General features: G+C 35.9%; 1 protein-coding gene across 2 annotated transcripts; it reads right to left on the reverse strand.

Moving 5' to 3' along the window:
- Positions 1–1,358: 1,358 nt before the first annotated feature.
- Positions 1,359–92,952, reverse strand: DPY19L2 (dpy-19 like 2). 2 transcript variants are annotated; one of them, XM_042969861.1, is made up of 23 exons: positions 92,632–92,951; positions 92,418–92,505; positions 87,734–87,758; positions 86,307–86,394; positions 84,106–84,243; positions 75,149–75,269; positions 72,781–72,874; positions 68,161–68,218; positions 66,432–66,523; positions 65,179–65,278; positions 51,665–51,742; positions 50,766–50,852; positions 43,958–44,017; positions 38,703–38,783; positions 36,406–36,507; positions 35,267–35,338; positions 32,216–32,262; positions 21,577–21,601; positions 13,751–13,870; positions 12,657–12,831; positions 9,891–9,990; positions 8,421–8,546; positions 1,359–3,412 (listed from the first exon to the last, which is right to left on the reverse strand). In XM_042969861.1, the coding sequence occupies exons 1-23, from the start codon at positions 92,791–92,793 to the stop codon at positions 3,262–3,264; spliced, it is 2,190 nt and encodes a 729-aa protein (XP_042825795.1). In that variant the 5' UTR covers positions 92,794–92,951; the 3' UTR covers positions 1,359–3,261. The 2 variants fall into 2 exon arrangements, with proteins under 2 accessions (XP_042825795.1, XP_007078646.2); XM_007078584.2 differs by having other exon boundaries at positions 92,418–92,952.
- Positions 92,953–104,228: the final 11,276 nt, after the last annotated feature.

Below are 104,228 nucleotides of genomic sequence, written 5' to 3' on the forward strand. Positions count from 1 at the left end.
TATACATACATGAAGTAGCAAGAATGGAAATAGCTTGACAATGCTTAAGAGACATATTTATATACACGGTCTCTACACACACACACACACACACACACACACACATACATACATACGGGGTATTATATAGTACTATGAAAACAGTCTCTGTAAAATACTTCCCTATGTATTGCATAAAGAAGAAAACATAAAAGTGTTTAAATTATGTTAAAAGAAGAAAACAAGCAAAATATGCATCCCTGATAGTAAAGTTGGAAGAAAACAATGACACAATTGAGTTTGTTGAGTATTTCCTCCCTTCTTTCAAGTGTCTTTATTCAAAATTAAAATTCTGAGTTTGCATGGCTTGTATAATAGACACCTATCAAATGAAATATAATTTTTATTATTAAAATTAACATGAAAAGTACTCCATGCTTTTTGATGCGGCATCTGTTAGCGGCAAAAGAGTAGAAGACACAGCAGTCACTGACGCTGTAATCAGAAGATGGAGACATGGAAGACGGGGAGGATTGCTGTAGCTTGTGTCCAATCACTTCTAGCCGTAGTTTCAAATGCGTGTGCATAAATATGATCATCGGAAACTAAGGGAAACACTTCATTGCATTGGGGAAAATCTACCCATGACTCAACCCACAGTGTTCATGCACAGTCTTCACATTTCAAAGATATAAACGATTCAATATATGCAGGCGAGAGGCCAATAGCATTATTTGTACAAAAGTAAGGCGTAGCCCAGTATTCCTCTTTACTGACAGAAAATAAAGGTATAACTCTTTGAAATGTTGAGATGAAATAACCAACCATGTAACTTGATATTGCTAAGCTGGTTATTTGGTGAACGGGGAGAAGTAGCAATGGAACATTTTTGAGTGCACATCTGTAAGTGCCAAACACTTTACTACATTATCTTACATTATCTCATAATGATGCTACCGAGTGGGTAGTTTGGGCTCTCATTTACAGAACTGATTTACAGAGTCCGACTTACAGGTGAAGAAACTGAAGTTCATAGTCATTAGACATGGCCAAGCTTAATTAGCACAGTGCCTGGCATATAGTAAGGGCTCAATAAATACCTTTTGAATGGACGGTAGGTGATATACCCAGTAAAAACAAATGCCAGGATTTAAAATTAGACCTATCTGGTTACAAAGCCCACACTATTTCCTTCACAATACCCCGACTTCTGTGTGAGATGATGCAGAATTGTTTTTAAATGGCTAAGAAAGATCATTGCCAATGTAAACATGGTTAATAAATTTAGGAACCTATGATTTGTACCTTCATACCAGATTTATTTCAAGGTCAAAATGTATGCTTAGTAAAGGATGAGAAAAGATAGAAAACACACAGAGGATCTTCAAGGGCTTTTTTAATTCTTAAAAATATATAGTACATGAAAGTAACACAAATCCATATCAATACATTATATTTGCATGAAACATTTAATTAGTTAATATTGTTCTTCCCTGTTTTGGTTGTTGAATTCTACCAGATTCTTTAAAAATATTTGTATGCCAATATCATCAAAAATGTGTTACTTTAATTTTATGAATGTCAGGTGCTATGTCTCTTTTCCTTCTTTGCCCTACACACCGAAAAACTATTTGAAAATGCTAAAATAGTAAAATGTTTTACTTTCTTAGCTGCTCTGCATCCTATGTAAAAATATTTGACAACTATACAAGTTGAAAATAATAAATACATGTAAGTACACTTGTATAAAATATGTTGTTAGGTAATACAGCTCTTCTTTTAAAAAAAATTCTCCCAAAGTTTGAAAAATATTTCCTATGAAAACATCATCCAAAATGTATTTTAATTTTTACGAATGTTAGGTGTTAACTCTCCCTTTTCTTTTTTGTCTCATACCTAGGCCCCAGTTACTTGAAAATACTGATAAAACGTGGTATGCTTTCTTAGCAGTTTTGTAACCTGTATTAAATGAAGTATTTTACAATTATAAAAGTTGAAAAGTAATTTTATTCGTTTTCTTGAATATAATCTCCTACCTACCATATATGAACAAATCTATGATATTAAGTCATTTGTTATCTCAAATGTAGAGGGCCAAGGACATAAGGGAATTACAAAGACTCTGAGATGATTAACTTAAAGCAGATAGATACTAAAATGCTACAGATGTGGCATATTTACTATCAAGCACAGACAGTCTTTGCATTTGGCAACATCTTCAAGATAACTATTTCCCACTGCCAAAGCACTGTTGTTGCATAGGTTTTATATTGGAGGAGAAGATTTATAAAAACATCAATGTCCTCATCCAAACCCAAACATAAATGAGGATTTAGAAATTTGTTATTACAAAAGATGGCGATTGGAAAGATAGTAATCAGAAAGAAAGACTATGTCCAATGAGCTACAGGGCTGTCAAGATGAAAATGCCTTTGTTTCATTTGGGATCTAGAATCTTAAAATCTCATATGATAAATTTAACTAGATTTTCTTTTCTGATTATATTTAACCCCAAAAGGTGGTCATGTACCATAGCAATTTTTATTTTATCTGGATGTTAAAAGAAAAACCACTGGATTATAAAGATAGATTAATAACCTGTTAAACTAAGGTTGGGAACTAATCAATAGAAAATACTTATCTGGTTGGGGAAATAAATTTCAAGAGATACAAAACATTATAAAATAGGTTGTTATTAAAAATATTTAAACTGAAATGATAAAAAAATATTAAAAGCTATTAAAGATCCTTCCTGAGGGTTAGTAAAAGCAAAAACAACCTTAACAGACACGTGGTTACACACAAATTTCCTCATGGAGGTAAAGAAGTTGTGATCAGAATCAGGATTTTATGGAAGTGTCTTTCAGAAACTGCATTAGTCTATTCTAAGTGGTTTAAAGAGTTTGAGCTGGTACATGCTGGTACCAGAGAAAATCTGAAATATTTCACCTAGTTGGATGCAAAAGGACTTACATCTCCCCTTGACTTATTAAATCTCATTGTTCTTTTACATGTATTTTTCTTTAAAACTTTAAGATGGACATTTGTTTCTGCAGAATGAGATGATTTCGTCCTTTAAATAACAAGCTTAATAAGGCTGACATTCAATGGAAAACAATGAAACAATTTACCTTTTAGTAATCAGAATAACTAAACTATTTTTATCATCTTCTTTTTAAGGATCCCTTATTAAAGCTTGTGATTTTCTTTTAATGTAAATAAGCCAAAGTGATGGTTTTCTACACACCTCTTTGCATCACAGTGTGATAGGTAGTCCCGTTGTCAGTTAATCTTTAATACTCTGTACATACTATTTTGAAATACTGTGGTGAAGTAGGGTCTCGGGTCCGTGAGCAAGACGCTACATAAGGGAGGATTAGCTGTATTGGAAGGGTCTTCCACATCCCAAATTTCCAGCATACTGCACCCAGGCCTAAAAAAAAAAAAAAAAAAAAAAGGCACATATATACCTATATTAAAAATGCATTCAGATACAGGGGAAATAGGTAAATTATAAAGTAGCTCCAAGTTTGTTAGAGACTAATTTATTTAATAAAGGTTTTAAAGCATCACTTCAAAAAAATATCACTTCAACATTTAGAGATAAAAATGAAATTATGCTGCATTTTCCTGTTCCACTTAAGCAAATAATCAGTATATTATTAAGCCTACCAATAAAGGTCCAATATACATTCAGAAATACATATTTAAAAATTTATTTTCAAAATGAAATATAGATATACTTTCTAAGTGGTGTCACCATCCAAGCATAAGGGCTATGAGTAGTAGGAGACAAATTAAAGGAGAGCTAATCTGATTCCTGATGAATTTCATATTTTTGAGCTTAATCTAACCTAGATTACCATGAAAACATATAGTCCAAGGTGAGGAAAGAAAGCTCTTTTGCCAGATTTGTTTTCTTCAACCCTTTCCTATTTTGGGTGGCTCTATGATTCAACTGCCTGGGATAATATTTCCCACTAGAGAATAACCCCACATGAGAGTCGGTAAAGGGAAGAAGTCAGACGAAATTGACTTTAAAAAAAAATTTTTGTTAAGTTTATTTATTTTGAAAGAGAGAAAAACAGAGCACATGAGTGTGGGGGGGGGGGGGAGAGAGTAAGTGAGAGAGAAAGAAAGAGAGAGAGAGAGAGAGAGAGAGAATCCCAAGCAGGCCCTGTGCTGTCAGCACAGAGCCTGATGTGGGGCTTGAACTCATGAACCGTGATACCATAATCTGAGCCAAAGTCAAGAGCTGGATGCTTAACAGACTGAGCCACCCGGGCACCCCAAATTGACTTTTATTTTTCAATAGCTATATTGTATACAATTTATATACAATGAAATGTACCCATTTTATGAGTTAAGTTTGATAAATATGGGCAAATATGTATAGGTGTGTAAGCACCACCATAATCGTAATACAAAAAATCCCCAGCACTGAAACACGTTCCCTTGAGCCCTTCTGCAGTCAGCGCTCTCGCCCAAACTTAGCCCAGGAAAACACTGATCTTCTTTCTGCAATATAGTTTTGCCTTTTCTAGAATATTCTAGATATTTATATTCACTACAGCTTTCATGTGTTTCACGTGATAACAATTCCATCCCTTTTCTTTCAATCTATACATGTATTTGTACTTAAAATGCATGTCTTAACAGGCAGCACATAGTTGGATTTTGCTTTTGTATTCAGTCTACTACTAATCTCTGCCTTTTGATTTGAGTGTTCAGTCACATTCTTATTTGTGATTACTAAACGTTGTTTGATTTAGGTTTGAAGGTCACAAATTCAGAGAAGTTCTTCAAGAGCAAATTTTTCTCAAGTTTCTCCCTGCTTTTGTGTCACCTTCTAGAGACTTCAAATAGTTGTTTTTAATACCATTAAACCTAACTTTGCATGCATCCTGTTAACTGAAGCATCTGCATATTGGAACTATGTCCTTGCTTTGAGTAGTGCCATGGTAACTCTTAGAGGACACAGTTCCAATACACATCAGTTAACATGACGCTGAGCTCCATGGAACCATGCAAAGCAAGAACGCAGCTTTGACATGCTCAAGTTTCACCTAATATAGTACCATGCAAAGTGAAGAGTACCTGTGTTTTCACCCACTTCTTATAACTGTAATATCTGCGAGCATTAACTCAACCTTTTCCTGCCAATATTAACTGAACTCCTTCCAAAACTGGTTTCTTATGGGTCTTATGTTCAATTTCTTTGGGCCTTAGACAGATTAATAACTCCTAAATCCAGTTTGCCCAAACTAGAAAATCCAATTCGCACTTTTCATTATTTTCCTTAAATGTCACACAGCCTTAGGGCTTTTAGGTAAGGAGTATGTGATACTTAATAGAACAGAGTTGTGAAGAAAAGCAAAAGCAGCCAATTTTGTAAAAAGATTGCCTGGAGAGAAAATGTGCTATTCCTTCTTTACAACTTATTCCTTCCGTTCTCAGAAGGCTATTAGTGATAGTTGTAAAAATGTTTTTCTAAGTACCAGAATTTTAGAAGAGTTCTTCTTTGCATAAATATTTACTTGTATATTTAGAGTAAGTTGTTTACATAATTACATAAGTAAAAACACACAGATCTTAGTGTACAGCTCCATGAGCTTTGACAAATGCATCCACCCGTATAAAAAACATGTCAATCAAGAAAATGAACACTGTCATTCTTCTAGGAAAAAGAAAAAAAGTTCTTGAATCCCTTTACAGAGTATTCCCACCACCACCTCCACCCCCTGCTCCACCATAACCAACTGCTATTCTGGTTTTTATTCCCATGAGTTTTGCATATTTTCAACTTGATAAAATGGAATCTCATAGTAGGTGCTCTTCTGTGTTTGGCTTCTTTCACTATGTTTTTGAGATTCATCCTTTTTACATTTCAGTAGTTTGTTCCTTTTCGTTGCTGAGTAGCATTCCAGTGTATGAACATACTACAGCTTGTTTATTCATTTTTCTCTTGATATTTGGGTTGTTTCCAGTTTGAGATATTATGAATAAAGCTCCTATAACATCCTCTATGGATATTTTCATGTCCCTTGTTTAAATTCCAAGGAGTAGAATTGCTGAGTAACAGGCCAGAGATATGCTTAAATTTTTATAAGAAGCCTCCAAATACTTCTCCAAAGTGGTTGTATCATTTTTACTCCCATTGGCAATGTGGGCGATTTCTAGCATCCTTGCCAATATTTGGTACTTTCGTTAAGATTTTATCTGTTCTACAGTCTATGTTACGGTATCCCACCGTGGTTTTAATTTGCATGTCCCTGAACACTGACAATATTGAGCATCTTTTCATGTATTTACTATTCACATATTTTCTTTCGTGAATTATGTCTGTCCAAGCCTTTTGCCCATTTTCAATTGTGCTATAAATGTATTATTTTATAAAATTTCTTCATACACAAAATATGTGTCTCCTTTATCAGATACATGCTCTGCAAATATCGTCTCCCAGTCTATGGCTTGGCTTTTCATTTTCCTAACAATATCTTTTGAGGAAAAAATTTCAATTTTGATGTGAACGATTTATTGATTTTTTTATAATGGTTAGTGATCTGTGTTCCAAGAAATCTTTTAATTTTAACTTTTACATTTAGTTCTGCAATCCATGTCAAGTTAATTTTTGTGTATGGGGTAGTATGGGTCATGGTTCACTTTTTCTTTGATACAGATATCCAGTTAGATCAGCAACATTGTTGAAAACACCTGTTTTTGCATTCAAGAAAAAAAATACTGTTTTAAAATTTTCTCTGCATTTTTTCTTTGATCCGTAAGTTATCCATAAGTTTACTGCCTTATTTCCAAATATGTATGGATTGACTAGATATCTATATTTAGATTTCTAATTATTAATTTCTAACTTAATTCTGTAGGACTTCAAATCTTTTAAACATATTGAAGCCATTTTTATGGTCCAGCATATGTTTTCTCTTGATGAAAATTCCATGTGCCGTTTAAAAGAATGTGTATTGTGCAGAATATATCTTCCTGTACTGTTCTATAAGAGTCAGTTAGGTCAGGCTATTTGATACTTTTTGTTGTTTCTATCTTTCAATCCTTGCACTCTTTTTATCTAATTTTCTCAGTAGAGAAAGTTAACATTTCCAGCTATGATTAAAAATTTGCTTATTTTTTCTTTTAATTATGCATATTTCTATTTTGCACACTTTGAAGCTCTGTTTAGATGCATACATTTTAATTTTTTTTAACATTTATTTATTTTTGAGACAGAGAGAGAGAGAGCATGAACAGGGGAGGGTCAGAGAAAGAGGGAGACACAGAATCTGAAACAGGCTCCAGGCTCTGAGCTGTCAGCACAGAGGCCGACGCGGGGCTCGAACCCATGGACCGCGAGATCATGACCTGAGTCGAAGTCGGACGCCCAACCGACTGAGCCACCCAGGCGCCCCTAGATGCATACATTTTAGAACTGTTACATATTTTTGATGATGAATTAATTCTTTTGACATTATAAAATGTCCATCTTTATCTGTGCTAATATGCCTTGTCCTGAAGTCTACTTTGTCTTATTAAATTTTAAATTAATGGATGTGCACATACATTATGTTTCTGCTTCTTTTACAAGATGCCATTTCTTCCTAGATATATTTATTAGATATTAAAATTAGATATAAAAATTAGCTACTAAACTTGTGAACCTAGCTCTTCAAAAATGTTCTATAGTTGAATTCCTAATTACCTACAGGAGAAATGAAAATTCTTAATGTTAGGCCTAATATGACAAAGAACCTCTTAAGTCAAGGAATCTAAAACAGGCCTCAAGATAGCCTATTAGAATTTTGTGATTTCTAGAAACTATACTTAAGAATGTTTTTTTACTCTTTTATCTGAAACTTTTTTCATAAGTCTTATAAATTTAATGTTATCCACTTGTAATAACAGAATGCTAATGTCTCTATTGCTGTAAATTCAAATCTTTATTTCACACATCTAATAAAAATTATCATAAGAATTTCAAACACTATGAAAGAAAGCTACATGATGCTAAATTTAAATGAAAAAATTTGGAAGGTAAAACACACTATAGTTTTTAAATGATATTTACTTTTCTACATGAAATGATTTTAAATGCAATAGTGTTTTTTTTAAGTTTATTTATTTCGAGAGAAAGAGAGAGAGAGAGAGAGAGAGCAAGCGAGCAGGAGAGGGGCAGAGAGAGAGGGAAAGAGAATCGGAAGCAGGCTCCACACTGTCATGGGGCTTGATCCCAAGAACCATGAGATCATGACCTGAGTAGAAGTCAACTGTTACACGCTTAACTGACTAAGCCACCCAGGCACCCCTACCACAATAGTATTTCAGTGGAATTTGTTTAGAATAAAAATTCTTAAAGAATCACAACTACTATAATAAATTAAAACAGTTGTGGCTTAAAGATATTCCATATTGTATAGCACAGGGCTCATACTCACTTAGTTCTCACAACACACCATGCCTCTTCCAAGACGTAATAATTCACATGTAACGCCAACAATTTATCTCTCACTTCTTTTGCAGATTTTCGACTATAGGTGGAATAAACTATTTTTGTCCGGGCCCTTTACATTCAAAACACAAGTTAAATGTTTTAAAATAAATTAGAATAGACTAGAGAAATTTTGCTAGCAAATAAAAATCTTAATACTCACTGTATAGAGCATTCATATATATGACCTCAAGCAGCATGAATGTTTTGGGGATAGCATAGATTATTTTTGGATAGCAGTTTCCACATTCCTACTTAATTGTGCATGTGCTAAACCTTACAGTGGTTGGAATTTTGTATATACTGCTTGTTAGTGTTTACTGGAACAGACAGATATAAATTGGTTTAGAGTCTAGAGCTGGGTAGCAGGATAATAGTTCAGGATAAAAAATTTGCTTTGTTTAATGCATAAAATAATTAATCTGCTCATGGAACACATTCAGATAGAGGCTGAACGAGTGGAGACGTTTCAATAGATAATTTCATCTGGAGAAGCTCTGAAAAGCATCTGAATTGAAGTTGAAATGTAGCCAATCCAACATTGAGATAGAGGGCATCTAGTGTAACAGTCAGGTAGAGAAAATATCTTAATGGAAGTGTGAGAAACTGGATTATTTGCCAAAATTTGGTACGAAAGATGATTTGGCCTTAAACAGGTGTTTTTATGAAATCCTGAGCAATTATCATTTATGCATTGGGAATTTCTTAAAATTTCAAGCATATGGGATGTCCAATGTCCACAACCAGACATAAAACTTTAAATAATTTAAAATGTTACCTCTAACAATAGGCCAAAGATGCATTAACAGGAAAAGATTACCCTGACAATTACTAAAATGATTAAAATAATTTTTAAAGTCAGTTGTTTAAGGAAAACAAAACTTTCACACCTCAGTAAAAACCTGAGTTCTCATAACTGGCTAACAAAAAAACACCCTAAATTTTCATAAGTGCATATAGTATATAGCAAATTTCATGTATTTTTTTTGTTTGTTTTTTAAAAAAAAAACTAGGTATAGACCACCAATAAGAGGGAGAATGGTTTCTTCAATCAGGCAGAGGGGCTTGTGGGGTCCAGAGCAAGGGTAGCCAACTACGCCCATGGGCCGGATGCATCCCATATGCCATGACTAGTACTTAGCAGTTCTACTGCAACAGAGACACACACGCAGGCTAGTCATGTGACATCTTCACTCTGAGAAAAATTAACCTTTCTCCTTTTTTCAGAGGTTTATTAAACATCCTGTAGAGTCAACAGGCACATAATTATACTTTCTGGATGGTTATTACACATTTTTAACTACCATCATGAGTATGAAGATGAGAACATATGCATGTGTATAAAACCTTCCCTATTTCTAAGAGCCGATATAAGTTGTAAGCGTGTCTAGTTGAAACATTTCAATCAGTTGCCAACCTCAAGTCTGCGTCCTCATAATGCGGATGATTCACAATGGGGTGAAGGGTAGACAGCTTGACACTGGCCATTGTAGGCATGGCGCCGGCAAAAACGGCATCTGGAAAGCAAGAATATATTCCTTAATGCCATATTTTAAAGAGAACAAAGGTTCTTTTTCGTCTATAATATTTGAACTCAAATTAAGAATACAAAATACATTTAAATAATCATCACTGGCACTGTTCTTATTCTTTGCTCAATATTGTCGACTATAACAGGAACCAACTTTGTTATCTCTGCGCGAGGAACTGTGTGAAATATTTTCACTAGGATTAAAAAATCTAGCTCGCACAACTCCGTAAAGTGGGCTATATGTTATTCTTGTCTTGTAAATGAGGAAACAGACATCACAGGGGAGAGTGACTGGCCCAAGACTACACACCTCGGCAGTGTCCGAGCCAACCCTCTTAGCTGCTTCACTACAGCCTCCTGCCATGGTCAAGCTCAAGGTAAAGATGATACTACAAAAATTTCATATCTCGTCCTGATAATCTGAAATGCTAAGAACTCAGAGACTGTTCCAAAGGGCAAGTCTCATGCTACATCTTTTAAAATGACCTTCATGGTCTGTGAACTTGTGAACTGTGGTTTCTTGGAAGACAAAAAGACCAAATGCTGACCTCCTGGCACTGTTGTATAATACATTATTATATAATTTTGAATGTTATTATCATTTTTAATCAGCATAATAAAATCACTAATAAGAACAAGACAGGTCATTCAGGTCTACTGTAAATAACTGCTCGCTTGCAAATATAACAAGTATTCTAAATGTAACGTCAAATGAAAATCTCTACATAGGAATTAAATTTGCAAATATTTAAGTCAACCAATATAGAAATGTGTATTTATTATCACAAGATTCAATAATTAATGATGGAAAGCTCTTAGGCCAGAGCAGTGGTTCTCAACCAGAGATGATTTTGTTTCCGAGAGACACATGTGGTCAACTTCCGGAGACATTTTTGGTTGGCTCGCTGTGCGGGACAGAGGTGCTACTGGCAACTAGTGGGTAGGAGGAAGGGATGCTGCTAAAACTCTGTGATGCACAGGACACTCCCTAACATCAATAGTGTCAAGGTGGAGAAAACCTGGGCTAGAGGGACCCAAAGCCCAGGGCCACAGTTATCAGGAGGACACGAGGCAGGCCTGTTCAGCAAGAGCTGTAATCACTGAAGAGAAACGATCTGTGGCAGAGATGGGGAGAAATGCTCTATATACTCTTCACTCTAGGTGGTGAGATAAATATGAATACAGTGGGGGAAAGAATATGATCTTTTCCTATATGTATACTGAAGTTTCCACATATACTCGACTGACCATATTAGAAAAAAGATCCCTTCTGACTTGACAGACTCTCACTAATACATGACTTGGTATTTAGACCATGGGCTGGATTTCAGTTCTCACTTGTCCTCTCAACTGAGCACTTTTATGCAGTGCACAAACTATACAACCCTACACGGGGGACCTGAACGTAAGCACTAGTCTCACCCATACTATAGAGCATCATGCTGATTTTAATACACATGTGGTAACCATAAAAGAACTCATAATACGAGGATGAAAAAAAGACTTATAAGAAGATCAAAGAAGAGACAGCTAAAACTGAGGTGGGAGTCCGTGAGAGTTATCTTAGAAGAAGTTGCCAAAGGTAGGCCCTCTCTGCCAGGAACCCAAGATGAACACTGGAACAAAGAAAGACACACTAAAAGATTGAGAAAGTAGGTACCCGGTAAAGCTTGGGAAAAATATCTAACTGGGAAGGGATAAGGGAGAGTAAAGGGAGTGCCTACACTTGGTACTCCTATAGGGAAAATTCACAAGAGGATTAATTTATAAATTCTGATTAAATTGTCCTGGCAGCTATCGGCGATTTAGGTACTGTCACCTCTGAAAACCAACTATCTGAGCTGAAGCTTATAAAACTTACTTAAATGATGCCTAATTAGTAAAATGGCAAGTGTCAAATAAATGATAAGAGGAAACTGACCCAAGGAGTCACAGGATGAATGTAAAGAAGCCATAGTGAACAACTAGTGCCAGAAAAAATTACTAAATATCAAAAATAGTTTGGGACAAGATTATAGATTAGTTACAGAAAATACTGTAGAAAACACTTATTCTCTGGAAAGGTTTTTCAACATGAAATAAATAACTTTGCTTGAGGTGGTTCTGGATAAAGATAGGAAGAAAAAAAGGGAAGCTAAAAATGATATTTTAGAGTATTTAAAAGTAGGATTTATACTCAACTCCTTGAAATGATTTAGTGAAGAAAAAAGAATATCTGAGATTTTAACTCTTCTTGTGTGCAACTGGTTTTACAGAGTTGGATCAGACAGTCAGCACTGACTGAAGTGGAGAAGGAGTGCTGTTGACATTCCCATGGTCAGAAGTACCTTTTCCAATGGCCTGTAACTAGGTGTGGAATTTTGTTATTAAAGATTTCTTTTATTTGTCATTGGTAGAGTTAAAATACAATAATGATCTCAGAGTTATAATATATAACTGTGAACAATCATTAATTCCCCATGTTAATTAAAATTCCTGAGTTATCTAGGAGGCATTTAAAGAGGGCACAAAATTGTTTTTTGAAAGGGTTTGATTTGGTGGATGCTGCAATTAGCATGCTCAAAATCTGTGAGTGTATAAATGTCACCATGTGTGTGTATTTTTAAATGTGTGTATGTTACTAACTATACATATAACCAGACAGCTACATACCTGGTCTAGTATTGTATTTGATCCATTGTATCAGTTCTTCCTGAGGCAAATTATTAAATTCTCCTATTATGCTCCATTGATTATGGAGGTTTGCACAACCCTGTATTGACATCACTACTAGAATGCCAAAGATAACATTCTCAAAGCGAACTCTGCAAAAAACCCAGCCGAAGAGCTGAAATGAAAGAAACCATTTATTTTTAATTCTTATATGAAGAGTGCTATAGGGCAATAAGAAACTCTCACCTTGCTACTTTAACCCAGGTGGATTACCATTTGATACGATCAATGCACTAATAATATACGGAACTGCCATCACCTACTGTTTAAACATAGTAAATATTTTGGAATTACAGGGCCACTAAAAATGGAACTTTCTTTCCTCTCGAAAGAATTAAGGCAGAAATACACCTTACCCTTCTAGTACTGATTTACCACCAAGGATTAAGATCATTAAATCACAAAATAATGGAATATCCTCGAACTAAATCCTGTAACATCTGCCTTTCATGGGGCGGGGAGGGGGGCGGTCATCTATGGAAACCCCACTAGTAGAAACACATATTCCTCCTGGACAAATAAGCATTATGATATTCTAAGACAAGACTCTTATCATCAAAGCTAAGTAAGATGTTTCTAGAAGTGCACTGGTCCCCAAATTCTAGCTACTTTGTATATAATGGTAACAGAACTCCCAAACTGACAACTTTCCCTCGGATTCTTGGAGCCAAACAGGACAATACTAGAGAAATTCACCTGTATCTACTCTAGTATTAGATCATTTGAGGACAGTTTTGATGCGTCAAGAAACTCTTGCACAGACCTGAACTCTAAAAAACTATGTCTGTGGACAGAATACTAACAGAGGGGAAAGTGTGCCTCCTCAGTTGTCATAAAAGTATCGGTTAAAATCTAAGAATAATTTTCAAAGCTACTCAAAGTTGCTTTTGTTATTCAGAGTTAATCATGAAATAACATTTTAAATAATTTAAACCAAGTTTTCTTATGTTTTGGATTACTCAGCAAAGCCATGGCAACTACCCTGCTGTTACTATAGTTACTACAGTACAGTTACACAAGAATGAATGCCTTACCCTTCGAGAGCACACCAAAGAAGCTACAACACACATGTGAGGTGTTAGAAACAACTTCAGCCTCATAATTAAAATGGCAAGGACAGTGAACGCTAACAGTTGCAATGTGTGAAAAATCAGCTGTAAAAACAAAAAAAAATGACAATTTCACTTTATATATTTTTAAATAAATATAAAAAATATTAAAACTATTATCATTTGCTAGGATAAGGATCTTTTAATTGAGTTATAAGTCTGTTAATATTTATTAATTCATTCAACAAGATTTATCAAATGCCTATTATATGTCAGGTACTGTTCTGGGGGCTCTGGATACAGCAGTGAACCAAAAAACAGTGAGGCATTGCTGCCCTTGGGAGACTTACATTTTAGAACATTTATTAAGGAGAAACAAACATGGTCATAGCAACTAAATGGATCCATTACAGAGTCTATTAGAAAGTGGTAAGTTCAGTGGAGAAGAGACTGGACCAAGGAAAGGAGACTGGGAGGACACGGCGTGGAGCGAGGCCCCAGGAGGGAGCAGTTGAGACTGCAAGTGGGATCATCAGGGTGGGCCTCATGGGAGAGGTGGTATTTGAACAAGACCCACAAAAGGTGAAGGAGTGAGCCACAGACACATACAAACATGCAGTGCTTCACAAACTTGTGTGTCATTCAGTCACATAGCAAAACAATTTTGTTAAAGTAGTGGAATTACATATATCAATATTTGTACTGATTAGGACTCCCCATTTTTATTAAGATGGGGTTCTACTGAGCAGAGGTTTTAGACAAAACTTTTCTAACAGACATATTCATAAAATATCAACCGATTCTTCACTAGAAAAATAATGCAACCGAAAGTGGAAACTGAATATTCATGTTCTCTCTAATTTTCAAATTAAATATTAAAGATAGCCTCATCTATAAAATTGAAAAATATTAAATCAATGCTGAGTGTTAGAGAAGATGCCACGAAACATACACTGAAATAATTAATTGGTACATTTCTGTAATTTGGCAATATTTATCAAGACCCTGCTAAGGAACCAACCCCCCTGAGTTAAATTTCCATTCTAACCTAAGGGAATAATCAAGACAAAAAAATGCTTCTACAAAGATGATCATTGAAGTGAATTTTTAGCAGCAAAAATAGAAACAACCTATGTGACCAATATAGAGAAGTAAATCACCACATTTACCACATATATAGAGCCATTAAAGATTACATGTTAGAAGATTATATAGTGGCATGGAAAGGTTTCAGTGTGTATAATTATGTACTTACAAAATATTAATTTTGTGAAAAACATTCATGTGTATGTATGTATATATATATGTATACACACATATATATGTATATATCACACACATATATATATGTGTGTGTACACACACACACACACACACACACACACACACACATACACACATGCATGGGGGGGTAGGGAGGAAGGCTATAAAAATATATACCTAAAAAGTGAACAGGGGTTATTCCTGAATGGGGATTTTCCTGAACTTTCTAAAATTTTTAAAATGTTATTTTTATATTTAGAAATATATAATTTATATACAAAACAGAACGCAAAACTGTGCCCAAAGTTGTATTTTTTTCCTTTTTAAGTAAAGATGTTTAAAAATGGAATTTGCTAATTTTTTCATAATTCTTCAACCCAAAGCTGGAACGTGGAAGACTTATTTCAAAATCAACCCTTCAGGAGCACTTCGGTGGCTCAGTAGGTTGAGGGTCCGACTTTGGCTCCAGTAGTGATTTCAAGCCCCACATAGGGCTGTTGTCAGGGTGGAGCCTGCTTCAAATTCTCTGTCCCACTCTCTTTCTGCCCCTCCCCTACTCGCACTGTCTCTCAAAACTTAACATTAAAAAAAAAAAAATCAATCCTTCATTTTTTTTGGTTAAATTATTTATTTTTAAATTTTTTAAAAATTATTTTTGACAGGAAGTGCCAGTGAGGAGGGGCAGAGAGGGGTGGAGGGAAAGAGGATCTGAAGCGACTCAGTACTGACAGTACAGCACCCAATACAGGGCTTGAGCTCACGATCCACGCTCAAGTCCACTGCTCAACCAACTGAGCCACCCAGGTGTCCCCTTCATTTTTCTTTAGTCAAACTCCTCTTTGGACAAAATCATGGGACATGATGTGGAGAGAACAAAAGACATCAACGTATTTCATACCCGAATAGGTCCTTTTGTTTAGGACCATTAAATCACAGATTGGTAGATTACAGGGGCCATCTTCTTTAATCATCTATCCAAAATAGAGATCTCTTCTATAAATCTAAGAACTGGGTATTCACTAATTCCTGAAAAGGAATATGCCAAAGGGAGTGCCTGTTATAATTATGGATAGCTGAAAATGTTAGAAAATCTTTTCTAAAACTGAACCAGTGTCTCCAGTAATTTCCACATCTCTGCAACTACACAAAATTAGTCTAAACCCATTCACACATGACAGTTCTCTATTATCCAAATACTGTAATCATGACTTTGCACTAATCCCACCTTTACCCTTAGAAAGCTTTCTATTTTTAAGCCAAATATTCAGAAACTTGGATCGCTGTTCTGTATTGTCACAATTCTGGTTACCTTGCTCTGGACATGGTACAGACTACCCATGTTTTTGTTAAAATGTGGCATCTAGAAATAGACTACCATAGATATGATCTAATTAATGCAAGTACACATGACTTCTCCCAATATGCCTTCCTTTGGTTATTCTGAGCCACAGATGAGACTATCATGGTCTCTCCTAAATCCCATCACTTCTACTTTATTTTTCCATCATTTCTTCTTAGGACCAACTTCTCATGTGACCAAAATTAAATCCAAAGTAATAATTCTTCTTGACTTTCCTCTATCATCTAAAGGCTGAAAGGACTTTGCTTTCATGTGGAGACCTGAAAGATCCCTACCATTTCCTTATCTTCCCTGCATACTGTTTTTTGTGGGTGCATGACATAGAACAGCCATCCCAAATGGCACCACTTATGTTTGTTTTTTATGGTCATCCACACGCTCCAACCACTCTTCTACTCACAGGCTACTGACTTTCTATGGGGCTCTCTTGCCAGTTATTTGACCTTCTAAACTATCAAATAGCTTTCTTTTTAACTACCAAATGGAAGACAGAAGGTTACAGTCAAAAAGTACAATTCAGGAGGCACCTGGGGAGCTCAGTTGGTTAAGTATCTGACTATGGCTCAGGTCATGATCTTATGGTTCGTGGGTTTGAGCCCCACATCAGGTTTTGTGCTAACAGCTCAGGGCATGGAGCCTGCTTCAGATTCTCTGTCTCTCTCTCTCTGTGCCCCTCCCTGACTCATGCTCTATCTCTCAAAAACGATAAATGTTAAAAAAAAAATTAAAAAGTACAGTTCAGGTGTGCCTGGGTGGCTTAGTCAGTTAAGCATCTGACTCTTGATCTTGGCTCAGATCACGATCTCACGGTTTGTGAGTTCAAGCTCTTCATCCGGCTCTGTGCTGGGGGTATGGGGCCATCCCTCTCTCCGCCCCCCCCCCGGCTCTTTCTCTCTCTCAAAATAAATAAACTTAAAAAAAAAAAAAGTACAGTCCAAAAATCTGTACTATAAGTACAGTGTCGTCAATTCGTTAGTACTTCTGTCCACATAAAAAACTAGGAAAATCCCCACAACATCTTTTAGAGGCTGGAAACAAGGAAAGAAGAGAAGCCCAGCGAACTGTTCACTACCCATCTTTGGAGAAAGTGAGCCAACTGGGTAAAGTGTGAAGTAGCAGCTACCAAGCACAAAGAAAACAAAGACTAAGTACGGAAGGCCAGTCCAAATGGCAGATTGTCCTGGTCAAAACTGCCTCCCACAACAATGTAAAAACGTCTTGAGAACATGGTAGGGATGCCCTTCACCGGCACAGGTAACAGAGGGCAGACAAAAGGTCCAAAAGGCACACAAATTTAAAAGTGGGAATTTACACAGCGTTTAACTTATACTAGGCATTATTCTAAGTATCTTACATGGAACTCATTTAATCCCATAGCCACCACATGAGCTAAGTGCTGTTATTACTGCTATTGTTTTGGTTGTTCCCAAAAAGATGTAAAGTAACTTGGCTAAGATCACAAAGCCAGTAAATGGAAGAACAAGGATGTGAGGCCAGCCAGATCCTAGGTCTGTGTCTTTAACCACTATACTTCCTCTCCAAACAATACACTATCAACCACATGGCTCTTTTAGTCCATGGACACAGACTTGTACAGACCCCAACATACATCACTCAATCCATTTCTTCAAAGAAGTAATTGTCCCCCCATATTACTTCACTCCTTCAATAGGATACCTCTATATTGGTTCAGACAGCTTCAGCTGTATGTCACAAAAAACTCTCTGGCTGGCTGTAGAAAAACTTTACTTATGATAAAAAACACAAACTCAACTGACTTAAAATATAAAGAATCAAATATAAACTAATGAAATTGGTTAGGGATTGGGAAAAGAGTGAAGGCTGATACAGGACTGGCCATCACGGACAAAAGGAGGTATGAGTGGGTCAAGAGAATATTCAGGATTGAACACCCTCAGTGTTATCCCTCCCTCGCCTATCTTCACAGTAGCTCCTCATTGATACTATAACATTCTGGCAATAAATATTGTTTCTAACTCTTTCCCCTCTTTTTCTTTCCTGCGAATTACTAGGTACTCCACCAATTTCTAAGCCCATAAAATAGAAAAATTGGTTAAAAGAAACCAGCTTATGAAATAAATAAAATACAGATAAATACATTAAATTGGGAGGAAAAAATCACCACAGAATCCTTTCATCTAACAAAGTTTGCCAATTATCATGACACTACAGAGGTAACCCAGGGATTTATTTAATGAGCTGAAGGTTGTGGACTGCCCCGGATTCAGAGGGTTGGCACAAAGCAAGGAATTTAGAACTTATTCCCTAATTATCCTAAGGACTCCTTACCTAATCCTGAAACAAGCTGGAATGTAGAAACTTTTGTTATCATATCACATCCAGAGTAAGATGCACCCTCTACCCTTCTCAGGGCTATGCCTTCTGTACCCTATCATCCCTAAGGTGAAAACAGTCCACCTCCAAAACCTTGTAAGGAGACAGATTTCTCAAGTGGGAGTGGGATGAGGAGCCAGCCAGACATAAGACCACATCGGCACTGCTCAACATACTTTCTTTCCGGAAGTCTACAGTTTTTAGACAGCTAATCTATGTATCAGGAGTTAACAGACTCTCTTTAGTTTAAAAAAATTAACAGATTTGCTGTCACTGTCTTTTAGTCTGCTTGACTTCTGACTGCCTTTTAAAAAGCTATCCTCTCTACTGCCAACAGGGCGAAAATATCTACAACTCAGATCTGACTATACCACCTCTCCTAAAGTCGAGGAGACAGTCCAGTGTCTTTGCATACAAAATCACCAGAGTCTGAACCTGGGTCGTTTCCTGCTACTTCTTGCCTTCTCCATGCATCAGCAATACTGATTTGCCTGCAGCTCTGAACATAACTTACTACCTTACGGCTTCCTTATACACACACACGCTTTGACTTTGGAAAACTCCTCCTCTAAGGTCATTAATAAAATCTTTCCCTAACTGCCCTTATCTCCTCCACACAGATTTAATCACTTCTTCTGCGCTACTGGTCTATCTACTTCCTCCGTCATGGCACATATAATGAGGTGTTCACGTTGCTTGTCTTCCTCCACTATACATTAAATTCCATGAAAGCACGGACCTGGTGTACAGGTGCACATAATAAAGATTGAGTGGATTAGTATACAGAGTTAGCAGAAAAAATTAAAATGGATAAAACAAAGATAAATGGAAAAATGAAAGAAGAAAGCAAAAGAATGTGAAAAATGAGGGCAGAAAATTAAGGAATACTTTGTTTCTAAAAAGAGGTGGATTTTATTTTTTTTTTATTATTTTGCTATTTATTTTAAGTTTATTTATCCATTTTGAGAGAGTGAGCGGGGGAGCGGTGGAGAGAGAGGGAGTGAGCAAGAAACCCAAGCGGCAACAGCGTGGAGCCCGATGTGGGGCTCAAACCCATGAGCTGTGAGATCATGCATGACCTGAGCCGAAACCAAGAGTCAGATGCTTAATGGACTGAGCCATCCAGGTGCCCCGAGGTGGGTTTTAAATACAGTAGGATAAAGTATGAAGTATGAATGTGCACCACTAAGTAAAGTGGACAATGTGACATGGCTGACTTGCATAAGAGCAGTTCACGTTAGGTGGTAGCATGTGGTGAACGATTAACAGCACGGACTCTGCTGCTACATGGCCTGGGTTCATGGCCCTCGGTTCCACAAAGCTAAGGTCATTTCAGCTTTGCGACCCTAAGTTACTCAACTTCTCCATGCCTCAGTTCTCTTTCATCTGTAAGATATACAAAATAATAGTACTTACCTCAATGGGTTGTTGTGAGAATTAAATTATAAAGAGACATAAATCACTTCCCCAAAATGCCATGCACACAGGAAGCAGTAAGGGCTGACTACTACTTTGAGGGCATTGGAGACGGACTGCTAGTGTTCAAATGCAAGCTTTAGTAACAGATAGCTGTAGACCTGACAAAAGCTATTTAATTTCTTTAGGTCTTCACTCTGTGGCCCAGACCTCTTTGCTTTTCTTCTCAGACAGGCAGCTAGACTTCATTTCCCAAGCTCCCCGGCAGTCAGGCGTGGCCGCATGCCTGAGTTCCAGCTGCAGGCAGGAAGTTCACATTTCCATTTCCAGGCCTAGTAGCCCTTACAAAACCTCCAGAGCACCCTCTTCCCTCTTCTTTCTCCTTTGCTGATTCAATGCAGACAAGCGCATCAATCCTCCAGTGCAGGCTCTTCCCTGTTCCTTCTCCTGTGCTGACATGAGGCAGACAAGTACATGGGCCCCAGAAGCCACACGCTGAAGATGGCAGAGCTATAAATGGAAGGAATCTGGGTTCCTCAATCACTGCTTGTTGGAGGGCCACCTGCTAACCAGGAACTCCTAGTTTTAACTTTATGTCAGCCAACAATTAAACTTCTACTGAGTTAAGTTAATGAAATGTTAGTGTTTGTCTCTGTAAAAGCTACTATCATCTAATTAACATAATTTTCTTATTTGCAAAGCGGGAATAATATTATGAGAATTAAGCAGCACAGTACATGGCACATAGTAACTACTATAAAATATTCATTATCATTATAGACTATTTTCATTAGGTTCAAATTCAATTGCCCTCTCTTGTAAATTTGACCTTACCCTTAAGACTCAAAGTGCTAATACTTAGGAAATCTTATTTCTAGCCCCTGATGAGCTTTCTCTTCATATGCCACAAAATAATTTAGCACCATATAAAACGTTGTCTTGTTTGCATCATGTCTGTTGAAAAACTATACACATTTGAGGGCAGAAACATTGCTATTCCACCTTCTGTGTCCGGGAACACTGCTAAGATTGTAGCTGACTGACCATCAAGTCCATGTGTGGCAGCAGGCCACCAGTCACAGGGCCACGGGTATCCACCGGGATAGGCTCTAGCTGACTAGAGCTATAGGCTCAGTGGGCTAGGAATTTAATGCTTTTATTATTGAACGGATAAATGAATGAATTAATTAATGAAGGTAATTTAATTATGCTCCTTGGTCGTCAATGAGCCTTCTGGTTTTCAAATCCTTCCTACTGTTCAAAAGAGCAGACGGAAGCATGGGAGGGGTCGCCGAAATGTATTACCAGTGCTGAACCACAGAAGCACGGCTGACAGTGCAAGGCAGTACCTTTGTGAATTACCCTTGAACTGGAATTTAACACACAAATATAGCAGAGATTAAAACGAAAGCCTTACCTCACCATGTTCAAGGAGCTGTTTTCTGGAATAAAAAACATTCTGTATTTATTGAATGTCCACTATGATTACATAAAAATAAACTGCATTTATTTGTTCTTAGATTTAAAAAATTTGATTCTCTCTAAACTATTCAGTAACACGAATAAAAAAAATAAAAATGTTAGACAATATCACTAAAAATTACAGCAACATGAAGGCAGGATTGACAGTCATCCTATTTAAGGTATATAAAAAAGCCATGCTTTGGTTAAGATAAAATAGGTTTTACTGATTGCAGGAGACTGTACCTCTGTGAGAATTTTTAAAAAAGAATTTATATTAAATATTCAACCATGACAAGCATATATATTGTTTTAGATAAGTACTGCTGGACTTTTGAGTTACTTTCATTTTTGACAATTATAAGTACCATGAACATCCTTGTACATAAAACCGTGAGCATCCCTGAATACTTCCTTAGGATAAATTTCTAGAATAAACATTATTGGTTAAAGCATATAAATATTTTTATTTCCAGAAAAGCTTATGTCTAAACGTTTACAAGATTTGTATGGTGTACCTACTGAGCTCTAGGCACTGTGCAGGGAACACAGCATAAACAGTGTAAACATTGCCCTTCTCCTCTTAGGCTGCATGTTAGACTCATACAACAGGTACAGAACTATTTCATTGTTCTGCTGAGAAGACTGGAGACTTCAGTTTTACATGCAGAGAGGCCTTCTTCTAATATGGATTTTGGGGTTGGAGAGTAAAGTTACACAGTTCAAGTAAGAAAGTAAGAAGTAAGGGAAGTTCAAGGGCACACACAGATCCAGAGTTTTTTTTTACTTTTTTTTTTTTTTATTTTTAAAGGCTGGTCAGGGGAAGGCCTGGCAGGAAAGCATTGCAATCACCAAATTACTCTGCTTCCATTGAGGCCCCTTCCTGACTTGCTCAGTGGAGGGAGGGGCCAGGGGGTGTGGCTTCCCACTGGTCCTGAAATCTGGGTACAACAGAATGCTGCAGTGAATTGCCTTGTGCAGAGGAGAGGCCTTGAGAATAGCCGCTGATGTGAACAAATCTAGTAGCTAATTTAAAATGTGAATATACAACCAAATCTGCAAACAGAAAAAATAGATAAAAATTAAAGAAATTAAATTGATAAAAAGCAACAACAGAGTTTCAAAAAACAGAGGCTAAGCAAAAGATGAAGAGACCCTACAATTCTCTGAGGTAAAGAAAGATGTGAATGTTCAGATTTAAATGTCCTACAAGTTAACAAACATATAAAGTACACATACAACCACATGTACATATGCACATGCATATCTTAAAACTCTATAAATTTCCAGAGAGCAAAACTTTATAAAAAATTTCTCATGTGTAGGGGCTCAGTTGGTTGAGCGTCCAACTCTTGATTTTGGCTCGGGTCATGATCTCACCGTTCATGGGTTTGAGCCCTGGGTCAGGCTGTGTGCTGACAGCATGGAGTCTGCTTGGGATTCTCTCTCTTCCTTTCTGCCCCTCCCCAGCCTGTGCACTCTCTCGCACTCTCTCTCTTAAAATAAACAAACTTAAAAAAATTCTCATCTGTAATGCTCAATGCTAGAAAACGATAAAGCAACATCTACAAAATGCTGAAAAAAATCCCAGGAATACCTATTAAACAAACCATCAACTTAATGTGAGGGCTAAGGTATTTTTCAAACAAGAAAGCACTCAGAAACCCTTGGGAGGAAAACACTGCAGCACCACTCCCAGCAGGAGCTGCCGTTGCACCGCTCTGGAGGCAGGGCTGCCGTCCCGCACAAGCCCTCACACAAGCCCTGTGCACATCAGGTAGAGAGACGTGGCCACTCTGCGTACACCAGCATTTCAGACCTCTGTGGCTGCTCTGCAAACACCAATGCCTCAGGTGTGAAACCAATGCTGCTGCAGGCTAGCCAGAACCCCAGACCCACTGTTGCTTTATGAGTGCCTGCACCCCAGACCCCAGCCTTGTGGTCATTTGATGCACATCCGTGTCCTGCAAATTGTCACCAATGTGAGCCAGCCAGTGCCCCGCACCCTGAAGCCATTGTTTCTCCATGAATGCCCAGGCTGCAGTCCCCGAATTGTGCCTGCTCCACGTACACTCACATCTTAGGAACCAGATTCACCACTACAGGGAGCTAGCCAGAACTGCTGGAGCCCAGAGCCACAATTGCTCTGCAAGCACATGAGTTCCAATCCCCAGCAACACAGCTGTCCCATGGTCACCCACGTATCAAACACCACTGCCACCACGACCACAAGGGCACCCACAAGACAAACCCAGTGCCAAAGGAGATACCGGTGGTCAGGATACCTTGACCACAACATGCACCATGGGAGAAAAGATCAAGTGGTCCCCAGAAGTTTCACCACTGCAGATCCCAGCAGATCACCACCATTACAGACACCCACAGCCTTGGTCATTGAAGATGCCTGCAATCTTCACTGATGCTAACCTCAGCTGATAGAGCTGCACAAATACTACAGTGTTGAGCCTTCCCCAAGAATGGAAACAGCACACCTTAACTGGCTCCTTGCACCCACCTGAAGGTAAAGGTCTTTCCTCACCAAACCAGACCCTAAAATCTGAAAGAGGTGATTGCTCCATCAAATTGAAGAGATCAAGGCAAGGCTACAAGAAATGAAAAATCACGGAAGTATAACACAGTCAAAGGAACACAATAATTTTCCAGTAACTGACCCCACAGAAATGGAGATTTGTGAACTGCCAAAGAATTCAAAATAATTGTTTTAAGAAAGATCAGTGAACTACAGAGAGTGCAGACAACTAAATAAAATTAGGAAAACAATACATGAATAAAACAAGAAGTTCAACAGCTAGAAATTATAAAAAGAACCAAACAAATTCTAGAGCCAAAAAATACAATAAATTAAATGAAAAATGCAATATACAGCATCAATACCATACCTGATCAAGCAGAAGCAAAAATACGGGAACTTGAAAAGTGATTAATTTGAAATTATCCAGTGAGAAGAGAAAAAAAAAAGAATGAAAATGAGTGAAGAACGTTTATGTGAATTATGGAACACCATCAGAAGAAACAATATTTATATTATGGCAGTCCAAGAAGGAGAAGAGAAAGGACAGGAATCTTATTTAAAGATCAGCTGAAAACTTGCCAAATCTGGAGAGAGATCTAGATATCCAAGCACATGAGGCTCCAGGTACCAATACAAATTAACCACCCCCCCCAAATTCACTAGACCCATCATAATGAAAGTGTCAAAACTAAAGACAAAGAATAAACTGTCAAAGCAGTAATTATCTCATAAAAGGGAACCCCCCTAAGGCCATTAGCAGATTTCTCAGCAGAAACCTTGCAGGTCATAAGAAATTAAATTGATTTAAGATATTATATTCAAAATGCTCACACTAAAAAATCTGCCAACAAAGCAGGGCATCTGGGTGGCTCAGGTGGTTAAGCGCCTGACTCTTGACTTCGGCTCAGGTCACGATCTCATGGTGAGACTGAGCCCCATGCTGGGTTCTCTGCTGCTGGCGCAGAGTCTGCTTAGAATTCTCTTTCTCCCCCTTCCTCTCTTGCAAAAATAAGAAATCTAAAAAAAATCTGCCAACTAAGAACACTTTACCCAGCAATGCTATCCCTCAGATAAAATGAAATAACTTTCTCAGACAAACAAAAGCTGAGTGAGTTCATCACCACTAGACTTGCCTTAAAAAAATGCTAAAGAAGTTATTTATGCCACAATGAAAGAATGCTAATTAGTAACCTAAACATATATGAAAATATGAAACTCACTGTAAAGTTAACTACACAAATTAGGAATACTCTAATGTTGTAATAGTGGTATATAATCACTTAACTCTAGCATAAAAGTAAAAAGACAAAAGTATTTAAAAATAAATACAGCCATAATAATTTGTTAATGGATACCACACAGAAAGATCTAAATTGTGACATCAAAAGGATAAAAAGGAGAAGTGAAAGAAAAAAGCTGAGATTTTGTATGTGATTGAAGTTAAGTTTTTATTGGCTTAAAAGAGACACTTACAAGATGTATTATGTAATAAGCCTCATGAGCACCATAAAGCAAGCAACTACAGTAGACACACAAAAGATTAAGAGAAAGGAAACAAAGCATACCAGTATGGAAAAGGAAGACAGCATGAGAAGAAGAAAGGAACTATGAAACAGAAAGCATCTAGGTGGCAAAACAAGTCCTTATCTATCAACAATTATTTTAAATGTAAATGAATTTAATTCTCCAACCCAAAGACAGAGAGTGGCTAAACAAATTATACATAATTTAATTTATTTAGGTGTTTTGATGTTGGATGCATACAGATTTATAGATGTAGATGTATATATGTAAAATGGTTGTAAGAGCATGTGATTCTTGATCTTGGGGTTGTGAGTTCAAGTCCCACATGAGGTGTACAGATAATTTAAATAAAAAATTTTTTAAAAAAGAAACTCATTTTAGCTTTATGGACACACATAAAGTGAAAGTGAAGGGATGAGAAAAGATATTCCACTCAGATGGAAACAAAAAGAAAGCAGGGGTAACTCTATATATCATATGTGTGTGTGTGTGTGTGTGTATATATATATATATATATATATGCATATTCATACATATCATACATACATATGCATACTATATAAGCATCATATATATGTATATATATATGCATACATATATATGTGTGTGTATATATATATGCCTGTATATATATATATATATATATATATATGTGATATACATATATATCTATACATATGTATATATACATCTATATCTATAAATCTATATGCATCCAACATCAAAACACCTAAATAAATTAAGCAAATATAAATAGATCAGAGAGGAGAATGAGAAAGCAATGCAAAACAGTAGAGGATTTCAATACCAATTTCAACAATGGATGGATCATCCAGACAGAAAATCAATGAGTAAATATTGGACTTGAACTACACTTTAGACCAAATGGACCTAACAAATATATACAGAGCATTTCATCAACAGCAGTAGAATACACCTTCTCCTCAGATGCACACAGAACATTCTCTAGGATAGATCCTATGTTAGGTCACAGAACAGGTCAATAAATTTAAGAAGACTAAAATCGTAACAAGTATCTTTTCTGACCACAATAGTAGGACATTAGAAAATCAATAATAGTAGGAAAGAAAGAAAATTCATAAATACATGGAAATTAAACAACCTAATCCTGAACAATCGATGGATCAAAGAAGAAATCAAAAGAAAATAAAAAATATCTTGAAACAAATGAAATAAAAACACAACATACCAAAACATGGAATGAAGCAAAAGCAGTTCTAAGAGGGGAGCTTATCCTGGTAAATGCCTATATTAAGAAAAAAATATTTCAAATAAACAATTATATACCTCAAGGAAGTAGAACAAATGAAGCCCAACATTACCGACAGGAAAGAAATAACAAAGATCATAATAGAAATAAATGAAATAAGAGACAAGAAACAATAGAAAACATCAATAAAACTAAGAGCTAGTTTTTTTGAAAAGATAAACAAAATTAATAAGCCTTTAGTAAGACTAAGAAAAAAAACAGAAGATTTAAATAAATAAAATCACAAATGAAAGTGGGGACATTAAAATTGATACCACAAAAATACAAAGGATCATAAGAGACTACTATGAACAATTATACACCAACAAATTGGACATCTCAAAGAAACATATTCCTAGAAACATACAACCTACAAAGACTGAATTACAAAGCAACAGAAAATCTGAATAGACTTAAAACTAGTAAGAAGACTGAATAAGTAACCAAAAATCTCCCCACAAAAAGAAGTGGAGGGCCAGATGGCTACACTGGAGAATTCTACCAAACATTTACATAAGGATTAATGCTAATCCTTCTCAAATTTTTCCAACAAATTTAAGAGGAAGGAACACTCCCAATCTCATTTTATAAGGCTGGCATTACCCTCATACTGAAGCAAGACAAGGATGATAAAAGAAAAGAATATTGTAGGCCAATATCCCTGATGAACATAGATGCAAAAAACTTCAACAAATACTGGAAACCTAATTCAACATCATATTAAAAGGACCACACACCATGATTAGGTGGGATTTATCTTTGCAATGCTAGGATAGTACAATACATACAAATCAATAAATTTGATGTGCCACTTTAACAGAATGAAGAATAAAAACCATCTGAGTATCTCAACAGACACAGAAAAAGCATTTGACAAAATTCGAAACCCCTCCATGATAAAAATTCTCAACAAATTAGGTACAAAAGGAATGTACCTCAACACAATAAAGGCACACAGCTAACTTCATACTCAATGTTGAAAACCTCAAAAACTTTTCCACGAAGATCAGGAACAAGACACGGATGCCCACTCTATTTCCCTCCAGCACTGTATTGGAAGTCCTAACCAGGGCAATTAGGCAAGAAAAATAAAAAAAAGAAATAAGAAAGGGAGAAGTAAAACTATGTTTGCAGATGATGTGACCTTACGTACAGAAAACCCTAAAGACCCCACCAAAAAACTGTTAAAACTAATAAATGAATTCAGTAAATTTGTGGAATACAAAGTTAACATATAAAAATCAGTTGCATTTCCACACAATCACAGTGAACTATCTGAACGGGTAATTTAGAAAGCAATCTCATTTATAATAGCATCAAAAACAATAAAGCACGTAGGAAGGAGTACACTTCACCAAGGAGAGACCTCTACACTGACGACTGTAAGACGCTGATGAAAGAAACTGAAGACTACACAAATAGAAAGATATCCTATGTTCTTGGTTTGGAAGAATTAATGTTAAAATATCCATACTACCCAAAGCAATCTACAGATTCAAAGCAATCCCAATCAAAATTCCAATGACATTTTTCACAGATACAGAAAGATTGATCCCAAATTTCATATGGAACAACAAAAGACCCTGAATTTCCAAGATAATCTTGGGAAAGCAGAATGAAGCTGCAGGTATTGTAGTTATTGACTTCAAACTATATCACAAAAGTACAGTAATCAAAACAGTATGGTACATGCATAAAAGTGGATACATGGACCAATGAAACAGAATACAGAGTCCCCAAATAAACTTATGTGTATATGGTCAATTTATCTTTGATAAGGGCACTAACACACAATGGGAAAAGAATAGTGTCTTCAATAAATGATGCTTAGAAAACTGGATATTCACATGTAAAAGAATGAAATTAAACTCCTATTTTATACCACTCACAAAAATTAAGTTGAAATGGATGAAAAGCTTAAATGTAATACTTCAAACCATAAAATTCCTATGAGAAAAAACAGGGAAAAACCTCCTTGACATCGATCTTCACAATGATTTTTTGAGTCTGACACCGAAAGCACCATCAACAAAAGCAAAAATAAACCAGTGGGACCACATCAACTAAAATGTTTCTGCACAGCAAAGGAAACAATCAACAAAATGAAAAGGCAACCTATGGAAGGGGTGAAAATATTTGCAAACTGTGTATCTGATAAGGAGTTAATAGCTGAAGTAAATAAGGAACTCATACAACCCAATGGCGATAAATAAATAAATAATCTGATTTAAACATGGGCAAAAGACCTGAAGAGACATTTTTTTCTGAAGGAGAACAGGAAAAATGCAAAGTGCTCAATTTCATTAATCATCCAGGAAATACAATTCCGAACCACAACGAGATATCACCTCACTACTATTGGAATGGCTATAATCAAAGACAAAAGATACGTGTTGATGAGGACACAGAGAAAAGGGAAACCCTGTGTACAGCTGGTGGGAATGTAAATTGGTACAGTCATTATGGAAAGCGGTATTGGAGGCTCCTCAAAAAACTAAAAAGAGAACTGACATACGATCCAGCCGTCCTACCCCTGGGAACATATCCAAAGGAATCAAAATCCATATTTTGAAGAGATATCTACACTTCCATGTTCATGGCAGCATTATTCATAATAGCCAAGATATAGAAGCAGCTGAAGTGTCTGTCACTGAACACATGGATAAAGAATATGTGGTATATATAAGCAAGGGAATATTATTCAGTCTTAAAAAAAAAAAAGGGAATGCTGCCATTTATGACAACATGGATGAACCAGGAGGGCATTAAGCTAGGTGACATAGGTCAAAGAAAGACAAATCCTTTATGGTATCGCATATATGTGGAGTCTAAAAAAGAAAAAAAAAAGTAAATTCAGAAACAGAGAAGAATGGTGGTTGCCAGAGGCTGTGGGGTGGGGGCTGATGCGGGTGATGTTCATCAAAAGATACAAACTTTTAGTTGTAAGATGAATAAGTTCTGAGAAACGAATGTACAGAATAGTGACTATAGTTAATAATACTGTATTATATACTTAAAGTTTGCTGAGAGTAAGGATCTTAAGCATTCTCATATACAAAAAGGTAACTGAGAGGTGATATAGGTGTTAGATGTATTAATTAACTTGATTGTGGTGATCATTTTGCAATATATATGTACATCAAGTCATTGTGTTGTACACTTTAAATATATACTTATTACTTGGCAAAAAATAAACATTATGAAAGAAAATATGAGGAAGTAATTTAATGATTTTGATGTGGGTGTTTCTAAGGAACAAATTAACACAGAAAATGTATAGTTGTGACTGTAAAGAAATTCTAAACTTCTATAAAGCAAAGACCATTAATAAACTATAAATTGACATCCTAGAAGAAATGTTATACATGTAATAGGCAAAAGGTTACTGTCTATAATATAAATTAAAATACCCTACAAATCAATTTTCAAATGGTCAAGAGATACAAATACACCAGTCATTTGAAAGATGTAAAACTTCCCTGGTAAAGACGGATAAAAGAAAATGAGCCCCCCGCTTCCCCCCACTTTTTTTTTTTTTTAACCTGTCAGAAAAAGTTCAGTTTGATAACACTGGTGTTCATGGAGATACAGAGAAATGGACACTCCCATCATAAGTTTTCAGGATTTATCAAATTATAAACATTTATAAATTATGGTTCAAAAGTCCCATTTCAAATATTATAATACTAAATATTCTAAATATTAAAATAAGTATGCAAAGAAATATGTACAGAAATGTTCATTACTCTTAGCACTTGTTGTTATGACAAAAAGATAAATACAATCTTAACGCCCATTGATGAGGGACTAGCTAAGTACTTGGTAATCACTCATATGAGGAACAATAAAATGTGGAGACCACTACAAAGTATGAGGAAGATCTAGGCAGATACCCAAGATAAGCTGTTAAATAAAAATAAAAAGTTACATAACAATAATATTGATTCTATTTTTTATAAAACTATTGTGTTTTTGGAAGTGTTTTCTAGAATGATACATATGAAGCCATTTGCAATCAGCACCAATGAGTAGTAGCCCTAAGGGAGGGAAACATTTCCTCTTTTCTTGAAATATTATTTCATCTGAATGTATTACTGTACACATGTATTATTTTTGTAATTTAAAAAACTCCTCTGCCCATACACACACACAAGGCTGTCACTTTCAGGACTGTAATCAACTCCTTCCTTTGAGCTAAATATCTTCCACCCTTTGGTCCCCTCAAGTCTGTCCTCTTCCACACTGTACCCTCTCAAATAGTTGAAGACAGTCACAAAGTACTTCTCAATCCTCTATTATCCAATTAAATATCCCAGGTGCCATCATATATTCTTTATGTGAATAGTTCACATGGCTCTAAAAACATTCTTTTTACTGCATCAAGGCATATTTCCCTGGTCTCTATCTGACCAGAACAAAGTCTATTAAGATTTAAGACCCAGAACATGGGTCTATTAAGTGCCTCGATTTGAATTTCAACAAATAAGATTTAACCATTTCAAACATAGGGTTCTGTTTAGCTCTTCTAGCAACCATATGAAATGCTTTACTGAAAATACAAGCATGGGGTATGGAGCTCATGGAAACTCTCTGTACTAACTTCACAAATATTCCATAAATCTAAAACTGTCCTAAAAATAAATTTCATTAAATACATCAAATTTAATGATACAGCTATAAGTATAAAATTTAATTTAAGATATTCCTCAGAAGGAAATTTTCTTCACAATCTACTTCTCATGTCTGGTAGCAATGTGTGATTTGAGTTATTTTACTCACATATGTTTAGCAATGTGTGATCTGAGTTATTTTACTCACATATGTTTATGCCATAATTCTAGTGACTTCACTAAAACCACCAAAAAAAAAAAAAAAAAAGTGATACAGCAAATGGCTTTACAATAAATGGAGAATAAACTATTTCATGATTATGCAGAAAAACAAATAATTATGTTTTCTCTGAAAGTCAAAAAAAACCTGCCCAAATAAAACTTTAGCTTACTTCTGTTTATGGACTTTAAATTCTAGCTATATATTAAAGTTTAACTTGATTTAAACTTTAAATTAATTCAAATATAAGTATCTCCAAAACAAGTCCAAACACATAAAAGAAATCTCTAAGAATAATATATTCAGTCTTTTAAGAGAACATCTAAGATTGGTTCATGTCTTTCTTAATCAAAATGCTGGTTTAATATACATTCATTTAATATTACAGTAGTTATTTAGTAACTGAAGACAGTATGATTTAAAAACAATTATAATTACCTTTGATAGGTGTTTGCAGATAAGACACATAAAATATCACGAGTAGCCTGTGAATAGAATAAATTAAACTTTTCTAAGGAATTATGTGACATTTAAAATGCTCCAATTCATTAATGTAAACACCCCCACAAGGAAAAAGTATCTTAATTGTTAAAGTGAGTCCTCAGAAACACTTTAATCCCATCTTTGCCCCAGGCAAATATTTTCTTGCCGTTCTAAGTTCCTCGGCTATTAAAAAAAAGAAAGGAGTGTTGGAGTAAATCTTTTTTAAAAAAATGTTTATTCATTTTTGAGAGAGAGAGGGAGAGTGCACAAGGGGATGGGTGGGGGAGTAGGGACAGGGAGGGCAGAGAGAGAGGGGGACAGAGGATCCAAAGTGGGCTCCTTACAGCAGAAGAGCCCAATGCAGGGTTCAAACTCATGAACCATGAGACCATGACCTGAGCCAAAGTCTGCCGCTTAACCGACTGAGCTCCCCAGGCACCCCGCTGTTGAGATAAATCTTTAAGGTCCATTTCAACATTAAAATTCTAAGCCCTTACATGTGGACAACTCTTTACTAGAGTTTAAGTTTGTATTTTACTGGGAGGGAGGTGGGCTGAAAGTGGGGAATTAGTTTCTATAAAGGAGGCTGCTTCTCCCATGTACTTTCAGAGACGATCTTAACCTTCCATGCAAAGTGGGAAACTCTCCCCCACCCCTACCACCTCCCTCCATACTCCATACACTGCAGTCCATACTCCTGCTTCACTGAAACTCCAGATTATTATAAAATTAGTTATGGCATATCTGCTTCCCTGATCTCAGCCACGAGTGAGCACTGGGAAGGCCAGTGAGCACCTCTGACAATGTACCACAAGATGCTGAGAGAGGGAGGAGAGCAGGAGGAGTGAAGGGGAAGGTGGGGGCTAAATTGGGCCAAGGAGGCTTTAGCTACAATCCTATGCAACTTAAACAGTAAGATAAAAACCTTATGGGGAACTTAAAATTTTAAACTGTGAAGGATATGCACTTTACAACTTAGAAATAAACAATGAAAAAAATAGAGTGAAATTTGAACTCTAATTTAAAATTAAATCTAAGTTTAGAATCTTTAACTTCTCTCATTTGTTCAAGAGCATTTTTTATGGATGAATGTTTCAAGTGACATACATGAGATTCTAGTCACTTAGGCAAGCACGAAGCCTATTTGGTGGTATAGTTGATAGAATATATGCACTTAGGGGAGTTTAAGATTCTGTAGTGTCACAGAAAAATCATACTATATATGCCTTCTTTCTTTCTTCCCAGAAGCGACTTCACACAAGTGAAAATGTAAATTTAGATCAGAAATATCCTTGAGGTGAAAAAGAAACCACAATGGGACAAATAAAGATGAGGGGTTTACCATCTGCAGGGATGGGTGTGTGTGTGTGTGTGTGTGTGTGTGTGTGTGTGTGTGTGTGGGAGAGAGAGAGAGAGAGAGAACATGTTAATGCACATACATGATTTGAGCTGTGGTGTGTCTGGGGGCGAGTACTATGTTTATGAGTCTTGGATCTTAATTTTAAAAAATAGTAATAGTAGATATAGCTCTCATCTTCGATGCCAGCTATCTCCTCACTGAAGAGTTAATTCCTGCATTACCCCTTTAAGTGTAGCCTTGGAAGAATACCACCGTTTGCCATGATGGAATGGAAATAGGCTAGTGGAGAGCTAGGTAGAGCCCAGGGGACACTGCTCTAGTTTACCCATTCCTTCTCATTACCTCTATCCTCTTTCCAAGTGGTCCCTAGGGAACTGGGTCAAGGGAGAAACAACAGAGATCAAGGTAGAGACAGAGGCTTCTCATAAATTGTTCACATTTTACATGAAAACACAGGAATGAGAAAATGTAGGAATTGCAACCACACATACAAGGTATGCACCGTGACTTTACACATAGAAAACTAGTTGGATCAGGGCCACCCCTGGTATGGTGGCAGAGAGATGCTCCTGCTATCTACTTAAAAGTCTATGATAAATACATACTTGAAAGGGCGGGCCTATGCTGGCCGACTCCATCTTGTTCTGTGTCCTTCACCTTGACCACACCTCCTCCCCTTGAGTAACCCCCCCCCTCACCTGCCTAACAGGACTCGGACCCTTCCCCAGCCAATTGGCTGAGGCCATAGCCATTACCTCACTAACTGCCCCTAGGCCCCAATAAAACCTTTGTCCTTTTGAAACTCTCTCTCTCTCCGGTATCTCACTGCTGCGTCGGTGCAGGTAGGGGATTGAGCTCGAGCTAGCTCGAATAAAGGCTCTTTTGCTTTTACATCGGACTTGGCTCCCTGGTGGTCTTTTGGGATCACGAATTCCGGGCATAACAATACTGACTTAAGACGACTTGTAAACAAGTATCATAAAGATGGTTCAAAATTGCAAAAAACTAAGACCCAGGTTCTTTAGGCTTTCAGATATACCACTTCAAGACCAAGAAAATCTGTCACAGGTATTTTAGAATATTATTTCTTCTATCATTAATAATGTTTTCTTTTGTTGGGAAAACAGTGAACACACAATGACTTTTTAAAGAATGTGTGTAGAATTTCTCCTGTGAAGGTCTTAAAGCGGATTAAGACTTCCTTGAATCTGCTTTATATTTAAAAGCTACCAAACTGTCATCTTCCTTTCACAGCACCTATAACAATTGTAATTCTTTAGTTATTGTGTGATTATTTGCTTAATGCCCCACCCTGCACCCACACCCACCAAGAATGTAAGTTCCAAGATAGAAGCAGGCCTGTTTTATTTGTTCCAGTGGACTGACAATGTGAATATAGTTCATGGTACATAGTAGGTAGCTGACAAATTTCTTTTGAAAGAATAAATAAGAGTATCTTTTCTAATGAGGCTTTCTAAAACACATATAATACTAGATAAAGATCTGAGTAAGAAATCTGTTTTATGGGGGAAGGGTTCATTCTAAAAATAAGATGGAATTCTGATAAGATGGAATTCTGAACTACAATTCTCTTATAGCCCTTATCTTGAACCCAAAAGCAAATGATAACAAATTTTTAAATATACCTTTTTAAAGATAAAATAAGTAATCAACATAACAACTGGAAGCAATAATGTCTTTGTGTATCTCAATGGAGTCTGAAATAAAGCAAATTGTTCAAAAGTCATTTATTAAATTTTATATTAAGTGAGTAAAAACTTATGTCACAATGAAATTTCATAAAGGTAAAAATGTTTTTGTCATTAATATTATGTATATTTATCAACCTTCATCTTCTAATACAAGAATGAAAATTATAAAAAGTTATACAAATGCACCAAAGGTTTTAACGGTAAAAACTATTAAAACAAAAATTAGCTATATATTATTTTTCCCCTTCTTTTGGGTTTTATCTTTCCTTTATTTATATATTAATTTTTAAATTTTGTGTTTACTGATCCCCAGGCCCTATATTATCATTTCTTGGGTTGCAAAGTTCCAATATTTTCACTGGTGAAACTAGAGGAAGAAAGTCATCCTACTTACTTACTGTAAATATGAATAAGTACTGAAATGACAGCAGCTAAATAATTCTCATGACCCATTAATGTGGTCAGAGTGATTTACCATGTCACTAAATTAAATACTTTCTTGAAGGCAGAAGCCAAGCCATTTTCCTCTTTGCAGCCAACAGCCTCACAGATAATTAGTGCTAATAGTTTTTGAGTAAATGTATGACTGGTTGGATAGATAAGAGAATAATGTATGATTAATAGTATATCTTTCTCGGCACCATTTTGTTAAAGATTTTTATAATATTTGATGTATTAAATGAAACATAACTAAAGTTTTTAAAAACCAAAACAAGAACTTAGATTTATTTTTCGTGAGTAGTCCCATACTTCTAAGTGACATGCACTATTAAAAGTAATTGAACTGTACTAATAGTAATTTACTGTGGATCAAATAGTATGGTAGGCACTCTTCCTGGATTATCTCATTCAACCATCATCAAGAACTCTTTAAGATAGGGGTCACTGTTTACTCATTTTACACATAAAAAAAAACAGGTAAGGAATGCTTAGGATTAGTAAAAATTATAGTAAAAAATGATAAAGTTGGTTGTCTTTGAGTTTCAGACTAAAAGGAAAACTTAAGAGCAGAAGACCATCATACCTGTAGAGAAGGAAAAAAACCAAAAACAAAAAAAAAAAACCGTTCATACCGCTTTTTCCATGAAGTCAAATTCAGGAGCACAGGTGTAAATTAAGGTATCAAAATCTGTATACCTTAAGATTCTGGCTGCTATAAGGTCACTCAGGCGAATCTGGGAAGAAAATAAAGTAAAAGAAATTAAAATTACACTAATAATTATGGTCAATAATAACTGATTTGTTGTAATATTAACAAAGTCTACAGAGCAGATAAATCCAAGGTACATGGACGGCCCTCAAAGAAAACAAACAAAAAATTCAGTGAACAATACATTATTATATACTGAATTATGAAGAAAACTGAAAACAAAGAGAAATATCAAAAGAATGAAAAGCGAAAGAGGTCAGAAAAAATAAGCAGACATGATAATATAAAGAGTGAGTTAAGATCAACAATCGCTGGGCAGAAACCACCATGTAGTTAATCATGAGATTTTATAATCATTTCTCAAGAAGAAAACAATCTCACATTAACCCTTTTTACCACACAGTGAAAAACATGAATAAATTTCCTATGTGTTGTCATTTTCACAAAGTTTCATACACTGATTACAATTTTTGGTGTTTCTTGAATTTTTCAGGCATACAGTCAAGCCATTAAATATAACAGCTATTGATCATAAGAATTATAACAACTACACACACGACTTTGATTTAGTTACTTGATCTCCAAGGCCTTTAAAATAAACATCACCAACCAAACTCAATGTAGAACTCTTATTTTCAGTTATTTATTACCCACTGTCAGTGAGACAATTGTTTTTCCACTGCATTCTCAGAAGGCCAGAAAAGAAAATATTTGGTATGTAAACCTTAATTCAAATTATTTTACAGAAATGAAATTATTTTATATCAAGTGTAATAATTATCTGTGGTTTTCATTTATTTATGATTCCCCTTATCTACCAGTAGCAAGGATAATTTAGAATTGACTTCATTTTTCTAATTTTGACTGGGCCTGATGACTAATAATAATTTAACTAAACCACTTTCATTGCAAGTTTTTCTCACAAGTGTCACACACACGAAGCAACTTAAGAGTACCGGGGGTGGGGGCGGGGGTGGGGATATGTGTGCGTGTAAGATTTGTAATGAGTTGGGTGACAACGTGGAGGAAGGCAGAAAAGAAACCCATAGACCGACTTAACAAATAGATGACTTAGGAGGCCTCAATAAAGTTCACCATAAAATGTTTAGCCCTACAGAATAAAAAGGAAAAGAAAAAAGGAGTATATCAGACATACCAGAGAACAGCAGCAACAAATAAACCTAATAAATCACCATACAGAGCTACCAATAAATGGCAGATAAATCCATATACTTTGAAATTTTATTTAACTTGAACATGTATGCTAGCTCAATTCTACTGGAGAGTGATAGCACTTGACCTTTTAGAGACTAAGGACCATAATCTGTTGTTAAAGATGAAGAAATTTCAGCATTAGACAGGGTTCTAATTGGATAGTATGAGATGAAGTACATTTCAGAGTAGGTTACTGTGTGATTTGCTCATGTATGCTCATATCCAAACAGAAAGTAAGAATCAAAAGTAAGTTTCTGCATTGTTTTCTGTCCCTTAAACTGATTAGCTAAGTAGGGACTTAAGCTTTGACAAGGGCTATTATGTAAGACACTGGCTTTAAAACAAACACACACCACACATGAGGGATAGGTCCATATATTTTCTAGAAGATGAAAAGATAGAGGATTTTTAACATTTACCACTTTCCTTTATGTAACAAGAAAAGCTTTAACAATATCAAGTCATATCTTAATTTTACTCTATTAATTATACATACATAAAACTACATTAAGATTTTGACTATTATATTTCAAAGCTGAGTACAGACTGCTCATATGTTAACATTTTCAATAAATGAGTAACTTATTTAAATACATGAGGTTATTTGCTTAAGAGTTTATTTTATTTTTTAAGTAATCTCCATACGCAACATGGGGCTTGAACCCACAACCCCAACATCAAGAGTCACACGCTCTACTGACTGGCTAGCCAGGTGCCCCAATTCGTATTTTAACTGAAATAAAAAAACACATAACTACTTAAGATATTATTCTTTTTTTTTTCTGGATGGCTAGGTTAGCATTCATTGATACAGTTTTTTCTTAGTGGGTTGAAAAGATCACTTAACTGTAGGGTTTTATTACTGAGTCTGCCAATAACTAACTCCAGGACCTTGAAAAGGCACTTACTCTCTATAAACTAAAGAGGTAAAAATAGATGGTTTTAAAGTTTTCATCCAGCTACATATTTATAGGAATTTTTATGCTTTAACTAGAAAGTACTTACATGATCTGAAACACCTAACATTTTAGATGTCAGAAATTTCAAAATAATTGTTCCACACAACCAGGCAAAGGCTTGAATCAGCTAGAAAGTAAGTGAAAGAAAGAAAGAGACAGAAGTCAGACACTAAAAATCGTAAGTTACCCAGCTACAAAATTCAATCATATCAACAAGTGGTATGGGAAATTTTAATCATGGTATGGAAAACTATATTAGTGATGTGGTCTAAAAAAAGGTTGCTCCTTTAGAAAATTTTGTTTAAAGGCAAAGAATTGAAACAGATGACATTGGTATAAACTACATAACAACACTAGAGTTCTACAAATTCTAAAAGAATTTTTTTCAAGTTATTTATTTTCAATTTCTGTGAAGAAAGGAGTTATACATTTGGTTCCAAATATTATTTCCTAGCAGAAAAGTCCTTTTTTTCAAAAATAGGATTAAATTATAAAATATTCTTCTACCACTCTTTTGGAAATAGAATTATATGAGTCCTTCCTCAAGAAAGGAAAATTTCAAAACTTAAGCTTTCATTTTAAAGAGAGAAATAGAAACTAAAACTCACGTGGGGGTTTCTGTTGTTTTGTTTATTTTTTGGCTAACCTTGATTAGAAAAAGCACAGATGTGGACTTTTAGGTAGCCTGAGGAAAATTATAGCAGACTAAATCCAAATCTCTCCACACTTATCCAACAAGTAGGACAATGCAATCACAAATACAAAAAACAGGTAACAGTACAAACTTCAAATTACCTGTAAATAGAAAGAAACAACATATACAGCAAACTTAAGCCTCAAGTTCCTGATCTAAGCCTTTGCAGAGAATGAGGGGAGTCTCAAAATCATGCAGAAGAGGAGAGAGGGAGGTGAGGAGTCCTAAAATGAACTGAAATAACCAGAGGGAGAGAAAGTCCACCTTACATGTGAGAAGAGCCAGGAGACTGGAGAATGAGCTACACAGCGGGGACTTAAAGGGCTCAGTATAAGAACTGACCTCAGAAAGGCATTACTTCTGGAAAGAGAGGAAGGGAAAAGAAAGAGAGAAACCCTCTGAAGAATGTGTGGATAAGGAAATAAGGAAGAAAGGAAAATCAAGTATCCAGAAAAAAAATGAGGACCAAACAAAAGACAATCACTACTGTCACTGAAAGATGAAGGAAGTTAATAATTGATAAAACCAAATTTTGTTACATTGACAAAAGGCTGCACCTGGATTAGAAAATATCTGCTCTGAACACAAACTAATGAGATGAAAGATGTCTATATGATCTATAATAGAGCTTCTATAAGAAGGTAACAAAACTGAGAGTCAAACATTTCAGCTGCTGATATCCATTCAAATGAATGATAAAAATCTTACAAAGCAGAAAAAACTACAATGCAGAATTAAAAGCTGAATTAAGTAAGCTCAAATAAGCATTCAGAGACATAATTTTTTTTTGAAACTAAGAACATAAATGGACAAAACCAGAAAAAAATTGAGAGTACTTATTAAATATAGAAAAAGAAATGGAAGAAAAGAGGGAAACCATTGAAAAATGAAGACAATCTCAAGGTAACTAAAGGAGCAGAGATTTAAATAAAAATCCAAAAAAAGCACTGAAGACAGTAAAAAAAAAAAAAAAAAAAAAAAAAACCCACAAAAGAATAAAAATGAGATTAAACAAGGAAATAAAAGAATCATAGAAAGTAGTAGAAACAGAAGACAGGCAACATGTTTGTAATTGGAGTCCCTGAAAAAGAAAAACTGAGCAATGAATTCACACTAGTATTCAAACTACAATCCAAGAAAACTTCCTAGAAATAAAAGACCTGGACTTACATGTGGAAAGGACCCACCAGGAATTGGGAAAATTGGCCAGTATGGTAAACTACCTCGAGACATAGCCTAGTAAAACTTAAAAATGAAGAAAAGTCCGTAACACTTCTCAGCACATAACTTAGAAGGGCAAGAAAATTTGGCTTGCATCATGCATATTAAAAGAAACATAAAAGCAATAAAACAGTGTAGAAGCATTTTCAAGACACTCAAGAAAGTGGGAACCAAGAACTTTATATCTAGTCCATCTGTCATTCAGGTATAAAGATTACAGAAAAACAGTTTCAAGTTTGCAATAATTGAGGGAACAACTTTCCTGAATATAGAAAGTTAAAAATGAAAGAGAAATGTGTAATGAAATATGTAGAGAAATTGTAAATACAAAAAAATAATGTAACATTTACAACATAAATAAAAATCTTCAAATTCTTACAAAGCGATATTTGACCTGTGCTATACAAAGATGTACTGAAACAGATTCAAAAACGTGACAATGAAACAGCGGCAAAAATGTACCAAAGCTAATAGGAAACTAAAGCTTACAATCCTATCATCACTAAGTTTCACACCAAAAAACATTAGATATAGAAATTATTTTGACACTAAAAGACACAATTCATGACGAAAATATAATTAAGTATGAATATCCATGTATTGCAACCATCTTTATAAAACAGAAGTTACTGGATCTTCAAGGAGAAACAGAAACACGCTAATATTAAAAGACTTAAATACACTTTTTCAATACAAGAGAGGTCAGTGGGCAAATAATAAAGATATAAAAGACCAAAACATTTAAAAATAAATTTTGTGGATAAATTTATTAAAATATGTCTTGCTAATAAAGGATACACCTTCATCAAGCACACATAAAATATTCACAAAAAAATGATCATCCATTAGGTTAGAGAGAAAGCATCCAGTGGGTCCACAAACTAAAAATGTAATCTTCTATCATCGTGATGTAATAAAACTAGAAATTAATAACAAAGAAGAAAAAAAGGTCCTTCCCTCCTGGAAATTAACAAACTTACTATTAAAACAGGTCTTAAGTGAAAGAGAAACAAAAAATTTTTTTTTCAAATATGATAATGAAAACTACGTATTAGGAATGAAGAAAGTCATGTAAAACAATGATCAGAAGAAAATCCATGGCCTCAAAAACTCATATCAATAAAAATGAGAGAAAAAATAAATTAATTAAAATTTGATTCAAACATCTAGCTAAATAATAAGCCAAGAGGAAACACATGAAAAGAAAAACACAAGAATAGTATATTACATTTACTCCTTTATGTATCCATTTTCTTTTTCTTTTTCTTTTTTTTTTTTTTTTTTTTAATTTCTTCCTGATGTTCTAAGATTCTTTCTGGTCATTTAGTTTCTGCCTCAAGAACTTCCATTTACTATTCTTTAAGGGTTGCTCTGCTAGCAACAAATTCTCTTAGTTTTCCTTCATCTGAGAATGTCTTTTATTTCCCCTACACTCCTAAAAGACACTATCCCTGGACATTTAATTTGCAGTTGACAATTCTTTCAGCATTTGACAAATGTTATGCCATCTCCTTCTGGCCCCATAGTTTCAGGCTAATGTAATCTAAATCAGTTTTGCCCTATAGGCAACATGTCATCTCTCTCTGCCTGCTTTTCAGATTTTTTGTCTTTAGTTTTCAGAAATTTAATTATGATGTGTCTTGGCATGGATATTGTTGGGCTTATCCTACTCGGGATTCACTCCATTTCTTGACTCTGTAGATTTATGTCTTTTACCAAATTTGGAAAGTCTTCAGCCATTACATATTCAAAATTTTTCAGCCCCACTCTCTTTTACCTCTCCTTGTGGAATTTCAATGGTACAAATATTAGATGTATGTATGCATATGTATCTATATCAGTCTAGAAGTATGGGTCTAGAAGCAAGGAAACAGTGTAGCAATGAGAACACTCAGCATTCAGACCTTGGCTTCTAAATACCGTATGGAGTAAGATATGCAATATAATCTTTATTCCACAGGTATGAAAGAATTACTTGGAATAGTAAAATGCCAAGTTTTTTTGGGAGGAAGGGGGTTGCAAGAAAAAGTGTTAGTTCACAAAATATCTTTGCTTTTCCTTTTTGCCTTTTATGGGGAAAAAGCCATAAAAGGCCAGAATATCCTTTGTATTGTTTAGATAACTAAAATTTATTTCTCCCCTTTGCAAAAGACTGACATCAATTCTGTCAGCTTTAAAAAAATAAATGTTTTGAACATTAATTATATCTCAACTTTTTTCTCCTTAGATGTTTGTTTCTTTGAATTCTTGACTTGAAAGCTTAATTTTTACTCTTTTCAGTCTAAAACTGAAAAGAAGAGAATAAATCTCAGTACAGCTTTGGCAGAATTTCCTAAATGTCCATGGATGCTATTCTGTTTGTTGCCATTTTTCAACAGTTTGTAATAGAAATTTTGACTTTGAGTTCAGTTATTAAACGAAGATCTTTGAATTTTCCATCAATTTCCTGGCTTCATCTTGGAAAAAACTGCTAATTTTTGTGAACTAAAAAAATCATATATTAGAAGAGTCATATCATCCACTAATTCAAGTGCACAAGTATTTCTATATTTTCACCATTGGAGAAAGCCTCCAGTAGCGAGTAACTGGCAACTCAATACACTTTGTCCTTTTGCATTCTGAGTAGAAATCTACCTTATCTTACCATAACTTCTCCAGCTTTCCCCTATTAATATATCATATGTAATCACATAGTTCTTCAATATGGCAGGTTTTACTTTTTCATAGATGTACATCTACATCAAAGATCAAGAGATAAAAAAGGAGTGTCACCTGTCCAATATTACGAGAATTAGTAATTGTAGTGTCTACCTAACAGCATACTGAGTTTACTTGGAAACAAAACACACAAACATAGAATTAACGTGGGCCATCCATTTGCATGTGTGGGAAGAAGTCAAAAGAAGATTAGGTGGTGTCTGAGTTGATATAAGAAGGGGCTGGGAGACTGTAGGGAAAATGTGACAGGGACAAAAATAATAGTCTAACATGGGAAGCAGAAGAACAGATAGATGACAGACAGATGTAGAGAAAAGAAAAAGAGAAAGTGGGGGCAGGACTACAGGCTGAGTTATTTTGAAGAGAAGGTTAGTAAATCTAAAGGGAGAAACTCAAGGCAAAAAAAATTCTTTTAGAAAGCAAGGAAGTAAGGGTATATATAGCAGGGTGAAAAGTAAAGGAAGAGAGGCGTGAGAGTGGTACTGAAATACATGAACTCGTTTCTGATAATGACTTGTAGATGTCACTAAGGACTATTTCTTGCCCCATATTAGTAGGTATTTATAAGATTTATTGACTATAAGTCATTCGAGTCTTAAAGTATACTGTCTGTATTCAGTTACAGAAATAAAAAGTTTGAAGAAATGGTTAAAAATGTTGAATCTTACCCAAAAGTTGAGTTCAGACACTCCCAATCTTTGAATTTGATTTCTCTTTAGAATTATCACCTGAAATGCACATGATATAAAATTAAACAATTAAATAAAATTGACATTTTATATGACTGATACATTTTAAAAATTACCCAGCCACCCCCTTCCATCTTGGCTATCACCAGTCATTTTCCTTCTTAATTGTTGATTTTTCAAAATTTGGACATGGCAAATTTCCTTTTAGTGACAGCTCAATGCTTTATGTACCAGCAAGTTGCTTCTAGAATCAAGTTAATTCCTCACTGAATTAGCTGTGATGCCTTGTGCAGGTTACTCCTCTGAGGGTGTGGGTTGTTTGTGGGAGGTGTGTCCATGCAAGGATATATGTTAAGTCGCCCAGCAAAATTAGTGGTCTAAAATAACACTAAAAGCCTTCCTCCCCAAATTCCTAAATAAAATATTTTTAAATTTTTAAAAAATGGCTAACTGGGCGCGCCTGGGTGGCTCAGTCATTTAAGCGTCTGACTTTGGCTCAGGTCATGATCTCACGGTTTGTGAGTGTGAGCCTCGCATTAGGCTGTCTGCTGTCAGCACAGAGCCTGATTAGGATCCTCTGTCCTCTCTCTCTCTCTCCTTCTCCCCCATTTGCATGCTCTCTCTCACTCTTTCTCTCTCAAATAAACAAACAGTTAAGAGGTACCTGGGGGTGGGAAGCACACAGCTGTGGAAAAACAGATGCTGTTAGAACTGGAAATTTATTTAGATGAAGGGGACTGGGGAGAAGTGCTCTAGAGTGACTGTGGGTGCTGGACACCAGGCATTGTGCCGTGTGGGTTGAATATTGTAGTGGGATGAAATAAAAATAAAAACAAAATATTAAAAACATACCTAACTGAACTTATAAGAAAGAAAATGAATTTTCCAGATGCCAGAGAATGCAGATGACTTTAAAAAACAAACATGTAGGAGAAAACTTAGGGTAGTCTTCAAGAAGGACTGCAGAATAAAGTTGCAACTATGAGCTTACATCAAAAGCAGAAAAGGGCCTGGGGCTATGGAAGGTAAGAAATTGGACTTGAGACATGAATAAAGCTGGGTCCTCAAAAATCATACCCTTGAGTGCTATCAACTAAATGTTTATGTCCCCCACCAAATGTATGTGCTGAAACTCTAATCCTCACTCTGACGTAACAGATGAAACCTTTGGGAGGTAATTAGACCATGATGGCTGAGCCCTCATGAATGGGACTAGTGCTATTTTTTTTTTTTAATTTTTTTACATTTATTTATTTATTTATTTATTTATTTATTTATTTATTTATTTTTAATTTTTTTTAACGTTTATTTTTGAGAGAGAGAGAGAGCATGAACGGGGGAGGGTCAGAGAGAGAGGGAGACACAGAATCTGAAACAGGCTCCAGGCTCTGAGCGGTCAGCACAGAGCCTGACGTGGGGCTCGAACTCACGGACCGCGAGATCATGACCTGAGCCGAAATCGGACACTTAACCGACTGAGCCACCCAGGCGCCCCTACACTTATTTATTTTTGATAAACAGAGTGAGACAAAGTGTGAGCAGGGGAGGGGCAGAGAGAGAGGGAGACACAGAATCCGAAGCAGGCTCCAGGCTCCGAGCAAACGGTCAGCAAAGAGCCCGATGTGGGGCTTGAACCCACAAACTGTGAGATCATGACCTGAGCCAAAGTCAGGCGCTCAACCAACTGAGCCACCCAGGTGCCCCGGGACTAGTGCTTTTATAAGAAGAGACATGGGAGAGATGTCTGTCTCTTGACCATGTGAGAATATAGTGAAGGCATCTGTCTGTAAATCAAGAAGAGAGCCCTCACCAAGAAACAAATTGGCTGGTATCTTGATCTTGGACTTCCTAGCCTCTAGAACTGTGAAAAATAAATTTCTGTCTATAGTATTTTTACTATAGCAACCCAAACTGACAAAGATACTCAAGGACTAGGAATACTCCTCCTGCCATTGCTACAAGCTCACAAGGTATTTGAGTTTGGGGTGGGAAGAAAAAGCTTCCTATAAGAAACCGAAATCTTAGGCCTGTGTGTTACTTAGATTTGGAGTAGAATTTTGTAGCATCTAGTTAGCTCAAGGTGAGCCAGGATTCCTGAGCTTCCAACAACAGAAAATATAAATGCACCAAATTACACACTGCAACCTGTTTGTAAGTGCAAAATATAGGAAACAACCTAGATGCCCAGACATAGGACAGTATTTGAATTATCTACGGAACATACCCAGTGTAGTACTATGAAACTATATAAAGAATGAAGAAGATCTCTATGACATTATATGGGATTGTATCCAGGATAGGTTGTTGCATGATGTATACAATAGGCTGATAAACCAAAGTGCAGAAGACTAAGTATTCTACCTTTCATGTAAGTAAGAGGAGATATGATAAATATATATATATAATTTATTAGTGTAAAAAAGAAAAAACTAAATGGGAAAACCAGAAAACCAATGAGCTATCTTACAGGAAAGGCAGGACCAAGGTGAAAAGAAAACTGGAGAGAAAAGGTAGAGGGAATGAGAGGGAGTGACATTTTCTGAGTACAACTTTTTATATATTTCTTATTCTTAGAAACATGATAATATTTCACCCCCAAAATAAAGTAAGTAATTAAAATCAATCAGGATGGAACTACTGCTTCTGGTCAAGTTGATATAACAGGAATCACACATACTCTCCCATCTGAAATAACGAAACTCAAGCAAAATAGATTATAAGAGACTACTGTGAACAGTTAGATAGTAACAAATTGATTACATAGAAGACACACATTCCTAGAAGCAAACAATCTACCAAGACAGAATCATACAGAAACAGAAACTCTAAGCATACCTATAATTAGTAAGAATATTGAACAAATAATCAAAAACCTCACAACAAAGAAAAAAATCAAAGACCAGATGGCTTTATTGATGAATCCTACCAAACATTTAAAGAGAAATTAATGTCAATTCTTCTCAAACTGTTTCAAAAACTGCAGAGGAGGGATACTTCCAAACATATTTCTTAAGGCCAGCATGACCCTGATACCAAAGCCAGACAAGGACACTGAGAAAACTTACAGACCAATATCCCTGATGAACATAAATGGAAAAATTCTTAACAAAATACAAGCAAACCACATTTAACAGCACACATTAAGAGGACCATTCACCATGATTAAATGAGATCTTGCAATGCTAGGATGGTTCAACATATGCAAATCAGTTAATGTAACATGCTACATTAACAGAATGAGGGATTAAAAATCACAAGATCATCTCAATAGATGTACGGAAAGCATTTGAAAAAAATTAGTGTCCTATCATGATAAAAACTCTCAACAAACTAGGAATAGAGGGAGATTACCTCAACACAATAAAGGCCATATTTGAAAATCCCACAGCTAACATCATCATACTGAATGGTGAAAAACTGTAAGCTTTTACTTTAACATCAGGAAGAAGGCAAGGTTGCCAACTTTCACCATTTCTATTCAACATAGTACTGGAAGTCCTAGCTACGGCAATTAAGCAAGAAAAGGAAGTAAAAGGCATAAAAAATTGGAAAGGAAGATGTAAAATTATCTCTGTTTGCAGATGATGTGATTTTCTACATAGAAAACACACACACACACACACACACACACACACACACACACACACACTTGGAATAAATAAATTCTGCAAAGAAGCACAACACACAATCAACATGAAAAAATATGTTTTGTATTTCTACACACTAAAAATGAAAACTCTGAAAAGGAAATTAAGAAAATAATCCCATTTGAAATTGTAATAGCCTCTGAAAAAAAAGTATTAAGAATAAACTCAAACAGGTAAAAGACTTAATACATTGAAAACTATAAAACATTGCTGAAAGAAACTAAAGACACAAATTGAAAAACAGTATTTATCTTATTTCACAGAGCATGATGCCCCCAAAGTCCAACAATGTGGTTAAAAATGGCAGGGGGGCACCTGGGTGGCTCAGTCGGTTAAGCGTCCAACTCTTGATTTCAGCTCAGGTCACGATCTCACATTAGGTCATGATCTTATGGACTCATGAGATCGAGCCCCACAAGGGCTCTATGCTGAGAGCACAGAGCCTGCCTGGGATTCTCTCTCTCCTTCTCTGCCCCTCCCCTACACGTACACATTCTCTCTCTCTTTCTCTCAAAATAAATAAATATTTTTAAAAATGTCAGGAAAACTTTACATATTTACCTTTAGCTACTATTGCGTGTGCCCTTCATTTGTGTAGAGCCAGACGGACATCTAATATATTATTTCTTCCATCTGAAGGACCCCCTTCAACATTTATTTTAGTGAAAATGTGCTGGTCATAAAGTCTTTGTGTTCATTTTGAAGGATATATTGTCTGGGTATATAATTACAAATTCCCAATGTTTTTTTTTCTTTAAGTATTTTATAAAGATGTTGCTTGACTATCTTACTGCTTGCATTATTTTTCTTATGAAAAATCTTTTGACATCCTTACCCTCTGTTCTTCTACATTTAATAGGTCTTATTTCTCTGGCTGTTCTTAAGATTTTCTCTTTATCACTAATTTTGAGCAATTTGATTATCATGTGCCTTATTTAGCTTTCTCTCAGTTTCTTGTACTGAGATTCAACAAGATTTTTCGTATCTCAGTTGGTAATTTTCATCAAATTGGAAAAGTTTTGGCCATTATTTCTTCAAATATTTTTCTACCTCCTCCCAACTTCCCTCATTTGGACATGTACTTTATTTTCCTATATGAACTGTAAGTGAGGGATTGATATATCACCATTTTGCAATCCCTATTTAATTAGTGGATCTGGTACTAAGCATTGATGGCTGCCACCATAAAAAGAGAGGCACCAGATATTATGTGCCTCCTGCTAAAAAAAAAACAATACTATGGACTTGCCAAAGGAATCAAATCTGAACCTGTCCAAGTTTTAGATCTAATTACTAATATACAGTTGACCCTGAAACAACACAGGTTTGAACTGCATGTGTCAACTTAAATTTTTTTGGTAAGTACAGTACAGTACTGTAAATGTATTCTCTCTTCCTATGATTTCCTTAATAACACTTTCTTTCCTCTAGAGCTTACTTTAAGAATACAGTACATAAGACATATAACGTACAAAATACATGTTAATTGACTACTTATGTTATCAGCAAGGCTTCCAATCAACATTAGTTACCAGTAGTTAAGTTTTTGGGGAATCAAAATTATATGTGGATTTTTAATTGCATGGGGATTTAACATCCCTAGCCCTTGCACTGTTCGAAGATAAACTGTACTATAAATAAAGAAGGCAAAGGAAGACGTAAAATCACCCAATGAGGATTCAAAGAGCAAAACCTAGACCACAGCACCTTCCTGTGCTGTGTTCAATGACCTGAATTCTTAACAAATAAATTTCTTGGAAACAAAACCAGGAAGATATATAGAAAAGCTGTAGGTAAAAATAGAAAATTAATTGATGAAACTATAAATGAAAGCTAGGAGTAATTACCATAATCAAGACAGCTATTCCTGCTTTAGAGCAGTGCAAGGGAGTTATAATTGGGCAGGACACACAGAGGGCTTCTAGAATGGTTAGACAAGTTCTAATTTTGACTTGACGGCAGCTTAAGTTACTTTGTCAAATAACAGTTCATTAATCAGTATTTATCACTACTAGTCAGTACTAAGTACATAAAACATTTGTTTTATGTAGTTTTCTACACATGTGCTATATTTCAAAACAAAATGCTTTCATAAAAAGGGGTAGATGATTACAAGTACTTTACGTTGTAATACTGACAAAATTTGACAAAATGCTGAAAGGTTTTTGGGGAGAGAGAAAAAGTAGGGATTACTTATTTGGGGGGAAAAAGAGGCTGGGGACCAAAATATTAAAATATAGGGGAAATCCCAAGAGTCCATCTATGCACCATATGTGGAAAAGTGCCACATTTTGGTATTACTGTGGTTCATATCATTTCTAATCATTACAAAAAGAGAATACCCCAATAACATTCCAGTGGAGGAAAACACTCCATGCTCTGGCTCATGAATATTAGAAGTGTGACTCTAAAGTAATAAAACAAATTTACTGAACCACCCTTCCAAATACATAATCCAAATGAGTGTTATCCCATGAAAGTAAGTCACATGCATTATTCTCATCATGTTGCCATTGCTTAAAACAGTCTGAAGCTCCTCTTTCTAAACTGCCTTCAGAGATAAATTTTTTTCCAGAGATAATTTATGGTGCAAGAAAATCAGTCTAATTACTTTATTGTCGCACCATATTTCGATCAAGATCTATATTACCCAAGATCTAATCACCCACCTTGTTCACAAGACTTTGGTCATTTCCCAAAATTAAATCCACCCTTGAAAGATGAAGATTTGCCACCATTGAGGATATTCAAAAGAATGTGCCACCATCTGTGTCTGTGAAGGCATTTCAGAGGAGTTCAAAAATGCTTTGGGCAACGGCAGTGTCACTGCAATAACTAGTGTACTAAACTGACATAGAAAGAAAAAACTAATTTTTATCATAGATGGCATATTTTTAAAGTAAGTCTTATTAGCTTATGATTGTTTTTAAAATATTTACTTGGGCCTTGCCTTAAAGAGATAAATTTTGGATTGTATTCATTTTTCAAGGATAAGATAGAAAGCATTATTTGGGAAACAGTTTTTCATGTGAGCAATAATTCGGGAAGGGCACTATTTATTCTCCTAAGCTTATATCACATGGGTAAACCTACTATTTGACAGGTAAAAACAAATCTTCAGGAGCTTAGCAAACACTTACCCATGTCATTAACAAAGATGATGAATAATAAGAAGATAAATACATTGGATTTCCAAACATCAACACAAAACAAAGGAGAACTGAAATCTGAAAATTGAGGAAAAGAAACATCTGTTTTATTGTGATTAGATAAACAGCATGATGCATACTTTGTCTACAGGCATAGTCATTTCTAATACAAATGTTATATGCATAAATAAGACTGATAAATAGATAAGTAGATCTTGTTCAAATGATAATAGAATTTCAACACACTGATAGGTTTTAAGTATTTTCAACACCATAAATTATATACAGGAGAATTTCATTTTATTACTCTATTTGCTACTTGCTATAAAGAAAACAGAAAAAACACTATTGTTTCTATTGATTCAATGATGGAATAATATAGTAAGAAAGACTATAGTAAGAATATAGAAAGAATATAGTAAGAAAGTATTAATTTTCTAATCTTACTTTTGTTGGACTACTTGAAGATTTCTATAACTAACAAGGCCATATTTTATTTTCTTAGCTGAAGTATATATATATGTATTTAGAAAGTAAGATTTTAAAAATGCAAAAACATAAAATTTACAGGGTCATATTAATGCAAAGTGCTAAAAATCTCAGATCTCAGGGAGAAAAGGCAGTTTCAAAAGTAATGATAATAATAAATAAAACATTAAAAATGTTTAAAGTTTCACAGAACATAAAACGTCTATAGTTGATAGAGTGTAATCTATCTGATGTTATAGATGTAGATATATAATAGTATAATTTTTCCTTCTGGATAATATCAACATCATATACATTAAATACTACTTGGAGGATGTACCCCCATAAAATAGAGTCAGTTCTGTTTTATCAATCCTGAAATCTTATTTTAATATTTGACTTATAAATGTTAAAAATATTACCATGTTCATATAAATGATCTTCTGAAATTTGTTTGGCTCAATGTACCCCACAACATACATGGGAAATAATGAAGCTATCTGAAATAAAAATAGCAAAAAAGCACAAGTGAAAACAAGCAGAAAACAAACACTTCACTACCTATAAGTAAATATAAGAGTAGAGTTTATTTCCAATAATGATAATCAAAATAATTTGAACCAGCATTATCATTAAGAACTAGAATAGCTAGAAAAAATATTTCAAAACCTGAATGAAAGCCACACATCATTAACAAAGCAAAAAGAATTAGGAAGTTAAAACCAGAGAAGAGATAGAAACCTAGTGATGAGTGTGACATTTTGGGTTGCTTTTATCCCAGATGTAGCTGCCAATTCCAACAGAAGCAGATTCTAATAGAGGTAGTTGAAAGATCTCAATGGACTCAGTACTCAGGGCACACAAAGAACGAGATCCTCACTAAGTCCCCAAGCTTTGCTTTGGGATATAAGAGAGAAGCAGAAGTCAAGCAGCCCTCAGAAAGATGGAAGTCCACCTTTGAATCAGCTCATTCTCTCATTGTATGAGGGTGACTGAAGATTGGTAGTGCCTTTATCTGTCTAGTGGAACAAATTTCAATCTTCTCTGGAAGAAGTTAATGTCAACCTAGTCCCAAAGTAACTCTGTGATTGTTCATGTACAATATCCAATACCGCATCAAAACCAACCAGATATAGGAGATATCTATTATCACCATGATAATAGAAACAGATATATAAAGAATCTACTTTATGGGTCAGTAAACTTTTTACGTAAAAAGCAGCTAGTAAATGTGTTATGCTTTGTGGGCCATGTACAGTCTCTGTTGTATATTCTTCATCTATTTTTTTTTCTTTAATAACACTTTAAAAATGTAAAAACCACTCAGCTCGTAAACTACTCAAAAACATGTCTGGCATCATCAGAAATAAACTTTCTTTCTGATATGTGGAAGGAAATAACAGATAAAATTGAGACTTCCTGGGGTGCATGGGTGGCTCATTGGTTAAGCATCTGACTTAATAGCTCAGGTCAGGATCTCACGGTTTGTGGGTTAGAGCCCCACATCGGCTCTGTGCTGACAGCGCAGAGGCTGCTTGGGATTCTCTCTCTCTGCTCCTCTCCCACTCGTGCGCTCTCTCTCTCTCAAAATAAATAAACTTTAAAAATTTTTCAAATTTCCAAGAGAGTTCTGAAAGCCATAATAGAAATTGAAATATATAAACTGATTACATAAATAATATGTAAATATGTAAATAAATTTATTACATAAATATTACACAAATTTATATGTAATATAAATATTAGAATAATCAATATTAAGAAAGATGGATTTATTTATTTTTTTAACATTTTTATTTATTTTTGAGACAGGGAGAGACAGAGCATGAACAGGGGAGGGTCAGAGAGAGGGCAACACAGAATCTGAAACACGCTCCAGGCTCTGAGCTGTCAGCACAGAGCCCGACACGGGGCTCGAACTCACGGACCGCGGGATCATGACCTGAGTGGAAGTCGGCCGCTCAACCAACTGAGCCACACAGGTGCCCCAAGAAAGATGGATTTAAAAGCAGGTTAAATACAACCAAAGAAGTGATAAATTCGAAGGTAGGTCAGAAGAAAACATTTAGAAAAAAGAATGACAAAGGGATGAAAAATATATGAAAGAATATAATAGATACAGAACATACAGCGTAAAGGTCTAATATATTCTACTTTATATCTCAGAAAAGGATATAGGAATGAAATAAAAACTATATTTAAAGAGATTATATCGGAGAAATTCCAAACATTTACAGAAAAAAATCAAGCATCGATTTATAAAGTATTACAAATCCCCAACAAGGGATAAATTAAAACAAACAAAAACTTGACCACACTTGGTATATCATGGTCAAAACTGCTCGAAACCGAAGGCAAAGAGAAAAATTCTTTAAAAATCTGGACACTGACTTTAAGACTTACTATAAAGTTGCAGTAATCAAGACAGCATGATATTGGAAAAATAACAGACAAATTAATCAATGCAATAAAATAGAAAGCCCAGGGACAGATCTATGCAATTACAGGCAACTGAAGCTTGACAAAGAAGCAAAGATAATTCAGTAGGGAAATGATAGTCTTGTCAACAAACGGGGCTGGAAGACTTGGACGTCCATGCACACACAAAAAAATGAACCTAGACCTAGACCTTACATCTCTCCAAAAAAATTAACTCAAAATGGATCTTAGCGGGGGTGCCTGGGTGGCTCAGTCGGTTAAGGGTCCGACTTCGGCTCAGGTCATGATCTCGCGGTTTTTGAGTTTGAGCCCTGCATTGGGGTCTGTGCTGACAGCTCAGAGCCTGGATCCTGCTTCAGATTCTGCGTCTCCCTCTCTCTGCCCCTCCCCTGCTCACACTCTGTCTCTCTCTGTCTCACAATAAATAAACATTAAAAAAAAAAGGATCTTAGGCCTAAATTTAAAACGCAGACTATAAAACATCCAAAAGATAACGTAAGGAGAAAATCTAGGTGACTTTATTTGCGAATGAGTTTTTAGATATAAAACCAAAAGCATGACCCATGAAAAAAATTCATAAGTTGAACATTTTTAAAATTAAAAACCTCAGTTGTGCAAAGACACCATTAAGAAAATTAAAAAACAAGGAAGAGACTGTGACAAAATCTTTGCAAAACCCATGTTGATAAAGGTCTGGTATGCAAAATATATTTAGAACTCTTAAAATTCAGAAATAAGAAAACCCAATTTATTTTTTTTTTAATTTTTTTTAATGTTTATCTATTTTTGAGAGAGACACAGAATCCAAAGCAGACTCCAGGCTCTGAGCTGTCAGCACAGAGCCCAATATGGGGCTCGAACTCAAGGGACCGTGAGATCATGATCTGACTTGAAGTCGGGACACTCAACTGACTGAGCCACCCAGGCGCCCCAGAGAACAACCCAGTTTAAAAATGGGCAAAAGATCCAAACAATTACCTTATCAAATAATATATACAGATAGCAAATAAGCACATATAAAAATGGTAACTGTAAATTAAAGCAATAAGGACATACTGCTACGCACCTATAAGAATGGCTGAAATCCAAAAACCTGATAAAACTGGCAATTTCTTACAAAACTAAACATAGTCTTACAATACAATCCACCAATCACACTCCTGAGTATGTACCCAATTGTGTTACATTCTCATATGCATACAAAATTCACACAAATGTTTCTAGAATCACCCAAGACTGGAAGCAACCACAATGTCCTTCAAAAGGTGAATGGATAAACAGACTGTGTAAATCTGTACAATGAAATATCATTCAGCAGTATTAAAAAATGAGCTATCCAGTCATGAAAAGACATGGAGAAACTTAAATGCATATTGCTAAGTGAAAGAAGCTAGGGTGAAAAGGCAACGTGCTCTATGATTCCAACTACTTGACATTTTATTTTCGTTATACTTTATTCAATTAAAGATTGCAGAACTCTACTGCAAAGTACAGTATTACCATTGCGTATATTTTAGAGGATGGTATTCACAGTCATTATTATGACTGAGCCCAGGAATTCTTTAGTTTGGGCCTTTGAACAGAAAAGTCCCATGCAATTTAACACTCAGTAGTAAAGAGGTTAAGAGTTCATTGTATGTACAATTTCAAAAAAAATTGTAAACACAGAAACAATGAGTAATTCATTCAAGAGTGCCAAGGAGATGTTTGTGTTAAACAAAGCTGAAGATGGTAATACTTTCAAGTACTAAACAATTTACCTGAATACAGTTTTCCAGTGCTTTGTCATACCTTAGCTACTTAGAGCTTCAAATACGTTTGTTTGTTTTTTTTAGAGACAATCCTATAAATTTAAATCCTATCAATGGATACTAGAGTACCAATGCTATCTCCACCCTAAAAGGTACTCACTTGGTGGTGTGGAAAAAAAGGCAAGGATACAAATAGCTCAGCAAACCTCTTTTCAACACATTATCAAGTGCCTCATAAAACAGAAGGTGACCATCAAAACTCACAGTTCAAGAATGCATAAACTATTACAAGTTTATTCTATAAATCAACTATCCAGAACTTGGGAGTTTGAGGCTAATATCTTACTGTCAAAGCCTTTGTCATTTCTTGTTCTCTCAGCCTAAATACCTTACTACCCACCTCCTTCCCCAGAAGAGATAAGACAAGTGGAATGTAGTTCCAAGCAATATACCAGGTAATGGATAATCAGAACCTAACTAGACTTAAGAATTTTACCCTTTTTATTATGGTTACAATCTCTACTAAGGAACCCCCTATTTTTTCCAGATTTATTAAGATGTAACTAACTCACAACATTATGTAAGTTTAAGGTGTAAAACATGTTGATTTGACACACCTATATATTATAACAGGATTAGCACTTCAGTGTTAGCTAATATCTCCCTCCATTATGTCACCAAATTCCCATTTCATTTTTGTAGTAAGAACATTTAAGATCTACTCTCCTGGCAACTTTCAAGTATATAAAACAATATTGTTAATTGTAATCACTCTACTGCGTATTAGATCTCCCAAATTCATTCATCTTCCAATTGCAAGTTTGTGTTCTTTGAAAAATATCTCCCTATCTCCCACCCCCACATACTGGTAACCACCATTCAACTCTACTAGCTTGGCTGTTTTTGTTTCCACATATAAATGGTATCATACAGTATTTGTTGTTCTCTGCCTGACATATCTCACTTAGCACAAGGCCCTCAAGGTCCATCTATGTTGGCACAAATGCAGGATTTTCTTCTTTCTCATAGCAGAATATTCCACTGTGTGTGTGTGTGTGTGTGTGTATGTGTGTGTGTGTGTGTGTGTATCCCATCTTCTTTATCCATTCATGTGTTGAAAGTCACTTAGGTTGTTTCCACATCTTGGCTATTGTGAATAATGCTGTAACAAACATGGAAATTTAAATATCTCTTGGATAATCTCTTTTCATTTCCTTTGGATATACACCTAGAAATGGAATTGCTGGATCATATAATAGCTCTATTTTTAATTACATGGAAAGCCTCCAAACTCTTCCATAGTGGTTGCACCAATTTAAATTCACACCAACAGAGCATAAGCATTCACTCCGTTTCTACTACATCCTCTCCAACACTAATTATCTCTTATCTTTTTATGTTAATCTCTTGTCAGATGTATAGACAAGTAACATTGCATCAAACTAAAAAGCTTCTGCACAGCAAAGGAAACAATCAACAAAGTAAAAAGGCAATCTATAGAATGGGAGAAACTATTTGCAGACCATATATCTGATAAAAGGTTAATATCCAAAATACTTATTACTAAACAAAACCTCCTAATACTCTAGGGAAAAACTAATAATGCTATTAAAAAATGGGCAAAGGCTTGAACAGGTATTTACCCAAAGATATGCAAATGGATAATATATATACAAAAAAATGCTCAATGTCACTAATTATCAGTGAAATACAAATCAAAACCACAATGATATGTTATCTCACACCCATTAGGATGGTTATTATCAACAACCAGGCAACAAGTATTAATGAGGATATGGAAAAAAGGGAACTCTTTCACACAGTTCACACAGTTGATACATATGCAAAATTGTATGGCTGCTATGGAAAACAGTATGAAGGTTCCTCAAAAAAATATAAAATAGAATTATCATATAATCCAGCAATCACACTTCTAGGTATTTATCTTAAAGAATTGAAAACAGGGAGGAGCCAAGATGGCAGAACAGCATGGAAGTTTTTTGTATGTCTCGCATCCATGAGACACAGCCAGAACAACACTAAACCATCCTACACACCTAGAAAACTGACTGGAGGATTAACACAACAATCTGCACAACCTGAACCACAGAATTCAGCAGGTAAATGGTGTAGAGAAGTGAACTTAGGGAGCAAGAAGGTGCAGGAAGGAGGGTGCTTTTGTGAGCGGAGAGAGGATGGAGACTGGGGCGGGGGATTGGGGGGCGGGGAAGTATATGGGAAAAGCACCCCTCCCCAAAAGCAGCTGGAGAGAAAGGGGAAAATTGGAAATAGCCGCAGGGACTAAACTAAAAAGAGAGAAAGGAGAAAGGAGAAGGTTTAAATTCCATTAAGACTGTAAACAAGGGGAGTGCAAAGTCTGCAACTCCACAGCTCAATACCGGCGGTGCTCTGGTGGGAAGGGCGAATCCCCAGGAACTGAGTGGGGTCCGGGAGGTTCCCAGGCCACACAGGGAAAAGCAGTTCCACTGCTGGAAGGACATTTGGTGGAGACTGTTGAAGCCACCTGGTCCCAGCAGACCCCAGAAAACCACATTCGCTGGTGCTGGAACAAGGTCATTAAGGGTGAAGCCTGGTGCCAGATGTGTGGTGTGATTTTCCATAATCCCTGAAACGCGGCTGCTACACTATCTCGTGAACTTTTTCTGGGGCGGGCTGGCACCTGGCCGCAGCCTCAGGGCATTGGCAGCAGCAGGGTTCCGCAAGCGTTCCTGGGTGCAGCTGGCATTCGGCCATTGCTCAGTGAGACCCTCTTGCAAAGGGTTGGAGACTTCAACACCCCACTCACAGCAGTGGGCAGATCATCTAATCAAAAAAGGAAACAATGGTTTTGAATGACACACTGGACCAGGTGGACTTAACAGATATATTCAGAACATTCCATCCTAAAGCAACAGAATATACATTCTTCTCCAGTGCCCATGGAATGTTCTCTAGAATAGACCATATACTGGGACACAGATCAGCCCTAAGTAAGTACAAAAAGATTGAGGTCATACCGTGCATATTTTCAGACCACAATGCTATGAAACTCGAAATCAACCACAAGAAAAAAATTTGGAAAGGTAACAAATACTTGGAGACTGAAGAACATCCTACTATAGAATGAATGGGCTAACTAAGAAGTTAAAGACGAAATTAAAAAGTATATGGAAGCGAATGAAAATGATAACACTACAACCCAAAACTTCTGGCATGTAGCAAAGGCAGTCATAAGAGGAAAGTTTATAGCAATCCAGGCCTTCCTAAAGAAGGAAGAAAGATCTCAGATACACAACCTAACCTTATGCCTTAAGGAGCTCAAAAAAGAACAGCAAGTAAGACCCAAAACCAGCAGAAGACAGGAAATAATAAAGATTAGAGCAGAAATTAATGCTATCAAAACCAAGAAAACAGTAGAACAGATTAATGAAACTAGAAGCTGGTTCTTTGAAAGAATTAACAAAATTGACAAACCACTAGCCAGTTTGATCAGAAAGAAAAAGGACCCAAATAAATAAAATCAAGAAAGAAAGTGGACAGATCACAACCAACACAACAGAAATAAACACAATAATAAGAGAATATTATGAGCATTTATAGGCCAATAAAATGGGCAATCTGGAAGAAATGGACAAATTCCTAGAAACATATATACTACCAAAACTGAAACAGGAAGAAATAGAAAATTTGAACAGACCCATAACCAGTAAGGAAATCGAATTAGTAATCAAAAATCTCCCAAAAAACAAGAGTCCAGGGCCAGATGGCTTTCCAGGGGAATTCTATCTACCAAACATTTAAGGAAGAGTTAACACCTATTCTCTTGAAGCTGTTCCAACAAATAGAAATGGAAGGAAAACTTCCAAACTCTTTCTATGAAGCCAGCATTACCTTGATTACAAAAGCAGACAGAGACCACACTAAAAAGGAGAACTATAGACCAATTTCCCTGATGAACATGGATGCAAAAATCCTCAATAATATGTTAGCCAACCAGATCCAACAATACATTAAAAAATTATTCACCATGACTAAGTGGGATTTACACCTGGGATGCAGGGCTGGTTCAATATCTGCAAAACAATTAATGTGATTCATCACATCAATAAAAGAAAGGACAAGAACCATATGATCCTCTCAATAAATCCAGAGAAAGCATTGGACAAAATACAGCATCCTTTCTTGATAAAAACCCTCAAGAAAGTAGGGACAGAAGGATAAGGTCAGGAACAAGATAGGGATGTCCACTCTTGCCACTGTTATTCAACATAGTATTGGAAGTCTTAGCCTCTGCAATCAGACAACACAAAGAAATAAAAGGCATCCAAATCAGCCAGGAGGAGGTCAAACTTTCACTCTTTGCAGATGACATGATACTCTATATGGAAAACCCAAAAGATTCCACCAAAAACTGCTAGAATTGATTCATGAATTCAGCAAAGTTGCAGGATATAAAATCAACGCACAGAAATCGGTTGCATTCCTATACACCAATAACGAAGTGAGAGAAAGAGAAATCAAGGAATCGATCCCATTTACAGTTGCACCAAAACCCAGAAAATACCTAGGAATAAATCTAACCAAGGAGATAAAAAAAAATCTATACACTGAAAACTACAGAAAGCTTATGAAAGAAATTGAAGAAGACACCAAAAAATGGAAAAAGATTCCATGCTCCTGGATAGGAAGAACAAATATTGTTAAAATGTCAATACTATCCAAAGCAATCTATATATTCGATGCAATCCCTATCAAAATAATACAGCATTCTTCACAGAGCTAGAACAAATAATCCTAAAATTTGTATGGAACCAGAAAAGACCCCAAATAGCCAAAGCAATCTTGAAAAAGAAAACCAAAGCAGGAGGCATCATAATCCCAGACTTCAAGCTATACTACAAAACTGTAATCATCAAGACAGTATGTTACTGACATAAGAACAGACACCCAGATCAATGGAATAGAATAGAGAACCCAGAAATGGACCCACAAATGTATGGCCAACTAATCTTTGACAAAGCAGAAAAGAATATCCAAGACAGTCTCTTCAGCAAGTGGTGCTGGGAAAACTGGACGGCGACATGCAGAAGAATGAACCTGGACCACTTTCTTACACCATACACAAAAATAAACTCAAAATGGACGAAACACCTAAATGTAAGACAGGAAGCCATCAAAATCCTTGAGGAGGAAGCAGGCAAAAACCTCTCTGATCTTGGCTGCAGCAACTTCTTACTCAACACGTCTCCGGAGGCAAGGGAAACAAAAGCAAAAATGAACTACTGGGACCTCATCAAAATAAAAAGCTTCTGCATAGCAAAGGAAACAATCAGCAAAACTAAAAGGCAACCGACAGAATGGGAGAAGATATTTGCAAATGACATATCAGATAAAGGGTTAGTATCCAAAAATCTATAAAGAACTTACCAAACTCAACACCCAAAAAACAAAAAATCCAGTGAAGAAATGGGAAAAAGACATGAACAGACACTTCTCCAAAGAAGACATCCAGATGGCGGACAGACACATGAAAAAATGCTCCACATCACTCATCATCAGGGAAATACAAATCAAAACCACAAGGAGGTACCACCTTACACCTGTCAGAATGGCTAACATGAACAATTCAGGCAACAACAGATGTTGGCAGGGAAAGAGGATCTCTTTTGCATTGTTGGTAGGAATGCAAGCTGGTGCAGCCATTCTGGAAAACAGTATGGAGGTTCCTCAAAAAACTAAAAATAGAACTACCTTATGACCCAGCAATTGAACTACTAGGCATTTATCCCAGGGATACAGGGGTGCTGTTTCAAAGGGGCACATGCACCCCCATGTGTATAGCAGCACTGTCAACAATAGCCAAAGTATGGAAAGAGCCCAAATGTCCATTGATGGATGAATGGATAAAGAAGGTGTGGTATATATATACAATGAAGTATTACTCGGCAATGAAAAAGAATGAAATCTTGCCATTTGCAACTACGTGGATGGAACTGGAGGGTATTATGCTAAGTGAAATTAGTCAGTCAGAGAAAGACAAAAATCATATGACTTCACTCATATGAGGACTTTAAGAGACAAAACAGATGAACATAAGGGAAGGGAAACAAAAATAATATAAAAACAGGGATGGGGGCAAAACAGAAGAGACTCATAAATATGGAGAACAAACTGAGGGTTCCTGGAGGGGGTGTGGGAGGGGGGATAGGCTAAATGGGTAAGGGGTGCTAAGGAATCTACTCTTGAAATCATTGTTGCACTATATGCTAATTTGGATGCAAATTTAAAAAAAAATAAAACAAGATAAAAACAAAAACAAACAAACAAAAAAGTATTGAAAACAGAATGTTGAAGAGATACGAGCACTCCCGTGCTCACTGTAGCACTATTCATAATATCCTAAATGTGGAAATAACCTAAATGACAATCAATGGATAAATGGATTAAAAATGTGTCATACACATACAATGGAATATCATATGTCTTAAAAAAGATGTAAATCCTGTAATATGGCACAATATGAATGAGGATAATTCATAATTTCATTATGCTAAGTGAAATAAGCTAGTCATAGAAGGTCAAATACTGCATGATTCCACTTATATGAGGTATTTAGAATAGACAGACCCATGGAAGCAAAGAATAGAATAGTGATAGCCAGGGGCTAGGTGGGGGTGGGGGGGGGAAGAAATGGAAAGTTGCTAATCAATGCATATAAAGTTTCAGTTATGACATATCAATAAACTCTAGAGATCTGTACAACACTGAGCCTATAGATAACAATACTGTATTCTATCTACACTTAACAAATTTGTGAGGATGGGATATCTTATGTTAAGTGTTCTTACCACACACAGATGCACTTAAAATTTTTTAAGACACAGGGGTGCCTGGGTGGCTCAGTCAGTTAAGCGTCTGACTTCCGCTCAGGTCATGATCTCATGGCATGTGAGTTCTGTGATGACACCTCAGAGCTTGGAGCCTGCTTTGGATTCTGTGTCTCCCTCTCCCTCTTCCTCTCCCCTACTTGTGTTCTGTCTCTGTCTCTCTCTCAAAACTAAACATTAAAAAATTTAAAAAAATAATTTGAAGGCACATTACATAAAAATAAAAGGAATATTATGCTAAGTGGAATAAGTCATACAGAGAAAGACAGATACCATATGTTTTCACTCTTAGGTGGATCCTGAGAAACTTAACAGAAGTCCAGGGGGGAGGGGAAGGAAAAAAAAAAAGGTTAGAGAGGGAGAGAGCCAAAGCATAAGAGACTCTTAAAAACTGAGAACAAACTGAGGGTAAATGGGGGGGTGGAAGGGAGGGGAGGGTGGGTAATGGGTATTGAGGAGGGCACCTTTTGGAATGAGCACTGGGTGTTGTATGGAAACCAATTTGACAACAAATTTGATATTAAAAAAATAACAACTAAAAGGAGTATTTAACAACTGTGCATATCATAATATTACATCAACACATTTAAAGAATAGATATTGATCAACTGTTAAAGTAGAAGATTTTAACACATTCCCCCTCTAGTAACTGAAATAAGCAAACAAAAATAGTAGATAACAAAAAAAATTGAATAGCATAATTAAGAAACTTTGCCCAATTAACATATGTAGAACTATACACCTAACAAATATAAAATATCCAATCTTTTAAAATGCATCAAAAATAGAAAATACCTGGGAATAAATCTAATGAAAGATCTGTAAGGTCTCTAAAAATCTATGTAACATTATTAAGGAAAACTAAACAAGAACTAGTTAAATGGATATATATCATGTTTTGTGGTCAGAAAACACAAGATTTTAAAGATTTTTTTTTTTTTTTTTTACTGAAATGAAACTTCTTCAAAATGAAAAGGAAAGGAATAGGTATGGAACCTCCTGAAATTTCATCTAAATATGGGGGAGAAACAAGTCTAGAATGAAGGTTTTAAGAGGCAATAGGAGAAAAAATGCAGTTGCTTTCTGCCGGTCTCCTTTTGAGTCCAGCTCATTTAATACGATACAGTGGTTAAAAGGAAGTTCATAAATTCACCATGTGAGGAAAATTAATCTTGACACTAATTATGAAAAATGTGTCATATAGGTACTTATATAGAAAAGCAATTAGATAATAGAGTACACTCAATTAATTATAGTTTCACAAAAGGTACAGAAATGTTCTTCAAATGCATATTTCTTTTATTACTGCTGCATGAAAGCTGAAGGCATTTTAGCAAGGAAGTAAGATAATATAGCCAAGTGTGCAGCCTTCAACAGAGAAGAGTTCAAAGGCCTTGGACATGCAACAAAAATAAACTGGAAAATGCTGGAGCTTTGCAGTTGGATAGACTTGATTTGAATTTAATCTTTGAGCCTCTCTTTATCTATAATACCCATCTGACTGGACTCCTTGAGGATTAAATGATCAACTGTGAAACTGAAATCTGGCATATGTTAGTCTCCCTTTCTTTCCTCTCAGAGACCAGTATCATTAGGATATACAAGTCTGGACCACACTTACTAAGTATCACAAATAAGCTGTGGCTAAGAGAAACACTGAAGGGGCGAAAATTCTGCTCAGTTGCTGAAATGTTGCTGTTTGAATTTCTGGTTGAAAAGAGAGCCCTCTCATTAGATACAAGCAACAGAGTCGACATTCTGTTGTGAAAATGTAGACAACGGGCTTCTTTTCTTGCCCCCAGACGAAGGTTTCATCATGATTCTGCAGACACTGGCCTTAAAGTGAGTAGGTGTCAACACACTGTACACTTTAAACTTATAAATTATTGCTCATCAGTTGCATCTCAATAATGAAAGAAAAAAGAAAAGAAAGAAAGAAAAGCCTAACACATCTTTTGAATGGATCAAAAATCATTAAAGCGATATCAAAATTACCCAAACAGCTACTTAAGCAGTCTCAACAGCACCAGTGGATTAATACATGTGCTTGCGAGGAAGTGAGGCACATTAGAAATCTATGCTGGCACGTGCACATAATGGAAACCAGACTCTCTGTGTTACAACCTGGAAGGGCCAACTCTAAGGAAGTAAAGCACAGAGAATACTTTAAACATGTAGCACCAATTAAGCTGAGATTATCATTTCATTCCTTGTAGATAATGGGCAGCACCAGTCTTCTTGGTACAATTTCTTATCGGCAATAGAGAACATTATTATTATCAGTGCTAGTTAGTTAGGTAGAAAGGAGCTCTGATGGAAAATTTGGGTATCATGAAATTTCATCAAAATTGACCTTTTACTCTCTGCTTTTCCAGCTCAGTTTCTTGCCGTTAGTTACTTAATGGCAGGATATGGCCTCAAATTCACTCAAATAATACCACGACTGAAGCTCTGAGAAGCGCTGTCCAGTACGATTCTGCTCTTCAGACAAAAAAGCCTACGGTAAACTAGATTAGAAGCAGATACCCCCTACCATGCAGAATAGGATTGGCCCTTACCATGTTGGGTAGCTTGGCATCCAAAATGATTCCTAAGACAAAAGGAAAATCTACAGGCAAATTTATAGAGATCATCTCAAAAATAAACAAGAAAAATTGTGACTTAAATAGGAAAAGGTCTTTTGCGTGTTGATCATTAATATCTGCCTAACTAAACCAATACATTAATAGAAGGTAGAACTATAGTTATTCCATATTTTAAAAAACTATTAGAGCAGTAACATCATGACATTTTAAAACTTCTATAAAAGCAACCAAGTACATCTTGCATTCAACTTAAATTAGTTTGAAATCATCTTACCTGAGTAAAAAGTATAAACTGAGCAAACTGCCAGGGAAGCATAAAAGCAACATTGGAAAGACAGAGTGCAATAAAATGCCTTCTACTATTGTTCGAGGTCCTTAATAGAGAGAATTAATACCAGTAAGTTTTACCATTAAAGTTAAGCCTATCACTAAACAGAAAAGCTAACTGCAAAATGATGAAATCTAATGACTCCTTACCTTTGATCTAAGGCAACAAAATATAGTTAAATTTAAAAACTCATTAAAAAGAACTTATAATACCTGTTATAAAAATGCTTAGTACAAAACAATCTAAATTAGCAGTTTAAATACTGTATCTAATTTACCAGTAAATAAAATACTTTAAACATAAAAGTTTATTTTCCTTTCACTGTGCATGACATAAGAAATTTAATACTCCAGCAATGTGGTCAGAAAATAGAACATGAACTGACCCTGCATAGCTCAAGATACTTAGCCTATAGTAGCAGCAACAGTTTTATATACCACCATTTTTATATTTCAAAAAGCAATGGAGGAAAAGTGTACAAGCTGGTGAAGTAATAAATTAACAATGAGAAAAATTTAAAGAAAAAAATTAAAATGATGACTTAAAGAGAATTCTGGAATGCAGTTATAAACTACTGCACACTGAAGTTTTAAACTGTCCAGTCTGCAATTATGAAATATCAGTAACCAACACCTTTTACCATAGTGTTAATATCTTTTAGAATATGAAAAAGAAACGTACAACATTTTGTGTAAATCATAAAATTGTAGCCGTTCTTTTTTATAAAAGGTATACTGGATTTTGATAAATCCTTACACTATGTTATATAAATTTTCAAAAGCAAAACTTTAAATGTTCCTATTGTTTTGTTATATTATCACAAAATATATTCACTAAGTACTCAGTTATATTTACCAAACAAAAATGACTCTTGGCTAAAGTACAGAGTATATAATACATGCACTCACGGGTATAATCCTAAATGTTGTAGTTAACACATTTCATTCCAGGAACCCCCTGACTGGTCAGACTAAAATCACTTCAAAAATATAAAAAGAAACCATCTCTCTGTAGTCTAGACTCAAGTGGAAAGCAATTATTTGCGTAATTTTAGATTATTTTCTCAACTAGATACTCAATTTAATTTTAAAGTAACTATAAATAAAAGGAAAACTAAATTTGACAATTATAACTTAATAAGTTGAAGCATATTTTAAGAAAGCTTACATAATTTATTTAGGTTTATAGACAAAAATTACCTGAGAATCAAAGTTAAAATGCACATCTGAAGTACAAGAAATGGATATGAGAAACTTTCCCGGAGAGGTGGTGTCCACATTACACGAGTAGCCTGAAATCAATAAAATGCTTACTTTGCTTTATGTTCCATTACAGTAAATATTATTAATCTAAAAATCATGGGTAGGCTGGTTTTAATACTTTTAATACCAGACTCATTGATTTCTGAATAGCTGGGATAGCTTCTCAGTTTTTGGAGCTCGCTTAATGGGCATACAGGCATTAGGTAGAGAGCCATTGACTAGCAAGTCCAGAAGCAAGTGAAAGATGTATCATGCCAAATACAAGAAAACCTGAAGGACAAACAAGATGACAGGCATAGGAGTGGTGAGGATTCTGGGACTGACAACCAGACCCACATTCTAGCTCTGCACTAATGATCCTGGCATCCCAGGGCTGTGGCCCAGAAAAATATTTAACCAAATGTCACCTAGGGCATGCACAAGCACCAAGAGAGTTTACACATAACAAGTTTAATGAGTACAGACACACAGTACAAATAATTAAGATGGTCTCTGAATTGGTGAAATATACCTTTAAAAGAGTTAACTGCAAATTTCTAAAAACAACTAGAAGTATTTGTAAATCACTAATGTGATGCATAAATGAAAGTATTAACATTTTGTACAGGCTTTAAAACTAATCATTTCTAAGACACGAGTGAGAATATTATAAAAGTTCTATGTCAAGAATTCTAAAATTCTAGAGAAAATCATAACTCTTATAAACTCTTATTACTCCTATTCTAAGAAACCAAAACTATAAACTTTGGAAGATTAATTATGGTATGTTTAAGAAAGTTTGGCATACTCAAAGAAAAGTTCTTGCCTTTATACTAACACCTGGTGAATGACAATGTATTTGTTTAAGTTTATACATTAAAGATATTTATGTATAATTTTTATGATTCCCTTGTCTAACTAGTTTTCTAAAATTCACCAAGGGTTCACCTTTCCCAGTAGTAACAGAAACTTCAACCCTATGTAACCCATGCCAAAACATATTACATATTTTGCTTCCAAAAGCTAGCAGTCATATTCTCTCACTTTTCACTGCCACATCCTCAGCATCGAACAGAATCTGGCATGGGTCATGTACTCAGTATTTTGTTGAATGAATCTATCATACTCTAAATAAGTTTCTATGAGCTCTTTGTAGGTAGACTATACCCCATTGGACTGAGTTAGTAAATTTCTATTTTGAATTCAGCATTTTGTATAACTGAAAAAGGCAGCCTGATGTAATAATAGAAACAAGGTATTAGAGCAAGACAGATGGAGAATGGGAAACCCAGCTTCACCAGGTACTGAATGTGAAATCTTGCATAAGTAACAACCAGCCTAAATTACAATTTCACATCTTCTACCGTGAGGAGAACAGCTACCTTCCAAAAAAGTGTGGTATGAGTAAATGAGATGTTTATCAAGTGCTTGAACTCAACAAGTACAGTATTTGCTTTTTCTACAAAATGTAGGTATACTAAAAACCAAGCAAGATACTTCACATCATGAATTCTAATTATGTAAAAATGTGGATTAACATGATTAAAATATAAACTTACAACATAAGGTTCTTTAAAATATTGCGAAGTCCTAGTAACATGCAATTATATATTGTTTTGATGAATGTATTTCCTTGTTCCTATACAGCCCCTTCTATTTCTTAAAAATTATTTTCTAGAAAACAAACCTCTCCATGGTTGAAAAAGTAGCATAATACCGTAATTAGACCTCCAAGTTGAGTCCCACTGTTAAAAAAAGAGTATACGTTCATAATTCATGCAAAATATAGTTTCTCACAAAATTATCTCTTACAATTTAAAGTCATATTTAAGACACCACAGTACTGAACCATATAAAATGATAGTAGCAACTTCAAAAGTACCCATGTAGTTAATATTTTAATCTTGAATATACAAGCATACAAAGTATACATATAAAGAAATCAGAATTTTATAATTTATTGTATTTAAAATATTTTCTAAACAAAATACATGTGAACATAAAAGTTTTTTTACAGGCCAGCATTTCAAAGCCAATATTGCATTCTTTGAATTTTCTCAATGGAGGCCAGGTTTTGTTTTTGAAATTGGATTTCAGTGACTGGGAAATGAAGACAAGAGCCCAAAAGTTTCACTTAGCAGTAACTCTGAACTATCTAAACTACTACAAACATTCTTTTGTTAAGTCCCAAAGAAACAGCAATGCAAAATGCAAAACTCAGATCCCAGATGGCTGATAATCATCAAAGATTATGAACTGTTTCTTAAAGTTGCCTTTTCTTTGTACATTGTCATCACTGTATCCACGGCTTCACACTTGGAAGACAATATCACATGAATGACTGAAGAACTAACGAAATGAGCTCAAAACAACAAGCAGAGGAAAGCTAATAGGAAGTGATAAACCATCAACAGATTTTCATGAAAGAAAATTCAAAGAATGCCTTTGAAAAGAAAGAAATTGCGAGGAGGAACCTGTGAGAGGCAGAAGACTATAGCATACAGAAAGTAGGACCATGTGGATATAAATGTGAGCAAGATTCAACAACATAAACCGCGATAACAGTGACTGCTATGGAGGGGAAATAGTAGCACTAAACTACGATAATAATTATAAGATATGAGGGGCTGCTTTGAAGCAAAGTGTCCTCAAATTCCTTGTATTGTAAGAAGGGGAAATATCTCAATTAATTTTAGACTTGATAAAGTCAGATAAGCATGTTAATGTTTTATTATTAACCACCAAAAGAACAGAAATGGAATAGCTACATTCCAAGTTTCTGCCAACGGCGAGGGTAGCCAGGGTAAGAAATATAAATTTACCCCCGCTTCCTATTTCTTTGTTTCTCATATGCCATTGTTTCTGCTCTCGTCACAATATTGGTGACACTATATATACATACATATATATATATATATATATATGTGTGTGTGTATATACATGTATATATATGTATATATGTGTATACAATCATGTATACATATTTATACACATATACATACATATATACATATATATATACATACACTGTATGTCAGCTAACTTATAATTTGTCAAGTTAGCTGACATACAGTGTATATACGGTGTGCTCTTGATTTTGGGGGTAAACACTTTTATAGCCAACATATGTTTTATCTATATATCCTTTTTTTTAAAGACTGGAGCCAAATAATGTATTTGATATTCCTGAACTGTGTAAACAATTCAGAGAAGACTATAACCTCTTGGGTAGTTCTCCCAGGGAAAAATATTAACTTTGAAAAATTTTAGTCTTGTATAACATCTTCCATATAAAAAAAGAATAATATGGATAATTTCAAAAATAGAACATTTTAAAGCTGCCAACATAATCTAAAAGTAATTCTTTTCCATCAAAATATTGATGAGCTTATATTTTCCTAAAAAACATATATTAAAACGTACATAAAATTTTCTAGTTTCTAGAACAATTATAAAGTGAACATCCTTTCAACCACTATATATCATTGAAATAGAAAACTGATCACGCTTTAGGTCCCCACCTGATACCCCTTCAAAAGCCACTATCCTGATTTTTGTGAGTATTAATATAACCACATCTATACACATACTATGATTTACTTTAATCTGTTTTTAAACTGTATACAAATGGAAGTATGCAGCCTTTCTTTAATTCTGTGCTTGCCTTCATTCATTCAACATTCTATTTGTAAGAATTGTCCATGTTGACGTGTACAGCTACAGCTCATTCATTCTCAATGTTGTGTAGTAGTTCGCTATTAATAAACTGTAATGGGTATGTTTCTCTGTTCATAGATAGAGTCGTTTTCAGCTTGCAGCTCTTACAAGCAACACTGCTGGTGTCACATGCAATACATACTTTCTGGTGTACACATGTAAAAGTTTCTTAGGCATATATATATATATATATATGTATAATTGGCACACAATTATGTTAGTTTCAGGTATACAACATGATTCAACATCTCTATACATTATGATATACTCACAGATGTAGCTACCATCTGTCACCATACAACACTATTACAATACCATTAACTATATTCCCAATGCTGTGCCTTTTCTCCCCGTGACTTACTCATTCCGTAACTGGAAGCCTGTATCTCCCATTCTCCTTTATCTATTTTGCTCATTCCCCATTCCCCTCCTCAGTGGCAAACACCAAGTTTGTTCCCTGTATTTAAAGGTGTATATACTTTAAATTGGAATTGCAGAGTTAGAAAGTATCTACACTTTCAACTTTACTAAATTAATGCACACTGTTTTTCCAAAATAGTTGTACTAATTTGTATGTCCACTTGCCACAGAAAAAAGTTCCTTTTGCCAATCTAGTAGATGTGAAATATCCTTGTGGATAAAATCTGTATTTTTCTGATAAGTAATTGTGGTAGTTAACTTTACATATGTTTATTGGCAATTTGGAATTCTTCTCATATATGTCTGATCATAAATACTCTGTGCACTTTTCTGTTGGGTTGTCTGTCTTCTTAGTCTTGTCTACTCTCTAGAATATAAATTCTAAAAGGACAGAGGTTGTTTTGTATTCCTGGCAGCTGGAGTGCCACGTGATCGCAAAGTCTGGATACAATGTTGATTATATGCTTTGTAATGTCTTTTCCCAGTTTGTGGATTATCTTTTCATTCTATAATGCCTTGAGGAATTTAATTCTTCCCATCAAATTTATTAGTTTTCTTCTTCATGGCTAAACTTTTGTTCCTTGTTTAAAGAAATCTTTTCTTATCCCAAGTTACTGATATTCATTCTAAGCATTTTATATTTTTTTTCTTTCATATTTGAGTTTTTACTCTAACTAGAATTTAATTTTCGTACAGTTTCAACTTCTCTTTGTTCCTTATGATCTTCCAGTGATTCCAGGACCATGTGTTGAGAAGCTGGTCCTTACCTACTGATGGACAATATCCACTCTTAGCATACATCAAGTGTCTTTAAATGGGCCAAGTGTTTCTGAGACCTGCTTTACTCCACTGATCTACCTGCCTACCCCCATACCACAATCACATTACCTTATTTACATCAGATTTATAATACAGAAATGATTACTAAAGCAAGTCCTCCTATCTTCTTCAAGAATGTCTCCACTATTTTAGGTCTTTTGCATTTCTTTAGGTCTTTGCATTTTTAACTTTATTTTTTTTAAGGTTTATTCATTTTTGAGAGACAGAGACAGAACATTAGCAGGGGTGGGGCAGAGAGAGAGGGAGACACAGAATCCAAAGCAGGCTCCAGGTTCCCAGCTGTCAGCACAGAGCCCGACACAGGGCTAGAACTCACGAATCGTGAGATAATGATCTGAGCTGAAGTCAGACACCCAACTGACTGAGCCACCCAGGTGCCCCTAGATTTTCAACTTTAAATTCAAGAATAACATTATAAAGAAAGCTGCTGATCAGTTAGGAATATATTTTGCTGTAAGAAATAAAACCTAACAAAAGTGGCTGATATCATTCAATTAAAAAAATGAAAGATAAGTGTCTGCTGGCATTGGTTCACCAGCACAAGGATGTTAGAGCAGACTTAGGTGCTATATTTGTGGCCTTTCCCTCTTGGTCACAAGATGAGTGCAGCAACTCTAAGCATCACCCTAAAGTTTAAAAGCAGAAGACAGAGAAAAGAGAGCTGAAATCTATCCTTTTGTCAGAAATACAAATGCTTTCCTAAGTATAAACAAGACTGATTTCATCGTATTTTTCGATGAAAAAACTAACTCATATGGCCATCCCAAGAAGCAATGGAGAGTGGGAAGCAGATTACATGATTATCATAATTAACTTCAACCTATCACCTGAGACTGGACACACTGCTACCCTAAACCAAATTGTGGTACCATTAACAAGAAACAGAGGCTATCAAATATAACTGTCTGCCATAGTGATATATGTTTTCTTTTATACTTTCTTAATTTCACATGTACAGACATTAAAATTAGAAATAATCAGTCACTAATGCCAACCAAAGATTCCTCTAGTGTTATAATAATTTTACATATGGTCTGGTGGTATTCTCACTAAAGGCTTTGTTAAGGAATCTTAGTCTTAAAAAAACAAACAAACAAACAAACAAACAAAAAAACAAAAACAAAACCCAGAAGGATTAAAAGAGAGGCCTTTAAGTGACAGCTTTAGTTTCTGGTTGCGTGATATTAACTAAGTTTCTGAAAAAAATAAAATAAATGTATAAAATTTCATACTATTAATCAATTAATCTCATAATTTTCCTTTTCATTTAATCAGAAAATGTCAGCCAGTCTTTATAGGTCCACTGAAAGATCTAACACAGTAATCTTACCTCAGGTATGCACCATATATGAAGAACAATCCCATCATTACTCCATTTAAAATAAAAATCACAGCAACATAAAAGCAAGCAGCGTCTCCCAATCCTTTAAAAAAGACACAGATTATTAGTACTTCATGAATAAATGACTATAAGGCAATTGGGCATAAATGTCTCAGTGCCTTGGATTCAAGGGTTCAGAACTTGCTGAAAACATTTGCTTTTCAGATTGCTGCTCTACTTAATAGTTACATAAGTACCTTCCCCTTATATCAGGTATTATTACATTTGTATTTTACACTTTATTGTAGTTACATTTATACTTTGCCATAATGAAGTATTATTATACTGCAATGATTAGTTGGTGGTGTATTATTTTGTTTAGGTGATGTTGCTATTGTTCAGTATCTAGAATTCTCTGTAAAGTCACTTGATGTATTACAGGAGAAAACCTACTGCATTATTTTTATCCTTTGCGACTTTCTTCTTCCTATATGTATCCAGGCAGGTAGCCACTTGACCTCCCCACTTTCAGGTCTCCTAGGTATCTCAAACTAATGTAGCAATTCAAACCTGCTCCTTAAAACATCTTTTCAATGTTTATTTATTTTTGAGAGAGAGAAAGAGAGAGCATGAGTGGGGGAGGGTCAGAAAGAGGGAGATACAGAATCTGAGGCAGGCTCCAGGCTCTGAGCTGTCAGCACAAAGCCTGATGTAGGGCTTGAACTCACAAACTATGAGATCATGACCTAAGCTGAAGTCAGAAGCTTACCTGACTGAGCCACCCGGGCACCCCAAACCTGCTACTTTTAAAAAGTTTTTTTCCATTCAAAGAAACTATCACTTAAGCCAGAAACCAATGTTAACAGGACTTCACTCACTTTCCCCTCCCCCATCAATCGGTTACCCAATCTTGTCAATTCTACTTCCAATATCCCACAAATCTCTGCATTTCCCAGTTATCTCCCCCCCCCCCAACACACACACAACAACCGCAATCACTTGCTAATAGCTTAATAGTCTCCTCCTGGTCTCACTAAACCCACTTTTGTCCTTTACTAATATATTTTCCATACAACTGTCAAAATAATGTTTTTAAAATGTTAATCTGCTAACATTCTTCAATGAATAAAGTACAAAATACAAAATCCTTAACCAGCATGTGGCCTTTTGTTTCTGACCCTTCCTTACACTGCTAGCATCACTTCACACCATTTTTTCTTCTTTCTCTCTCTGCTCCCAAAAGTCTAGCCTTCTTTCAGTTCTCTCTTGCGTCAGGACTTCTGAATATTCTGGTTCCTAATCTTGAAACACTTCTCTTTTACTCCTAAACTCAGCAACCTTATTTTCTTATTTACAATATCCATCGCAGTCGTAACCACTAACACCCCTCTTACGTGTAAACTCTATGAGGGTAAGGTCTATGCCTACCTGGCTCATCTGGGTTCTAAGTGCAAACAATAACCTATCACTTAGTGGCAACTTAATAAACATCATATATGTGTGTGTGTACATATATATATGTGTCATATATACACACACACATATATGGCAATTTTTCCCCATCCTTCAGAAAAAAATGTTAACTTCTAAGCTGAGTCATTACAAAGTTTCTCATTTTATGAAACATTTTCTTGATTACTTTGTACAAAAAAAGTCTAATCGCCCCTCAACTATCCCCTATCAATGCTATTTTAGATGCTACAAAGATCAGCTGAGAAAATTAGAAAAATGTAAGGAAAATACAGAAACACAGATTTAGCGGACATTCTAAGAAATAAATGTTGTATAAACAAATCTAAAAAATATATTTATAAAATACAGTTAAGTAGTCATGTAGAGAATATGAAGAAATAAGAAATGCAAATATTATGCAAGTAGATAAATGTGACTTTGAATAAAGTTCTTAGACTTTAAAAGTGCTAAATGACAAATATCTCAAATAGAAGTGACAATTATAGATCCTAGGAAACTGAGGATTCCAAACGGGGTTCTTTGACAAAGGTGCCAATGAAGATGTATACGGAGAGCTCAAGTAGAACTATTCATGAACTGTGAGAATATAAGAAACAGTATTTCTAAAGCAATCTATTAATTGCACATTTGATTTTTATGTATGTATGCATAACCAAATTTTTACATGAACAATTACAGGTAGATATTTGACTGTTTACTCTACATCCCCCAATTTTATACATTTAAACTACCCCAAAACTTTTTTTAAATCTTTTTATTCTATTTATACTCTTTTAATCAGCTCTACAGTGTTTTAAAGAAAACAAATCACAGTAATTTATAATTCTTAAAATGAGTCACCACTCTATAAAACATTTTTGTAAATATTAATGACAACATGGCAGCATTTAGAAAGAAAACCTGCCTTCACAACTTTGAACTTCATTTAAAGGTGCTACTCTGGTGACATTCCAGCAGGTCTTAGCTTCTAGCCCAAATAAACTCATTATTCCCACAAATATACGATACCAGAAGGCTATAATCACCTACAAAGACAAAAACAAAAAGAGATGATGGAGAAAAATATCTTCATAAGAAAACTTTTTCCAAAATACTACTTTATGATGGCTTCCTTTGACATTATAAACTTTTGACAAATTTATTTAAATCATTTCACTTGGAAAACAGTCCTTTTAAAATTATATATATATATATATATACACAATAAACTAAAGTTGTATATTACTGATTAATGCACATCTACAAAAATGTATGTTATGATCAATATCTCTGTAATATGTTCTTGTAATCAGTTCTACAACATAAATAACAGTAGCTGTAAAATCAAGTATAATAGTACATAATTAAAATATGGTGGTTATTAATAGCAAAATACAATGATTTACGGGAATATTTCATAACATTTCATTTACTGAATTTATTTTCTTTATAGTCTACAAAATATAAAACCAACTGCATATGGGATAATAGCTCCTGCGCCCATTAAAACTTTAACCAAGCAGGTGGCTCAGTTGGTTAAGTGTCCAACTTTGGCTTAGGTCATGATCTCACAGTTCGTGGGTTCAAGCCCCACATCAGGCTCTGTGCTGACAGTTCAGAGCCTGAAGCCTGCTTCAGATTCTGTGTCTCCCTCTTTCTTTGCCCCTCCCCTGCTCACACTCTGTCTCTGTCTCTGTCTCTCTCTCAAAAATAAAAAAAATTAAAAAAACAAAACAAAACTTAAACCAAGCAGATTTAATTAACTAATTCTTCCCAATCTGCAATCCACTTTGGTGAAGTTTAAAGACAAGGGAAAAGGACAACAACAGAAAATTACAACAAAATGCTCATGGTTGGGAGATTTTAAAAAAATAATTTTATAGATTTGGGAATAATACAAAATCATTGGGAAAAGAAATAAAAAAATAAATAAATAAAGAGTTTAAAGTGAAAGTGAAAACCACCTAGATCTATTTTTAGTATTTTGGTGATCATACCTCCAGTTTCCCCCTTGGTATACAAAAACACACACAGAGCTAAAGTGATTCAGGATTATATATTATCTAAGATGCTAATGTAATATGCATCACCAAACATAATAAACATCTTTCCATATACGAAAAGTATAGATTTACTGTTTTATCACTTACTTGTATAAAACTGGCCTTATGCAAAAAGTTATATATTCTTGTGTATTTATCACCCATGTACAAAAACTTTATTACATTAAAAGCATGTGCTAAATCTAGAATTATACTCCTTTCTGGAAGGTAGCTTGATATAATAGGGAAGCATTGCTTTGAAGTCAGAATTAAACTCAAATTCTGACTCTGTAAGTTATGGTTTTGATAGTCTGAAGTAACCAATCCTTCAACCTCTGAACCTCACACACCTCATCTCTAAAAGGACATTAGTGATAACCATCTTGTAAGAGTGATGGGAGATGAGAAATTACATACTGGCATACAGTTAAGCATTAAATGCTTTGCCTTTTTAAAACATATTGTTCCACACTTAACACTTTCCGCTGTAGGTGAGAAATTAATCCCCTAATGAACGCAAAAAGTATGGAAGTCCACTTCAACACTGCAGAACTAGAGAAGGTTGCATGCAAATCCAGATCTCCACATTGTATCTACGCAACGGGAAATGAGATTGAATGACTCCTTGTTGCCTCGTCCCTTATAATGCTATCAAGTTTACATTATCATGATTACTCTTTCATAACATCAAGGAAACTGAAAACTGCTAATTATTCAATAAGTATCTCTGAACAAGTGAAAAGAAAAAATTAGCTAAGAGACCATACTGTTGGAAATTAAGGAAACAAGAAACAGAGATTTTACTATATAAAGTTCTAAAAATAACCAAAAAAGTGAAAATAAGTATCAAAGGCTGGGAGAAAGGGAGCTAGTGTAGTAAACTAAATCCTCATCCTACACACAGAGTAAGTCAACATCAACTAAAGTGGAAGATTCAAGAAATAGGTTGTGTTTTGATTTTTGCATTCATGCTATAGTTACACAGGTAATCACAGAAGTAAGAACAGAAGAGTGTCTCTGAAGGGTTAGCTGGGAAATAGTCAAAGCTGGTACAGAAAACTGCTTCTTTCATCTTAGATCTCAGGCAGGTCCATACTATACAATTGTTACTATTGCAAATGACATTGAGAAGTACTTACAGAAATAAAAAAAGAAAAGAAGAAAGAAAGAAGGGAAGAAAGAAGAGAAAAGAAAAGGAAAGAAAAATAAAGCTAGAAACCAAAATTAAACAACACAATACCAAATATACGATGGGTCAAAGGAAAAACCATATTGGAAATTAAAAAATAACTTGAACAGAACCAAAATGAAAAAACAACATATAAATGTTTAAATACTATGAATTTCTGTTTTGGGAAAGATGGAGTAGATGTACTTTCTCCTATTTCTCTAAGTGAGACTAAAGCTCTTGGGAATTATATAAATCAAATGTAAGAAAACTTTGAAAGGTAGAGAAAAGGCAAGCTAGCCAGGGATCTTAGGACCGACCTAAGGCACAAAATGGTGATGAGTTTCTGGGACTTTCTTTTTGCCTCATTTTCTCAGAATTGGTGTTAAAGATCCTGGCAACAGAAACACCAATGGGCGCAGACACAAAAAAGACCAACAGGAAATACAAATCAAAACCACACTCAGATATCACCTCATACCAGTCAGAGTGGCCAAAATGAACAAATCAGGAGACTATAGATGCTGGAGAGGATGTGGAGAAACGGGAACCCTCTTGCACTGTTGGTGGGAATGCAAATTGGTGCAGCTGCTCTGGAAAGCAGTGTGGAGGTTCCTCAGAAAATTAAAAATAGACCTACCCTATGACCCAGCAATAGCACTGCTGGGAATTTACCCAAGGGATACAGGAATACTGATACATAGTGCCCCAATGTTTATAGCAGCACTCTCAACAATAGCCAAATTATGGAAAGAGCCTAAATGTCCATCAACTGATGAATGGATAAAGAAATTGTGGTTTATATACACAATGGAGTACTACGTGGCAATGAGAAAGAATGAAATATGGCCCTTTGTAGCAACATGGATGGAAATGGAGAGTGTTATGCTAAGTGAAATAAGCCATACAGAGAAAGACAGATACCATACGGTTTCACTCTTATGTGGATCCTGAGAAACTTAACAGAAACCCATGGGGGAGGGGAAGGAAAAAAAAAAAAAGGAGGTTAGAGTGGGAGAGAGCAAAAGCATAAGAGACTGTTAAAAACTGAGAACAAACTGAGGGTTGATGGGGGGTGGGAGGGAGGGGAGGGTGGGTGATGGGTATTGAGGAGGGCACCTTTTGGGATGAGCACTGGGTGTTGTATGGAAACCAATTTGACAATAAACTTCATATATTGAAAAAATAAAAATAAAAAATAAATGAGGAGAAAGGAGATGTAGCACTTTTTAAAAATCATGACCTTTGCTTATGCATGGCGTCTTTCTAGGTAATATGCAAAGCTATATTCTCGAGTCAAAATGAAAATGTGTGAACCTAACTCCTTGAATGGCTTTTGTAAACAAGTTGCAAACACAATCTATTCTCATACCCTTGGTCATAGTACTTGAATACACGTGGTAATAAATTTGATTTAAAAAAAAAAAAAAAAAAAAAAAAAAAAGACCAACAAAAGCCTTCTCTCTCTAGCTAAAGGACCAGGAAAGCAGAGGCCCAGGAATACATAAAAATTTTATAGACAATAATATCTCTCAACCAAAAACCACAGAAAACAACAATAAAAACATGTGGTCCCACTCCTACCAACAAAGGTCAAATTGAGAAGAGACTTCAACCTTCTTTAGGGTTTAACAAGTCACCCCAACTTACCCACTGGGATGTTGTAGGAGAAAACCAACTAGGAAGCTCTCTATCTTCATGGTGTCAGTATAGACCATGTAGGGAGCCTGGACTTCTACCCTAACCAGAAATAACTTAACCCTTTCCTTTCTCAGTGGGGTAATGTCAGAGGAGGCCTAGTGAAGAGTCAGGGCTTTCATTACCACCCAGGGGTAACAAAGCCATCCACATTATGGTGTCTATAGAGATCACAGAGTTAGTCAGATTCTGATCCCTTCAATGGCAATGAAGAGTACCCCCACCTTGGGGTTAACAGAGGCCAGGGGAAGAATATGGACTTCCATACCCATCTGGCAGTAACAAGATGACTCCAATGAGTCAATTATGAATGTACTTGAAACAAATAAAAACACAGAAAAGTCTTAGTCAAGAAATTGAAAGTTTTAGCAAAAAAATAGAAGATATGAAAGAAACAAACAAAAAATTTTAGAACTGAAAAATACAATAACCAAAATTAAAACTCAATGGATGAACTTAACAGGAGAATGAGGGGGATAGATGAGAATAATCAGTGAACTAGCAGATATAACAATAGAAATTGCTCTGAATAACAGAAAAAAAAAAAACCAGACTGAAAAAAATAAGGTTATCTATGGATCTCTTGGACTATTACAAAAAAATCTAACATTTTTTATCACTGAAGTTTTGAAAAGAGAAACGAGGAAACCAAAGCTGAGCAAACAAAAAATAGTATAAAACCAAAGAAATCCTCACCAAGACACATCACACTTTTGAACACTTGTGAAAACTGAAAAAGAAAAATATTGAAAGCAACGAGTAAGAAAACAAAATCTTACCTAAAGGAAAAAAAAAAATTCAACTGATGACAGATTTCTCATCAGAAACCATGAAGGGCCAGAATGAAGTGGCACCTTTACCAAATGCTGAAAGAAAAAACTGTCAACCTAGAATCCTATAACCAGCAAAATACAGCCTTTAAGAATTAAAGGGAGTTGGACATGAGGGATGGAACAAAAAAAAAAAAAAAACAACAAACTAGGAAAATATGTTGCTAGCAGACTTACCCTAAAAGAAGGCATCTTAGAACATCAAGAAGGAAGGAATTTTTTTTTTAATTTGTTAATGTTTATTTATTTTTGAGAGAGAGAGACAGACAGACAGACAGAGAAAAGGAGCACAGGGGAGGGGAAGAGAGAGGAAAAAACAGAATCTGAAGCAGGCTCCAGGCTCTGAGTTGTCAGCACAGAGCCCAATGCAGGGCTTGAACCCATGAACTGTGAGGTCATGACCTGAACCAAAGTCAGATGCTTAACTGACTAAGCCACTCAGCTGTCCAAGGAGGGAATTTTTTTTAATGACTAAAGTAAAACAGATTTCCCTTATCAAATTAAAAAAAAAAAAAAAGTTTGAAGGGTAAAACAAATATCATAGTACTGTCTGTCTGATGTAGTTTTAAATGGATGTAGAGGAATTATTTAAGATGATGATGTTATAAAGGGAGAAGGGTAAAGAGATGTAAAAGGGGGTAAGTTTTATGCACTATTTGAACTAGTAAAATGATAACAGCAATAGACTGTAATAAGTTACATATATGTAATATCTACAACAACCACTAAAAAAGCTACATAAGGAGATATATTCAAGAAGTATAGACAAATCAAAATATAATTTTTAAATCTTCAAATAACCCATAGGAAGACAAAAAAAAAAAAAAAAGAAAACAGAGAAATGAAAACCCAAGGACAAACAGAAAACAAAAAATAACAGACTCAAGCTGAAACAAATTAATAATTACATTAAATGTAAGTGGTAAAATACAAAATTAAAAAACGTGAGATTGACAATTAAAAAACATAACTCAACTATCTACAAGAAACTCACTTCAAATATAATGAGAAAGGCAGACTGAAAGTAGAAGGATGAAAAAAGATACCATATACACATTAATCAAAAGAAAAAAGTAACTATGTTAGTATCAGGAAAAGTAGGCTTCAGAGCAAACAATTTATAAGTGAAGGGGGTAGGATTATTATATAATAATAAAAATCCAACAAGAAGACAGCAATCCTAAATGCCTGTGCACTTCACACACTGCTGTAAAATATATGAAGAACTGATAGACCTAAAAGGAGAAATAGATGAATCCACAATTATAGTTGAAGACTTCAGCATTCCTCTCTCAACAATGGATAGATGCTAGACAGAAAATCAGCAAGTACTGAGAAAATATCACCACCACCATCATCCAACAGCATCTAATCAACATTTATAAAATACTTCACCCAATAATAATGTAATACATACTTTTTTCAAGTGCCCACAGAATATATCTCAAGAGGACCATATTCTGGGCCATAAAACAAACCTCAACAAATTTAAAAGAATCAAAATGATACAAAGTGTGTTTTCTAAACACAACGAATTTAAGCCACAAATGAGTAACAGGAAGATAAAAAGGAAATCTCCCAACACTTGGAAACTAAAAAACCCACTTCTAAAAAATCCATGGATCAAACAGAAAGTCTCAAGGGAAATAAAAAATATATATATTAAATTGAATAAAAATGAAATACAAAGTTTCCAAGTCCAGCATCTAAGAAGCTCATAAGTTGCAACTTCATCCTAACGAGTAAAAAGTTGAACAAACTAAAAGTTCAGTAATTCTTAGATCCATAAGAGAGGTTAGGTCACAAGGCAAACTCCTGCTCCCCAAATTTGAAAATGACAGGTAAATTGAGAGAATCACAACTTAGTGGAACAGAAACCCATGAGCAAAAACCTCCATGGGAACCAGTTGGAGAGTAGGAAAAACTAAACTATAATTGATAAATTGCTGGAGGCACAGGGTAGACAAGTCTGAGAATCACAAACTCCAGGGAGACCCAGTAATAGGGAAGTGCCAGATATTTATGAGTTTTACTTCTATGAGCTCAACAGGTTCTTACAGTGACTATCAGAGAAAAATACCCTCCCACTTCTGGCAGGGGAAGTGGAAAAAGGACCAGAGCACTGTGTTTTTCTTAACAAAGCCTGTCTCAGGAGAAATTATTTTACTAGAGCCTAACCTGCTAGGGTTTTATCAGAGCCCAACACACAGGGAAATGGGGGAAATACCAAATTTCAGCCCTATCTAGTCATCTTGTTGCACCTAAGTGGGAGGAAAAAACCTGAGAAGCACTTGTGAAGTTTACAGCCCAGAGGCACAGGTTCATAGAAGACTGACACCTACTAATAGGATTATAGAATGCCTCTTATCACCACGCTACTGGAAGCTTATTGACAGTGGTTCTTTCACCCAGGTCCAGCTATTAAGAAACAATTACAAGCCATACTAAAAGCTAAAAACAAGTTTGAAGAAACAGAACAGCATCAGAACCTGACAAAGGTTAACAAACAAAAAATAGGTTAATAAACAAAAAATAGCCAGATAAAAAATAAATAAAATAAAATAAAATAAAAAATAAATAAAAAAAAGGTTAATAAACAAAAAATAGCCAGAGAGAATATATGTATAACACATATTACTAAGGATTACTCTAAACATATATAAATTTTGCCAAAAAAGCAATAAGAAAACATCCATCAAGTGGTGACAAAGAAAAAACCCAAATGACTATTAAACATGAAAATATTCTTAGCTCCACAAGTCCAAACTAAAATAAATAGCATATCACAGCAATTAGAAGAGTAAAATCAGAAATTTTGATAAACTGAAATCTAGTAAGGATAGAGGAAAAGTACATACTCCTACACAGCAGTGTGAATTGCTACATTTACTCCAGAGAGCAATTTAGCAGTATCTGATGAAGTTGATTAAACACATACTCTGTAACACAGTAATTCTACTTCTAGAACATATCCTACCAAAAAATCTTGCACCTATACACAATTAGAGAACATATACTATGAATATACAAGAATATATACTTTGGGACTATTTAAAAAAAATGGAAACAATTAAATATCCACAAAGAGGAAAATGGACAAATAATTTTGCAATTAATAAAATGGTTAAAATTAAAGAAAAAATATACACATACACAGGGTTCAAAAATATAATGTGAGGAAAAAGCTGTAGAGTGCTTTACTCAGTGTGAGAGCATTTGTATGGATTTATAAAAACACATGAAGCAATCCTTGAAAATCAGGAATGATGGACACACACATTATACTCATGTAGTGGATGCTTGTGGGAGTGGTGAAGGAGCAAACCAGACTGGGAAGCAAAACAAAGATGACTCTAACTGTATTTATAATGCTTTAACATACCTGAATCAAAAATTACAAAAGAATAGCATTTATTTATTCTAAGTGGTTGATCACACATTCACTTCTTTTCTCTAAATTTCTGTAATTTTCAACATTTCAAAATCAAAGGAATAATAATTTTTTAAAGCTATACAATATGAAATAGGCTTAAAAAGCACTAATTTTTAACAAACGTGCTGGATTCTGAGATAACTCAAAAGTAGTGCATACCATGACGTTAAATTAGCATTTATCCTAAGAGTTCAAAAATTGAACTAATTTTTTGTTGTTGTTTTTCCAATTTCTAGAATCTGCAGACTAGAAAATCCATACTCTTTTAGGCTAAGCATTAGAAGATATTCATAGACCTCTGACTATGTAACTAAATAAATCTTGCTTTATTAATGTAACTCCAAGGTCGCTGTTAGTGCTCATGACTTTCAGTGTCCCTTCATGAAACCAGTAGTGCCCATTTGCAGGGTCTCAAAAGCCAACAGACTATCCCCATTTAGACACATCTTGACTCCTTCCCATTTGGCTCCTCTAAGTATGCTGGTCATTACTTCCACACGAACGTTCATTTCTTTGCGTTTATGTCAGCTTAGTTTCTGGAGTCTTTAAAATTTAGGAGAGGAATTTTTGATTCTCTGCTCAACTATAAGGACACACAGTCAACAAGCCTTAAAGGTCTCCTTCCTTTTATGACATCATTGTGCTTACTTACTATTTTTATCTGATAAAAAAAGGATCATCTACAAATATTTTCTCCCAAATAGTACTCACCTCTGGATAAAGATGGAAGCGTTTCACTGTATTAATTACAAGGGGATATTCAGTGAGCCTATCATTCATAATCATCCACAGTCCTTCCAAAAATGAAGGTGCTTCAATAATGGTCTTGAAGTAGGAATAATAAAGTCCCTTTAAAAAGTATAAATTATTGATATAATTAAATATGAAAGTTTTTAGAACAATTTCTTCTGAATAAAAGGAAAAAGTCAATAGTAAAACTTCCTAATTTCTCCTTGCTACTGCATTCTTGGGCTCAAAAAAAAGGCATGCATTTTCAGGTTGTCGCTGTGCTATTCTTTCATATTTTCTGTATGCTTGAAAAACAGGTGGAGGGGTGGTTAAATGTTGCAAGGAATTTTTCTGGCTATGGTTTAAAACAGGAATACAAGGGAGCCTGGGTGGCTCAGTTGGTTAAGCGTCCGACTTTGGCTCAGGTCATGATCTCACGGTCCGTGAGTTCGAGCCCCGCGTCGGGCTCTGTGCTGACTGCTCAGAGCCTGGAGCCTGTTTCAGATTCTGTGTCTCCCTGTCTCTCTGCCCCTCCCCTGCTCATGCTCTGTCTCTCTCTGTCTCAAAAATAAATAAACGTTAAGAAAACAAAAACAGGAATACAATATATTTGTAATTCCAGCAAGCCTGATTTTGCCCCCACATTATGAGATTCCTAGAGGCTGAAATCTGATGAATTCTGGCATAAACAGAGAAGCCTTCATCTCCTTGTACAACTTTGCATATGCTTTTTTCCACCCCTTAACAACATACAATGGTCACAAGCAAAGATGAGACAGGATTCAGGCTTGCAACTTACTTCCTAGCTCCATCTAATGGCTCTGCACAAAGTGAAAGCTAACTAAATGTCAACTGACCACTGTTCATGACACAAACGCAGTCCTGAAAAGGGGATTATCTGAGCATATTATGCTAGCATAGGAAATAAGGACTTTATTAGGCCAGCAAAAGTGCTGTTTAGTTAAAATTCAGAGATTAACAAAAGCATGCTGTTTAATATTACTTTCCTCATCAATTTCCTGCTTATCTTCCTAAAATCTAAAAGCAAATAAAGGGCCACGTTGCTTGTAGTACATGCTTCCAAAAACATTAAAAATAATTTTCAACTCTACACTCATTCCTGCCTCATAAAACTTTGTTATTAACAGATCAAGCAATGCTAGAGGCTACTAGATTGAAGTTCTGTTTCAGCTGATGTCTGAAAGAGCATTTCCCCATAGTTTTGATTGCTAAAATAGGAGTTCATATAAGGATTGCTCCTTTCTCCTTAGGAGGGCAAGACAACACTACAATGAAAGAATATTTAATATGCGTAAGTCTTATACTTAGAGAAATAGAAAAATATAAAAATGAGTTTTTGTTAACAACAGCTGTTATTTTTATGCCTGGTACTGTGTTATGTGCTTCATTCATGATCTCCCTTCATATTCCATAAAATCCTGTAAAGCTGGAATTATTTCTAGATGACAGATGAGATTACTGAGAATCTGAGAGGTTGACTGACAAGCCGTCAGACAACGAAGCACAGACCTGCTATCTGAATCCAGTTACTGTCATCAAGGCCCACACCCTACCCACAGCTACACAATTCATTTAGTAGTATTTTATATCCTCCCTTTGGAAATAGTATGTATGTTAAAAATTTAAATGCCACAAATATGCTAAATGTATCCAATTCTTCAAAGGTTTAAGGAGGCTATTGGGGTGAGATTCAAAAAGCAGTGGGTGAGGTAAAAATTGTATGCAGATAAATCTGCAAGGACAGAAAGTAGAACAGAGATTATGAGGGGCTTGGAGAGAGGGGCATGGGAAGTTGGTGTTTTTAATGGGTATAGTTTCTGTTTGGAATAATAAAAAAAAAGCTCTGGAAATGAACGGTGGTGAGGATAAGAAATTTCTGGTAACATTTGGCACGCCTATATCGCTTCTTAAATGTTGTCTTTGTTTTCCTTCTTCCCCAGCTCTTCTGAGTGATCTTTACTATCTTTAAAAGAAGTGTGCATTAGAAGAGTAGGGTAATGACATAAGTAAAAGAATCCTAAAACATTTTCTATTTAAATATTAAACCTAAGTTGTAGCTTGAGAAACAGTGCATTCGACAAAAATTCATTTCAGTTCCTAATATATTTCCACCTTATAGTCTTACTATTCTTAAACTACAAATTAATTTATAAGAAACTAACCATTTCAGTTCGAAAAGTCATCTCCCGTTCTAAAGATGAGAGGTGAGAAAAATGACGATCATTTTCAAAAAGTGTTACTAAATGCATCCTAGAAAAAAAAAAAAAAATGATGCACCGTATTCTAAGAATAAGAACATTTCAAAACCATTACTAAAGTATTAAAGTACAAAAACCATGAAAAAAATAAAGTTTTGTAATAAATGAGATAATTTTATAATTTGCTTAATAATTTGTATATTTTTAGGCATTTATAATTCAGTGTGTACAGAGGTGAAATTCCTTAACCACAATCGTATATCTAAAACTCCCTCTCTGCACCACCCTTCTTCCACTCCAGGTTTCTAAATCAGAACAGAGGCAAGTTTCTGTTTAAGTTTCACAAGTGATTCTAATGTAACAGGTTGGAGAAATGCCTCTGTAACTATCAAAAAGCATGCGGAATTAAAAAAAAATAAATTTAGATTAAAGCAGTTTTAAAATAAATACTATAAAAGGGATCGACTTTCAGGTGCCAAAGAGACACAGAACTGTATGTCAAGATATTTTATTAGTGAGACGCAAGAAAACAGCCGTGTAGTGAAAATAGGAGCACGTGTGGTAATAATTAGCAATTCTGCTATCCTTAACTTACCGAGTAGATGCTTTCCAAATACACAGAAAGCAAACTTCTATATATCAACCCTGTCTTCACGTACCTTGATTTACATGTAAGACATACATATGTCAGGGTAACAGGAGCTATAGGAAATGTTTCTTACCATTACAGCCTTAGTTCTAAAATCAAAATCTCCCTGCAAACTGAATGGCCAGAACAGCACTGAAAATATGTGAGGCAGATCCCACTCTTCCTCAGAGTAAAAATTCCTGAGCTCTTATAGAAATGAAAATACATCAGAGGAAAAATATTAAATTACATATAGTTTTTATAGATAGGTCACTTGTGTAAAATAAGGTACATGTGCTCATTTAATTCTGTAATACCACAGTAGCACCTTTAATTTCATTTCTACCTGATTTCCAGCTGACAAGTGTTACTAAAACTTATGTTTTAGTCACTATGTTTATGTTTTATGTTTGAAACTTATGTTTATGTCACTAACAACACACATTTACTGTAAGATAAGGGAATTTTTTTAGATGAAATAAACATGCATAATACACTAGAAAGCTAGATATTTAAGAAATATAGTGGTGAATCCTTGGGTAACACAAAAATATTTTAATTCATAAGTACTATTCCTTTAATGCATCTATTTTGTAAATGCTGCTTCACATGTGTTTTTTTTAAATAACAAATTTGTGTAAACTGGTATACAGATATTATATACACATAGCAAGCGGTTATTGTCTTATTGTTTGTATGCAAACAGCAATGTCAATTTTGAATCCAAATGTTTTTATTCTTTTAAAACTGTAACTAATCTTACCAGTGCAAAACTCCCACAAAGGCAGCTGGAAAAACAAACAAAAAAGTCATTAAAAGCTGCTTTATCGTAAAATACCCTTAAAACAACTACTTCAAATGCATTCCCTTCTATGCCTTAAGACAGCACACATATTTAGCAAGATGGCTAAATGATTCCATCTGTATAAAATAGGAAAAATTTACAAACAGACATAGAACAAATTATGAATAGTTCTCACCTCTGCAAGGGAGGGCCGAGGAGCAAAGGAAGATTTGGAAGACTAGATCTCATTCACATAAATTGCAAAAGAGTGATGAAATTACTGATTTTGTGCTTCTTTGTGATTTTCAGTTTATTCTCTCTTCTCCCTCTTATTCTCTATTTCTTTACAATAAAATTTTGAAAACAAGCGCATATATACACTATGCTCAGCTCAATCCTTTCAGAAGTGAATCTAGCCTACAGGAGCCACTGTGGAGCACTTTCCCTCACGCTCATCAGAAGATGGTTAAATGCAGGAAATGCCTTCCTCAGCAGCACACCTGAAAGCCCCTATATATGGAGCTTGATTGCTCCCAGACACCTGGCCTGGGAGACCCATCTAGAGCCGCCCTGTCTGCGCCCTATGAATGAGGCTTTAACAGAGGGCGTGGAGACAGGTCAAACAGTGACACTCCTGTGGGTATGGAGATTTTTTTGAGGAGCTCCAAACAATGACTCCTCTGGTGGCTGGAACACTGCTTGTTTTCAAGGATACAACGGAGCTGGGGAAGGGGCACGGGATGAGGCCTAAATAAAACGCCACAAACTCTGCTGTTGTTACAGAATTGCAGTCGTTTTTTGAATACATGTTCTCTAGAGTACTGTAACCCTTTGGTTATTTTTGTAAATTTTTGAAAAATTGATTCTGATAATTTTCCAGGTACTTTTGTTACTGTCACAGAGGAGTGAATTCACTCAGCTATTCCTAATGTCCTGTCTCCCCTCCAAGATTTTATAATAATATTTCTTATGGTTGTCCCAAATATGCTTGGCAAATCATTTTAGCAAACCACAAATTTGAGCCTCTTAAAAATTCAAGAAATTACTCACCTGGACTAACAAAATAAATTAAGTCGATAAAAAATTAAGTAATAATAATAAATTGCAATTTTGAAAAAAATTCCCAGCCATGCTTCTCCAGCTCTTGTTCTCCATGTTCCTAACCATCTGGTCCCAACCACTCTTTAATACTTCTCAGAAGATTTACTTGATTTTACATGATCAGCAACTATAGCCCATGGTCTGTTTTTGTACTGTCCACAAGCTAAAAATGCTTGTTACATTTTTAAAGGGTTGTAAAGGGTTGTACAGATATGGAAGAAGAACAGGCAATGGAGACTGTATGTGACCTGTGAAGCCTGAAATATTTACTGCCTGGCTCTTTATAGAAAAAGTACAGGGGTGCCTGGGTGGCTCAGTTGGTTGAGCATCTGACTTTGGCTCAGGTCATGATCCCACGGCTTGAGTTCGAGCTCCACATCGGGCTCTGTGCTGACAGCTCAGAGCCTGGAGCCTGCTTCAGATTCTGTGTCTCCCTCTTTCTCTGCCCTACCCCCCACTTACACTCTGTCTCCCTCTCTCAAAAATAAAGAAACGTTAAAATTTTTTTAAGTATATATTTATTACATATGTTAGCTCTTTCTATCTCATATGTAATATACTCTGAACCACTTTGAAATTAAACCTATACCTGCTCTCTCAACTTAAACCAGATGCCCCTTTGATAAGGTTTCATTAGCCTTAAGATAAACACATACTACCTCATTCAACTTATATTTATAATCTCTTTCTCACTCTCTAGGCAATTACATATAGTGGCAAAAACTCTTAAAAATGGTGTTTAAGGAAAGGGAAAAGATCAAATATCCTACTTGAGCCATCTAGCTTTCCAAAAATCTTCAAAATATTCTTATGCCTCTCATTCCTTCCCTTTACCCCACATTCCACACCTGATAAAATGATAAGGTGTAATGAAGCCAATATTCTAAACGCATGAAGTGCTTATCACAGTCCCTTCCAAAGCTGTGATAAAAAGCATGTCTCCTGATCCTGTATCCTGTCAATCTCACCTCTGAAAGTGACCTAGCCTCATATTTCACCGAAATGGAGATCATCTGATACAAGCACTCCTAACTTCTTCTATACCCACTTTAACATTTCTGTATATACTAATCCTTGCTTTGCTATTCTCTACCATCTATCTCAGCAAAGGAACTATCTCTCTCTTTTCCAGTTAGCTTCTCAAATTTGTGCCTCTAATTCCACTCTTCTCAAAGATTCCAAGACTTCAACTACTTCCTCTCTTGGAACCTGAATCTCACCCTCTCCCCTTGATCTTTCCCTTCGGCCTTCAATTCTCCTAAGCCTTAAAACACTTTGGTTGATCTAACAGCACTTCACTTCAAACTATGACAGATTCTCTCCCCCACCCATAACCCCATTTGCTGCCAAGATTCTTGCACAACGTCTTTCTTTTATGTTTCTATGTTCCTGGTCTTTTTTTTTTTTTTTTTTTTTAATGACCAATGGCCTCTTTAAATTCTTATGCTTTTCAAACCTCTCTCTAGCATCTGACCAGATTCTTAGATTTCTTCATCTTTTATTACACCAACTCTTCCAGTTTTTCTGGCCTCTGTTTTTATATGCGTATCTGGCTTTTCCTTTTCCTCTCCTCTCTGAAAACTAAGTAGAAGGGGTTTTCTCATATCTCTACTTTGCCCACTTTTCTCTCATTGGGAATCTCAATCCTCAAGTTTCAGCTCACTTCTACATGGATAATTCCCAAATCTATAATCCTCATTGCTGAACTTTCTCTCTCCCTGTCCTCCCACCTCGTCTACTTCACCACCTACCCAGCCCTCACAATATGCTTCTGACGACTCTCCCCTCTCTCCTCTCCTCTCCTCTCCCCTCCCTTCCCCTCCCCTCCCCTCCCCTCCTCTCCTCTCATCTCCTCTCCTCTCTCCAGTCCTGCTGTTGCCACCCTCGCTAAGACCACTGTTGCCTTGATTCTGGTATTCCAATCATGTTTTTCTGTTATTCTCCATCCGTCATGGGCCCATTTTACAAACCACTACCATGTTAATCATGTCACTCGATTTTAAAATTATTCAAGGCTGGGGCACCTGGGTGGCTCAGTCGGTTGAGCATCCGACTTCGCTCGGGTCACGATCTCACAGTCCGTGAGTTCGAGCCCCGCATCAGGCTCTGTGCTGACAGCTCAGAACCTGGAGCCTGCTTCCGATTCTGTGTCTCCCTCTCTCTCTGGCCCTCCCCCCGTTCATGCTCTGTCTCTCTCTGTCTCAAAAATAAATAAAAATGTTAAAAAAAAAATTAAAAAAAAATTATTCAAGGCTAACACTGTGAATGTATCCACAGAATTGTTCACTTTAAAATGGTTAATTTTATACGACGGGCATTTCATCTCCTTAAAAAAAAGTTGGTTTTGTTTTTCTTTCCTTAAAGAATCCATCAGTTGCTTCCACAGAATGAAGTTCAAATTCCTTAACCCAAGTTTTGGGTTAGACTCTCCACTGCTCGTCCCAGCCCACCTTGTGAACTTATTTCCCACTTTTGTCACCTTCCTTTGCAGTCTTCACCTTTATATTTTCTTACTCCCTCCACTTCAATTATGCCATTCCTCGGGCCTCTAATACTTGCTGTCCTCTGCCGCACACAGCCAGATGTTAACTTTTGAATCACAATTCTAATCCCACCTTTTCCTAAAAGTCTTTGCTGACCTTATTTCCCACTTCCCATCTTAAAGTGTTAGTTTCCTCTTCTGAACTCTCCTAGCACTTAATATATTCAGTCCTTACTTCACCCAGCACTCAGGGAATGCCCTCAGTGTGCTAGACGTGGGTGCTCAGGAGCTGGTGTTTGGGTTGGTGAAACAGCGTGGTGTCCACGCTGATTCTGGATGTGGGATGTATGTGCTGCCACAACTATACATCTGATAAAATGTAAGTGTGAATTCCCATCTATTATTCCTCTCGTATTTGTTAATACCCCACATGTGGAGACCCATTCTTCTCTAACATCAGCAGTCAGCTTATGACTAAAAGAAATCACAACAACTTACATTAGCCGATATTTCTCCATGTTTCAACCTACATCAGTAGCCCATCTGAACGAGGACTAGGCTCAAATCTGATTTTACTGAAACGGCAACATTTAAATTAACTCTTAAACTACAGAAAATGAAGAATGTAAATAAACAATCTTTCAAGTGCCTTAAAAAAAAAATTCCCCAAATCCAAGCAGTGAAGCTCTACAGCAAGATGGAAGTAAACTATTAAAGGTTCTCAGCTAATTAAACCAACACTTTATTTTGCTTTAAGGTACAAGAGGAACATGGGTGCCCCCAAGAAGTAGTCTATCGTTTTTAGAACCCGTGATAAATGGCTGCCCTGATTAAAACGACATTTTGGTGGTGGCACAGGGGGTGACCACGATGCCCACCCCCCCAAACCCGGGACTCTGTTTTAAAACAAGAACCAGGGGGGCTGGAATTCTTCGGCGATCTTCCAGAGCTGGACCTTGTCATTAGAACTGCTAAGCTTGTTTGTTAAACTGATCTTGACGACTCAGCCAAACCGCTTCAAACCCGGGCTCAGAGGCCCTCCCGGCCTTGCCACGGGCGCCCCCGCCCCCCTCTGCTCACCTATGCCGAAGGAGGTCCTGCTGTTGACCTGTCGTCTCCGAAACTGCAGCACCTTATCCCGGAGCTGCTCCAGCAAACAGCTGAGGAACTGGAAGCGGCCGAGAAGAAGGGTCTTGGCGACCCCTTCCATTTGCATGCAATTCTGCGCGTTCAGGTTTCGGGTCCTCCGCGGCGAGTAATCCCGGGAGCCCCCCGGGAGGTTCCCCCCGCCTACCGGCAAAGGCGGCTGCCGCTTTTCCGTCTCCGCCTGCGGCTCCTCCATCTCCGGCTCCCCGGCTCCGGTGGCCCGGCGCCGCCGCCGGGAGTGCACGGAGCGCGAGGACTGCACCGGCTCTGAAGCCGCTTCTTTGAGCTTACTCCTCGTTTGCCCGACCATTTTCTCATAGTCCCTGTTCAGATGGAGCTGGGTCTCTGGCTGGCGCGGGCCCAGCCCAGTCGGGCGAAGTCCGCTGGGGCCTGGCTCGGGTCGCGGCCTCAACGACTAGCCTCCGCCGCCGTTGCGGGCCGCCCGGTCGTCACGGCGACCGGAAAACCGGGAGGGAGGGGCCTGAGGTCCAGACCGCCCTGGCCCCGCGCGCGGTCCCCTCGCGCATCCCACGCGCGCAGCCCCTGCGCCCTGCATCCCGCGCATCCCCCAGGAGCACCCCTTGTCCCCCTAACCAGTCCCGCGCGCGGCACAGGCTCACTGCCCCACTCAAATCCCTGCGCGCGTCCTGGGACGCTGGCCGCCCCTGCGCACACCTTGGCTCCATGGTCCTGCTGGAGGGGAAGTAGGAGGAATTCCGATTTAATTATTATTATTATTTTTTCCTATTAGCTTTGTTATTTCAACCAAAAGCTTGTGCGTCGGGAAGTAATTGAAAGGGAAAGAGAGTTTAGTTGAAAGAAAGAACCATAGAAAGAGAGGGAGGTAAGGCACTTTTGGGAACATCTCTCCTCCCCTCCTACGCACACCTTGCATTGGACATTAAATGCCTCCTACAGAGAGGGATTGGTCGAAGGCCATAGGCAACATGTGGCAGAGCAGGCTGAGCCTCGAGGCCTCAGGTTGGCATGAGTTCAGTGACACCGCGGTTGCCCTTGGAGGGCGGCATTTATGAATCCATTCTTGAAGTGTGTGGACCTTGAAATTTAAAGTTGTTTTATCAGCCAAAAAAAGGGGGGGTTGCTGATTTAGGAATATCCGAGAAATGCAAGCTATAGGCAAAACCAGAGGTGAATGCAACAGAGAACTTATTAGGAGACAGTTGGGAGGGGTTATTTTGAACATTAAGAGTGCATGAGGATTTCTCATTAGCGGACTTGCTGTTTACCGATGTTTTTGTGGGAGATACAATGTACCTCTTTCTCAGGACTTGGAATTGATTCTTTCTTATTGATGCGTCTTTTGTTGGGGTCCGTAATTGACCTCCAGTGGTACAGTGTGGTAGCTCCCCCTTCTGGCCTTTAGACTCCGTTTGAAATGAGATTTCCTTCTATTAATTTTCACAAGTGGAAGTGTGTGTCCCAACTAATAATTGTTGCTAAGACAGAATTCCTTGGGCATAGAATCATTGTCCTCAGCGCTCTCACCTTGCTAAACCAGACCCTACCCAGCCCTACAGTCACCACATAGCCAAACACAATGCCACAGCGTCTGGCAAAGATGGACATGATTCATTGTCATTTTCCATGTTCTTTGGCATCTTTGGAGTCCACACATTCTTCACTTCCCATCTGTTTTATGATGGATCAGATTGAACTCCCTATTCCCCACCTCCCCCATCAAATCAATGGCTCATTTTGGCCAGATTAATTTTCCTGATGCAACATCTCTCAAAAATGTTCATGGTAGGGGTGCCTGGGTGGCTCAGTTTGTTAAGCGCCTGACTCTTGATTTCTGCTCAGGTCATGATCCCAGGATCATGGGATAGAGCCCTGCGTGGGCCTCAGTGCTGAATATGAAGCCTGTTTAAGAGTCTCTCTCCCCATCCCCCACCCCTCTCCTCTGCTTACATGAGTGCAGTCTCTCTCTTTCTCTCTCTCTCTCTCAAAAAAAAAAAAAAAAAAAAAAAGTTCATGGTTCCCATAGCCCACAAATGAAATGTAAACTTCTTGGCTTACTCATCAGTGCTTTCAACAATCGGCCCCCATCTGCCTTTTCAACTTTAATTTCCCACTTTCCTGGACACAAACTTTCCAGTAATTTTGAGTAAGGTCCGGAGCATGAGACTCTATAACTATCTATCCCTTTGCTCATACCAGAAAGTATCCCCTAGCTTTTTCATCCATTTCTCCCTGCAAATCTGAATTCTGTCACCTTCCAAGCCCCAGCCCACATGAATTCCCCCTTCTCTGAAGGTCTAAAGCAACTACTGACCATAGTATTCCTCTTGTCACTTATTTAAATTCAGTAAGTACTGTTATTAACTTGTTGTCTTGTAAGTTTTTTTCAAAGAGCATTTCTACATTCCTGGCACTGTGTTTGGTGCTTAAAATATTTCCTCATTTAATTCATACAATAACTTTGTACAAATTAGAAAACTGAGGATCAAGGATATAGCAATTTGCCCAAGTTGTGATACCTAGTAAATTGTCCAATATTGAGTTTAAAATGAAAAGTATTTACAGGTGGTTGATAAAAATGTTATTGAATAAATATGCAAACTCAAAATACGTTATTTTTATGTATTTTAATATTTTTTGAGAATAGTAAGTGAAATTCTATGATTATTTTTTATTAGAGTTATATTAGATTTATAAAATGAACTGGGTGGATTCGTACCTTTTTGTCTATATTACAACATCTGGTTGGAAGACCTTTTTTTTCCCTTTAATCTTTCAGTTTCCTTCATGATTATTGGTCTATTTACATTGTCTACTTCTTCTGTAGTCAATTTGGGAAATTTATTTTTTCCCATAGACTTTTCAAGTTGGTTGAACTTTATACCTACTTTACCTGAAATTAATATGACTATGTGTGCTTTTAAAAAAAAAAATTGTGATTGCTCAATGGATCTATCTATCCTTCAACTGTCTGTTATTTTAATAGATGTATTGCTTTTGAGCTATATGTAGTTGAATATTTTTAAGGTAATTTGAGGGTCCTTGTTAATAGATTATTCATTTAAGTGACTTTATGTGATTTATGTTTCTGTTTTTCATGAGGGTGGGTATTTTTGTGGGAAGGAAGGAGTGGATGCTACTGGAATGTTGACCAGATGTCATTTTCAGTGTCATTCTCTTGTACAATTCTGAACTTTCTTATTTTTGTTTCCTACCCTTCAGTTTCTTTCGCCTATTTCCTATGTGACACTTTTTGGCCAATTTGTTAATTTGTTTCCTGGAGTTTCCAGTTGCCTTTTGGATCACTCAGTGTACTAACAGAATAAAGCATATTCTTACCCTTGGTTTAGCTCTTGAAAGTGTAAATCTGGTCACTTTTACCATTGAAAACATAATTTTTATAAGAATGATCATTGTATTATTTCTTCTATCAGTGAAAATTAGAAATAACCTAAACATCAAATAGCAAATGATAGAATACTCATGTAGTGAAACATTCCTAAATTGACTAAAGTCATTGGAATGAATATTTAACAATATAGAAAAATACTCAAGATATAGTGTTTAAGGTATAAGAAGCAGGGGCACCTGGGTGGCTCAGCCGGTTAAGCGTCTGACTTCAGCTCAGGTCATGATCTCGTGGTCTGTGAGTTCGAGGGCTGTGGCGGACAGCTCAGAGCCTGGATCCTGCTTTGGATTCTGTGTCTCGCTCTCTCTCTCCCCCTCCCCTGCTCACACTCTGTCTCTCTCTGTCTCAAAACTAAATAAAACATTTTTAAAAATTTATAAAAAAAGGTATGAGAAGCAGGATATATATGATTTAGGCATACAGTAAATGCATACAATTAACTATATGCCAGGCTCCATTTTAAATCTTTTACATAGTGGGCTCATATATGGAAGATTACTGTGGTATGACCTTGAGCTAGAAGCTTAGCCACTCTAATATTTGTGTTCTCATCTGACAAATGTTAAAGCATGTAAAACATAGTACATTCTTAATTTAAAAAAATATTCCTGGAGGCTCCTGGGTGGCTCAGTCAGTCAAGTGTCCGACTTCAGCTCAGGTCATGATCTTGCAGTTTGTGAGTTTGAGCCCCGCGTGGGGGCTCTGTGCTGACAGCTCAAGCCTGGAGCCTGCTTCAGATTCTGTGTCTCCCTCTCTCTCTGCCCCTCCCCCACTCAGGCTGTCTCTTTCTCTCAAAAATAAATAAACATTAAAAATAAATAAATAAATGTTCCTAGATCTTGCTCTAGATTGATCATATTAAAAGTATACTGGTAAGTGTTACTTACCATTAATATTTGCTAACCTGGATTCTTTTTCATTAAATTATATTTCTGTGTAGTCATATTATTAAACAGTAATATGAGTTTTAGGTTCATTAGTTAATTCAAAAAACCGAGAGACAGTTGCCTAAATAATTATGCATTCTCTTACTAAGAAGAGGAATAGATTTGTGTATGTGAGGGAAACCATGGCACTTAGTTTTATTCAGTTGAATAGAATCATGGCACATTTTCACCTTTCTATAACTTCCCACAGTAGTCACTTGTTTTATCTAGTTGTTTTCAACAGTTATTTGAGTTGTATTTTAACTACCTACTTATTATTATAATAACTTAAACCAGCATGTTTGATATTTATTCTATGATGAACTGACAATTAAAATAACACATTATAATTTGATATAATACAATATATTCTTGAATTATTTATCCTATTTAATATGAAGATGCCTCATAATTTAGCAAATTATTTGTTTTACGTAAAGGTTTCTAATTAATCTGTGTATAAAACTCATCTGTTTTCTCTTAGTATCTTAGTAAAGCAATTGGTAATTTTTACCCCCCAAATGCAATGAATCAAAATAACCAGCAGATGGCAATAATGACTTGTAAATCAGAATTTTTAAAATTTAGGTATTTTTAAAATTTATTTTAAAAAATCAGTTTTATAATAAATCCATCTACTAAATATGAAATGTAGGGAAATTACAAATATAATTCCATATAAAAATAATTATGTTGCATATTTCATATTTCAAATAATTAAGATACTCATCATGGCCAACATTTGGTTTTCCAAATAATAATGACTTCACTTATATTGATTCAAGTAACTTTTTAATCAAATTTAAGTGTTTTATTTTTGTTTTTGTTTTTTTATTTTAGAGAGAGAGAGAGGGAGAGAGCGCGTACTCACGAGTGGGGTAGAGGGGCGAGAGAGAGAATCCTAAGCAGGCTCCACAGTCCCGAGCAGAGCCAGACAGGGGCACCATCTCACGACTTTGGTCTCATGACCTGAGCCAAAAGCAAGAGTCAGATGATCAACAGAGCCACCCAGGCACCCCACAAACTTAAATGCTTTAACTTTGCACGAATACACAGATGTAAATTGAAGTGCATAGCTAAGTGGACTTCTGTGTTTAGCTTGGTTATATCGACCAGGAAAGACAGAGGTAGAGGTAGTTCTGAGAACATCATTTTGAAAAGGTTAAAATTTCCACTATAATTTGATAATTTAACATGCTAATTCCACTGTAATTGATGCTCTTCTGCATAAAAGATGGGTTTGTATCAGTGTTGTTTCAGTTTCTTGCACATTAAAGTACTTTTTTTCCCCTCTGATGGTACAAGGAGTTGGAATTGGTATCAAAGTGTGTATCTCTAGTTTATTACCATGAGTTAGCCCCAAAGATGGTAACAAAGTTTTTAGGATCTCATAATGACATCACCTGTAATTGAACCACATATCCAATATTCTTTTAGAACCCTTTGATGTAGTAATTTTATTCATTTCAATTAACAAGTTTTAAAAAGCTGAACCAAATGGGATTCATTTTTTTATATTTTCGCAGGACTTATAAATTTATAAAGATGAAAAAAATATTTTTGTTTAATCATGTATCTCTATTTTTGTCTGCAAAATACAGGATAACCATAGGTATGTGCTTCTTGGTGGCTGTGTATTTTCTAATTGGTCTGTTTTTATACGTTAAAAGATCTTTTCAAATTTCAGCAAGTTGCCTCCACTAAAAGAAATGCTTTTGTACATGTGTATTTTATAAAACAACTACTTCAGTCTAAAATCTACATATCTTAGATTGATTCATTTTTAGATAGTATATTTACTGCTACTGAATTACTTTATAGAGCCTGCTTAAATTCTAGTTGGATACAAGTGCTTCTTCATAGGAGAAAATGGAAAGTCACCAGGTGTCAGTGAAGCATACAGCTTGAATGTAAATACATCTGTATGTAATGCTTTGCGTAATGCTGCCTTTTCATCCAAATGAGAAAGGTACCTGTGATAAGTTGGAATTTCTGGGAGTTCTGGTCTATTTTCTTTGTCCACGAGGGGCGTATTCTCCTTTTAAAACTGGAGCTCCTAGGGGCATCTGGGTGGCCCAATTGATTTCAGCTCAGGTCATGATCCCAGAGTCGTGGGATCGAACCCCATGTCAGGCTCCATGCTGAAGATTCTCTCTCTTTCTCTCCCTCTGCCCCTTTCCTAGCTTCACGCTCTCTCTCAAATAAAAAATAAAACAAAATACAAAAACAAAACTGGAGCTCCTTCTGCCACCCATACTCTGGTCAGTTGTTGCCCGGGCTTATAGTAGATGAAATGAGATCTCTTCGACCTTGAATAGCCTTATATAGGCGTATTTCATTCAAAGGAAGGGGGGGGTAATCCATGAATTCCTTCACTCACCCCCAGGCCACATGAAGACACTGCCTAATTGCATAGTATATACACACTGATTTGAACAAAAAAGTACTCAGTAATCACTGTTAAATGACTTGACCAATATATGTATACCACATACATACATACATATATACATACATACACCACCACCCCCCAAAATCTATTTTTCCATGAAACTAATGATGGTAGTTCCATGTGAAAACTCCAATATACTGAGATTATTTTTATTTACCACCAAAGTAACTATTATAAGAATTACTACATTCAATATTAATAACCAAAAGTCTTAGAATATATTAAAGCGTGAATTGTAGAATATGTGTGGGCAGATTAAATGCAAAACATAGCAAAAGAGCAATGCTGCATAAGGCATCTGTGTGCTATGTTTTATTTCACATAATATTTTAGATTGATTTAAGATTTAACTTTGATTATGACATAGTGGTCTAGAAATATCTCTGCACTGAGCCCAGTATGTTTTGGACCATTTACTTCTCTAGCTTTTATTTCCCCAACTATGGAATAAAGACTTTGGACTACATGGCCTTATTACATTCTTTTATTTGATTCTGGTTAGTATTTGCACATTTACTTAAGTAGCTGGAAAAATGTATCTGTTGAGTCATATAGTGCCTTGTACCAACACTTCCCTTCTCTCCTTTGTGTCCAGCTATGTTTGGATTCTGCCCTGAGGGTCTTCATCTCTGCGGTCTATCTACTCCACAGTTTATCCCCATCCTGTACTCCAGATGCTACACTTCACTGCCAACCCAAATAGAGCTAAGTCTATCTCTCTCTAACCTGTTCAGCCCAGCCCCAACCTGGCCTCTGCTCCATCCCTGGTCTTTTCTTCTGGTTCCTCCCTGACTCCACTTGCCCTCTAGTCTTTCAGTACGGTGGGCTTCATTGTTTCTATTTTCTAATTATTTCTGTGCTCTAGAAGAACTAACTTGGAACCAGAGTTTAAGGGAGAAGGAAAAGTGTCCCTAAGTGAGTACTAAGTGTTTACATCAAGACCACCAGTCTCTTGCTTTGGGCAGCAGAGTCCTGCTTTCACGTAGACATTGACCCATCCCCAAAAGATGAATGTGGAACTCTAAAATTCCCTCCTGTTCTTTGCCATAATCTGAAACTCTTCTTGAGACACTTATCAGTGACAATTATATAATCCACTATGAGAAAATTTGTTGGATCATGCAGCTTTTATGTTTCTTGATTAAGGTTGTGTGTATATGGGTTCAGTAAAGGCAATGTGCACGCTTTAAGTTTTTTTCTTAAAATTTAGAAGTATTTGTGGGGTTAGCACAGTGTCTCAGTTATGAGTACAGACAGGATATGAATCCTGCCTATCTCACTGAGGTAGGTTCTGAGAACTTAATTTCTCTCTGCCTCAGGTTTTTCGTACCTCAAATGGAAATAATACTAGCTCCTACTCCAGAGAGCTGTTGCAAATATTAAGTCAGATAATGTATATGAAGTGCATAGATATAGCAAATGTTCTATAAAAGGTACCAATTATTACCATATCAAGGCTCAGAGTGGAGAGGGAATTATTTATATCATCATCCCTCCCTCCCCCCACTCCCCAGGGAGTCCAAAGAAATAGCTATGATTCTTCCTAGGAAAATTAAAAAAAAAAGGAGGGGGTAAAAATAAATAAGAATGGAGAGCCTAATAAGGCTGTACAAGGCTAAAAAATAGGCAGTATCATCTTCCTTTTACAGATTAAAAAAAAATGAGGCAGGGAGAAGATTCTAGATGGCACACTCAACTCACAAGTACATAAGATTTATTCCCCTGAAGTCCTCAAAGTTGACAAGTTGGGCACTAAAGACTGGAAATAAAAAGATTCACTGCATAGCTTTTTCTTTCATGTTTTAAAATAACAGTGAGCTATAATTCAAACACCATAAAAGACATTCTTTTAAAGGGTAGAATTCAGTGACTGTAGTATATTCACTAGGATGTGCAACCATGACCACTAATTCCATGTTTTCACTACCCTCAAAAGAGACCTCCATATCCATTGACAGTAATTCTCATTCCTCCTACCTTCCAGCCCTGGCAACCACCACTCTGTCTTATATCTCTATGAATCTCCCTATGCTGGATATTTTATATAAATGGAATCATGCAATACATGGTTCTTTGTGTCTGGTTCTTTTACCATGTTTTCAAGATTCGTCCATGTTGTAGCATTTATCAGTACTTCATTTCTGTCTATAGCTACATATTCCATTGTCTAGATATGCCAAATTTTATCCATTCACTAGTTGATAAACATTTGGATGGTTTCCACTTCTTGGCTATTAAAAATGATGCTATGAATATTAATGTACAAGTTTTTGTGTGGACATATGTTTTCATTTCTTCTAGGTGTATGCCTAGGAGTGGAATTCCTAGGCCATATGCTAACTCTGTGTTTAACCTGTTGATGAACTGCCAGACTATTTTCCAAACCAGTGCACCATTTTCCCAACACCAAAGTGCAAGGTTTATTTTCTGGACTATTGTTTTGTTAATCTACTTGCCTACTATTTCACCATACTGACTTGATTACTTTAGCTTGATAGTAAGTTTTGAAGTCAGCCTCCAACTTTGTTCTTCTTCAGTATTTCGTTGACTATTCTGGGACTCTTGCCTTTGCATATAAACTTTAGAATCAGTTTGTCGACAGCCATAAAACTTGCTGGGATTTTGATTGGGACTGTATCAACTTTATAGAAGTGGAAAAGAACTAACATCTTGGCAATATTGAGTCTACCTACCCTCAGACATGGAATCCCTCTCCATTTATTGATATCTTCTTTGATTTCTTTCATCAGAGTTTTATAGTTTTCCTCATATAGAGCTTGTATATATTGTATTTACACCTAAGTTTTTTTTCCCCTTTTTGGGTGCTGATATAAATGGAGTTGTATTTTTAATTTCAAATTTAGATTGTTCATTGCTGATATATGGAAAAGCAATTCATTTATTAACCTTGCATCCCACAACCTAGATATGATTTTTTATTAGTTCTATGAGGTTTTTGTTCGAAGCATGTTAATGTATGTTTTTTTAAAAAAATTAGTAAGAATGAGAAGGAAAGAAAATCCTTCTTTAAAATTAAAAGCAGCTGGCTGGCTTAGTAGGTAGAGCATGCAACTCTTTATCTCAGGCTTATGAGTTCAAGCCCCATGTTAGGTGTAGAGCTTACTTCAAAAAATAAATTAAATAAACACATTTATTATTTTAAAAAACCCACAAAAACAAAACTGTAAGCAACTGAACAAGTGAACCCAGTTGTATTGTGAATGAATAACATAACCATATAGGAAGATGAAGAAGGAACTAATCTAATGGCTAAACATGTGATTTGACTGTGTTCCTTTGGTCAAGGAATGGGTAGAAGGGGACCAACTGCAAACAACCTCTGAACTCTTTTTTAAAAGGTTTGTTTATTGCAGTTTTATGGATGAAGCAAGATGAAGTTATTTGGGGTTTATGGTTGAATTGAGTAAATAAGTATGTTGATGTTGGGAACCAGGGAGAAGGTACATGCAGATAGGGAATGGGGGCTAAGCAAAAGAAAAGGCCCCTGTGGGAGTGTACTGGAATTGGAGATAGCAGCACAGACTCATGATTTCTAATACGTGCTGTACACACACACACACACTAATGTGTGTGCTTATACACATATATGCATTCCCAACTCTGCTGGCTGAGAGAAGCTAGAAACAAACATATCCCATATGGTACATATCTGGTACCCAGATCTTGGTTTCTAATATATTCCCCAACTAAAAGGAATCTGGGCTCCTTGGAGAAATGGCTGGTTCCAGAAAAGGTATGAGATGAGCCCCGGACAACGTGTTATGCCAGAAACTGAAGTGCTAAAAAAAAAAAAAAAAAAAATCAAGTAGGGCATGTCAAAAGGACATAGGAACCAGCTTAAGGGGCTCCTGATGACCAAATCCGGGGTGATTTGAGCATCAAGATAACTAAGAATAGTAATAAATTATAAAACATTGAAAAATAAGAATTCCTTGCCATGAAAGACACAGAAAGGCTGCAGAGCTGTACCAGCTTAAAGGAGACTGAAGGAACAGGATAACTCCATACAATATGTAACCCTGAACTGGATCTGTACTGAAGGAAGAAATATGCTACAAAGGACATCACTGGGTTGGTCATTTAACAAAGCTGGAGTACAGATGGTAGGTCACAGTATTATATCACCATGAAATTTCCTGAAATTGCTAACTCTTCTGTAGATATTTAATGGAATCTTCTTGGTTTTAGGATGTGCACTTTGAATTACATAGGGATAGTGGGGCATGATATGTGAAACCTACTCTCAAATGGAAGAAAATAAATTGTATATATTGCATGTGCTTGGGTGGGGGGGGCATATACTACTCAATGTAAATGCTAATTGTAAATCAAATGGGGCAAAACATTAACAATGGGTGAATCTGGGTAAAGAATATACAGCATTTCTTTATATTATCCTTGCAACTTTTTGGTAAACCTGGAATTATTCCAAATGAAAGATTCTTAAAAGGTTGGCATTTGGCATGCACAAAAAATTAAGTATAATAGAGCAGACTTCTGAAAGCACAAGGTATGATAATGTCAAATACCCTGAAGCACAAGCTTTGATAATGTCAAATGTCATGTGGAAGGATTAAGACTTTGAATTTGGCTAATCTTATTTTGTATCAACCTGCCTTCTGTAATATCATTACAGCACATCCAAGAGTTTATGGCTAGAATGAGAGGTAGATCTTTAAGCTTTATGGAGTCTTCAGTATCATCCCATACAGAGAGGTGCAAAGTCCTGTAATTTTAAGATTTCATCAGGTGGAGTAAATGAGTGAGGGGACTAAGTGTAGGAGAATAGGAACCGGTGGGGAATTAAGGGCGCTGTTTTCTCTAAAGGCTTCCAAATACAATTAAAGACAAAACCCAAACCCTGTACAGTAATCCAGTTGGCTGTGTCTGGACTGGGAGTGGCCAGCTATGACCCCTACTCTTACCTAATCCTCCTTTTTTTTTTGTTGTTTTTCAAG

This window comes from Panthera tigris, chromosome A2 (genome assembly GCF_018350195.1).
Source record: "Panthera tigris isolate Pti1 chromosome A2, P.tigris_Pti1_mat1.1, whole genome shotgun sequence".
NCBI lineage: Eukaryota > Metazoa > Chordata > Mammalia > Carnivora > Felidae > Panthera > Panthera tigris.

What these genes read in the sequence shown, in the direction of transcription:
- DPY19L2 (XM_007078584.2), bottom strand. Translation starts at nt 92,793, where the DNA reads ATGGTCGGGCAAACGAGGAGTAAGCTCAAAGAAGCGGCTTCAGAGCCG. An exon ending in TTTGTGGGAGTTTTGCACTG is followed by an intron (nt 86,395 to 87,733) that starts GTAAGATTAGTT and finishes TTTTTTTTCTAG; the next exon opens with GATGCATTTAGTAACACTTT. An exon ending in ATATATGGTGCATACCTGAG is followed by an intron (nt 68,219 to 72,780) that starts GTAAGATTACTG and finishes TTTTTTTAACAG; the next exon opens with TGGGACTCAACTTGGAGGTC.